General features: G+C 43.3%; 2 protein-coding genes across 4 annotated transcripts; one reads left to right on the forward strand and one right to left on the reverse strand.

Annotated features, from left to right (window-relative positions):
• The first annotated feature begins 745 nt into the window (after positions 1-745).
• Positions 746-67,352, forward strand: Rbl2 (RB transcriptional corepressor like 2). 2 transcript variants are annotated; one of them, XM_069992301.1, is made up of 22 exons: positions 747-1,056; positions 5,123-5,253; positions 7,130-7,330; positions 12,219-12,283; positions 17,238-17,366; positions 21,253-21,413; positions 22,421-22,485; positions 23,676-23,862; positions 29,068-29,234; positions 31,556-31,665; positions 33,598-33,701; positions 36,194-36,331; positions 38,001-38,165; positions 39,016-39,127; positions 45,961-46,227; positions 46,689-46,969; positions 47,054-47,230; positions 54,048-54,119; positions 54,997-55,102; positions 55,711-55,916; positions 56,691-56,855; positions 65,965-67,352. In XM_069992301.1, the coding sequence occupies exons 1-22, from the start codon at positions 814-816 to the stop codon at positions 66,133-66,135; spliced, it is 3,423 nt and encodes a 1,140-aa protein (XP_069848402.1). In that variant the 5' UTR covers positions 747-813; the 3' UTR covers positions 66,136-67,352. The 2 variants fall into 2 exon arrangements, with proteins under 2 accessions (XP_069848403.1, XP_069848402.1); XM_069992302.1 differs by lacking the exon at positions 54,048-54,119 and having other exon boundaries at positions 746-1,056.
• A 43-nt stretch (positions 67,353-67,395) lies between these two features.
• On the reverse strand, positions 67,396-77,054 carry Aktip (AKT interacting protein). 2 transcript variants are annotated; one of them, XM_069992303.1, is made up of 10 exons: positions 76,927-77,054; positions 74,399-74,508; positions 72,659-72,864; positions 70,341-70,405; positions 70,147-70,247; positions 69,627-69,715; positions 69,451-69,549; positions 69,258-69,365; positions 68,351-68,411; positions 67,396-68,186 (listed from the first exon to the last, which is right to left on the reverse strand). In XM_069992303.1, exons 2-10 carry the CDS (start codon positions 74,438-74,440, stop codon positions 68,079-68,081), a joined length of 879 nt encoding a protein of 292 aa, XP_069848404.1. In that variant the 5' UTR covers positions 74,441-74,508; positions 76,927-77,054; the 3' UTR covers positions 67,396-68,078. The 2 variants fall into 2 exon arrangements, with proteins under 2 accessions (XP_069848404.1, XP_069848405.1); XM_069992304.1 differs by lacking the exon at positions 76,927-77,054 and adding an exon at positions 76,512-76,580.
• Positions 77,055-144,179: the final 67,125 nt, after the last annotated feature.

Here is a 144,179-nt window from a genome sequence, read left to right on the forward strand (position 1 = left end):
TTGTTGTTGTTGTTTGGGTCCGGTTGTGGGGCCTGAACTCTGGGCCTGGGCGCTGTCCCTCAGCTCTTCAGCTCAAGGCGAGCGCTCTACCACTTGAGCTACAGCGCCACTTCCGGTTTTCTGGTGGTTTATTAGAAATAGGAGTCTCACGGTCTCTCCTGCCCGGGCTGGCTTTGAACCGCGATCCTCAGATCTCAGTCTCCTGAGTAGCTAGGATTACAGGCGTGAGCCACCAGCGCCCGGCTGTTGTTTTAATACTGGGTTTTGGAACTCAGGACCTTTGCCTTTGCTAGCCAGGCACTCTGCCACTTGAGTCACACCTCCAGTCTAACTAATCAGTAAAGAGCTAAGAATTAGTAGCAACACCGAGTCACTGCGATGATCCTTATTTATGCATTTACTTATTGGATAAAGGTCTCCCGGTGATGAAGTTATTGGAACAGCTTGGAGAGTAATCTTCGCCATGTCAGTATTTCTTAGATCTTTTTTCCTTTCCAGAACCGAGCGGTCTCACTGGTCGAGAGATAGAGCTTTTACGTCAACCCCAAAGGAAAGACGCAAGCTGATGGTTGTTGTGGTTGTTGTGTTTTTGCTTTTTTTTAACGCATGACTTTTGGCCGCCGCGCGCTCCCGGCCTGGACTACATTTCCCAGCAGGCCACGCTCCGACCTACGGATGCCTTCGTGACGCAGATCGCCGTTAGCGACGGCGCAGTCGCGGTGCGAGCGGCCGGCCGGCGGGCGCTTCACGGTTTGAATGGCTGAGGGCCCGGGCCCTCGTCACACTTGAGGACCGGCAGCCCAGGGTGGTGCCATGCCGTCTGGAGGGGACCAGTCGCCGCCACCCCTGCCTCCTCCTCCGGCGGCGGCAGCAGCCTCGGAAGAGGAGGAGGACGAGGACGGGGAGGCCGAGGACGCCGCGCAGCCGGCGGGGTCCCCGACCCCTCAGGTCCAGCAGCGGTTCGACGAGCTGTGCTGCAGCCTCAACATGGACGAGGCGGCGCGGGCCGAGGCCTGGGACAGCTACCGGAGCATGAGCGAGAGCTATACGCTGGAGGTGAGCGCGGGGGGCCGGGAGGGGCCGTCGGGCCTAGTCAGCGCGGTGCGCCGCGGAAGCGGGGGCCGCGGGGGCCCGGAGGGCGCGGGGCCCGGCCGGCGGCGGCGAGCGCTGCCCCATCGCTTCCCGTTCGGGCTTGCGGCGGGGGGGTTGCTTGAGAGGGCAAACCGACCAAACACAAAAAAGGTGTGCGCAGCCCGTGGGCCCCGCCCCGCCCCGCCCCGCGGGGGTCCGGGGACAGGTGCTCGGGGTCGACCCGCGGAGGAGTGGGGCCGGCGGCGCCTCGGAGCTCTCCCCCTTCAGCTGTGGGCAACCCCGCCGGTGCCTCTGCCCAGACCTCGCGTCCCCGAGCGCCGACGCCTGGCGTCGAGAGGTGTGTTTAGTTAGGTTGTAAACAAACCCAGACCGATCCTTCCTCCTTGGTTGGTGGCCATTGGGGCCGCGTCTGTCTGAACGACCTTTCGGGTTTCGTGGTGACACCGGTTGGTTGGGTGTCTTTCTTCCCACCGGGCTTCATCGGACCTTAGGGGGGGAGCGGGGGGGAGGGGGGAGAAGGGGGAAGGGGAGCGAAGGCCCTTCTAGCCAGTGCCTGTCAACTCCGCAGGCACCTCCCCTCCGTGGGCCAATGGGAACCGACACGGAAGTCCTTTCTGTTTATCAGCTGTTTGGTTGCCCGGGCGTTGCAGCTTTTAAACATTTACCGGCCATTTGATTTTTCTCAAGTACTTAGAAAACATAAGGAAAGTAGGACAAAACGGCTCAAGATGTGAAGGTGTTAACTATAACACAGTGTTTATGTGCATCCGCTGATTAGATATTTTTCAGCCTATTAGTCTATTCATATATAAATAGATTTCAATTCATTTACTGGTTTCCTCTCCCCATTGTGATATCTATAAAATAAAGACAGTGATATGATGGCTTTAGAATCTTAACAGAGCCATGTGACTTTGAACAGGTAAGGGAAAGTGTAGTTGTCTGCACACAAAGCTTGTTCTTAGGCTGAGAACGCTAAGAGGTCCAATTCATTCCTCTCAGATCTCTCTGGTTTCCGTTAGTCCGGCAAAGAGAAGGACTCTTTCAGCTTGAAAGGCATTTTGTACCTCCACACAAGCTCTGTTTGTCATCAATAAGAACCTATAAATCAGGTGCTGGTGGCTCACATGTGTAATCCTAGCTCAAGAGGATCGCGATTCAAAGCCAGCCCAGACAGGAACGTCTGTGAGACTCTTATCTCCAAATAACCACCAGAAAACCGGAAGTGGCACTGTGGCTTAAGTGGTAGAGTGATAGCCTTGAGCTGAGGAGCTCAGGGACAGCGCCCAGGTCGAGAGTTCAAGCCCCTCGACCGACCAAAAAACAAAAACAAGATCCTATAAATTATTCCAATCATCATATGGTTGAAATATTTCGTCTTAGAGCTGTTGTTATACAGCAAGTGATTAAATAATAGATAGTAACTTATTTTTGGAAATGTATTTCATTACTTGATTTTACTGATTAGTGAGACTTTAGTCTCAGCTTCTTAGCCTCATGAACTCAACAAATGCATGAATATTTGTTCATTTATCAAATATTTTTCTGAGAGCTTATTATTTGCCATAGTATTATTATAGGTGCTAGGGATAAACAGGGAGCTTGTCAGTGTGGCCTGGCAGTCTCCTGGAAGTATGAAATACAAAATAAAGCACACAGTATGTTTAACTCTTCATACTGGTAATAGAATTGAATCTTTTGAAATTTTGTATTTTCTTTGTTTTATTCTTGCAGCTCAAGAATAAAGCAAAGAAAGTACAAAATTAAGTAAATGCTCTCAGGCCTTGCAAAATGAACTCTCTAAAACTAAATAATTAGCTCCTGGTGTTAAACCCTAGTGTATGGCAGACTTTTCAACTGATCTGCTTGACATTATAGGTTGTGTAGTCATGAGTTGTATTTTTGAGGGTGCTTATTTTTAGCATATGGACTTAACACTTTTTTAGGATTAAAATAAGCCTAGAGTGTACTCTTCTGTTGTCTATAACCTCTTTAGTACAGATTACTTTATATATCCCTCTACCATTCCATTTGTCCTGCAAGCACTATTAAATTCTCATATACAAGACTAATTTTTTTCTTCCTTTTTAGTTGAAAATTCTCTACAACCAAAATAGACCATAATAGATCATCTTCTTTGGACCATTTATTAAAATACAAGATAATGTTGTGACTATATTTCCTCAGAGATCTGCATGTATAGTAAAGAAACAGAATAGGTGGGCTGGGAAGGTGGCTCAGTGGTAGAGCGCTTGCCTTGCATGCATGAGGCCCTGGGTTCGATTCCTCAGCACCACATAAGCAAAAAGAAAAAAAAAAATTCGGAAGTGGTGCTCAAGTGGTAGAGTGCTAGCCTTGAGCTGAAGAGCTAAGGGACAGTGCCCAGGCCCAGAGTTCAGTCCCCCCGACCAGACCCAAAAAAAAAAAAGAAACAGAATAGTTATGAAGCTAAATTTATTGTGAGATCTTGTAAATGAGGACTGAGTATGGCTTATGGGGTAGACCATTTGCCTAGTGAATTGGGGCTCTGAGTTCAGTTTCCTCGCATTGTCAAAGGTCAGAACAATTCAATACAAAAAGCAAGGGAAGAATATTATAAAACCATGGGACTGAAGATGTAGCTGTAGTGGTAGAATGCTTGCTTAGCATGTGTAAATCTTTAGCATCACATACACAAATTTATAAAATCATTTTCCTTTATTTTTTAATAGAAAAGTATATTATACTATAATTGTGTTTTGAGCTAATGTATATGAAAGTAAACAATAGAGACTTTCCAATTTCTATTTTTATTTTTTATTTATTTATTTATTTTTTGGGTTCGGTCATGGGGCCTGAACTCTGGGCCTGGGCGCTGTTCCTCAGCTCTTCAGCTCAAGGCTAACGCTCTTCCACTTGAGCCACAGTGCCACTTCCGGCTTTTTTCTTTATGTGGTGCTGAGGAATCGAACCCAGGGCCTCAGGCATGCAAGGCAAGCGCTCTACCACTGAGCCACCTTCCCAGCCCCCAATTTCTATTTTTAATTTAAACCAGCATAATAAGATATACTACTTCCCTTCAATTTAACACTTACAGTGTGTTTTGATGAAGTGTAAAGTTAGTGGCAAGAATGTACATTCAAACTAAATTTTTTTTTTTTTTTGTCGGTCGTGGGGCTTGAACTCTGGGCCTGGGCGTTGTCCCTCAGCTCTTCAGCTCAAGGCCAGTGCTCTACCACTTGAGCTACAGCGCCACTTCCGGTTTTCTGGTGGTTTATTGGAGATAGGAGTCTCACAGTCTTTCTTGCCCGGGCTGGCTTTGAACCGCAATCCTCAGATCTCAGCCTCCTGAGTAGCTAGGATTACAGGCGTGAGCCACCAGCGCCCGGCTCAAACTAAATTTTGTATCTACTTCTAGTGTTCTAGATTTTAAGCAAAAATGTAAAAATTTGTAAGTAACAATATTACAGTATAGTCGTGAACCAAATTATCCTAAGTGACATAAAACAATATTTTGTTTTGCCCACAAATTCTGTGGGTCAGAAATTCAGACAGGGCACAATGAGGATGCCATGTTTCTGCCTTACAATTTCTGATTCCTAACCTGAAAGACTTGAGCAGCTGGGGACTGGCACAGTTGGGGCTTTTGGGATGTCTGTATATAACTGACCACTCCAAAGGATCTGTCTCCAAAATGGTAGGTAAAGGCAGCCAGAGTTTTTACAGGTGGGTTTAGGAATTCCAAAGGACATGACCTGAAAGAGCCAGATGGAATCTGTGATTGTTGAATTATATAACATCACTTCTATCTATGTTAATAGGTGTGGTGGTCACCCACTGTAAGAGGACTCAGGCCCTGCCCACCTTCAAGGTGAGGGAACACTTCCCACAGAAGAATGTCAGTGTCACATTGTATGAAGAGCATGTAGGGCAGGGCCATCATTGGAAAACAGTACCCCATAAACATATAAACACTTTCAGTTGAAACATAAAGAATTTTTATACTGAAGCATAGAGTGCCTTAGCTAAAACTCTTTTTTTTTTTTTACAGGGAAATGATCTTCATTGGTTAGCATGTGCCTTATATGTGGCTTGCAGAAAATCTGTTCCCACTGTAAGCAAAGGGACAGTTGAAGGAAACTATGTGTCTTTAACTAGAATCCTGCGCTGTTCAGAACAGAGGTAACTATTTTACAGTTTTAAAAATGAAGTGTGGATATGATAAAAAAAAAAAAAAAAAAAAGCTCAGAAGTCATAGTTGTAATGAAACAGTTATTCTCTGTTAATTGTTTTCTGAGGATTTGTACTTATGGATTGCTGAGTTTTAAGCTATATCTTGATTTTCCTTTGCACCTCAAAGTTGATAGTCATATTTTACTAATTGGATAAAATATTTGTATTGTAGTTATTAGGCATTGTTTTAGAAGAATTAATTTTAATGGTTCTAACTTACTATATAATATTGGGATAAACTTAAAGATATTGAGAAACTTTTTTGGTACTCTGTTGAAAAGGTAAATGAAATACCAAATAAATGGTATTATGCTTAGATGTGTACCCACAGGACTTGTGTCTTAACATATATGGAGGGGCTGGGAAGGTGGCTCAGTGGTAGAGCACTTGCCTTGCATGCATGAGGCCCTGGGTTCGATTCCTCAGCATCACATAAGCAAAAAAGAAAAAAGCTGGAAGTGGTGCTGTGGCTCAAGTGGTAGAGCGCTAGCCTTGAGCTGAAGAGCTGAGGGATAGCACCCAGGCCCAGAGTTCAGGCCCCATGACCAGACCCCCCCCACCCCCCCCAAAAAAAAATATATGGAGTGTGTAGTAAAATGAAGGTCACATTCTCCACTTGGGGTAATCCCTAAAGAAACTCCTACATGCATATATGATGATTTGTTTAATGTTTTTTGCCATAAAAATTAGAAACAACCTATACGATTAAATGAATGCCCAAAAAATGGTATATTCATAGGAAGGAATGTTTTTAGAAAATCAAGAAGTCAGATCCACATGTAGCAACATTAATGAACCTCAGAAACATTGTAAGTAGCAGTTTCAGAATGCTGCTTGCAGTATACTGTATTTTATATAAAATGTGAAAGCACATACAACATGGTTCTGTGTGTCTAGTAAGTAGGAAAACAAAGATGGAAAGGAATCTAACTTTAGAATGATGATTATCTTTGGGGAGAAGAGTAGAGAATGGTATTAGGGAGGAGTCCTAGTAAGAATTTTGGCTGTTTCAATAATATTTTAGCTCTTAAAAGAATTTAAAGCAAGCCTGGCAGTTTTTATCCCTATCTTAATATTTGTTAGCCCTGGAAGCTGGGTATGTCTATGTTGGTTCTTGTGTTGTTTCCTCTAGCCGGCTCTTCAGGGGTGGGGATGGAGCTCAGGGCCTTGGTTTTGCTAGGCAGGCATTCTACCACTGAGCTACTAATTTTACTTTGTCTTTAAAAAATATTTCATGGTACTTCCAGGTGCTGGTGGCTCATGCCTATATTCCTAACTACTCAGGAGATTCAGATATGAGGATCATGGTTCGAAGTCAGCCTGGGCAGGAAAATGCATGAGATTCTTACCTCCAATAAAGTACCAATATAAAAAAAAAATCTGGAAGTGGAATTGTGTGTGGCTCAAGTGCTAGAGCTGCTAGCCTTGATCAAAAACAGCTCAGGGACAGCACCCAGCCTCTGAGTTCAAGCCTAAAAGATTGGTATGCATGCATGTGCACATGTGTGCGCGCGTGCATACACACACACCCATAATAAAAAAACCATACACAAACACACTCCCCATAACAAAAATAAACACACATATACACATAAACACACACCCTGTAATAAAAAAAAAAAAAAAAACCCTCAGCTAATCTATAAACAAAAGGGAAGATCGAGTAGTAAGCTAGTTTGTAGTAAGCTAGTCAAAGAAATGAGTTGTGGTTTTATATAACTCTCTAAATGTAATATAATTTAATGAGTTAATTTTTATTTAATTTACATATATTGATATACTTTATGTTCTGAAAAATACTATTTTTTAAAATCTTTACTGTCAGCTTAATTGAATTTTTTAACAAGATGAAGAAGTGGGAAGATATGGCAAATCTACCCCCACATTTCAGAGAACGGACCGAGAGATTGGAAAGAAACTTTACTGTTTCAGCTGTAATTTTTAAGAAATATGAACCAATTTTTCAAGATATTTTCAAATATCCCCAAGAGGAGCAACCTCGTCATCAAAGAGGAAGAAAACAGAGGTATGTTTTATATTTGTTATTTAAGAATACACCTTTCTGTGCTGCAGTTTTCATATCTCAAGGTTTTTTATAGTCTCCAAAAAGTGACAGGATTTCATAAGTAATCTTTTTCCCCATGACTTTTCTCTTAATAATCTTGGACCAGACACATATTGACCACTATGTTTTCTACTACTGACTACATAGACTATTACTTGATTTCTATTTCAAAAACGAGTAATATCTCTATGCATTTTGATATATATATAGTTGAGAGTAGAGAAACGGGATCAAGGGAGGATATGAAAACTGAAAGTGTTAAGAATTTGTTCTTTTTGATAGGTCTGCAAAGAGTAACACTTTCTGGCTTAGTGCCTGTCTATCTTTCCTTATAACTGAGGGGAATTATGGCATATAAGTTTTCCTCCTTTAACATGAAAGTTTTTTCATAAAGCATGGAAATTTTTCTTAAAAGAACACAGGAAAAGTGTTGATAAACAAAGTATAGGGAAAGATTTAAAATTATGTGACTTATAATATTAGTTTTTTTTAATATAAAAGTTTCTCAAATTGTGGATGATGTTTACAGTAAGTATAAACATAAAATATGGCCAGGCGCCAGTGGCTCACGCCTGTAATCCTAGCTACTCAGGAGGCTGAGATCTGAGGATTGCAGTTCAAAGCCAGCCTGGGCAGGAAGCTCCGTGAAACTCTTATCTCCAATAAGCACTCAGAAAAACCGGAAGTGGTGCTATAGCTCAAGTGGTAGAGTGCTTGCTTTGAGCTGAAGAGCTGAGGGTCAGCACCCAAGCCCAGAGTTCAAGCCCCACAAAAAAAAAAAAAATAATAATAAGCTTGGTGGTAATGGTTCAGTCCTGTTATCCTGACTATTTAGAAAGCTTGCGATCTCTGAGGGTCATGGTTTGAAAACAGCCTGGGCAGGAAAGTCTGTGTGAGTTTTATCCTTAATCACTAAACAACCCTCCCCCAAAACAAAGAAACTGGATACTCAGGTAGTAGAGTATCAGCCTTGAGTGATAAAGCTAAGTGGACAGCACCAGGCCCTGACATATATAATATATATATATTATTACTGGGGCCTGACTAGGCCCCAGTACATATATAATATATATAGTATGGTAAGTATTATATAAATATTCATATATCATAAAATATATAGTAGATATTAGCAAAACATTCATATTTTTATATAGTGTGCACTAATGTGGAAGTAATTGTTGCAACTTATTTGAAATTTTGGTGAGCTGAGGATTTACAATTAAGCATTCTAAATTTTGGACACAACATTTGTTTTGATTCTCAGCTAGTGTGACCTTTTTTTGGGGGGGTGAGGAGGACCAGTTCTGAGACTTGAACTCAGAGCCTGAGCTGCTTCTGCTCAAGGCTAGCTCTCTATTATTTGAGCCACAACACCACTTTCAACTTTTTTTTTTTTTTTTTTTGCTGGTCATGGAGCTTGAACTCTGGGCCTGGGCACTGTTCTGAGCTCTTCAGCTCAAGGCTAGCACTTTACCACTTGAGCCATAGCACCCACTTCCAGCTTTTTCTGTGTATGTGGTACTGAGGAATCGAACCCAGGGCCTCATGCATGCAAGGCAAGCACTCTACCACTGAGCCACCTTCCCAGCCCCTCAACTTTTTCTGAGTAATTTATCTGAGATAAGAGTCATAAAGCTGGGCACTGGGTGCTCACACCTGTAATCCTAGCTACTCAGGAGGCTGAGATCTGAGGATCATGGTTCAAAGCTAGCATGGGCAGCAAAGTCCACGAGACTCTTTTCTCCAGTTAACTACCAGAAAACTGGAAGTGGCACTGTGGTTCAAGTGGTAGAGTGCTGGCCTTGAGCTGAAGAGCTGAGGGATAGCACCCAGGCCCAGAGTTCAAGCCCCACCACCTAGGAAAAAAAAAGAAAGTCTTACAGACTTTCCCGCTCAGGCTGGCTTTGAACTGTGATCCTCAAATTTACTTGATTACAGGCATGAACCATCAGCACCCAGCTTAGTGTGATTATTTAGAGATACAGAATATCTATTTTCTTTGGAATGTCTAGAAAATGATTATATATTGTACTTGTTTTATATTGATTAGGAAATTCTAATAAGGAACTGTAAAATTACTTTAAAAATTTAGTATTTGTCATTCTATTTTACCTCTCTCCCCCTTTTTGATGCTACATGTCAAACCCAGGGCTTTGTGTCTGCCAAGAATGCTCTACCACTGAGCTACACGTATAACTCTGTATTATTTTGTAGGTTTTTGCTTGTTTCTTTTTCTTTTTTTTCTTTTAGACAAAATCTTGCCATGCAGCCCAGCTTGGTCTCCAACTTGTGATCTTCCTACTTCAACCTTCTGTGTGCTGAGATTGTAGACATACACAACCACACTGGCTTATTCTAATTTTTATTAGCATTTGCTTCTAACAGTATTACTAACAATTTATGACATTTACTATGTGTTCATTTTTGGGTCCAGAACTCTTCTGTTATCTCAGTTAATCCTTATGACAACCTTATGAGGCTGAGACTTTAGTTACAGATGGGGGAAATAAGCTTCTAGGAGGTTAAGTAAAAATAAGCCCCTGTGAGTTTTAAGTTAAGGTCAACCAATTGATATAACTGGAAAGCATGGAGCTGTTTTTGGAACTAAAGTAGTCCAGCTGTAATAGCCATATGCTTTACCATGACCATATACTGTCTCTTTCACACTATCATTTGGAAGTTTGTATCTTGAGTATTTATTGAGCCCTTACCCACAGGAAGTACTTCTTAGATATTATGCAGAACAACAGATGTTTAAAAACAAAAAAACCACAAACTGTCTTTTGAGAGCTGAGACTAAAATGTGGAGAGGAGGCAAGTTCTATAAAGAATTCAAGTTTGTTCAGTACAACAGATTATAAAAGCACATGAATGCAATTGATAATAGCTATATCTGGATGAGCCAGTCAAATAAGGTTACATGGAATAAGTAGAGGCAGGTATTGAAGGATGGGTCTGATTTTGACAGGTGAATTTGGAGATAATAGAGCCTTCTATGTAGAGGAAATTGCGAGATATGACACAGAAGCATCAGAGCAAGAAGAGCTTTTAGAACAAGTAAATTAGTCCAGTTTTTTCCAGGGTTCTTTAAGTTACAATGAGCTAGAATTTAGAGTAGCTTAAGTGTTGCAAGCTAAAAATTAAAATTTTATCTTGAGAATAATCAAAACCAGAAATAGTTTATCATGTACTATATTAAGGAGGCTACTCTTTGAAGCAGAGTTCTCACATTTAATCTTTGCCATGAATTAGTAAATTAGAGTATAATACTCAAGCAGAATCTCTATCTCTGTTTTTTTTTCCCCTTTGTTTTGGCAGTAAGGGTTTGAACTCAGAACTAAGCACTTGCTAGGCTGGTACTGTACTAAGCCAAACCTCTGCCCTTTTTGCTCTGATTTTAAGCAGGCCTGGACTGGGCTTTGACTATGTATGATTCCCATCATAACTGAGATGACAGATGTATACCTCAGCACAAAGATTTTTCTGGGGCTGGGAAGGTAGCTCAGCGGTAGAGTGCATGCCTTGCAAGCATGAGGCCCTGGGTTCGATTCCTCAGCACCACATAAACAGAAAAAGCCGGAAGTGGCGCTGTGGCTCAGTGGTAGAGCACTAGCCTTGAGCTGAAGAGCTGAGGGACAGCGCCCAGACCCAGAGTTAAGGCCCCATGACCGGCAAAAAAAAAAAAAAAAAAAAAAAAGATTTTTCTGGTGAGATAAGAGTCAAGAATTTTTTTGCTTATACTATCCTGGAACCACAGTTCCACTGATTTCAGCTTTGCAAAGTTTGTGGTGATAGGCATGCACTCTTACATCTAGCTGTTGTTGGAGATGAACGAGGGTCTTGTTAACTTTTTTCTCAAATCTCTCAATCACATCTTTTTTAAGTAGCTATGATTACAGGTGTGAGCCACTTTACCCAGTTTAGAATAGTCTATGGATGGATGAAGGCCCAGAGAAGGCAACTGTACCTAGTTAATGATAGCTCTGGAACTGAAGCTAGTCTCTTGATCTTCTCTGGGGTACTTAGCTCTTCTTGGGTCCTTGTTAGCATAAGACTGATGTTATGTGGAGATCACAGATGGCCTGTCCAAACAATGGAAGAGATGTTGGCAGGAAAGCCAAGCTTAAAGTGGTAAACAGCAAAATGCAACAGGTATTTTTTTTTTTTTTTTGCCAGTCATAGGGCTTGAACTCTGGGCCTGGGTACTGTCCCTGAGCTCTTCAGCTCAAGGCTAGCATTCTATCACTTGAGCCATGGAGCCACTTCCAGCTTTTTCTGTTTATGTGGTACTGAGGAATCGAAACCAGGGCTTCATGCATGCTATGCAAGCACTCTACCACTGAGCCACATTCCCAGCCCACAACAGGTACTCTTAATATGTGGAAGTGTAATGGATATAGGTAGGCAAGAGTTTTCATTAAAAAGACCTTTTGTGCTTTGACTTAGTCTAGAATGTATTTAGAGGAGAGGTCTAACACTTGCTCAGCAGTGATAGGGGAGGAAATGGAGAAATATCTAGCTATCCACAGGGGTCTCAAAGCAGGATTAGCTATGCTAATCTCATCAAAAAAACCTATTGTTTTTATTTTCTGCCTTACATATCTTGACTTCAAAAAGTTTAAATAATCTTCAGAATTGTTTTCTTTCTGTCATGAGTTCTTGCTCTGGCTCCCCACTATTTTCTTCCAGTATATGGTTGGGTCAGAATTTCTTACACATCCCCCAGGAAGCTGAATATGGTATTACTCCTCTTGTATGAGCTTTGTTTTACACCTGACTTACAATCACTTGGGATGTCTTTTTCTAAATTCTTCTGTTTGTCTCATAACTTTTTTTTCCTTCCCCAAAGGCGACAGCCCTGTACCGTGTCTGAAATTTTCCATTTTTGTTGGGTGCTTTTTATATATGCAAAAGGTAAGAAAAAGTAATGTTTAGATTTTAATTAGTTCACTTAAATTTTCAGATATTATTTTACCAACCTGTAATACATATCTGGAAGAGATCCTCACTGAAAATTTCTCAAGGGTTTTTACCTTAGATTTTTTTTTTTTTTACTTTAGTTTTTGATGCTGGACCTGGGGCTTAAACCTAGGGTCTGGGCACTGTTCCTCAGCTTTTGTGCTCAAATATGGTACTCTTCCATTTGAGCTATAGCTCAACTTTTTGGTGATTAATTGGAGATAAGAGTTTCATGGACATCTCTGCCTGGGCTGGCTTCAAACTGTGATCCTCAGATCTCAAACTCCTGAGTAGCTAAGATTATAGACATGAGCCTCTAGTGCCTGACCCTCAGATGCTTTAAGTGAAAAGTCTTTTGAATTCCATAATATCCAAATCTTCTCTTACTAAATGGGAAATCCTTTAATTTTATTCTTAGTCAACAACCTATTGACCCAAAGCTATTCTTCTGAATTATGAACTGAAGTCACCTTATTCTGTTATTAAGTTGTATTTTCAGTGTTGGGTTTTGTTTTTTTTTTAATGAGACATGTCTCATTCAACTGAGTGGGACTGACATGTCTTAGTCATGACTGATTATCTTAAGAAACGCTCAGATTACTTTTTTTTTGGTCATGGGTCCTGAAATCTAGGTCTGGACGCTATCCTTCAGCTCTTCAGCACAAGGCTAGCACTCTACCACTTAAGCCACAGTGCCACTTCTGGCTTTTTCTGCTTATGAGGTGCTGAGGAATCGAACCTAGGGCCTCAGGCATGCAAGGCAATTACTCTATCACTGAGCCACCTTCCCAGCCCCTACTTTAAAAAAAAAACACAAAACATTAAAAAAATTATATTAAATAATTATACAAAGAGGTTACAATTTCATAAGTCAGGTTATGAATATAATGAATCTTGATTGAAGTCACCCCTTCCATTCTTCTCCCCCATTTTTCTCTCTACTATTCTTACCCTCAAGTTACATAGTTCAATTTTTATATAATGTACATTGAATGTCATGACTGCATTTGCCAACCTTTCTTCCTTCATTTTTTGCTTCTTCCCCCTCCCCTCACCCACAAAACATTTTTCCTCTTCCTGGTATTCATTTTGATCAACAGTTCATTAATTGTGTAGGAAAAGTTACACCTTTGCACTCCTTCCCTAAATATACATTCCTTTTGTTAGTTTGTGTGTATATGCATAGAGCTTTGTATATGTTATCATGCATGTTTTTATTTTATAGCCCTAGCTTCCACATATGAGTGAAAATGAGTCATTTGTCCCTAATAGTCTTTCTAATAGATGAATAACTCCATTGTACATATGTACCACATTTTTTTGATCTGCTATCTATTGTAAAACATCTGGGCTGTTCTCACAACTTGGCTATTATGAACGTGGATGTGTAGGTGTCTTTACTATACACTGACTTGTAATGTGTTGGGTAGGTAATTTTATGTTTAGTTTTTTGAGAAATCACCAAAGACCGGTTGTACTAGTTTACATTCCTACAATAATGTAATGGTTCCTTTTATCCCACATACCTACCAACATTTGCTATTGTCCATAGTCTCAGTGCTGGCCAGTCCTACTAGGGTAAGCTGGAATCTCAGTGTTATTTTGATTTACATATCTTTATGGCCAGAAATGTTGATCATTTCCTCATATGCTTATTGGCCATGCTTGCTTCTTTGAGAAGTCTCTATTTAGCTCCTTTGTCCATTTATTAATCAGGCTATTAGTTGAGGGGGGATTTCAAGTTACTTTCTATATAATCAAATGCCTTGGACACAGTTTTTCTCATTCAATATGTCTAAGATATGCATTAACTGAAATACTCTCTAGTACTTTAGTCTTTAGTATTTCTATGTAGGAATAGTTCTTAGCATCTAAAGGGGGAAAGAAAGTATAGTTATACCAGTTACTGATTATAGCTTTTTCTGTAGTCTATGCAGTATACTTTTGCCACTAAATAATGCTGTAAAATGTGGAGTTGAAAACAATATGTCTGGAGCTAGAAGGAATTTCACAAGTGTAGAACTTGATAATAGAAAAAATTTAGTAATATATTTTATATATGATCTCTTGGTCTCAAAATAACTTACTATATTCTAGATCTTAGTAACCTCAGGATGCAATTTTCTTTTTAGTAAAAACTTGTACTTTTTTAATTAAAGGAAGTTCTTTAGGGCTTTTCTTTAGCATATCCAATTTGTTTGCATGCTATATTTGTGTGGTGTGATTACTTAATAAATTGAGGGTTACTTGTGACAGTAGATCAGATAACCAAGATGGTTCCTAAGTGACTAATGGATGGGTGACACACATAACATGAAAAAACTAAACACAGATGATTCGTATCTCAGGCAAGATAGAGCCAAGAGCCAGACAACAGAGCACTGAGAGATTTCATCATGCAGTTTAAAATTTAGAGGTTGTGCTGGGTGCTGGTGTTCTACCCCTTTAATCTTAGCTGCTCAGGAGGCTGAGATCTGAGAATCTTGCTTCAGAACTAACCCAAGTAGACAAGGATGAGACTCTTTAACCGGCAAAAAGCCAGAAGTGGAGGTGTGGTGCAAGAGGCAGATCACTAGTCCTGAGGGAAAACCAAATAAGACTCTGAGGCCCTGAGCTCAAGTCCGAGAACCAGCACATAAACACATTAAAAACAAAAACCTCAAGTATTTCTGAAAATTTCCACTTAATATTTTGGGCCTCTGTTGACCAAAATAAACAGAAACTTCAAAAAAAGAAACTGTGAAGTTGGGTGCCAGTGGCTCATACCTATTATCCTAGCTACTCTGATAGCTGAGATCTGAGGATCGTGGTTTGAAGCCATTCTGGGCAGGAAAGTCTGAGACTGGTCAACCAGCAAAAAGCTAAAAGTAGAGCTCAAGACATAGAGCTTGAAAAAGCTAAAGGACACCAGGCCCTGAGTTTAAGCCCCGCTACCAAAAAAGAGAGAGAGACAGAGAGAGAGAGAGAGATCATGTAAAAGGGAGTATTACATAGAAGAGATTCTTACCACTAGATGTAGTATTTCAGCTAACTCGAAGATTAGACTTGTAAAACAGAAGCAGAGCTAGGATTTGAACCCATATCTCTTGGATCTTGGTTTCATGTTGATTGTAAAGGCTTCTGGCAAGGATGTGTCATGCCATTGATTTCTAGGTGTGTTTTACATATAGCTGGTCCTCTTTAACTAGTTAAGTGAGAGTCATCCTTTCTTTGAGCTATGTTTGTGATTTATAAGAAATATAAGAAATATGAGCTGTTGAGTATGCTTTCTATTATACTTGACAGCTTTCTCTCCCTTCTTTTTCCTTTTCTCCCTTCCCTTCCTCTTTTTGGTCATGCAGATTGAACTCAGTGCCACTCACTTGCTAGGTCAGTACTGTCACTTAACCCATGTCCCCAAGTCCTTTTGGTTTTAGTTTGTTTTTCACATCAAGTCTTGTGACTTTGCTCCAGACTGCTTACACCACAATTCTGGTATCTCTGCCTCCCGAATAACTGGAATTATCGGTGTGCACCATGATGCCCAGCTTATTTTTGAGACCCTGGGCTGAAAAAAGTCCTGAGTAGCTGTGATTACAAATATTAGCAGAGTGCCTAGCTTGGAAACATGTTAGGTTGGAGATGTGGCTCAAGTGGTATAGTATTTGCTTTAGTATTCCATGAGCCCTCAGTTCAGTCTTCAGCAAAAGTAAAACATAAATAAAATAGTGACAGGATCAGTGGTATGGAATAAAGGAAGACGAATATATAACATTATAGTGGCTACCACAAGTTTAGCTTGCATGATGATATTACATATTATAGTAATCATTTCATATGATTGTATTGGGCAGGTACCCTGGCTTCTAGGATTTGTTTTAAAGAGATCTCTGTGTGTGTGTGTGTATTTAGAAGTGTATATTATATCTGTTTTGTATGTATATGCATTTGGTACTATATAAACTTAAAATTGTGCGTGCATATGTGCTTGCGTGCGTGCGTGCGTGTGTGTGTGTGTCCTGAGATTTGAACTCTAGGCCTAGGCACTGTCCCTGAGCTCTTTTTGCTCAAGGTTAGCATTCTACCACTTGGGCCATAGTGTCATTTCTGGCCTTTTTCATGCTTAATTGGAGATAAAAGTCTCTAGGATTTTCCTGCCCAGGCTGGCTTTGAACCTCATTCCTTAGATACCAGCTTCCTAAGTAGCTAAGATTACAGACAGGAGCCTCTGGTACCCAGCTGCTTAAAATAATTTTATTGTCCTTATTTTGGTTATAGTTCATTAACAGAAAGAGCAGAACTTGACATATTTTTGTGTGTGTGTGTATGCAATGATCTCAGTGGTTGAATTTTATCTTACTAATTCAGTTTATAATAATTTGATCCAGGCTCAGTCTAGACTAATGGCTCAAGCCCTATGGGACTCACACTAAAAAACAAAAAACAACAACCATTGAGGCTCTGATTAAGTTTTTGGCCTTTTTAAATGTAAATGTGTGAGAAAAACAATTATATGAATCATTTTTCAGCTCTTTATGACTTTCCAGTAATTTTTATGGCAGAAAATGTTTTCATGTAAAATGAATTTTTTTACACTTTGAGATAATTTATAATATTGTGTGTGGGGAATTTTCAAAGATTAGACCAATATAATAAAGTTTAGTCTGCTATTACATATTTAGTAAATGCTTCTTTAATGAATATATGAATTAATGTATAGCACTTTTAATAGTTTCGTTCTTATCAACTCTTAGAAATTTATTAAATGTAAGAGTAATATTTCAAACTACAAATTTGCCACAACATTTAATGCCACCCTTGAGTCAACTTTGTACAGGGTTGTATAATACCATTATAATTAAGTGAATAAATTGTTTTAAAGTATAAAGTTGATGGTAACTTAACCTTTAAATCTTTTATAATCTCACAGGTAATTTTCCTATGATTAGTGATGATTTGGTCAATTCCTACCATCTTCTGCTGTGTGCTTTAGATTTAGTTTATGGAAATGCTATACAGTGTTCCAATCGTAAAGAACTGGTGAATCCTAATTTTAAAGGTAGGTTTTATTTCAAAGATTTTTGAACAGTCTACATTTCTACATTATGTTTCACTCCTAGGGGCCATATATATTCTAAAGATTTGACAATCTCAGAGAACTTGTGTATTTGAAAACTACTCTCATAATATTATCATGGCACTTAAAAATAGGAGTAAGCACTCTACAGAGAGGCAAATATCACAAAGTTTAAGGACTTGAATAGCAGTTTTAGAAGTTTTATGAAATAGTAAAGAAAAGATTTAAAAACTCAGAGTAGCAAAGATAATGTCAAAGTTGGTAATATTTTACACCATTGACAAACTTCATGCCTGATACACTATTGGAGGCAAAAAAGATTTTACTAATCTCATTTCTTTGTTGTCACAGAATAAATTCTGTAAGTAAAGTAGTATTTTTCTCCTAAACTGCCACAAGTATTGTAATGAAAATCATCTTGGGATGCATTTAATGTGTGTTAAAATGTGTAATTTCTCTAAGGAATATATTAGTCAGAGCCCAAATTATGATATATAAAACAAATATTAAAAAGTATAAGCTGGGGGACTGGGAGGGTGGCTCAGTGGTAGAGCGCTTGCCTTGCATGCCTGAGGCGCTGGGTTTGATTCCTCAGTACCACATAAGCAAATAGAAAAAAGCCAGAAGTGGCGCTGTGGCTCAAGTGGTAGAGCGCTAGCCTTGAGCTGAAGAGCTGAGGGACAGTGCCCAGGCCCAGAGTTCAAGCCCTATGACCGGACCCAAAAAACAAAAACAAAAACAAAAAAACAATAAAAAGTATAAGCTGGGTGCCGGTGGCTTACTAGCTACTTAGGAGTTTGAGATCTGAGGATCGCAGTTCAAAGCCATCCCAGGCAAGAAAGTCTGTGAGACTCTTCTCTCCAATTACCGGAATGCTCAAGTGGTAGACCACAAGCCTTGAGCTTAAGAGCTGAGGGACAGTGCCCAGGCCCAGAGTTCAAGCCCCACAACCACCACCAACAACAAAAAGTATTTATAGCTGGTATTGTGGTTTACAACTCTCATCCCAGCATTTGGAAACTTGGACTACATATTGAGACCCTGTTGTTTTTTTTTTAAAGAATAGGTGTGTATGTATGTCTATGTATGTATGTGTGTGTGTGCGTGCACGTGCACACATGTGTTCTAGTCCTGTGGCTTGAACTCAGGTCCTGAGCACTGTTCCTGAACTTTTTTTTGCTCAAGACTGACACTTGAGCCACACTTCCTCTTCTGGTATTTTGCTAGTTAATTGGACATAAGAATCTCTTGGCTTTGTTTACCGGGTTTTGCTTTGAATCTTAATCCCAGATCTCAGAATCCTGAGTAGCTAGAATTACAGGTGTGTACCTCTGGCACCTAGTTGAAAACACACTTAAAAAATAAAAGCTAACATGCTGCTTCTATTTGAGTAATACTGTAGTAGAATTCTGTCAACTCTGGGGTGGTTCCAATTAGAAGTTCTAAGTCCTTACAATTAGGGTAGATTTGTAAATCAGTGGAGTTACTCATTTGTATATGTTCAAAAAATTTCAGATGTAGTATAGGGAGGTAGCTCAGTGGTAGCATGCAAATATGCACAGGCCTGAGTTCAGTTAGCAGTGCTCTCCCCCAAAACAGTTTCAGATTTGAGGTTTTCAGATTAAGAATGTTCATTTACTAATGATAATCCAAGATCCAAAAATCTCCCAAATCTAAAGCACTTTTAGTCCCAAGCATTTGAATAACAGCTACTCAACCTATATTCTTATTTTATCCTTCTTCTTTTTTTTGGGGGGGGGGGGTTGGTTCTGGGGCTTGAACTCAAGGGCTGGACACTGTCCCTGAGCTCTTTGGCTCAAGGCTGGCACTCTGTCATTTTGATCCACAGCTCTACTTCCTGTTTTTGAGTGGTTGATTGGAAATAAGAGTCACGGGGACTTTGCTGCCCAGCTGGCTTCAAACCTAGATCCTCAGATCTCAGCCTCCTGAGTAGCTAGGATTACCAGCTCCGTATTTCTTAACTCCCTTTTTTATCAATTTTATTTCCTGTGCATGTGTGTACATATGCATGCCTGTGTGTGTGCATGTGTACTCATGTGCACTGGAGACTGGAGACTGAACTCAGTATTGCTTATTTGTGGTACACCTACATCCCCTTTTTCATATTTCCATATGATTCTTTCTTTTGTTTTTTCTGTTTAGTACTGGAACTTTTGAACTTAGGACCTCTTTTATCTAAGCATGCACTCCACTACTCAAGCTATGTCTAGCCCTTCCTTGCTTTACTTTTCAAGTAGGATCTCATGATTTTTGGCCATCTTGTACTGTCATTTTTCTATCTACGTACTCCAATAAAGCTGGGACCTAAGGCACATTGCCACCCAGCACAGTAGTTCAAGACAAGATCTAGCTAATTTTTTGCCCAGGCTGGCCTTGAGCTGTGACCTTCCCAAGTAGCTAGGAGTTACTGTACCAAGCCCTTTTATTTTTCGCAGACTTTTACCCCCTTCTATTCCAACATTATGGCAAATATATACTATAAATAGTAAGTATATTTAATATTGTAAATCTAAGTATGTAATTTGTATATAGTGTGTGTGTGTGGGGGGGTGGTACTGGGGTATGAACTTTGATCCTTAAACTTGGCAGGCACTCTTACCACTGCACCATGCCTCCAACCCTGACTGTTGCCCATTATTTTTGAGACAAGAGTCTCACTTCATGCTCAGGTGCATGCCTGGATGTGCACAATTCATCATAGGCTTCCTGGCAGCTTGCGTGCTTCCTTCCTTCCTTCCTTCCTTCCTTCCTTCCTCCCTTCCTTCCTTCCTTCCTTCCTTCCTTCCTTCCTTCCTTCCTTCCTCCCTTCCTCCCTCCCTCCCTCCTTCCTCCTTCCTCCCCTCCTTCCTTCCTTCTCTCTTTCTTTCTTTCCCTCCCTCCCTCTTTCTCTCTTTCCCTTCTTTCTTTCTTTTTCTTCCTTCCTTCCTTTCTCTTCCTTTCCTTTCTTTCTTTCTCTCTCTCTCTTTCTTTCTTTCTTTTTCTTTCTTTCTCTCTCTCCTTCCTTCCTTCCTTCCTTTCTTCCTTCTCTTTCTTTCCCTCCCTCCCTCCTTCCCTCCCTCTTTCTCTTTCCTTCCTTCCCTTCCTTTCCTCCTTCCTTCCTTTCTTTCTTCTTTCTTTCTTTCTTTCTTTCTTTCTTTCTTTCTTTCTTTCTTTCTTTCTTTCTTTCTTTCTTTCTCTCTCTCTCTCTCTCCTTTCTCCCTCCCTCCCTCCCTCCCTCCCTCCCTCCCTCCCTCCCTTCCTCCCTCCCTCCCTCCCTCCCTCCCACCACACATAGTTTTTCATTGAGAAGGGATGCTGTGAACTTTCTTCCTGGGTTGCCTTTGAACTGTGATCCTCCCAATTTCAGTCTCCCAAGTATCTAGGATTACAAATATGAGCCACTGGCACCTGGTTTATATACTATACTTTAAAATAAGTGTTTTTGTTTGAATATAAGGCTTATAAAGTTAAAGGTTTTAGTTTTTTTTAGAAACTTAGAATTTAGTTTCCTCTTTTAACCATCTCCAGATAGATGACTGAATAACTGAATTTTTAATGTTTGAGACAGGGTCTAACTATATGAGATAAATAACTAAAACTTAGTTTGTAGTCCAGACTGGTCTCAAATTCATGATTCTCCTGCCTTTACCTCCTAAGTGCTGGGAATAATTGAAACTGTTGTGCTGTGATGTATTAACCTCTATTTCTTTGAGGCATATTTAATAGAGTTAAAAATTAGGCTCATAAACACCATTTCTCATAAATTCATATAACCATTCATCTAGAGTATACTCGATTTGTAATTTAGTTTATTACACTGTGCTTATTGAAGGCTGATATATATGTTCTGTGTTTCTGTGCATCATAGGCCTATGTGAAGATTTTCATGCTAAGGATTCTAAACCTTCCTCTGACCCACCTTGTGTCATCGAGAAACTCTGTTCCTTACATGATGGCCTTGTTTTGGAAGCAAAAGGAATAAAGGAGCATTTCTGGAAACCATATATTAGGAAACTTTATGAAAAAAAGGTCTGCAAGTGACAACATGGTGTGGCTTTGGAAAGACTTGATTTCCTGTGATAATTTACTCTTTTTCTTTCTCTTTTTCTCTCTTTCTTTCTTTCTCTGCCTGCCTGCCTTCCTCCCTTTCTTCCTTTTTTTTTTTTTTTTTCCAGTCCTGGGGCCTGAACTCTGGGCCTGGGCTCTGTCCCTCAGCTCTTCAGCTCAAGGCTAGCACTCTACCACTTGAGCCACAGCGCCACTTCCGGCTTTTTTCTTTTTGCTCATGTGGTGCTGGGGAATCAAACCCAGGGCCTCAGGCATGCAAGGCAAGCCCTCTACCACTGAGCCACCTTCCCAGCCCTCCTCCCTTCTTTCTCTTTCTCTCTCTCTCTCTCTCTCTTTCTTTCTTTCTTTCTTTCTTTCTTTTCTTCTCTCACTCCCCTTCCCTCCCTCCCTCCCCTTTCCTCCCTCCCCTTCCCTCTCCTTCCCTTCCTTCCCCTCCCCCCCCCTCTTTTTTTTTTGTCGGTCCTGGGGCTTGAACTCTGGGCCTGGGCTTCAGCTCAAGGCAAATGCTCTACCACTTGAGCCACAGTGCCACTTCTGGTTTTCTGGTGGTTTATTGGAGATAGGAGTCTCACAGTCTTTCCTGCCCAGGCTGGCTTTGAACCTCGATCCTCAGATCTCAGCCTCCTGAGTAGCTAGGATTACAGACATGAGCCACCAGTGCCTGGCTCGCTCCTTCCTTTCTTCCTTCCTTCCTTCCTTCCTTCCTTCCTTCCTTGCCAGTCCTTGAATTCAGGGCCTGGGTGCTGTCCCTAAGCTTCTATGTGCCCAAGGCTAGAATTCTACCACTGAGTCACAGCTCCACTTATGGCTTTTTTTGAGTAGTATATTAGAGATAAGAGTAGAATGGACTTTCCTGCCTACATTGGCTTTGAACTATGAATCCTCAGATCTCAGCCTCCTGAATAGCTAGGATTACAGGCATTAGCCACCAGTGCCCATCTAATTTAAGTATCTCTTTTTAATCATAGCTTCTCAAGGGTAAAGAAGATACTCTTACTGGTTTTCTGGAACCTGGGAACTTTGGAGAGAGTTTGTGAGTACTTCTGTTTGACTATTTTTAAAATGTATACTCGGGGAATCTCAGAGCTCACCATTTTTATTGTTTGTACTCTGAATAGTTGGAGTGTTTTATGGGAGAGTACATGGAAGCCTTAAAAATGCTGTCAACCTAAGTGTGTAATATACTATAAGTATACTGAAAATTATTTTTCCAGTTTAAGCTTCATTAGTCATACTTTCAGAGTACAGATTTTGAAGTAAAGTACTTTTTGGACTCAGGCACAGTGGTATATACCCATAATCCCCACACTTAGAGAAAGATTGAGCTCAACAGGAAAATCATGAGTTTGAGACCAGCCTGCTCTACTTAGAGCTTTTTTTTTTTTGAAAAAGCAAAACAAGGGCAAAAATCCAGCTGGACACTGGTAGCTTAATCCTCACTATTCAGGAGGATGAAGTCTGAGGATTGCAGTTGGAAGCCAGCCTGGGCAGGGTAGTATATGAGAATCTTTTCTCCAATTAAACCACCATAAAAAAAAGCCAGAAGTGGAGCTGTGGCCTCGCCTTGAGCACAAAAGCTCAGGGACAGCACCCAGGCCCTGAGTTCAAGTCCCAGGACTGGCACAAAAAGGAAAAAAATAAAACAGAAAAGAAATTTTGGAACTATGTAGGGGAAAAGAGTTGAATGTACAAAAAGTGTTGAATGTACCTAGAACAGCCAGGAGAGAGAGGACCAAGCTTCTCACCAGAAGCTGCACATATCAGGCAGATTGGCCTAATGTCCCTACCCACTGTTAGTGAAATGCACTCACTGTGTGCTAGATACACTGAGTGTAGCAATTTTCCCTGCTACTGTCTTCAGTTGACTGAAATTTAACTTTCCAGAAATTATTAGAGGCAGTGGCTGATTCCTGATTCCTTCCAACTCAGGAATTGGAGATTATAGGAGGATTATGGTTCAAAGCTAGCCTGGGCAAAAAGTTTGAAAGATTTTCCTCTCAATCAGTAAAATCTGTGTGTAATGGGGGCATGATTGAAGCAGCAGTAGAATGCCTGCTTAGCAACTTGTGAGGCCCTGAGTTCAAACTTCAGGCTAGTCACACAAAAAAACCCAAGAAACTTTTAGTAGTAAATAAACAGATGAAATAATTAGGTGGTTTGAGACATTAATGGAGATGTCACTTATGAGAAAGTACATTTGTCTGTTTTTTTCTCCCCCTGTAGTAAAGCCATCAGTAAGGCCTATGAGGAGTATGTTCTATCTGCTGGGAATTTAGATGAACGGATATTTCTTGGAGAGGATGCTGAGGAGGAAATTGGGACTCTGTCCCGGTGTCTGAACATGGGGTCAGGAGCAGAGAGTGCTGAGAGAGCACAGGTGAAAAACATCTTGCAGCAGCACTTTGACAAGGTGAGCCAGAAGCTGGGCTCCTTTCTTCTTCACTCCACTCTGTTCTGCTCACATAGCCTTGTGTATGTGCTTTGTTTGCAATGTACAAAGAAAATGCCTATCTAACTCCTCAACTGAAAAGTTTTCTATTGATTTACTTTTTTGTTACTGTCAACTCTGTAAGGTTTTAGTTAGCTCTGTAAAGATTTACTATAAATTGAAGTGAATGTATCCTGTTGATAATTTTTGTGCCCATAGTATACAACCTTATGCATCATGAACATAGTATTAGAAAATATAAATTAATCTGAATTTGGACCTTCATTTAAGGTACTGGAGAAACTGAAAATCTGTAGACTGTAAGAAAATTCTATTAAATAGAGTTTTGGGATTATCCTAGGATGATGGTGATTGAATTTCTCTTCTCAGGTTCTTTCAGATGTGAGACTGGTCTGCTTGTTTAAATAATAGTCTAAAAGGATCTTATATACCACCCCATGTCCTGAACAAAACCGAAAATAGCAGTGGCCAAAACACCTACAAACTTCCTGTTCTAAAGCTTATATTTTTAATGTGGGAAAATTATCAATAGATAACAAAAAAGTTCAAAAAAAAGTATGTTGGGTATTGTATATGAAGTTAAATACCAAGTGTCAAGGACAGGGTAGGCAAAATGGTTGGGAAAGGTGACTCTGAGGGGGCAGTATTAGCAGAGACCTGAGGTATGTGGGGAAGCAAACCTTGGGCATAGCTGGGGAAAGGCATAAGGTGGGAACAAAATTGGCAGTTTAGAATCATGGGAGAAAGCTACTATAGTAGGAATAAAGTGAGTGAGGGAAGAGAAAGGAGAGGGGAATGGGATAGGCAGGTTTTAAAGGCTTTTGGGAACCATTGTGCCATTGTAAAGCGTTTTTCTTTTACTTGGCCCTGGGGCTTGAACAAACACTAGCACTCTCCACTTAGGGCTTTTCATTGGAAGTAAGAGTCTCACAGACTTTCCTGCCCAGGCTAGCTTGGAACCACAATTCTCAGATATCAGCCACCTGATTAGCTATGATTACAGGGGTGAGCCAACAATCCCCAGCTGAGATGCAAGCTTTTAAGTGGGTGATTCTGAGAAAAGTGATAACAGTCCTCTGTGACCAGATGTCCAGCAGGTCATGTAGGTCATGTAGGAAAGTAGGGCCAGGATAAGGAGGCTATTGGAATGATTCTAGTAATTCATGGTGGCTTTATTTAGAGAAAGGTTATATTTGGGTCACATTTTGGAGCTAGTACCCACAGCATTTTGGGTTAGGGTGTACTAGAGGGAAAAGTAGTGATGACTACTGGATAAATGATATAAACTGAAGTCCTTAAAAATGCCTGTAAGGTCCTAAGTGATAGCACCTTGTTACCTCTCCATCCATCTGCTGCTTTCCTCATGATTCTACTCATGCCACATTAACTTCCCTTTTCATTCTTAGATTGCTATGCCAAAACAAAGCCTTTGACCTGGCTCTTTTCTCTGCCTAAAAGAAAGATACTCCTATGGCTTTCTTTTTCATCTGTTTCCAATAACTCATTTCCCTTCTCTGCTGTTAGTGCCTGTATCATGTCTGCCAATAGTAGGGAGGGAAGTAGACTCAGAATAAAGCTACAAAAGGCCTGTGACCAACATTTTTTTTTTTTAATTTTTTTTTTGGTTTCGGTCGTGGGGCCTGAACTCTGGGCATGGACACTGTCCCTCAGCTCTTCAGCTCAAGGCTAACGCTCTACCACTTGAGCCACAGCGCGACTTCCGGCTTTTTTCTTTTTGCTTATGTGGTGCTGAGGAATCAAACCCAGGGCCTCATGCATGCAAGGCAAGCGCTCTACCACTGAGCCAACTTCCTAGCCCCCTGTGACCAACATTTTGTGTGGTGTTCTCCATGTAATAGGTATTCTAAAAACATTTTACTGTTCATATTTACTGAGAAGGAAGAAGTTAAGGGGTATAGCTTAAAAGTTAGGGTTATTAGTATGTCAAATTTGAGATCTTTTAGGTGACCCTAGTAGTAGGCAGTTTAGAAATTCATCACCTGAGTGGACAAGAATGGTTGAGGTGTGCTTAAGTTCTGAAGTCATCAAAATGTGATGGCCCATACATCATAGAATGAAGAGCGATTACCTCCCATTATGAGTTGATGAAAGAATAAAAGGAGTCTTAGGCCAAAGCTCTGGAGCAGTCCAAATGTTGCATCCTACTATTTACTTATTTAATTTTTTTATTTTTGTCGTGGGGCTTGAACTCTGGCTTGGATGCTGCTCTGCACTTTTGAGCTCAAGGCAAGTGCTCTGCTTAAGCCACAGTGCCACTTCTGATTTTCTAGTAGTTTATTGGAAATAAGAGTCTCACAGACTTTCCTGCCCCGGCTGGCTTTGAACCGTGATCCTTAGATCTCAGCCTCCTGAGTAGCTAGGATTACAGGCATGAGCCACCAGCATCCAGCTCATTGTAGTATTTTTTAAAACTCCGTGTTATACGTGATCCTTAAAGCTATACTTTTTTTTTTTTTGGTCAGTCATGGAGCTTGAACCCAGGGCCTGGCTCAAGGCTAGTGCTGTACCACTTTGAACTAAAAGCTCCACTTCTGGTGGTTAATTGGAGATTAGAGTCTGATGGACTTTCCTGCTAGGGTGGTTTGGAACTGCAATTCTCAGATTTCAGCTTCTTGAGTAGCTAGGATTATAGGCATGAACCACCAGGATCCTGCTAAAACTAAACTTTTTATTTAAAAAAAAAATCATTGTTAGAGAAGTACAAGTTGTCATGTCCAAAACGAGCTTTACAAAGTCGGTGCGGGGGGGGGGGGTGGTAAAGGGGGGGAAAGGAGAAGGATTGGGATGGGGGGGAGGGGGGAGGCTGGGAAGGGATGTGAAGGGTAAACCAAAGGAGGAGGCTGCAATGCTTGGTAAGAAATGTACGCATTATCCTGCCCATGTAATTGTAACTCCTCTGTACAGTATGTTCACAAATAAAATTAAATTAAATTAAAAAAAAAAGAATTTCAAAAAAAAAATTCATTGTTAGCCAGGTGCTGGTGGCTCACACCTGTAATCCTAGCTACTCAGGAGGCTGAGATCTGAGGATCACGGTTCAAAGCCATATTGGGCTGGAAAGTCTGTGAGAACTCTTATCTCCAATAAACTGCTCAGAAAACCAGAAGTGGCGCTGTGGCTCCAGTGATAGAGCGCTAGCCTTGAGCTGAAGAGCTGAGGGACAGCGCCCGGACCATAGTTCAAGCCCCAGGACGGACTCCCCACCCCCCACCAAAAATAAAATATTCATTGTTACTTTTCTACACTTTTTATACCTATCCCAACCAATCTTACCTCCTCTATCATACTTCCTGCTCTCCTCCTCCAGAAAATACCATCCCCAGTAGGTTTCCTTGTTTCAATTTCATAGTTGCCAATAATCTATTTTAACATATTTTACCTCCTTTATCCTCCCACCTGCCCAGCCTCCTTTTACTAATCCCCGCATAACTACAGAGTCTATTTGTCCACCCCCATTTTTCTACTGATCAACAATAAAGCTAAACTTTTATTAGTGATACCAAGAAGCCCCAAAGTCATTTCAAGGACTCTGGGCAGGAAGCTGCTTGTAGTTATCACACCTAGATTCCTGGATGAAACCACTGCCTGCAAGTGATGTGCTATGTGCTACTGGTGGCTGCTTCTTCAGGCATTCATTGTTTCTCTGCCAGAGTAAGCAGGCACTGGTTCATGTACAGTGAAAAAGTGGGCCCAGGAAATTCGAGATAGGGAGCAGCCATCTACACTATATTATTGACTTGGAAAAATGATAGGATGAATTTCCCTAAACAAATTGAAGGCCTTAACTCTGCTATTCTTTAAGACATAAAAAGCTTATAGATACAACAATGGAGGGGGTAACAATGCTCAACAGGAAGTATACTCATTACCTTACTCATGTAACTGTAACCCTCTGTATAGTATCTTTACAATAAAAAATAATAAAAAAAGCGTATAGATTCAATATGGAAAGCATGGCAGTGTATTGCTGTATTTCTATATTTTATGAGAACTGAATAGCTTTTTTGTTGCCAGCTAAAACTTTGCAAGATGTTTTTAAAACTCTAAAATAAATACATACATACTTGGAAAATGTGGCTTATCTTTAATATTCAGAGATCTTGTTAAGCTATCACAACCTTTAAAAATTAGAAAAGAGTTTTATTTTTATTTTATTTATTTATTTTGTCAGTCATAGGGCTTGAAATTAGGGCCTAGGCTCTGTCTCTGGGCCTCTGTGTGTTTAAGGCTAGTGCTGTACGACTTGAGCCACAGTACCACTTCCAGCTTTTTCTGTTTATGTGGAACTGAGGAATTGAACCCAGGGCTTCAGGCATGCTTGGCAAGCACTCTACCACTAAACCAGAAAAGATGTTTTATTAGTGTATGTACTTCTGCTTAAATTCTTTGTCAGGAAGTCATATCTTTTTCCTTTTTCATACTTACATTCCAAAATGTTGACTGGCTAACTTTAGGGGTAAAAATGCTATGGTAGATTTTATTAACTAATGGTAGAGAGGCAAAAAGACCAATGAAGACTGTTTTGTATCAAATTGCCTGTTTGGGGGGATGTTTAGTTTTTCTGAGGCAAATTTGATGCTCTCAGATGGACTTTTATTAAATCACGGATTTTATTTTGACAGTTTGTCAGTCTTTGGATGTTTACAAATAGTGGTAGATGGTTATGATATTCTTAATTGTTCAAGTATAATGCTCATCTCTGCCACAGTTTAATTATGAGGAAGGACAGCAGGATCTATTCGGGGGTGGTGGTGGTGGGGGGGGGGGTGGGGGGGGTGGGGGTGGGGGGGTGGGGGTGGTGGGGGGGGTGGTGGGGGGGTGGGGGTGGGGGTGGGGGTGGGTGGGTGGGTGGGTGGGTTATTGAGGATCATACATATAACCTTGTACATAGTAGTCAAGTGCTCTAACTCTGAATTGTACCTTTAGCTGGAAATATAACTTAAGATAGAATTTTTGGTTGACTAAAACATATTTTGACATTTCAAACATATTTATGTGAATACTGGTGGTACTTATCAAGCAATAGTAGTAAATGAATTGCTAAAATTTATTGATAAAGTTCGATTTATTTGAATTCTTATTTGTGAAGAAAAATCTTTCAGGCCCAGATATTTGTTTTAATTCTTCTTCATTTTCCCCCTCTAGTCAAAAGCACTTAAAATCTCCACACCGCTTAGTGGTATGAAGTACAATAAGGAGAACAGCCCTTGTATGACCCCCATTACCACAGCTGCACATAGCTTGAGCCGTCTTCATACCATGCTGACAGGCCTCAGGAATGCACCAAGTGAGAAGCTAGAACAGATCCTCAGGTTGGTTTGAGCTCCATCAGCCTTGAAATGTTCATTTATTGTTTATTTACCATTATGTATCAGCCTGTTGAGGCTATAGTACCCAAGTATCCAATTGGGTTTAAAAAAAATCAAAAACAGTCCAGTGTTGCTGAGAAACCTTTAAAGAAACATGTTTTTTTGAGATGGCATTTTTACTATGTTGCTTAGGTTGACCTGCAACTTTACTATGTAGCCCAGGCTGTCTTTGAACTTGATTTTCATGCCTTAATCTCTTAAGTAGCTGGTAAAAGCACATTTTTTCCCCCCTGTATTAGAGTTTTAACTCAGTTCTTTGTAATTACTAGGCAGGCATTATATCACTGGAGCCACTCCTCCAGCCCTTCTTGCTTTATCTATAGAGTCTTTTTTGCCATAATCTTCCTATTTATGCTACCTGATATAGCTGGGATTATAAGCTTATGCTATAACACGATTTTTCTGTTGAGAAGGGGCCTCAAAACTGAGATCTCAAATTTCTAGGTTCACTAGCATAAGCCAATGAACTTGAATGGTAGAGTGTTTTACATACACATTTCTTTTTACTTCCTCTCTCCCACTCTTCTTTCCCTCCCTTTCTCCCTCCCTCTCTTTCTTCTTCCCTCCCACTCTTCCTTCCCTCTCTTCCTTCCGTTCACCTCCCACTCTTCCTTCCCTCTCTTCCTTCCATTCACAGTTCTAGAGACATGCTAGGCATGTGTTCTATCAATTGTTCAATGCCCACAGCTGCCCCATTTATGCATATGTTTTATTTATGAGCCTATTTTGAATTCTGTGTGTTTCAAGATCTTTACATTCCCTAGCTAGTCATAATAGTTTTAATCTTCAGAGCTGGGAAGATGGCTCAGTGGTAGAGTGCTTGCCTTGCATGCATGAGGCCCTGGGTTCCATTCCTCAGCACCACATAAACAGAAAAAGCTGGAAATGGCACTGTGGCTCAAGTGGTAGAGCACTAGCCTTGAGCTGAAGAGCTGAGGGTCAGTGCCTAGGCCCAGAGTTTATGCCACACAACCAAAAACAAAAAAATAGTTTTAATCTTAAGCAGCATTAATGACATTAAATATTACCAGTAGATGTTAGGTAAAAGGTGCATGCATGTGTTCATCAGTAGAATTCTGGGTTATATGTGTTATATATAATATTCTAAACTTGCTGCAGTTTTACAGTGAACCTATTCATTTATGATCAAAATTAAAACATAGTTGCTACAAAAGCTCACATAGTAATTGTTTTTGTTGCTTCCACATTGAACTCATATTGCTTCCCTATAAGAAATCAATTATTAAACTCTAGTGGAAACAAAAGAAATTCTAATGGCCAGCCACCAGTGGCTCACTCCAGTAATCCTAGCTACTCAGGAGGCCGAGAGCTAGGGATCATAGGAAAAGTCTGTGAGACTCTTATTTCCAAATAAGCTCCAAAAAATGCTGGAAAGGGAGCTGAAGCTCAAGTGGTAGAGCACTACCCTTGAACAAAAAGGCTCAGGTACAGTGCCCAGGTCCTGAGCTCAAGACCAGTATATGCGTACCTTCCCCCCTTTCCCCCCTCCCCCCTTTTCTCTTCTCTCTCTCCTCTCTCTCATCCTAGTAATGGTTTCTAATGATTTGTTCTGTTTTCTTCTAGGAAAGTTGGGCTTTTGTTTTTTGTTTATTTTGTTGTTTTTTATTGTAATAAGTATTTGAAATCAAGGCTTTACAATAAATGGGTAGGTATTTGATTACATGAGTCATATCTCAACTCTTTTTGTTTCTATTACTTTTCAAATAAAGTTTTCAATTCCCAAGACAGCTTGGACCACAGTCCTATTTATATTTTGCACATAGCTGGGATGACAAACACACAACATTGTATCCAGTTGTGAGATGGAATGTCACAAACTTTTTTCCTGGGCTAGCCTCAAACCATCTTCTCCATCTCTGCCTCCTAAGAAGCTAGGATTACAAGCATGCACCATTTTTGCCTGGCTCTTTCAGATTTCTCAATTGGGAATTGTGTTCTAGGCAGTTCATTGAGGGAAATTTTGGTTGTCATCAATGATTGGAGGTGTGTTATAAGTCATGTTGTTAAACTTACTGTAGAAACACATACAGCCCCAGGCAAGAAATACCTTTTTCACTCAAAACAGTACCACTACCACCACCACCACCTTTGAAAAGAGGTATGGGGTTTTCTGAATTAATTTGAGGAAGTATACAGTGTCTATTCACATTATTTTGTATTCCACATGTTCATGAAATTAAAATTAACCATTATATCCCTTGTGATTTGGCAAGACATTTATATTAGATCTTACTACTTTTTAGGACATGTTCCAGGGATCCAACCCAGGCTATTGCTAACAGATTGAAAGAAATGTATGAAATATATTCTCAGCATTACCAGCTAGATGAGGATTTTAGTAACTGTGCTAAAGGTAAGGTTTAATATTGTGTATGTGACTCTTCATGTTAACATTTAACTACATGTATTCCTTTTTCAGAAACTTGAGTCAGAAACATAAGGAAGACTCAGGATTTTAGGTTGAAGGCTAGAATGTGACTCTCTGTACTTTCTGTCATGCCAGTGATTTCTGATTTCACAGAGGAGTTTTAAGCTATTACTTTCATTATATTGGTCTTTTGGTACTTTCTTAATTTATAAATTCTTTTTTTTGGGGGGGGGTCTGGTCGTGGGGCCTGAACTCTGGGCCTGGGCAATGTCCCTCAGCTCTTCCGCTCAAGGCTAGCACTCTACCACTTGAGCCACAGTGCCAATTCCGGCTTTTTTCTTTTTGTTTATGTGGTGCTGAGGAATCGAACCCAGGGCCTCATGCATGCAAGGCAAGCGCTCTACCACTGAGCCACCTTCCCAGCCCAATATATAAATTCTTTAGTTATCATTTGTCAAGTGGAAGCTAATGAAAGAATTTCGATTCTACAGTAAAGAAAGAATAGTACAGAAGACTTACAGATTGCTAGGGAGGTTGTAACACTGAATATGTAAAAAGAAACATCTTGGCAATAGAATCCAGTTTTAAATACAGAATTCCTTTGTGTTTCATATATACCTTATACACATAGACTAACAGGTTTTTTTTTTAATTTAATTTTATTTTATTTGAGAACATACTGTACAGAGGGGTTACAATTACATGGGCAGGATAATGCATACATTTCTTACCAAGCATTGCAGCCTCCTCCTTTGTTTACCCTTCACCTCCCTTCCCAGCCTCCCCCCTCCCCCCCACCCAATCATACCCCCCTCCCCTCCCCACACCGACATTGTAAAGCTGGTTTTGACATGACATTTTGTACTTCTCATTGTTGCAACAGGTCCACCTGAATCCTTAAACGACTTGTTTGTCCCCATCTCCTCCACATGTTATACTGACATCAAATATAGTGAAAGCGGGGGTTACACTGTGGGGGAGGGACATACAAAGCAACAGACTAACAGGTTTTTTAGTCTATCACATGAGCTCAGGTGTAGAATATTCAACTTGCAGCATTACACTGGTATTCAAAGTTTCAAGAAGTCTGGAGTATTTTGGATGTTGATTCTCCACTTCACAGATGCTGGCCTGGGAATTGTTTGAACCAAGTATATGTAGAATAGTAAACTAATTACAAACCTCTTACCATATATATAATTAGTCCACTTCCTGTTCCTATAACAAAATGCCTGGGATAATACCTGAAAATAGGTGATCAAGTAGCTTTGTTTCTTTGAGCCTGTGGTTAGGGCAGTGAGTGATGGCAGTGGGAGGGAGATAGCAGGCTCCCAGCAGGCTCCCTCCAAAGGCTTAAGCATCTCCCACCTCCCATTTGTGCCAACATGGAACCAATACTTTAACAAATTGGCCTTTGTAGGTAGTCATCACCAAAACTCATAAATACAGAAAATAAAAGGTATGAATTGGTCCTGGGCAACTCAGAGCCCAAGTGCTGACTGAATTTCTTTTGCTCAAGGTTAGAGCACTACCACTGGAGCCACAGCTTTCTTCTAGCATTTATGGTCATGATTTGGAGTTAAGACTGCCACAGGAAAAAAAAAAAAAAAAAAGACTGCCACAGAATTTTCTGTCTGGAGTTCTCAGTCTCCTGAATAGCTAGGATTACAGGCATGAGCCACCAGCACCTGTTAAAAGGAATGAATCTTAATGGAATGATAAGTTCTTTGCATGCAACTTTTATCTCAGATTTAGAAAAATGTGAATATTACCATGAAGAACATTAAGGAATCTTAAGGATAATTGAATCAACAATTATAGAAATTTTATTTTATAGATAGGAAGGGATGGATCTTCATTTTCTGCAGTACTTATTTTCCTTGTATTTGACTTTTGTGTTTTTATGTATTTGTACAGAAATTGCCAGCAAACATTTTCGTTTCGCAGAAATGCTTTACTATAAAGTATTGGAATCTGTTATTGAGCAAGAACAGAAAAGATTGGGAGACATGGATTTATCTGTGAGTATAAATCATCAGAGTGAAACATTTTCAGTCTTCCCTGAAACCCCCAAAATAAGCTATTACTAGACGTGATGTATGGCTTTAGGGAGTAAAATTAGCACCTAAGGAAACTTGTGCACCAAGCCCTCTCATCTTCATCTTCATCAACAGAAGAAGTTAGTCTTTATCACTGTAGCAAGTCATATGTTATAGTGAACATATTTTATGGGAGAAACCATGAGGCCCTGAATTCAAACCTAAAAATTATAAAACTATTCTAATTCCTTGTGGATATTTTCACTTCTTTTCCCGCTGTTAGTGATTGAACTCAAGGCCTCACACTTCATAGATAAGCACTGTACAAGTAAATATGTATCTCAGCTTTTTACAAAAATTGGGACAAAGTCTTGCTGTAATAGCTCAAGCTAGTTCTGAACTTGAGATCCTCCAGCCTCAGCCTCTTGACTGTACCATTACACCTGCTTACATTGCTTGTATATATGTATATATGTAGTATGTATACACATATATATCTGGTTGTACAAAGGACTGTTGTATGACTTAAATTTTTTTTTTTTTTGCCAGTCCTGGAGCTTGAACTCAGGGCCTGGGCACTGTCCTTGAGCCTCCATGTGCTCAAGGCTAGTACTCTACCACTTGAGCATATGCTCAAGGCTAGTGCTCTACCACTTGAGCCACAGTACTACTTCTGGCTTTTTCTGTTTATGTGGTACTGAGGAATCGAACCCAGAGCTTCATACATGCTAGGCAAGCACTCTACCACTAAGCCACATTCCCAGCCCTGACTTAATTTTTTGTGTATGAAACACATACTGAAAGTATATAAACTGTAAGTATGATTTAGGCTGGAATATTGTGAATACTCATAAGTTCATACCTAAAAATCTTTTTTTACCATGCTAAAATATACTTAATAAAATAAGTAGTATTTTAATATTTTAAAGTTTTTTGTTTTTTTATTTATGTGCTGATCTGGGGCTTGACTTCAGGGCTTGGGTACTATACCGGAGCATTTTTTCTCAAGGCTAGCACTTTGCCATTTGAGTCACAGCTCCACTTCTGATTTTTTTGATGGTTAACTGGAGATAAGAACTCATAGGGGCTGGGAAGGTGGCTCAGTGGTAGAGCGCTTGCCTTGCATGCATGAGGCCCTGGATTCGATTCCTCAGCACTACATAAGCAGAAAAAAAAAGCCGGAAGTGGCGCTGTGGCTCAAGTGGTAGAGTGCTAGCCTTGAGCTGAAGAGCTGAGGGACAGCGCCCAGGCCCAGAGTTCAGACCCCACGACCAGACCCCCCAAAAAAAGCTCATAGACTTTGCTGTTCAGGATGGCTTCAGATCGAGATCCTTAGATCTCAGCTTCCTGAGTAGCTAGGATTATAGGCAAAAGCAACCAGTGCCTGGCAGTCATCTTTAAGTTTATAACTCACTGGCATTAAGCTTACCAACAGTGTTAAGTATATATTACCAATATCCATCTATAGAGTTTTTCAACTTTACGAACAGTGTAGACCCACTTAACACAAATTCCTATTCACTCCTGACAACCCTTGTTAGTGTTTCTGTCTCCTTTGTCTTCTACATTAAATCTGTTAACTTTTTTTGCAGGGGGTGAGGGGGGTGGGGGGGGTGGGGGGGTGGGGGGGGTGGGGGTGGGGGGGATTAGTCATGGGGCTTCAACTCAGGGCCTAGGGTTCTGTCCCTTAGCTCTTTTACTCTGCCACTGAGCCACAGCTCCATTTCAGGTTTTCTGGTGGTAAATTTGAGGTAAGAACCTCAAGGGCTTTCTTACCTGAGTTGGCTCTGAATCTAGATCCTCAGATCTCAGCCTCCTGAGTAGCTATCATTACAGGTATGCTCATACCTGTTGACTTTTTTTTTGGGGGGGGGGTCCAGTCATGGGGCCGGAACTCTGGGCCTGGGCGCTGTTCCTCAGCTCTTCAGCTCAAGGCTAGCATTCTACCACTTGAGCCACAGCACCACTTCTGGCTTTTTTTTTCTGCTTATATGGTGCTGAGGAATTGACCCCAGGGCCTCATGCAAGGCAAGTGCTCTACCACTGAGCCACCTTCCCAGTCCTACCTGTGGACTTTTGATAGGTGATTATCTACCAGTTACCACTGGAAATCTACCAGTTACCACTGTCTTGCATTCCAGCTCTCTTCTATGATAGTGGCCTATTATTATATAATGTTACTACATTGTGACATCTTGCTATGTCATTATTCTAAGCATGTGTGTGTGTGTGTGTGTGTGTTGGTTAGGGATGTAATTATGTTTATTCTGTTTATTTTGGACCATACAAGATTTTTTTTGAAAATGCTTATGTATTTTTTTTTAATGAAAAGATGAATTTATTTGTGAAAGTTAAGGGTTTTGTAGCAAAGTAAACACATCCTCTCAGAAAACAAAACTTCTTTTGGTGTTTGATTAAAGGGACCTTTTTAGAGTAGACTGATGTTTGTAAATGCTGTTACCTTTGTTTTATAGGGTATTCTGGAACAGGATGCATTCCATAGATCACTCTTGGCCTGCTGCCTTGAAGTCATCACTTTTTCTTACAAGCCTCCTGGGAATTTTCCACTCATTGCTGAAATATTTGATGTTCCGCTTTATCATTTTTATAAGGTATTTTTCCAAAATATACTGCATGTTGATGAGACCAACTTCTTGTTGTCATGTAATTTTTATTAGCATGTAAGTATTTTAAACTATTTTAAATTACATATTCAATAATCCAGCAGAAAAGAAACAGGACATTCTTAAGAGCTATATAAATTTGTGTAACACAAAGTAGTATGAAAGATCTCTCTTGGGTAAAACCTTCATTTGATTACTACCTCATGAAAGATTTTGGAATATTTTTGTCTTAGGAGCCAAGGAGGATTTAAAGAGTAGCCTGAAAGCCAGAAGCTAATCTTGTATAGCAGCTTCCTGTTGAAAGTCCTTTTTTTTTTTTTAAATGAAAGACTATTTAACTTTCAGGGAAAAACAAAACAATTCTCTATCATTCTTTAGTTTTTATGACCCAGACTAGTCTCAAACTTGTGATCCTACTGCCTCTGACTCACAGGTGCCTGTTACAGAAAGTCAGTTGTGGCATGGTTTGTTTCCTTTTTTTTTTTTTTTTTTGGGTCAGTCGTGGGGCTTGAACTCTGGGCCTGGGTGCTATCCCTCAGCTCTTCAGTTCAAGGCGAGCACGCTGCTGCCTGAGCCATGGCACCACTTCCAGTTTTCTAGTGGTTTATTGGAGATAAGAGTCTCACAGACTTTCCTACCCGGGCTGGCTTTGAACCGTGATCCTCAGATCTCAGCCTACTAAGTAGCTAGGATTACAGGCATGAGCCACGTCACCCGGCTTGTTTCCTTTTTTGATACTAATGTAACGTGTGATCAAAATTTTATAGTGTCACTGGCTGTGTTTTTTTTGACTGTGTGTGTGGTGCTGAGGATGAAACCCATGTGTATGCTAGGTAAATGCTTGACCGCTGAGTTATATTCTCAGTCCTCTAGAGCTTTTTAAAAGAAGGTTTTTTTCAGGTATTGGAGATTAATAAGCACATACTCTACCCTTGACCTACATATCCAGTCTTTTAATATAAAACTTTAAGAGTAATGTTTTCAAAATCAATGAACAAGGCATATTTTATTTTATTTTTATTTATTTATTTATTTATTTTTTATTGTAAAGATACTATACAGAAGGTTACAGTTACATGAGTAAGGTAATGAGTACACTTCCTATTGAGCATTGTTACCCCCTCCATTGTTTTCCCCCTACTATCCCTTCCATATTTTAAAATAAATTTTGAAATGCATCACATTAAAATATTTTATATATGTAAATTAAGTATTCACAAATCAAAGTAAACTTTCAAAATAAACTTGTAATTTTGATAAATTATTTGTCTAATTTAAAGAGATTTTTATTTTTATTTTTTTTTGGTCAGTCATGGGGCTCGAACTCTGGGCCTGGGTGCTGTCCCTGAGCTCTTCAACTCATGTAGAATGCTCTACCACTTGAACTATAGCACCACTTCTGTTTATTTGGTGATTAATTGGCCTCTCAGGGACTTTCCTGCCAGGGCTGGCTTTGAACTGCCATCCTCAGATCTCAGCATCCTGAGTAGCTAGGATTACAAGTGTGAGCTACCTGCACCTGGCTTTTAAAGAGATTTTTAAGTACTGTGCCTATTTTGCTTTTTTATACTAAAATTATTTTATATTAAATTTTTTTGTGTGAAAAATCATAATAATTATTATTATTAAGTGAACCAAGGCATTTTCTTTATTTCAGGTAATAGAAGTATTCATTAGGGCAGAAGATGGCCTTTGTAGAGAAGTGGTAAAACACCTGAATCAGATTGAAGAACAGATATTAGATCATTTAGCATGGAAACCAGAGTCTCCACTCTGGCAAAGAATTAAAGACAATGAAAACAGAGTTCCTACATGTGAAGAGGTTTGTGTAAATACTATAATATCTTTCTTTTTTTTTTTTTTTTTGTCGGTCGTGGGGCTTGAACTCTGGGCCTGGGCGCTGTCCCTCAGCTCTTCAGCTCAAGGCGAGTGCTCTACCACTTGAGCTACAGCGCCACTTCCGGTTTTCTGGTGATTTATTGGAGATAGGAGTCTCACGGTCTCTCCTGCCCGGGCTGGCTTTGAACCGAGATCCTCAGATCTCAGCCTCCTGAGTAGCTAGGATTACAGGCGTGAGCCACCAGCGCCCGGCGTTATATCTTTCTATAAGTTAAGTAAATCAGTATCTTCTGTTCACAGCAATTAAACGTGGTATCTTCTCTCTAGGGGTGGAAATTCAGTGTTCCTTTAAAATTGATCAAGTCTTCTGTTCCCTAGAATGGTGCTATTTTCACTCTAGAAATAGGTAATAAAGGTTTCATCACCAGTGTCCTATTACAAAGTTTGGATTTTTTTTTTTTTTTTTTTTTTTTTTTGCCACTTGTGGGGCCTGAACTCTGGATCTGGCCACTGTCCTTCAGCTCTTCAGCTCAAGGCTAACTCTCTACCACTGAGCCACAGAACCACTTCTGGTTTTTTCTGCTTACATGGTTCTGAGGAATTGAAACCAGGGCCTGCACTCTACAACTGAGCCACCTTCCTAGGCCCAAAGTTTGGAATTTTTAGACTTGCAGAATGTCCTTAGCTTTAATGTGAAGATAGAGAAGATAGTTTTATTATGGTGGAATAACTGATATACCAAGATAGCTTTCTTTCATGTTAGAGTACTGCTAATTATAGTGAACATTGCTGGTTTTGACCATTGCCATTTTGTGCAAATAATCCTTTTTTAGGTCATGCCACCTCAGAACCTGGAAAGAACAGATGAAATTTGTACTGTTGCTTCCCCTTTAACTCCCAGAAGGGTGAGTGAAATTCGTGCTGATACTGGAGGACTTGGAAGAAGTAAGTTTAAAATACTAAGAGGAATGTTTTGGAGCCTTATATCTAGAAATTTAAATTTCACCTAAATCTATAAGTAAAATACCCTATGAGTCACTTAAAATATTCATGGACCACCAAAAATAATACTTTAAAAGAATATTTTAAGTCTGTTTCAAAAGGCTTTTAAGCAAATATGTGTATATACATATATATATATATACATACATACATATATACATATATAAATGCATATATATGTATATACACATACACTTTTTTTTTCTGGTCCTGGACCTTGAACTCAGGGCCTAGGCATTTATACCTGAGCCTGTTTATGCTCAAGGCTAGTGCTCTATCACTGGAGCCCCAATACTACTACCAGCTTTTTTTTGAGTACTTTACTAGAGGTAAGAGTCTCATGGACTTTCCTGCCTAGGCTGGCTTTGAACCATGATCCTCACATCTCAGCCTCCTGAGTGGCTAGGATGACAGGTGTGAGCCACCAGCTTTAAGTATATTTTTAAAAGGATAGAATACTATATATTTAGTATAGTTCTTATCCAGCTGTGTATTCCTTTCCTAAAATCTGAAGAAACAGACACCATCTTGAGGACTGAGCTGCATGATCTAGTCAGGTACAGGATAAGCCTGTTAGATAAGAGGACTCCTGGGCCTTAAAGGTTTTCACCTTTGTCTCTTGAGCTATGCTACCATGTGGTGAGGGCTAGCCCAATCATTACAGAAAAGATCAGGCGTGCCATACATCTGGTTTATTTCTTAGGCAGTTCTTTATATCATGTGTTCGGTAAAAGGTTTAACTTGCAGAGAGGAAGGGGTGAGGTGATTGCAGTCTTTATATTCAAAACATATCCTAAGAAACTAAGAAAACTGAGAGGAGAAATATTGAAATGGGTGATAGCGATCAACATGCAGATCAACATGCATTGTACTTATAGACTCATTTGTTGACATGTAACTCCTTTTAGTACAACTGAGAGATAATAAAAATATAATTTAAAAATTTAGATATAGGAAATAGCTACTGTTTTGTGATGCTCAGAATTAGCTCCAAGGCCTCTCACATGCCATGCACAAGTCTTCTTGCCACTGAACTACACTTGTAGCCTCACTTTTCTTTTTTTTCTTTTTTCTTTTTGTAAATTCTTTATTTCACAAATTTTACAGTATTGTGGGGTAGTGATACTTAATTCAATTCATAAACACATTCTAACTTTCATGGGACAAATTGTCTCTCATGATCTATAAAGTTTATGAGTGCTATGAGCTTTGGTAGTACATTTATTTCTTCCACATTGGGTGATTTGTACATTCCTTTCCTTTTGCATAGTGTCAGCTGTTCCCTCTTTCCCACTCATTCCTTCCCTTCCTCCTATCTCTGCCATTGAGTTGCTTGGTTTGTTTTGATCAATGTCCAGTGCAGCTGATGGGTCCCACTGTTGTATGTTTTCCCCTGATTCCCTCTAGTTCTGTGTCCTCCTCCTAGTTTTCCTTCGGTGTGCTCATATATACTGTATGTGTAATCAGATGAATAGAGGTCCTTTGTTTCTCAAGTCTTGTCAACTCTGTCATATCACCTTAATTTTTGGATTTAACATCCACTTATCAGGGAGACTATGTACTGTTTGTCTCTTTGCTCTTGGCTTACCTCACTCAACATGATTTCTTCTAGTTCCATCCATTTCCCTGCAATGCCATGATTTTGTCCTTTCTAATGGCTGCATAATATTCCATTGCATATAGATACCACAGTTTTTGGATCCATTCATCTGTGGTGGGGCATCTGGGTTGTTTCCATATCCTGGCTATTGTGAACAGTGCTGCAGTAAACACGGAGGTGCATGTGTCCTTGTATTCTGGTTCCTGTTGTTCAGGATAGATGCCTAGGAGTGGTATGGCTGGGTCATAGGGGAGGTCTATATTTAGCTTTCTGAGGACCCTCCAGACTGCTTTCCAAAGTGGTTGTATAAGTGTACATTCTTCCCACCAGCAGTGTAATAGGGTTCCTCTTTCTCTACATCCCCTCCAGCATTTGTCGTTGGCTGACTTCAGGATATGGGCCATTCTGACTGGGGTAAGGTGGTATCTCAGGGTTGTCTTTATTTGCATTTCCTTCACAACCAGGGATGGTAAACATTTCCTCATGTGTTTCTTTGCCATTTTTATCTCTTCTTCTGAGAAGTCTCTCTTTAGTTCCCTTGTCCATTTAATAATTGGTTTGTTGGATTTGGGAGGGATTCATTTCTTGAGTTCCCTGTATATACTGGATATTAACCCCTTGTCTGATATATTGCTGGTAAATACTTTTTCCCAGTTAGTTGGTTGTCTTTCTAGCTTGGTTGCTATATCTTTAGCTGTGCAGAAGCTTTTTATTTTAAGGTAGTCCCGTTTGTTGAGTTTCTCTCCAATTCTCCAATTTGTTGTGACCCTGGGACTCTGTTCAGGAAGTTCCTGCCTGTGCCTATAAGTCAAAGTATCTTTCCTACTCTATCTTGCAGTAGTTTCAGAGATTCAGGTTTGATGTTAAGGTCTTCAATCCATTCTGAGTTGATGTTAGCGCATGGTGATAGGCTGGGATCCACTTTTAGTTTTCTGTATGTGGCTGCCCAGTTTTCCCAGGCCCAGTAGTTGAACAGGCTGTGCTTCTTCCACTGTATGTCTTTGGATCCTTTGTCAAATATCAGCTGACTGTAAGTGTTTGATTTCTGGATCTTCTATTCCATTGGTCTTGGAGTCTGTTTTTGTGCCAGTACCATGCTGTCTTTGTTGTTATGGCTCTATAGTAGAGTTTGAAGTCTGGCATCGAGGTCTTTCCCATGTTGTCTTTTTTGCCTAGAATTGTTTTGCCTATTCTAGGTCTTTTGTTGTTCCATATGTATTTTTGGTCTGTTTTCTGTATTTCAGTAATGTATGTCATTGGGATTTTAATAGGAATTGCATTGAATTTGTATATTAATTTTGGCAGTATGGCTATTTTCACTATATTAAGTCTGCCTATCCAAGAGCATGGAAGGTCTTTCCATTTCCTGGTGTCTTCTGTAATTTAAGTTTTTATAGTTTTCATTAAATAGTTCTTTTACATCTTTGGTTAGGTTAATTCCTAAATATATTTGGGGGGATTATTGTGAATGGGGTTGTTTCCTTTATTTCCCTTTCTGCTTGTACATTGTTGGTGTACAGGAAGGTGACTGATTTTTGTGGGTTGACTTTGTATCCCGCTACTTTGCCAAAGTCTCATTTTTCTTTTAAAGAATAATTGTGCAGACCCAAACATTCTGAATTATTGAATTATATTAGACTACTCTTGCTTATATTTAATGGTAGGGGGGCTGGGAATGTGGCATAGTGGTAGAGTGCTTTCCTAGCATGCATGAAGCCCTGGGTTTGATTCTCAGTACCTCATAAACAGACAAGGCTGGGCATGGCACTATGGCTCAAGTGATAGAGTGCTAGTCTTGAACAAAAGAAGCTTAGGGGGGCTGGGAAGGTGGCTCAGTGGTAGAGTGCTTGCCTTGCATGCATGAGGCCCTGGGTTCGATTCCTCAGCACCACATAAGCAAAAAGAAAAAAAGCCAGAAGTGGCACTGTGGCTCAAGTGGTAGAGCGCTACGCTAGCCTTGAGCTGAAGAGCTGAAGGACAGCACCAGGCTCAGAGTTCAGGCCCCACGACCAGACCCCCAAAAAAAGAAGCTAAGGAACAGTGCCCAGGACCTGAGTTCAAGCCCCATAACTAGGGGGGAAAAAAAGAAATTACAGTGATAGATACAGGGCATCATGAACACTCCTGAAAATCCTAGCACTTAGGCTATGGGAGGAGAATTATGCATTCAAGGTAAGCCTGGACTACACCAGCCTGTACTACCCCCATCTCAAAAACCAAAATAAATAAAAATGATCTCTGAAAATTTCCTTATTTCTAGAGATATGTAGCTTAACTTTTTCTGTTTATTATTCGGCTGGTCTTTTTTGGTCCTGTAGAATTTTCCCTTTCCTTTTTCTTTTTTTTTTTTTTTTAATTTAAATTTTATTGTAAAGGTGGTGTATGGAGGGCAGAGGGGGTTACAGTTACATAAGTAAGACAATGAGAGTACATTTCATGTCCAACATTGTTACCCCCTCTCTCGTTTTTCTTCCACTTACTCCCCCCCATGTTTTTCCTTTTCTAAGGTATAGATTAAGATTTGACACTAAAATTCACCTTAATTTTCCTTGTACCTGTTATTTCTCCATTTTCCTGAATGGGTGTGTGTGTGTGTGTGTGTGTGTGTGTGTGTGTGTGTGTGTGTGTGTGTGTGTGTGTGTGTGTGTGTGTGTGTGTGTGTGTGTGTGTGTGTGTGTGTGTGTGTGTGTGTGTGTGTGTGTGTGTGTGTGTGTGTGTGTGTGTGTGTGTGTGTGTGTGTGTGTGTGTGTGTGTAATGGTCCTGGGGCTTAAATAATTTAGAATCTGGTCTCTGTCTCAGCTTTTTTGCTCAATGTTAGCACTCTGCCCCTTGAGCCAGAGCTCCACTGGCAGCTTGGTGGCTAATTGGAGATGCGATTCTCACAGACTTTTCTGCCTAAGTAGGTAGGAGATGCTGGCCCCTGGCACTTATGGTTTACTTGTCAATAGCTTTTATGATTCCTACTTCAAGTCTTAGGTTTCAAAAACTACTAACTTGCAGGGAAAATGAAAAAGGAAGAGAAATGTTTGTGTCTTGAAAGTTCATATACTAGTGTAGGTACTAAAAATTAAGCTTTTTATTTGGAATAATGAGATAGTTTAATAAGTGTTAATGGCGGGGGCTGGGAAGGTGGCTCAGTGGTATAGAGCGCTTGCCTTACATGTATGAGGCCCTTGGTTCGATTCCTCAGCACCACATAAGCAGAAAAAACTGGAAATGGCGCTGTGGCTCAAGTGGTAGAATGCTAGCCTTGAGCTGAAGAGCTGAGGGACAGCACCCAGGCCCAGAGTTCAGGCCCCATGACCGACCAAAAAAAAAAAAGAAAAAAATTGTTAGGTATGCCAGGTGCTGGTGGCTCATGCCTATAATCCTAGCTACTCAGGAGGCTGAGATCTGAAGATCATGGTTCAAAGCTAGCCCGGGCAGAAAAGTCCCTGAGACTCTTACCTCCAATTAAACACCAGAAAACTGGACGTGGTGCTGTAACTTAAGTGATAGAGCTCTATCCTTGAGCTCTTCAGCTCTTCAGACCCAGAGTTCAAGCCCCATGACCAACCAAAAAAGCAAAACAAAACTAGTATAACAAAAGCCATTGAACTACATAAATGGATGAAATGTATGGTATGTGAGCCATATCTCAATCTGAAAAAAACAAAAACAGACTAGCTGGGCATTGGTGGCTCACACCTGTAATCCTAGCCATTCAGGAGACTGAGATTTGAGGATTGCAATTTAAAGCCAGCCCAGGCAAGAAGGTCCATGAGACTCTTATCTCCTATTATCTACCAAAAAATAAAAATAAAAAAGGAGGGACAAAGGGTGAATTAATGTGCAGCAGTGATACTCACTGAACACTATTTTGAAAATTAACTATAGAAGTTGTGGGTAGGGATGAGAGGGAAAAACTTGGAATTAACTATAGAAGTTGTGGGTAGGGATGAGAGGGAAAAACTTGGAGAACATGAGGGAAGGGGTGACATTTTCCTAAAGAAATGTATTCTTCCTGACTTACATAACTGTAACCCCTTTGTACATAACCTTTATAATAAAATTTTTTAAAAGCCAGAAGTGGAGCTGTGGCTCAAGTGGTAGAGCACTAGTCTTAAGCAAAAAAGCTCAGAGACATTGCCCAGTCCCTGAGTGCAAGCCCCAAGAACCACAAAGAAACAAACAACCTTAACTGAATCTAACCCATGTATGTCCACCTTGATGAGGAACAGTATTATTATTGATTTTGTATATGAAGAAAAAGAAAATGCACTAAAAGGTGGGGGGCACTGGGCGCAGTACTTAGGCGATAGAGATAACTGGGCAAAAGGTAGACTTCATCTCATCAATATACGTGCCTGTGGTCTCAACTACACAAGAAATGGTTAGGAGAGTCTCCGTATAAGGCCAATCCTGGACAAAAACAATGAAAGCTGAGACATGGTTCATGATAAAGCAGATGACACTGAATTCAAACTCATGTACTGCAAAAAAAATAAAGAACCCCAGACAACAGGGTGGCTAAGTATGCTGTTCATGCTTATAGTTCCATCTATTTAGAAAGTAAAGATCAGGAAGATTGTGGTTCAAGGACAGCTTGGCCAAAAAGAAAGGCCTCATTTCAACCAACAAAGTTAGGCATGGTAGGTTCATGCTTGTCATCCAGCTATGTAGGTGTTATAAGTAGGAGGATCTTAGTCTGAGGCCTGACCTAGACTAAAATAGAACTCTATGTGCGAACTTACCAAAAAAAGGGCGTGGTTGTGGTTCAAGTAGTAAGTCTGCCTAGCATGCACATGTTCAAACTCCAGTACTGTTCAAACAGAACAGCTATGAGATGGGTTACCAACAAATCCTCTTACCAACTACCGTCTTTATAGTGAAATTACATTGTACATGTGCTTGAATTTGAACAAAAAATTATAGACAGGATAATTCCTTAAATTAACTCATATATATTTGTAGTAGTTAGAAGACAAAACCTAAATTGATTTAGAAGGTAGACCAAGAAGTGAGTATGTGAGACAAAATGTTCTTTATAATTCATTAATTGTACATGTACTATGAGTTAGGTAATTTTTGTTTGCTTTTAAAATTATGAAGTATTTCAAACAATGTATTGCAGTTCTGTTTGGAAGTCAGATTTGTTCTCCTAGTGTTAAATGAGTTGATTTCTTTTGCTCCCAGGCATGACATCTCCAACCACATTGTATGATAGATACAGCTCACCAACAGTCAGTAGTACCAGAAGGAGGCTATTTGAGAGTGATAGCCCTTCTGATGGAGGGACAGCTGGGCGTGTCTCCCAACAGCCCCTAGTCAATGCTGTCCCTGTGCAGAATGTATCTGGAGAAACTGTTTCTGTTACACCGGTTCCTGGACAGACCCTGGTCACCATGGCAACAGCCACTGTTACAGCCAACAATGGACAAACAGTGACCATTCCAGTACAAGGTAAGGAGGGCAGAGTTGGACACTGAGTTTGTTCATTTGTTCCTTCCTTCCTTCCTTTCTTTCCTTCTCTGTTTCTTCTCTGCTGGTCCTACAGCTTAAATTCAGGGCCTGGATGCTGTCCTTGAGCCTCTTTGTGCTTAAGGCTAGTTCTCTACCACTTGAGCCACAGCACCACTTCCTGCTTTTTCTGAGTAGTTTATTGGAGCTAAGAGTCTCAGATTTTCCTGCCTGGGCCTGGCTTCCAACCACAATTCTCAGATCTCAGCCTCCTGAGTAACTAGGATTACAGGCGTAAGCCACTTAGTTCTGAGTTCTTGCATTTAATGGAAAGTTACCTGAGATTTAGCAGGAGGGGCAATCTGAGATAGAGTGGCGAGGGATTAGGAGATGTGAAATCTCTGCCAGGAAAGCCTCATATTACGAACATTTTCTTTTTTCTCATCCTCTGTAACAAACTGTAGGTATTGCCAATGAAAATGGAGGGATAACATTCTTCCCAGTTCAAGTCAATGTTGGGGGGCAGGCACAGGCTGTTACTGGCTCTATCCAGCCCCTCAGTGCTCAAGCCCTGACTGGAAGTCTGAGTACTCAACAGGTGACAGGAACAACTTTGCAAGTCCCTGGTCAAGTATCCATTCAGCAGCTTTCCCCAGGTGGACAACAGCTGAAACAAGGCCAGCCTTTACCCAACGGCAATGTTAGACCCAGGAAGACCAGCTCTTTATCACTCTTCTTTAGAAAGGTAAGTTACATACTCTTAAACGAAGCATGTGCTTGCAAAATGTATGTTAAAACAGAGTCTAAAGTAGTCTTGTTTATCTGTTAGGTTTACCACTTAGCTGGTGTCCGCCTTCGGGATCTTTGTGCTAAACTAGATATTTCAGATGAACTGAGGAAAAAAATCTGGACCTGCTTTGAATTCTCCATAATTCAGTGTCCTGAACTTATGATGGACAGACATCTGGACCAGTTGTTAATGTGTGCCATTTATGTGATGGCAAAGGTGAGTACCATTGGAGATTCTCCTTCATTACTCAGAACATTTTTTTTTTTTTAATTTATTTTTTTTTGGTCCGGTCGTGGGGCCTGAACTCTGGGCCTGGGCACTGTCCCTCAGCTCTTCAGCTCAAGGCTAGCGCTCTACCACTTGAGCCACAGCGCCACTTCTGGCTTTTTTTCTTTTTGCTTATGTGGTGCTGAGGAATCGAACCCAGGGCCTCAGGCATGCAAGGCAAGCGCTCTACCACTGAGCCAACTTCCCAGCCCCACTCAGAACATTTTTAAACAGCCTTACTGAGATATCCAATCAGGTAAATGAGTCAATATATTCACAGATACTAGCAAAATTCAGCTTTAGAATATTCCAGTCTCTAGGTTAATGGTTATATAGGATTGTTTCTACTCTTTGAATATTATGAATAATACTAGCATTTATGTATATGGTTTTTGTAACACCTGCTGTCATTTTCTAGGGCATAGTCCGAAGAATGCATTGATCATATAACTATGGGTTTTTTTTTTCAAATTATTTATTGTGATTAAGTGATTACATAGTTTCCCAAATTTCACAGTATTGTGAGATAGTGATGCTTAGTTAAAGTCACAAACACATTCTAACTTTCATGGGACAAATTGTCTATCGTGTTCTATAACATTGATGAGTTCTTTGAGCTTTGCAATACAGTTATTTCTTCCACATTGGGTGATGTGTACATTTCTTTTGTTTTGCATAGCATCAGCTGTTCCCTCTTTCCCACTTATTCCTTCCCTCCCATCGCTGCCATTGAGTTGCTTAGTTCATTTTGATCAATGTCCAGTGCAGCTGATGGGTCCCACTGTTGTATGTTCTCCCCTGATTCCCTCTAGCTCTGTGTCGTCCTCCTGGTTTCCCTCCAGTGTGCACATATATACCATATATGTGATCAGCAGCATGGGGTTATTTAGTAGTGATTCAACCAGATGAGTGGAAGTCCTTTGTTTCTTAAGCCTTGTTAATTTTGTCGTATCACCTTACATTTTGGATTTAACATCCATTTATCAGGGAGACCATGTGCCATTTGTCTCTGCTCTTGACTTACCTTGCTCAACATGATTTCTTCTACATATAGCTATGTTTTAACCCTTTGAGGAACTGCCAGTTTTTCAATGTATGGTATCGTTTTTAGATTAGCACAAACAACGTATGCAGGTCTTAATTTCTCTCTTTTTAGTTTATTATATTTGTATTGTCTTAAGGCTAGTGTTCTATCCCTTGAGCTAAGCTCCACTTCTGGCTTTGGGTGGTTAATTGTAGATAAGAGTCTTAGCGATTTTCCTGCCCACGCTGGCCTCAAACTTAGATCCTCAGATCTCAGCCTTCTGTGTAGCTAGAGTTACATGCATGAGCTACCAGTACCTGGCTATGATTAACCTTTTAAGCAACTACCATTTTACATTATCATCAGTTATGCAGGAGAGTTCCAATTTCTTATATCCTTGTCACCTTTTTTTTAGTTGTAGTCATATTAGTATGGAATTCCATCTGTGATTTTGATCTGTATTTAATTAGTTGAGCATCTTTTATTGTGCCCTGTTGGCCTCCATTATCAGAATTTTTTTATACTAATCATTCTAAATGTATGAAGTGTCTCTCTCATATGGTTGTGGCTTCTCTGCATTTATTGACGAACATGTTTTCATTTGCTGGGAGGAATACATTTAAATCCTTGCTCATGAAAAAAAAAGGTTTGTTTTTTTTTTGGTCAGTGGTGGGGCTTGAACTCTGGGCCTGGGCACTGTCCCTCAGCTCTTCAGCTCAAGGATGGTGGCTACCACTTGAGCCACAGTGCCATTTCTGGCTTTTTCTGATTATGTGGTACTGAGGAATCAAACCTAAGGCCTCATGCATGCAAGGCAAACACTCTACCATTGAGCCACCTTCCAAAAAGTTGTTTTTAAGATTGAACCTTGCTGTGTAGACACAAGTGTTTCCATGTCATCCTCTTAATTTTGTGTGTGGTACTGGGTTTGAACTCAAGGCCTCATACTTGATAGGCAGGTATTCTACCAACAGAACCATGCCTCCATCCCATTTTTTTTTTGAGATAGGATCTAGGTTTTTGTCTTGGCTGCTCTGTACCATGATCCTATATTTTGCTTCTTGTTATAACTGGGATGACATACTAGACTTTTTTCTGTTGAGATGAGATCCTGGGAACTTTTTTGCCTGGTCTGGCCTATAACCATGATCCTCCCATTCTCAGCTTTGTGCTTAGCTAGAGTGATACGTGATACGTGTGTTGCCATTGTACCTTCACTGGTTGAAATGATGTTGATGTCTTGTGAATTTTTTGCTCCATCTCCAACCTACCAAGTAGCTAGGATTACAGATGTGAGCTGTGTCCAGCCTCTTTGTTCATTGGGTTATTTTTGAGTTTCTGGAGTTCTTTACATATTCTGGATACAACTACCTTGTCAGATATATAATTTATAAACATTTGTCCTGTGTGGGATTTTTCTCTTTTGGGGGTGGGGGTGTCAGTCTTGGGGTTTGAACTCAGGGCCTGAGTGCTGTCCCTGAGCTCTTTTGCTCAAGGCTTAATGCTCTACCAGGTTTGAAGTACAGCTCCATTTTTTTTGGGGGGGGGATCCGGTCGTGGGGCCTGAACTCTGGGCCTGGACGCTGTCCCTCAGCTCATCAGCTCAAGGCTAGCGCTCTACCACTTGAGCCACTTCTAGCTTTTTTCTTTTTTGCTTATGTGGTGCTGAGGAATCGAACCCAGGGCCTCAGGCATGCAAGGCAAGCGCTCTACCACTGAGCCACCTTCCCAGCCCACAGCTCCATTGTTTTGAGTAATTAATTGGAGATAAGAGTCTCAGAGACTTCTCTGCCCAGGCTGGCTTTGAACTATGATCCTCAGATCTCAGCCTCCTGAATAGCTAGAATTACAGGTGTGAACCACTAGCACCTGGCCAGCTTTAGTCTTTTATATGTGGTTTTCTAGTTGCATTGTTAAAAAGCCTGTGCCCCTCCCCACCCCACCAAATGATTTGGGCATCCTTTTTTTTTTTTTTTTTTTTTGGGTCCGGTCGTGGGGCTTGAACTCTGGGCCTGGGCGCTGTCCCTCAGCTCTTCAGCTCAAGGCTAGCGCTCTACTACTTGAGCCACAGCGCCACTTCTGGCTTTTTTCTTTGTGCTTATGTGGTGTTGAGGAATCGAACCCAGGGCCTCAGGCATGCAAGGCAAGAGCTCTACCACTGAGCTACCTTCCCAGCCCCATTTGGGCATCATTTTGAAAATGCAGCTCATCATAGACATGATGATCTATTCTGTTTGTCTGTCTGTCTTGATGCAGTACCATTCTCTCCTGATTAGTTTTGTTTTTCCTAGAAAGTTTTTTTGTTTTGTTTTGTTTTTTATTGTGAAAATACTGTACAGAGGGGTTACAATTACATGGGCAAGGTAATGAGTACATTTCTTATCAAACATTGTAGCCTCCTCCTTTGTTTCCTAGTTTTGCCTTTTTATAAGGTTTAGAGTTGGGAAATGTGAGTCCCTATACTTTTATTTTCCATTATTTTGGCTATTTTAATACCCTTGAAATAGAATTTGAACTTTGAAATCAAGTTGTCAGTTTCACAAAGGAATCACCTGCAATTCTGATAGAGATAAGTATGTAGATCAATTTGGGGAGTTTTACCATCTTACCAATTTTGCCATCCTGATCCAAGAATGTGACATGTTTCCACATTTACTTAGATCCATTTTTCAACAGTTTTGTGTTTGGTCAGAGTATAACTTTGGCCATTTACTACTAATTTTCGATGCTTTTGTAAATGCAATTCTCATTTTTGATGTGTTCATTACAAGTGCATAGAAAGACAGTTTTAGTATCTAGCATTCTTGCTGAAGTCAGTTCTAATTTTAAGTAGATTCCTTAGGTTTTTCTTTGTACATGGTTATATAATCTGCCTATTTTACTTGTCCATACTAAATGCCATGTATTTTCTTTTCCAATTACCATGACTCGAATACAATGTTGAAAGCAGAAATCTTTGTCTTTAGTTTTCCACTAAAAGTAGTACATTCACAGTTGTCCCCTTAGTCTGAATGCTAACAGATTGAGAAATTTTCCTTTATATTCCTAGTGTTTTGAGTGGTTTTAATCATAAAAAGATGTTCTATTTCTGTTTAAGGTTTCTTTCTGCATTCATTGACTTAATTTATATTTTCATGTTAGACCAGCTTTGCATTCCTATGCCCCATAGTTTTAAATTTTGTTTTTACTAATTTGTTGAGGAACTTTGTCCTTACTCATGAGCTATTGGTAATAATTTGTTATGGCTTTATCAGGTTGATTCATACTGACTTAATTCCAGGGAGATATGGAAGTTATTCTGTTTGTGGTGGTATAATTTTGTATGTTAATCATATCCATTAAGTATAACAAATCCACTAGTTCTGGAGCCAAGAGTAGAAAGGAGTGTAAGTCTATAGCTTTTGTTATACTAACCTTATCATTTCTGCTTATCTAAATGGCTTCTTTGGGTTTTAGTTGCTATCTGGGTTCATTCCCTTTGTTCAATACTCCTATCCATTTCCTGTGTACTGTTAACAAGTATACTACATCTGTTTTATATAATTGGTTGCTTTATTGGTTAACTGCCTGTGTCTTTACTCCAGTTTTCCTACTCTTTTATGTATATTTGAAATTACTGTCTAGGTGTACTTAGTTTTAGCATCAAGAACGTCTCTGAATATTTTAAATAAGGAGAATGTGTTTTCACTTTTGAAAGATAACTTTGCTGCAGAGAAGATTCTGGCTTTTAAAAATTTTGATTACTTTGAATTTGTTACCCTACTTCCTCTTGAACAGTTTCTGATGACAAGTTAGCTGTTTAGTGGGGCTTCTCTGTAAATGAAATACTGTTTTCTTGATGTTTTCAAGATATTCTCTTACTTGGACTTTAGTTTCTGGGTATGTACATCAATTTTTTTTTTGGGGGGGGGTCGGTTGTGGGGCTTGAACTCTGGGCTTGGTTGCTGTCTGTGTGCTCTTCAGCTCAAGGCGAGTGCTCTACCGCTTGAGCCACAGCACCACTTCTGGTTTTCTAGTGGTTTACTGGAGACGAGTCTCAGGGAGTTTCCTGCCCGGGCTGGCTTTATCATGATCCTCAGATCTCAGCCTCCTGAGTAGCTAGGATTACAGGTGTGAGCCACCGGCGCCCAGCTTACACTTACATCAATGTTTTAAAATAAACTTTCAGTATTTGTTTTTGAGATGGTCTCACTATGTAGTAGCCAAGGGTGACCTTACTCTTGATCTTCCTGTCCCTGCCTCCTACATGCTGGTTTAAAGAATTTGCTACAATGTTAAGCTTGGGTTCTTTGAACATTCTGTTTTTCTCCCTCTGATCCCTTCTGGTATTCACATTACACATGTTGGTGTGTTTTAATGGTATCTAAAACTTCTGGTTTTTTATTTTAGATCTTAGTTTGCCAGTTTCTTTTTTTGTCTGTGGTGGTGGGGTTTTAACTGGGGTTTGAACTCAGGACCTCATTTGAGCCATTCCCCAAGTTCTTTTTTGTGCTTTCGTTTATTTTTTCAGATAGGGTTTTGCTTTTTGCCCAGGCTATAAGCCTTCTACCTCTACCTTTCTCACATTCTTGGGATCACAGGCACCTACTGATTTGTTTTCAAATTTTTTATTGTGATTAAGTTGTTACATAATTTCCCAAATTTCACAGTATTGTGATAGTGATACTCAGTTTAAGTCACAAACACATTCTAACTTTCCTGAACAAATTGTCTATCACAGTCTATAACATTTATGAGTTCGATGAGCTTTGTGATAGTTATTTCTTCCACATTGGGTGGTATGTACATTTCTTTTATTTTGCATAGCATCAGCTGTTCCCTCTTTCCCATTTGTTCCCTCCCTCCCATCACTGCCATTAAGTTGCTTAGTTCATTTTGGTCAATGTCCAGTGCAGTTGATGGGTCCCGCTGTTATGTTTTCCCGATTCCCTCTAGTTTTGTCTTCCTGGTTCCCCTCCGGTGTACACATATATGCCATACATGTGATCAGCAGCATGGGGTTATTTAGTAGTGATTCGACCAGATGAGTGGAAGTCCTTTGTTTCTTAAGTCCTGTTAATTTTGTCGTGTCACCTACCATTTTGGATTTAACACCCACTTATCAGGGAGACCACGTACCGTTTGTCTCTTTGCTCTTGGCTTACCTCGCTCAACATTTCTTCTAGCTCCATCCATTTCCCTGAAAATGCTATTATTTTGTCCTTTCTAATGGCTGCATAATATTCCATTGTGTATAGATACCACAATTTTTGGATCCATTCATCTGTGGTGGGATATCTGGGTTGTTTCCGTATCCTGGCTATTGTGAACAGTGCTGCAATAAACATGGAGCACCAATTGAACTTTTTGGTCTTGAATTGTAATCTTCCCATGTCTGTTTTGGTGACACAGTTTTTACTGTGTCACTAAGCTGGTCTGTAATCTGGAGTAGCTCCTTCCTTTGTAGCTGGGATTATAGACATGTACTGCCATGCCAAGCCTCCTTATTCTACTTAGCTAGTTCCTCTTTTTTCCTACAGCAAATTTTTTCAATTCAGTTGTACCTTTGTATTCCAAATCTTAGTTCACATATCATGCTTCTGCTCATAATTTTAGATTTTCATGGACGTTTGTCCAATTGGTATATGCCTTTAACACCATTTCTAGAGACTTTAAAAACAAATCACTTGCAGTAAGCGTTAGGTTCACTGAGCTTTCAAACAGTTAATGCCAGAAGTTCTGAGTACTCTCACTCTTTGCCAGGTCACAAAAGAAGACAAGTCTTTCCAGAATATCATGCGTTGTTATAGGACTCAGCCACAGGCATGTAGCCAGGTAACTACGTTTTCTCTTGGAGTTGAAAAGAAAGCTAAAGTATTTGATGGTAAATTTAAAAATTACCTGTAGCTGGTTTTGTGCCCTTTTTTTCAAGAATTAACAGCTAAGGCTACGTTAATTCAGAGGATCTTGACATAGATGCAAATTAAGTAGTTGGTTTCTATGTCACTTTTCCATCTAGTTTAATAAGAACACTACTGTACATTTAACCAAAATCTTATATGAAATTTACATTAATTAAAATGAAAATTCAATTAATCTTTAATACAATTTATCTTGAATACTGTTTCTGAAAGTTTCTTTTTTTTTGGTCCGGTCGTGGGGCCTGAACTCTGGGTCTGGGCGCTGTCCCTCATCTCTTCAGCTCAAGGCTAGCGCTCTACCACTTGAGCCACAGAGCCACTTCGTTTTTTCTTTTTTGCTTATGTGGTGCTGAGGAATCGAACCAAGGGCCTCATGCATGCAAGGCAAGCGCTCTACCACTGAGCCACCTTCCCAGCCCTGAAAGTCAAGTTTCTATCTGACTTGGAATGATTTCATTTTGTTAAAGACTATTACTGCTACGTAGTATTTTAGATAGCACTTGGAATTTGAAGTGAGATTAACTCTCTTCAAGGCTTGTAGTATAGTAGCTGTGTAACTGGTTACAGTTCTTTTGGGGTTTTTTGAGGCTGGGCTTTTAATCGCTTGCTTTAGCTTTCCAAGTACTGGGATTACAGGTGTTTTGCTACCACTTCTGACTTGGGTGCAGTTTTTAACATCCCTGAGGAACACAACTTAGTATTTTGGGGAAAATCAAGTAGCCTGTCAAGGTCTCATCATCTATATGATTAATAAAAACTAATTTCCATCCCTTTCTGCTATCTTCTTAAAGGTCTATAGAAGTGTGTTGATAAAAGGAAAACAAAAAAGAAGAAATTCTGGCAGCAGTGAAAGCAGAAGCCATCAGAATTCTCCAACAGAACCAAACAAAGACCGAGGTAAGCGAATGCTTCGTGAACTTACCCAAATACAATTAGAACTATATTTCTTCTTAGCCTAGAGAAAAAGGATTACAAAAAACTACTAGAGAAAGTCTTTCTTGGAAAAGGATTGGCTGTAATAATAAATTTTAAATTCAGTGTCAAAGTTGTCTTTCCTTCCAGTTGAGAAGCACAAAGTGCATAACATTTTTCTTCAGGGAAATTAGGAAAGGTTCAGACAGGCAGCATGCCAGTTGGAGCCAGGCCACAAAAATGCCATTGTAGACTTGTACCTCGCAGTGCAGAACTCTGGTCCTAGAAAACTTTCTTGTAATATTTATGGTTTGGGAGTATGGTTATTATCCTGAGTTTTGCACCATGGTATAAACAAGTGTCAAGTCAGACAGTGTGGTAAATATCTATAATCCTTGCACTCCAGATTATAGTGAGGCCAGCCTGGTGTTAAAGCAAAAACTGTGTCACCAAAACTAACATTCCCTCTATTGTCATTAATAAGTAGTGCAGTAGATGGTCTCAGTCTCTGAAATTTTTCTGAAAATAGTGTGTACTAGCAGCCTCTTTTTGTTTAACATTAACATCCTTTATTTTACTTTTACTGTCTGCAGCCAGTAGAGACTCCAGTCCAGTTATGAGATCAAGTAGCACCTTGCCAGTTCCACAACCCAGCAGTGCCCCTCCTACACCTACTAGGCTCACAGGTGCAAACAGTGACATGGAAGAGGAGGAGAGAGGAGACCTCATTCAGTTCTATAACAACATCTATATAAAACAAATGAAAGCATTTGCCATGAAGTACTCACAGGCAAATACAGTAAGTTCAACATGGATTATTTCATGTTTCTTCCAGTTCTAAGAGATGGAGAAGTCCCTCAGTTTCAATGAATAAAGCTATGGAAATCTCTAGCTAGTGATTTGACTAAACAACATTTCTACTCCTGAGCATTAAGGATTAAGAATGTATGTGTGGAGATGTAACGATGAACACATCTCCTCCCATAACTTAATATAAGCAAATAAGAAGGAAAAGGAAAGCTGGGCGTTTGTGGCTCATGCTCAAGAGGCTAAGATTTGAGGATCATGGTTCAAGGCCAGGCAGAAATAGTCTATGAAATTCTTCAGTTAACCAGCAAAAAGCCAGTAGAAGTGTGGATCAAGTGGTAGAGCTCCAGCTTTGAGCAAAAAAGCAAAGCAAAAGCACAAGGCCCCTGAGTTCAAGCCCTGCCCCATACTGGGAACAACCACCATAAAAAAGACTAACACTACATTGGATTCCCTACCCCCTACAAGGACAGAAATATGAGAGACAGTAGCTACATGAAGTTTTAGTTTTTCAGTATTTAACAGTGATGACTTTGCAAACTAAACACTGTTTCCTAGTGTAATACAGTATTTTCAAACTTAAGGGGTTATGAAGATTAAATGATGTAACTTATTTAAAAAGTACTTAGAACAGTGACTGGCACCAACTGGCACCAACTTTTAAGCACTTAAGTTTTAGTATGATAGTTTCTTTAGGTTTGTGATTGTAAACATCACTGTGTAACATTCATAAACTAGTTTATTGTACTGATTTTGTTTATAACAGATGGATGCCCCTCCACTCTCTCCCTATCCATTTATAAGAACAGGCTCCCCTCGCCGAATACAGCTGTCTCAAAATCATCCTATCTACATTTCCCCACATAAAAATGAAACAATGCTTTCTCCTCGAGAAAAGATTTTTTACTACTTCAGCAACAGTCCATCAAAGGTGAGACTAACTAAATCTTAGTCTTTGTTGTAGGATGCAAAAATCAGGCATGTGCTTAGCATAGGCATTGACTACTAGAGTGATGGGAACTGCCAGGGAACAGTAGCCATAAAGTCCCAATGAAACAGAAACCAGATATGGGTTTTTTGAGGACTTGAGAACTGGCTATAAATCTGGACATTTGTGGCTTTTATTTCATTTGTAAAAATTATTTTGTTGTTGGTTGTAAAGCTTGAATTCAGGGCCTGGACACAGTCCCTGAGCTCTTTTGCTCAAGGCCAGTGTTCTAGTACTTTCAGCTACAGCTCCACCTCTGGTTTTCAGGTAGTTAATTAGAGTCTCATGGCCAAAGCCTAGACTGGCTTTGAACCACAATCTTCAGATCTCAGCCTCCTGAGTAGCTAGGATTACAGGGGTGAGCCACCAGTGCCTAGCTTCATTTGTAGAAATTGTTTCTACACATACATTTGTTTAAAAAAAAAACTAAACTAGTTTGAGTTCCTAATTCTGGGCAAGGAAAGTGGCTCAGTGGTGGAATGCTTGCCTTGCATGCATGAGGCCCTGGGTTCGATTCCTCAGAATCACATAAGCAGAAAAAGCCGGAAGTGGCGCTGTGGCTCAAGTGGTAGAGTGCTAGCCTTGAGCTGAAGAGCTGAGGGACAGTGCCAAGAGTTCAGGCCCCACAACTGACCAAAAAAAAAGAGTTCCTAATTCTGGGACAGGCAGTGTCTCAGGAAAGAAATGGAGTACTGTGTGACAGTCGCATGCAGGTTTATGTGGCCTGAACAAAGGAAGAGCAATTTCAGTTAGACTTCATGAAGTGAGGAAGTTGCTGGGATCTGGGAGTGTATCCAAGGAAAAGCAGATAAGGGAAAGTTGTTTAATCTTTGAGGCAAAAGGCTAGCTCACTGGGCATCATATAAAGCATTTGGCGGGGAGGGGTGGGGGGGCGGGATGAAAAGCCCTGACAACCATATGCTATGTGCTATCTTTGATCAGTCCCACATAGGATAACTCTGGGGTAAAAAAGGAAATATTGGAACAATGAGCAAAATTGAAATATAGACTTCAATGTTTGAAGACTTTTACTGATGATAGATTACAATAGAAGGTGATGCTTAGAGGTAAAATGGTAGCCCAATAACTCCTTTCAGAGTATTAAGTGAAATCTGAAAAACTAAAAGGTAATATACACTACTGCTTATCTGGTCATAGATTTCCTAAATATGAAATGTACAGGTAAGTATTAAACAAGATAAATTAGTATCACAATAGTTCAAAAAACGGCTGGAAAGAGTGTCATGGGCCCTGAGTTCAGTCCAATTAAAAAAATAGTAAGCAGTTTTGTCAGGACAGAAATCAAGAGTTAACTATTCTGCTTCCATGTAACCTGATTTAAATGTAAAGACACAATTTAAAGGTTGGCAACCTGGACAGTCAGTTGGTGATAAGTAAAAAACTATACAATTAAAAAAAATGTGTACGAATATGCCTCAATAGGGATAGGCCTTGAAAACATATGTGAAAGAAATACATGAGATTCTATCCCCATGAAATGTTCAGGAAGGGCAAGTTTATAAGGAGATTAGTGGTTACCTAGAGAATCAAGTAAAAAACTGTGATGGTTGCACAACTTTGGGAGAAGTCCAAAAGCCATGGAGTTGTAAACTGTAAATGAATAAATTATATGGTATGTGAATTACAGCTTGATTAGCTATACTAGTAATGTTAGAAAAATTAGATTTCATAGCAAATGATAGTATCAATGTAGAGATTCATTTTCTAATGAGGATATGCTGTCTTAAGCAGAAAAAGTTCAGTGAAGGGACAACATAATAAAGTAGGCATAGAGATATCAATGATTAGGAACGTTAAGCAAACTGGCTGACATTTCTAGAACACTCAAAGTGCGCATGGAACATTTATAAACATAGACTACATTTTGGATCGAAACAGAAGTCTCTGTTGTTATTGGGGATTGAACTCAAGTGACTTGAACTCAAGTGACTTGAGCATCTTCAGCAAGTGCTCTTCCACAGTTACATTCCATTGGTAAATTTTAAAGGATTCTAGTATTTTTTTCTGGACACTACGGTATTAAATGATTAGGAATGATATGTGGAAAAATTTTTGGAAGCTAAATCACAGATTTCTATGGATTAGAAAACACACAAGAAATTTCAAAGTATTTTACACTAAAATGAGAACCCAAAACATTAAAATCTGTGGAATACAACTAAAGCAGTACTAAAAGGGAAGAATTACAGCACTAAACTTAAAAGGAAAATGTCAAACTAGTGGGCTCAGATTTCAACTAAAATCGCTGAAATAGAAAACTGGAAAAATGTTGATACATCTCTGTGCAGATTTCTCAGGAAAAAAATAAAATACCAATTTATGCCCAAAGTGTTGAAAGTTGACTTTTTATCAATAATTGTGACAATGCAGATGAAACAGACAAATGTCTTGAAAGACCTAAATAAAATTCAAGAACATATAGCCCTCAAAATAAATTTCTAGTTTAAAATCCTTTTCTCAAAATTGTAAGCCAAACTTTGGCTTTACTAACAAAATGCATAAAGTGAAAACATATAGTGAAAATCTGCAACATACATGCATGTAAAAACTCCCAAAGAACTTCCTGAGAGAAGTTAATAATGAAAGTCTGCCAAAATACCTACAGATAATCAGGAGTAAAGCATAATCAGGAGTAAAGCAAAGTATGTCCACTCTCACTTCTGGTTCAACACTGGAACTGGAGGCTCTACCATGTGCAATAAGGCAAAATAAGGAAGGCATTCAATTATATAACGCAATTTAACTCACAGAGAACCTACAAAAGTTTCTGGAACTAAGATTACACAACCAGTATGCAAAACTAAAATGTACTATAGCACTCAAGAATCAAATTTTAAGATACCATACGTAGATAGGATCAGAAATTAATAGGAATGAAAGGCCTGAGAAAATGTTTATAAATTGGAAAACAAGGTAATTTTTCTTCGAATTACTTGTATAAACTGATTCTAAAATTTGTATGAAAAAAAGGAACTACAATAAATAAGGAACAATTTGTATATGTGTGTATTACTACTAGAGCTATTGAGCCTTGCACTTATTTATTTAGCTTTTCCGTTGTGCCTTTAAACTCAAATACACATTGGCTATATATGGACCTCCGGTAGACTGTCAATACTTCTACCAACCCCATACCTGTCTTTTGCCTTATCTAAAATCTTAAAATTAGACAGTGTGAATCCTCCAATTGTTTCAAAATTGTTTTAGTTGCTAGGCATCAGTGTCTTATGCCTATAATCCTAGCTATTCAGAAAGCTGAGATCTGGACAACTACATTTCAAAGTCATTCTGGGCAGAAAAATCCACAAGACCCCATCTCAAATTGGCCAGCAAAATGCCAGGCTGGGTGTATAGCTCAAATGGTTGAGTGCCAACCATGAGCAAGTCAAGTGAATGTAAGGCCCTAAGATCAAGCTCCTGTATCAAAAAAAAAAAAAAATCTAGGTGTGGTGCATGCCTCCAGTGACCTGCATGAGGCCCTGAGTTCACACTGAACTACTACAAAAAGAATTTTCTGTAAGAGCTGCAGACTGAGGAAATATCTACAAATCACATTATCTGATCAAGGATACACAAACACAAATATTTAACGAATTCTCAAAATCAAATGGGAAAAGACTGCCAAATATAAAAGTTGGTAAAATATTTGAACACTTTTTTCCTGCCCACCAAATGGCTAAAATTCTGTATATTGATAGTTGTAGAGCAGATAACACTTTTTTTTTGCTGGTCATGGGGCCTGAACTCAGGGCCTGGGCGCTGTCCCTCAGCTCTTCAGCTCAAGGCTAGCACTCTACCATTTGAGCCACAGCGCCACTTCCGGCTTTTTCTGCTTATGTGGTACTGAGGAATCGAACCCAGGGCCTCATGCATGCAAGGCAAGCACTCTACCACAGAGCCACCTTCCCAGCCCCAGCAAATAACACTTTTTTATACAGAATGGTCTCTAGCTATTCAGCAAGACAGTTTGGCAGTTCATTCTAAGGTTGAATATAAACTTAGAATCAGTAATCTCATTCCTAGGTATTTGCCAAGTGAAATACTTTTAAATCTTTATGGTAACTTTTGTTGCTGCTGCCAGTCCTGGGGTTTGAACTCAGGGCCTGGGTGCTGTTTTTGAGATTTTTTTGCTCAAGACTAGCTTTATATCACTTGCTTCTAGTAACCTTAATCACCAAAAATTTAAAAAATTCTGAAATGTCTTAAAGTGCTTAATGGATTAACTTGCAGTAGACAATGTAATAATAATAATAAAACCACTCATCTGGATGGCAGTGGCTCATACCTATAATCCTAGTTAATGGAAGATCATAGTTTAAGCCATGCCAAGGTAGAAAAGTTGAGCACCTTTCACAACTGAGAGTTCAAGCAGTAGAGCTCCTACCAAGTGTGAGGCTCTGAGTTAAAACTACCCCGGTGCTACTAAAAAATTCAAGAAAGGGCTGGAGGCATGGCTCAATGGTAGAGTGTCTTAGCAAGCATATGGCTGAGTTCAAACCCCACCCCCAAAATGCATTATTGCTGAAGTGACACTAGAATCAGTAAGCTACTTAGTACATGATTCTATTTCTGTTATATTCCAGAAAAGGCAAACTATAGAGACAGGAAACACCAGTGGTTACTTGAGGGTATATAGATGTCATAGGAGGTCATGAAGGAATTTTTTGAAGAAAATGTTTTATAGTATCTACTGTAGTTATACAAGTGATATTTGCCCAAACATGCAGAAGTATACACTAAGAAAGATAAAATCTTATTTAACAAGGGAAACTATTTGGGGTAAGGTTAAGCAAAGCTGGGCACTGGTATCTCATGCCTTAATCCTAGCTTCTCAGGAAGCTGAGATCTGAGGATCTCGTGCTTCGAAGCCAGTTGGGGCAGAAAATTCCATGAAATTCTTATCTCCAGTAAACTACTCAGCAAATGCCACAGTGATGCTGTGGCTTAAGTGTTGGAGTGCTAGCCTTTAGCAAAAAAAATCCCAGGGACAGTGCCCAGGCCTTGGGTTCAAGTCTCAGGACCCACTCCCCCCACCCCCTCAACCACAAAAAAAAGTTAAACAGTCAGAGTAGTGGTTGTGAATCCTACTTCTACAATATCACTAACTGGGTAGATATCAGAAGAAATTTCAACACAGAATTGGGAGTTTCTCCCAACAAGAGATAGATGATTGCTGAGACCAAAGGAGACTATTACAAAAGTAGCAGCCACTTGGGTCAATAGCCAATCTATAACAAACATTTACATTGTACATTGTCAGGAAGAAAGTCCTCTACTGGGGGGGCTGGGAAGGTGGCTCAGTGGTAGAGCGCTTGCCTTGCATGCATGAGGCCCTGGGTTCAATTCCTTAGCACCACATAAGAAAAAAGAAAAAAGCCAGAAGTGGCGCTGTGGCTCAAGTGGTAGAGCGCTAGCCTTGAGCTGAAGAGCTGAGGGACAGCGCCCAGGCCCAGAATTCAAGCCCCACGACGGACCCAAAAGAAAAAAAAAAGTCCTCCACTGTCACACAAAGTCGATGAAGATGGAGACTAATTATCAGTGACAACTTCAGCGGGTGGTACTGCCTGCTGAAGAATATAAACTATTATTACTTAAAAACAGCTGGGAGGAAATACATCAATAGAAGGTTGGCTAGAGAAAGACATACCATAAAAAGATACACATATACTGATGCCCATATATACTGATACGTGAAGATCTAACATCTATATACAGATATTCTATATGGTACTTAAGTATGCCATCTTTTAAAAAAACAACTCACTGATACACAATATTACATTTCTAGGTATAGATCTATTCCTTGAAAAAGAGTAGATGTATACACCCAACCCAGCCTTGTTTAGTAGAAGAATAGTAGGTATTCCTGGAGGATCTAGGATACTTTATACCAATTTCATTTTAGAATAAACACTTACAAATGGCCAGGTGCTAATGGTTCATGCCTATAATCCTAAGACACGTGATTATGAGGATCATGATGACAGCCCAGTCCAAAAGTTTGCAAAACCTCAACCAATAGCTAAATGTGGTGGCACACATCTGTCATCCCAGCTAAGAAAACTTTGATGAGGTTTGTAGTTCCAGGTCAGCTCAGGCAAAAATGTTCATAATCAACTCAATAAAAAAGGCTGTGCATAGTACTGCATGCCTGTCATCTCAGCCATGATGGGAAGCACAGATACGAAGTTCGCAGTCCAGGATGGCCTACGTAATGAGACCCTATCTCAGAAATAACAGAGCATGGCTGGGCATATGGCATGTGCCTGTCATCCCAGCAAGAAAGGGAAGCAGAAAGGAAGACTAGAGCGCAGTTGAGCTTGGGCATCAAGCAAGACTATGTTCAAAACATAAAGGACCCAGGAGCTGGTGACTACTCAGGGGGCTGATATCTGATATCAAGCCACTGTCTGGGAGACTTATCTCCAATTAACTTCCAAAAGAAGCTGGAAGTGGAGCTGGCTCAAGTGGTAGGAAATAAAAAGCTCAGGGGGACAGAGTCCAGTCCAAGTTCCACAACTAGCACAATTAAAACACAAGTATGGTCTAGTGGCTTAAGTATAAGAACACCTGCATAACAAGCTTTAAGTCCAGAGTTCAAACCCCAACACCACCAAAAAATGTACGTTTATAGTCTACTGTGATGTGTAAATGAATTATGACAGAATGTCGAGAATTATATAATTTGTATATGTAGAATTAGCATTGAAGTAGCATCATGAGGTTCATCAGTATGTTAAGCCAGGTGGTCAGTGGCTCATGCCTGTAATCCTAACTACTCAGGAGATCTGAGGATTGCAGTTTGAAGCCAGCCTGGGCAGGAAAGTCTATCAGACTCTTAACCTACCAAAAAAGCTGGAAGTGGCCCTATGACTGAAATGATAAGAGCACTAGCCTTGAGCAGAAGGCAACTCAGGGACAACACCCAGGACTTGAATCTGAGTCCCTAAAAAAAAAGTCTAAGCACGCATTACAAAGAAACTTGTCTACGCGTTATATAAGAATATACAATTAAGCCGGGCTCTGGTGGCTCACGCCTGTAATCCTAGCTACTCAGGAGGCTGAGATCTGAGGATCGCGGTTCAAAGCCAGCCCAGGCAGGAGAGACCATGAGACTCCTATCTCCAATAAACCACGAGAAAACCGGAAGTGGCGCTGTAGCTCAAGTGGTAGAGCGCTCGCCTTGAGCTGAAGAGCTGAGGGACAGCGCCCAGGCCTGGAGTTCAAGCCCCATGACCGACAAAAAAAAAAAAAAAAAAAAAGAATATACAATTAATATATCTCAAAAATAGTGCAAAAACAAAAAAAGGAGCTGGAGATAATGTCTCAATAGTATGCTTGAATAGCAACTGCAGGAACTAGAGTTCAAATGCCAGTATCTCCAAAAAGAAAAAATTGTGAAACTACATATGCTAATAAGCAAAAGGAACATGATATTTTTATCTAAAACCTCAGATGTGTTTTATTATTTCAAAGTAAAGAATAAAAATGATGGGCTAGGAGTATAGCTCAGTGGTAGTGTGCTTAGTACCTAGCAAGCATAATTCCTGGGGCTTGAAAGAGAATAAAAGAGGGAGAGGGGAGGGGAAGGGAAGGAAATAATTGACTTATGGTCACAGGGGGACTTGAGGGGGAAAGTGAGTGGAAGAGGAGGGGTAAAGGAGATGAGGGGGAGTGAATGTTATAGAGAAGCATTATATGCATGAAAGATTCATGAAACCCTCTAAAAACCATTAAAGGAAAGGAGTTAAGAGTAATAGCGTGAATTTAATCAAAGTATATATGCATGCTATAAATATCAGAGTGAAGCCCCTTTGGACAGTTTATGCTAATAGAAATTTTTTAAAAAAGGATTAGCCAAAAATGAACATGTGAGGATTCATTATTCCTATTTCTCCAAATTTGTATATACGTATAGCATTAGCATTGAATTTCCTAGACACAATGAATATTCTTAATAGGCTTTTTATAGGGAAATATGAAGTACACATAAATATTAAAATTATAACCAACAAACTGCTAGAGAATGCATACAGCCAACCGGAGAAACTTAATGCTGAAGGCACAGAAGAGCTCCTGCCCATTAGGCAGTGCCTTCCTCCCATCAAGGCTCATGGGAGCCAGAGCACACAAAGTAATTTGAATAGCATCTCAGTTCTCCCCAGGGTAACAGTCGATGGATACCTCAGGGAATTAAGTCAGGCTTAACTTGTGACTGAAGGGACTATCAGTGAAATGATGCTGCAGGAGTAGAGGGGCGGGGGGAGGGGGGCAGTAATGGAGCCTGAACTCAGGGCCTTGCACTGGCTGGGGTTGCTTGCTAGAACTCGAGCCCATGCCCCTCTACCCTATTTTGCTGGACTCTACTGGACTTTTTTTGCCTGAGCTGGCATCAAACCTCAATCCTCAGTCTCCTCTGTAGCTAGGATTATAGGCATGAACATGGATACTCAACTGAAGTGCTATTTTTGAAAAGAAATAATGGATGTGTAAAAGTGATGATAAAACATGGCATTGGAATTTGATGCTCTATGCTGTCTTTAAAAATCTCCTAGCTACTCAGGATAAGATCTGAGAATCACAGTTCAAAGCCCAGCCTGAGCAGAAAAACTCTGAGATTCTTACCTCCAATTAACCAGCAAAAAAACACAGTAGAACTGTGGCTCAAGTGGTAGAACAAAGTCTTGAGCAAGAAAGCTAAGGAACAGCAGCCAGGTCCTGAATTCAAGCCCCAGTACTGGCACAACAAAATAAAATAGCGTAATTTTGTGAACTTCTACATTGTGGACACATACAGTGTATTAAAACTCACCTATGAAGCTTGTTTACAAAAACAGAAATGTTCCACCTAAACTTGAAGGGTCAGCAGTCTTAGCCAGCTGAGAAGTGAAGCTGACAGAATGTATTAGTGTTTCTTTGAGGTAATTCTTAGAGGTAAACTTCTTAACTCATTTGAGGTTCTTTATTAACTTAATGCTGAGATACATGCATTAGCATTTTAGTTTTTCTATCCATTTTTCTCCCACTATAGAGACTAAGAGAAATCAACAGTATGATACGGACAGGAGAAACTCCAACAAAAAAGAGGGGGATTATCCTGGATGATGGAAGTGAATCACCAGCAAAAAGAATCTGCCCAGAAAATCATTCTGCTCTATTACGCCGTCTCCAAGACGTAGCTAATGACCGAGGTTCCCACTGAGGTTAGTCTGTGCTGTTAAAAGCATCTTTGCACTAACTGTTCAGCAGCATTGTTTACTGCTGCTAGTCAGATGCATGCTAGGTGACACAAGTCTTTTCTTTAATCTCACCAAATTACAGCCTGTTAGAAACAGGAAGGGAAGGGATATTTTGGTGAGAAACTGATTTTATTCCTTCCAATATCCTTAGGATATTTTTATTTATCCCAACTGCCTTTTCCTCTCCCATTTAGTGCTTAGTATCAACACTGCTCAGAGTCCAGTGACTTTTAACTTTTTGACAAACCTTTACAAATAACTAGAGAATGAAATGAATTCACATGAGGTCTCTGCTGGTATGTTACAGCAGAAGAACTGTATTTCAAATTCATTCCTGACCTTTTATGCTCAGCACTAGTCCTTATGATAAGGAAAACAAAATTTATTAGTCCCAACACACTCAGTAAGAGTGAGATTTTTATGTTCACAAAGTAGAAGACAACGGAGGTTCCAGGCCCCTAGCTTGAGTCTCCTGCGCCCTCTATGCACTTTCCCCCTTCCCCAGTCAGTAAAAGTTGTGCAATGTCTCAGTGAACCTGTGTATGTGGTGGCACTTTAGGGTGTAAAATGTGTGATTTTGTAACCCAGATTTTGCTACATATTTGTGATGGCACTTTCTACAATGTGAACTATTAAGTACAAAACTTAAGAGGCAAAACAGCCAACATTTTCTTTTGTACTTTCATAAATTGTTAATGCCCCAGAGCCACCTTTTGGGCATTGCTTTAAATTCTCCAGTGTTTGTTTTTTTGTTTGTTATTGTTATATAGGGGTTATCAGCTGACTAAGAAAAGATTTTTAAATTGAGCTAGGGGACTACTTTAGCATGTATAATATCTTCTGGTCTGTTCCTGATAGGTTGGAGAATTTAGATCTTTATTAGTTCATAGTGCCATTTATATTCAGTTAGAAAAGTATTTAACAGCTACTGAATTATCTATACATACCTTTGTTAATCACTATTGATCCAGCAGTAATCTTATTAGGGAGAAAATTCAATTGTAAATTGAATCAGTATAAACAAAGTTACTAGGTAACTTCATATTGTTTTAAAGGAAATATGAAACTTACACTATTCAAGTAGAATAGTGTTCAGCAAAACTATTTATAAAGCCTCTGAAGAAGTTAACTGCTACTGTAATTTTATATGAAAATAAGTATTTTTCAATAAAGCATTTATAAATTAACCTGTTTATATTAAGAAAAGGCATTTAGTTCTTGCATAAATGACAAAGAACAATCATTTATTGGTTTATTTTGTCTACCGAACACATTAGTCATTCATCATTTAAATATCTGACTTCATTAGAAACCGTTTTAACACTTTTTCTTCCTTCTACCATAAAAATACAGTAATTTGCCTTAAAAAAAAAACTATTAACAAGCATTCTGATTTCCACTCACTAATGTTTCTCAGAGACCTCAGTTTATATCTCAGTATAAGTCAGTAATACAGTAGGCTCAAGACTGAAATTCAAACTATTTTCCACTCGAAAGTGCCAAGCTCTGGAATCTGTCTCTATATCCATCCTTTCTACATCCTAAGCTGTACAACCAACACAAGTGATTTAAAAACAAGTAGTGCCAATTTCCCATCTGCTCAGTTAATTTAAATGAATGCAACTTACCTTTAGCATTATGTTCAGAAAAATACTTAAGTCTCAAGGTCCCCAATAATTTGGAGTACTGTACTAAATAACCACCCTAAGACACTTCTGACAGAAGTAACGCATTACTTAATGAGAGGTTTCCACAACCTGCTGATGGAACCAATGCGTACATGGAAAACACTGATACCCAGTCACAGTTCACACGGTTTACTCTTCAGGCCATCCTTGCCATTAGTCAGCTTTAAGTAGGCCAGAGTCCAACAGGAAAGTGCATGGTGCACCAGATTCACCATCTCTTAAGTTGCTACTGTTTTCTCTTCTTTACTGAAAGGCTGTACTGAACCAGGCTTTACCCATGACAGGCCAGCAACATGAACACTTTTATTGTGTTGTTCTTCAGGCTTCTAGGCACAATAAAAAAAAAAGACATAAAAAGGATTGGTGAGGAGAGTTCAGGATTGAAAAGACTGGTTTCCCAAACATTATCTGTGTGTTATTTGGTCTCCTATGAAGACATTTTAGAGAAGAAACAGGAAGCGAACCATTTCAGAGTTGGTTATTGACTTACTTTCTGAGTTAGCATCTTCTCTCTGGCTTCATCATGTACAGAAGGATTCCAGGGAGAAAAGCTTTAGGACAGAAAGTATTAAAAACAGTTGGTGGCTTTCTAAATCTATATAACATCTACTTAAAAAAAAAAAGACAATTCTAATATTTAATGAGGAAGAATACTTTGAAAGAGTAATCTTAGTCAGTTATCAACACATATGTTTTTATTTTTGTTTTTTTCTGTGTGTGCCCATTACTGGAGCTTGAACTCAGGGCCTCAGATCTCTCTTAGCTTTCTAGCTAACATCCAGCACCCTATTACTTGAGCCAACATGTGTGTTTTTAGATAGTATCTAATTGATTTTTTTCCATATAACTTTCCCCTAGACTGATTTACTTCAACACATCAGCCCCTGAAATATTTAATGATGAAGAAAGCAAGACACAGTTAAGAGAGTAATTGATCTCCTGAAACTAAGTAGTTCACTTACTAAACCCATGTTTTAGTGCTTACACTATGCTCCCTTCCTAGTAGTGCAAAGACCACCAGAGAGTGAAATCACCAGCCCTTCTTGCTGCTCTTCCCCAAGATCAAACATCAGTGCTACAGGCACCTGCCACACTTACACCATTCAGCTTCCCTCCCTTCCCCAGGTCTGAATGTCTACAGGGTTGGAGTGGTTGGAGAGCTGCAGCTACAACCATTTCCTAGAAAGTCAAGGTCCTCAGGAAGCCAAAGTCACTCAGATATTGTGCTATTGGCACAATGTGCAAATAATGCAAGGCTTTTTTAAGGAAAGAGCCCAGGAGAAATTGAGTTAGATAGGCTATAGGCTAACAGATTGTACATTCTTTTAAGTCCTCATTCTAAGGTCACCGGAAAATGAAGTGCAAAGCATAGTTTATCTAGATGATGTGCCACTTACCTAATTGCATAGGGGTCTTCGATTTTAGGTTGGTCAAACAAGCGAGCAGTACACACCTTAACACTGTCAACCACTTTATTTTTAAAAAGGTGAACATCCTTTTCATATCTGTGTTAAACATTTAGATAAAGTTAGCAACTCAGTAAACTTAGCTGCATTTTAACATTTAACTTAAATAACAAAAGTTACATACAGTACTGCAGCCTCTGGGTTTAGGGGGTTTGTTGTATCAATCTTGTAGAAAACTCTCCTGGCATACATTAAAACTTGCCAAATATGATTATGGTTCCGCCTGAAGAGAAACAGGGTGTGATTACTGATGCTCACTCCTGCCATCAAATGTCATGAAAGGAACACTGATGTACTAACCTCCATTTTGCAAATGCTCTCTTCACATCCAGTTCACCTGAGGTGGGATCAACTAGCGGGTGGAAGACAGGAATATCAAACACCAAGCGCTGTATTTAAAGAGACAAGTCCTTTTAACGGAGGTGGTAGTGCTCATTAATTCCCTAGAGATGGTAGTTACCAAAGAAGCCTCAAGACAAGTTGGCACTTATTCTGTTTAAAGTTACAGAGCTGTCCCAAGACAGGTGAAGTAGCCATTATTCCGTAAAACTAAAGTGACCATGTCCTCAGTCACAGTGAGAACTGCCACACATGCCCCAGGCTCACCCCATGCAGAAAAGGATGAAGCTTCAGGCAGATTACAGTGTCACAGAAAATGCAACAAAGCATCAAATCCTCCAACTAAAGGGAAAACGGACTTCTTGGCAAACTGGCCATTAAACATATTAGGTGAGGAAAAGAACCAAGAAATCTATAGGCCCTTTAATTCCATCAGAGAATGGAGCACCACAAATTAGGTCAGACTGTATCTCCTACTTACTGGACAGTCACCATCTGGATAGTTATCAGGGATATAAACTGTGAACTTGAACACACCATCTTGATAAAGCCCATGCCGTATGAATATCACTCCAAACCACACTGCAGGAAAAAAAAAATCAACATGGTAAAGGCCTAAATACATGTTAGACCAACTGTGCTAAAAATTCAGAGCAAATCAAATCCTTATCTTACTTAATGCGGAGCGGTAAGATGGCTGCACATAGACTCCTGGTAATTTCTGCTTCACAACCAAGGTACTATAAAAGGAAAGCAGCATAGTAATTATATGTCAAAGACACAAGTAAATCAAAACATTCACATTACTTTTCAAGGAGTCATCCCTCACAGGGAAGCTGATCTCCAAGTCATCACAGTCTCTCACCTGCCACAACTCTGGAAACAGACCTGATCACTACCACTTACCATACCAGCTTAGTAACCAACCCCAACAGAGGACTCCAGATCGACACACAAAGGATGAGTGACTTTGTGACAGAGCTCACATACATTCAAAATTGTTTTTACTATTAATACAACAGTTCCCTTTGGGGCTTCAGAAATTCATACTAATTTCAGCAATTTAGTTATATTAAATAAAAATTAATTTGGAAAAGAAAACTTACAAATGTTCTATCACTTAGGTGTCCTTTTGAGTCTGACTCATCAGATCCCATGACAGAGGGCTGTGTTTATTTAGATAAGTGGTGTTGCTTGAAGGTAGGCATCATGTGTGTTCACACTGTATTCTGCTCCCAAATAATGCCCCAACTCAAGATGCCTGAATTCTAGGGGCCTTGTTAGAGTAGGGGGCACAGTGGGTGTCAGCGCTAAGACAAATGTCCTCATAAAGGCTTTGCTGGGACCTAGTGACCCACTGACAACAACCATGCTGTTCCTGGTAACTGCAGCCGAACTGTGATTCAACCTCAAGAAGTACAGTGCTGACCTATGCCCTTATAACACACTCATCTGCCAATCCGGAGAAGCCTTTTATTGACTAATTGCCAACACATTTTTAAGCATAAAGTCATTTATTCCATTTTGAAGTCACTAAGGTTAAGAATGTCAACAGCAGCATGGCCTAGAAGATGTATCAAACTACAATGAGGTTTGCCAGCAAAGGCAATTTTGTGTTGTAGCACACAGCAAACAATCACAATAGGAGCCTGTCCAGCTCACTGCCCAGCCCCAAGCACAAGACCTCCATTATAAAGCTGAAAGGACCATTGCTACCAAGTCATACCCAGCCAATGATGCTGGGACCTCAGACCCTATGACCATTATCACAAGAGTACACTGAGGGAGGCACCCAGGGTTCTTTTACAATAACTGCGTACCACCAGGAAAAATTTTTTTTCAGCCATCATGGAGCTTGAACCTCAGGGTCTGACACTGTCCCTGAGCTTTTTGTTCAAGGCTAGTGCTCTACCATTTTAAGCCACAGCTCTGTTTCTGGTGGTTAATTGGCGATAGTTTCACAGACTTTCCTGCCCAGGCTGGCTTTAAACTACAATCCTCAGATTCAACCTCCTTAGTAGCTGGGATTACAGGTGTCAACCACCAGGGCCTAGCTACCAGAGGAGTTTTTTGTTTTTTGGGTTTTTTTTGGGGGGGATCCGGTCGTGGGGCCTGAACTCTGGGCCTGGGCGCTGTACCTCAGCTCTTCAGCTCAAGGCTAGCGCTCTACCACTTGAGCCACAGCACCACTTCCGGCTTTTTTTTCCTTTTTGGTTATGTGGTGCTGGGGAATTGAACCCAGGGCCTCGTGCATGCAAGGCAAACACTCTACCACTGAGCCACCTTCCCAGCCCCAACCAGAGGAGTTTTTAAGTGAGAGAAGAACGGATTATCTAGACTTTGTCCCTTTAACAAATGATCCAAACAAATGCTACCTGAATCCACTGTGCCTCCCTGTGCCAAGCACCGTGTTATCACTAACAACTCTGAACAGATGCTGAGGTCCCCTCCTTCTGTAGAGACAACTTCAATACAGGTGCAGATATAATCCCAAATCCTCAACTCTCTATCATTGCAAAGCCCTGCCTTGCAAATCATGCCAAATAAGTCATACTCCTAATAACAGACCTTCAGTTATGAAAACAGTTTTAAGTATACTCCAAGCCAGCAGTTCCAGTTCTTTCAATTGCTGATCCTTAAAGTTTGGTTTCCCAACACTTAATTCCCTATGATCTCTTCAGCCTGTCAGGATGCCTCCTACAAGATAACCAAAATGGAGCCCAATCTTCTAATGGGTCTGACCCAAGAAAGAAAAAACTGCCACCCTACTACTGCCCAATGGGAAAAATGCTACCTCATACCAAAATTAAGTTACCAAGTTCCTGAGTTAATATATGTTCTCCATAAATCTTATATCTTCTTCTTCCACTCCAAAATGGAGAAAGAAAGGAATGAGTTTGAACTTCAAGATTAAATTCATCAATTGGAATAAATTTCATTTTTCTCCTTCAAAGGGTCATTACACTGAACCCAGTAACCTGTCAAGAACTTACAATTCTGCAAGGAGAGAATATTCCAGATAGAAGGGTCCATAAGAAGCATGTGTGCCATTTGTTGACTGTGTTCCTGGGGCAGGCGATGTCGGCTTTGTTATAGGCAAAGCATTTTTGGGAATAGAAGGCAGCTGTTTTTTTGGTGCAGTTCGTGGAGGACTGTTTTTCACATCCCCTGTCAATGTCTTCTCTTCACCATCAGATCTCTATTCAAGATGAAGTTGTTCGTTAGGATAATTCTCCACCCCTCCCCCAGGATAATTCTTAAACCATAGAGTATAAAAAAATTAGAGAAATCATAGAGTACAGTATTGTTCACTCCATGACCACCAATGCTTTTTTTTTTTTTCTGGTACTGGAGTTTTTAAATTCCAGGCCTGGGTGCTGTCCCTGAGCTTCCTTTGCTCAAGGCCAGTGCTCAACCACTTGAGCCATAGCTTCACTTCCAGCTTTTTGGAGGTTAATTGGAGCTAAGAGTTTTATGGATTTTCCTGCCTAGGTAGGCTGGCTGGCTTCAAACTGAAATCCTCAAATCTTAGCCTCCTGAGTAGCTAGGATGGCAGTTTTGGCTTACGTTTAGGGCTTTGTCTAAGCCTTCTAACAACCAAAATCAGTCAGGATGACTTGCAAGCCCTTTAACAGACATACATAGAACAAATAAAGCAGGACCATTGCATTATGCCCAAGAAGAGGCCACAGGCTACTGACTACTAAGTCATTAGATAACTGTTTGCTTGTTTTTGTGGTGGTATGGGTTGAACCCAGGCCCTCATAATTTAAAGATAGGTTCCCAGTCCCCATTAGGTAACTAAGACTAGAAAAGTTTCTTTGATTATATAGAAGCTATATAAGAGGAGACATGACGGGGGTCACTTACTACCTGACATCAGCATTTGTACAGAATCAAAAAAGAAGGAAGCAGAATAAAAAATGGAAGCCATTCTCTCACTTGCTTTGGTCTTGCGCCTAATGGGGTTGCTTCCAATTGGGATATCAGCAGCAAACCCTCATCCTTTGTCAAAGGAAAGGTCAAAATGAGCCAGAAACTAATTTGCCATCTTGTTTCTACTTCCTAGGCAGCAGTCCAACTAAAAGCTGTTTAAATCATTTTGTAAAAAGAGTGGATTATAGCTGGACACCAGTGGCTCATACCTGTAATACTAGGTACTTAGGAGGCTGAGATCTGAGGATTGCACTTTGAAGCCAGTCTGGGCAAGCAAGTCTGTGAGATGTTTATCTCCAATTAACCACCAAAAAGTTGGAAGTGGAACTGTGGCACAAGTGGTAGAGCCACTTAAAAAGAAAAAGGATAACCATGGTATATTCTTGGAGGTATAATTATGGGTTATTTTTATTTTCTTCTGTTTGCACATTTGAAGCTTTCCCAAGAGAACAATGTATTTGTTTTAAAGAAATTTTATTTAGAAGAAAATTCAAGTCTGACTTGACCAATATTGAAATTACCTTTCCCAAAGCTTCTCTTAACCATTGAATCTACTACAGTGGTATAACAAATTACATCATGTGTACATATATAATCTAAAACATCTTAGAATTGTGATTATCAGAATTTCTATTCAATCAATGAGCAATCTCATCCTGAGAAACTGAGAAGATAATTATTATACAAACCAGGTAATTTTGCTAACAGGTGACTTTGAAAGATAAGTATTCCTTCTGACCCTTTTCCTGGCATGGAAGCAAATGACTTTCCTCACACAATTTATTAATTATACTTACTTTTCGTACAGAACTTGTAGACATGCTCCACAAAGGGTTCATAACGTGTCCTCCAAAAAAATTCAGTGGTCTGTGTCATCCAACTCTTCTGTCCTCACCATTCACTTTACCTTGAAACCAGAGGGAAAACACAAATATAGCAACACTAACAGTTAAGACTTCAAGTAAGGGTTAAAAACTAAATCTGATATCCTGGAGTTGCAATATATTTTTTTACAAAAGCTCGGGAAATGTTTTCAGGCAGCTTCCTTCTGTACCCCCTCTTCTTTGGGCTCCAATGAGAGGCTAAGATCTTAGCCTCCTGAGTAGCTAGGATTACAGGTATGAGCCACCTTCACCAGCTGGGCTCAAATCTTCTTTCACCTTTACATGTATACAAAAATTTATGCACGAGAGCTGGGTGTACTGATGCACACCTGTAATACCAGCATTTGGGAGTCAGAGGCAGAAGGATTTTGCATTTGAAGCAAGTCTGAGCTACATGACAAAACTCTATGAGGCTGGGGGAGAGCTTTGTGTACCACATCCCTGGCCAAGACTCAGAATAATTAGTGACACAGTTCAGCTTTAGTGCCAGAGTTAAAGATACGAACTGCAAGAGTTGCTGCTAGCATAGTATCATAGTAGCATAGATGTTTAACTAGAAATCAGAATTAGAATGTACTGCACTCATCTACACAAAAGTTCTCTTATTGTTCCCAGGGTCACAGGAACAAATGAAGATCTAAGGTGGCCAATTGAAGAGAGATTTAAAATGAGTTGTGTCAAGCATACTAATCATTCTCTCTTGCAAAACTATTAGCCACAGAAATAAGGGGAAGAAAAGAAAAGGACAGCAGAACATACCCATGTCAGTAAGGAGAAAAGGCAGATACTGGAGTCCTGTCTTGGAACTCTTTACAAGAATAGGCATTAAAGAGCTGCTCATAAAACATAGAAGGACAAGGAGTGCAAGAGCTAGATACTGCTCAAACACTAATTTTCCTCTGGAAGTTTCAAGTAGTGGATAACAAAGCATGTCTCAAAGGTCAAAAAACCAAGTGGGTCAGTACTCATTTAACAGGAAAAAAAAAAAAAAAAAAAAGCACGAGGAAAAGCAGCCAACCCCAGAAGTGAGAACAGAGATTTCCCCTGCTCTGATGATTCCCCCAGACTCAGCTGGGCTTCAAGAGCTCTCTAAGTAGAAAAAAACCAAAGGTGAAAAGGGTCAAAACTTAGCAACTTCTGCATAAATTTCTAAGAAGCACAGCCTTAGGTAATTGGCAGTAAATGTGTTTTCTCTCAACAGCATATTCTATCCACCTGTGGGTACCAGCTCTCCCATACCTGTCCAGTGCCTATTACTGTTTGCTTTCCATGAGACAATGCTGCTCTGTAATTAACTCAGTTCTTCCACTGCCTGTTGACTTACATTAAGTAGCAACTCTGTCTTTAAAGATGACTACAACCCATGAAAAAATTAGGACACGAAAAATGGGTCCAAATGAGAACCACCCTGATTTTCAGGTGTATCGACTGTCACCTGACACACCTGTCCAGACGGGAGACCTGCACTTCTGTAGTACATTTACTGGAACAAAATTCCCTTTCAATCCTACACGTTACCATCTATGATTCTGTCCTTAAGAACCCAATGACAAACTTGCTCTCAGTTCGTATTTTCAAGCAGGAGGCAACATCTGCTGCCACCCAGCTCACTGGTTCCAAACCATCAAGATCATGAGAAAACTAGCGCACTATGCGGAAAACAACACAGTTTATCAGATGCCTTCTCAGGCACAGCATGACGTGCTCCGAGGAAGGACACAGTTGGGAGACATCCTTGTCCGTAGGGAATACTTTCAGAATTTCTGCTGGTTCGGCCCTGAACCAAACAGTGGCGTTTTTCTATCCATAACACGGCTGAGAAGTCGGAACCTCCGGCCTATGCCTGGCAGGACCCAAAGGAAACGTAGCTGCTGCTGCTGCTAACATCACCCCCCGTCCCCACACACACACCCGGGCTTAAGAGATTCCACGCAGGAGCGATACTCGGAAAGAGCCCCAGCCTGGGACAGGCGCCCGCGCCGGGGGCAGAAACCCGTCACGGAGCACGGAGAGAATCTGGACAAACCTGTCCCGAGGTGATGCAGGGCGGGGGCCGGGCCCGGCCTCCCAGCGAGTCCAAGGCCGGCGGGGCCTCCGCCAACCTGCGCCGAGGGGCCGGGAGACCTCCCGGGCGCGGCGGAGCCCCACGGCGCTCCTCACGCCCGCCCCTGCGGCCGGGGACCCGGGGGGAGGACCCGGACGCGGCGAGTCGTCGGGGCCTACCTCTCTCCCCCAGGCCCACCCGGCCCAGCCCACGCACGACTGCGGGACGGCGGGGTCCGCCGCGCGGCAGGTGCCGGCGAACCCGCACAGGTGCCGGCCCCGCCCCCGTGTCCCAGCGCGGCCGCCGTCGCCGGGCCGAGAGCGCCGGCAGGGCAGACAAACACCGCGCCCGAGGCCGGTGGCGGCCCAGGCTCAGGGACTCTCTGACCCCTGCATACCTGCCAGCCGGCGGGGCACCGCGCCTCACCCCGGTGCCTTCAGTGCAGAGGTCCCGGCTGCCGAGCGCCGCCGCGGCGGGACAGCATCTCTAGCCGCACCGCAGCCCAGCCTCTGCCCGCTCCCCGCCCCGCCCTGCCCTACCCTACCCTCGGCTTCGGGCCCCGCCCCTTACCACGCCCTTCGGCTCGGACGCTTCCGCCCAGACTCTCCTCTCCAAGTGGCTCCCATACCTGTCTATCAAAAGCGCTCTTCCGGAGGGGTTGGAACGACAGCACCTCGGCCTACCAATCAAATCGGCTCCGCTCGGGTGGGGCCGCGCTTGACCCTCCCCTTACGTAACAGCACAACCAGCGAACTGTCAGTCAAGGAAGCGTGGGCCCCTGGGGAAAGGATGGGGCGGAAATAAATAAGCGCTGGGACGCCATTGGCCACGGCGTCCGCCAGTCACCATGGAGACCGAGGGGTTTATGTCGGCAGGTTGCCCCTCAACCAGGGACTGTGACCGCTAGTTTTCTCTGCGCCTCTCAGCACCTGCCTGGAGGGCGCGGGCGGGGCCGCCACGTCGGGACCGCGGCCGGAACGGGGGAGTGTGGGATAGCCTTCGGGTCCGAGACGCCCCTTCCTCCGCGGAGGGGGCACGCTCCCGGCTCCAGCGCGGCCGTGGCGCGCCAACCTGTGGATCCCTGTGGATCCGGGTCGGGGGCCAGGGCCTGGGGGAGGCCAGGGTCTGGGGGAGGCCAGGGTCTCGGGGAGGCCAGGGTCTGGGGGAGGCCAGGGTCTGGGGGAGGCCAGGGCCTGGGGGAGGCCAGGGCCTCGGGGAGGCCAGGGGCTGGGGGAGGCCAGGGCCTCGGGGAGGCCAGGGTCTGGGGGGAGGCCAGGGTCTGGGGGAGGCCAGGGTCTCGGGGAGGCCAGGGGCTGGGGGAGGCCAGGGTCTGGGGGAGGCCAGGGTCTCGGGAAGGCCAGGGCCTCGGGGAGGCCAGGGTCTGGGGGGAGGCCAGGGTCTCGGAGAGGCCAGGGTCTGGGGGGAGGCCAGGGTCTGGGGGAGGCCAGGGCCTGGGGGAGGCCAGGGTCTCAGGGAGGCCAGGGGCTGGGGGAGGCCAGGGCCTGGGGGGAGGCCAGAGTCTGGGGGAGGCCAGGGTCTCGGGGAGGCCAGGGCCTGGGGGAGGCCAGGGGCTGGGGGAGGCCAGGGTCTGGGGGGAGGCCAGGGTCTGGGGGGAGGCCAGGGGCTGGGGGAGTCCAGGGGCTGGGGGAGGCCAGGGCCTGGGGGAGGCCAGGGTCTCGGGGAGGCCAGGGCCTCGGGGAGGCCAGGGTCTCGGGGAGCCCGGCCCTGGGCTCCGCGGCCCGCAGTCCTGCCCGTGTCCTGCCGCTTGCGGATGGCGGCCTCTCGGTGCCTTACACGCAGGGAGAGCAGCTGCTAGTTTGCTCCTTTGGTCGTTGTTGCCTCTGAAGTTGTGGTAAATTACTTATGAAGGGGCAGGAAGCAGAAGTCCTGGTGGTAATGCCTAGAGCTGATTCTGGAATCCAACTTCATCCCCCAGCCGGAAACGGTCTTGAGTCTCTTCCTTGGGTCCAGTTTGGACACAATTAAGAAGAGTAAAATGCCCTTAATAGCGGCCTTAATACAAAAGAAAACAAAAAGTTGTTTTGTTTTCCTGACCATGGCAAAAAGTCCCTGTACCAGCTCTCCGGCCTAATTCCTGCCAATCTTTTCTGCAGTCACCAACCTCTTCCAGGACTTCTGATCTCCCCTAGGTTTGTGTTCACTCACAGGGACTTACTGCTTTTATTTCAAGCCTGTTGATGCCACGAATCCAACGGCCCACCTGACACTGGGAACCTCAGCTACATAATCCCAGCAGCGGAGAGTTTATAGCTTCTCATACCAAACACCCACCTTCAACTCAGAAGGCAAAGGACCTCCTCTCATTGTAGTTGAAGAACGTAAAAAATAATCATATATATATATGTATATATATACATATATACATATATATATATGTATATATATACATATATATATATATATATATATGACAGCACCTAACAGCCATTTTTGCTTCTGTATGAATTGCTTTGTGCTAGATGATTGTATGGTTTTTGTATGATTTTAACTGTGACTGGTTTTAGTTACTCAGTACTGGGAGCCTAGAGTTGCTTAGTAAAAGACTTCAAAGGGTTTACAGCCTTGACCAAGGGCGCAAAGTCCTCAGAATTATCCCCCACAGCCGAGGCCGAGGCAGTAAGGCCCTAGGGACGAAATATAATGTTTTGAGAAACCTAAGCAACTCCATTTTTGTTTAACACTCCATCTCAGTTCTGCAACTTGACTCGTGGTCCACTTTAGCCCCAATGCTAGGTATTTATGACAGAAAGCCATGCACAATTCTTGGAGCCATAGATGGCATTTGCTTAAGGCAGGTGTTAGCCCCCAAGTGGTGTTGCCCCCCACCCACCTAGGATTAAGAGTTTCTAACCAACCGGTTCTTCAGAGCCTGGGGCAAGACATGCCATGCATTCTGTTGGTCCGGGTGTGACTTGTAACCTTTTTCAGTCAAGCTATGGACCAAGGACATTTTTCTGTAAAGGTCAACCAATCATTATTTGCCCAGTTTAGCTTGCTTTAAATGTAAATGTTAACCAATCATGTAATTTCTTATGTAAAAGTTCCTTAAAGTTGTTTGTTCAATACTATAAAAACTGTGCTGATTCTATGCTAAGGGCCTCTTAGCGTCACCGGTTACCGTGTGTGCGGAGGACCAAGCTCGAGCTTGCAATAAACCGGCTCTTTGTTGCCTACATTGATTGTGGTCTCTGGTGGTCTTCTGGGGGTCCCCGAATTTCGGTATAACATAGTAAGGCAGGCTCCACCGGGTGGCACTGAGCTGCTCCGGTCCCCAGAATTACACGTTGCAACTGGGAATAAAATGACTGCTGCTATCCAGGCAAACCAAACATCTAGAGAAAGGAAGGATCTTTTTCTTCCTGGGGTCTCTTTTGATGTGCAGGAATACCTTTCCCAGAAATACCAAGAAGAAACACACATGTTTCAGGAACCAGAAGTGGAGGCAGGAGTCTGCCCAATACTGAACCAAAGTCCAAGGGGGAGTGAGCCTGCGCAGATTTACCCTACATCTTTGGACTTAAGGTAGAGAAGAGAGACAGGATCCAACTTGTGTTTTTAAAACATCGATTTGTTGTTCAAGAGGAAGTGTACTCATTACCTCACTCATGTAACTGTAACCCTCTGTATAGTATCTTTACAATAAAAAAATTAAAAAAAAAAAAAACATCGATTTGTGTAGTGACACAAAGTGGCCCTAAGAATTCAGCTAAACGGCGTTGATCACGTGACGTGGCTGGTAGTGGTATACTCAGTTGGTTAAAAAAAAATACGTGACTTGGCCATGGGTTTGGGAGGGTGGGAAGAAGGGACATAATGAATTTGTTTTTGGATCTGCAAACTAATTCATTGCTGGCAGAGTCTGAGTTTGGTTGAGTTCAAGCCAATGGCTTCCTACTGGTTCCCTGTTAGGCAGGACCAATCATTATCAAAGTACCAGCCCTCAGGCATTCAGTCCTCAAAGATGCCCCACCACAAGAGGGGGCCTTTGCACTGGACGTGTTCCAAACCTAAGTCATCAATCTGTTCCCTCCACCCGGCAACTCTCAGCTCAAACACCACCCGGTCAAGACAATGGGCTTGCTGTGTCCTTGGGAGGAGACTGATTAGGGTCTGTCTTCAACTGTGTCCTGTAAGCTCAGTGAAGGAGGAAATCTTGCCTTCCATTCTCTCTCATGCATGCAGCCCCATGCTGGATGGAGTAGGGGTACAGTAAACAGTTTGCAAATGGAAGAAAGAAGAAAGAAGCAATTGAAATATATTTCAAACAGCAGCCTTTACAGCCCCAGCTCTGCACACAAAGTGGCTTTAAAAATGGTTTGTCTCCCTCTGGAAACTGTGGTGCAGTTTAGTTTCCATTGTAATAGTGTCAGGAGGTGATTAGATAGTTAAGAAGGATCAATGACGTTCTTTTGTTCTTTTGGGATTGGATTAGTCACTGTGATAGTGGATTGTGCTAAAGCCAGGCCAGGTGTCCTGTCTTCCCCTCCCCCACTCTCACCTGCTCCCTTTTCTGCTTTCCACCAAGAGATGAAGCAGCACCCAGTTCTCCAGAGGCCAGCACCAGGCCCATAGACTTCATAGTCTCTGGAACTCTGGAACACAGCCAAATAAAGGTCTATTCTATTTCATTCTCTCTGTCTCTCTTGTCTCTGTCTCTGTCTGTCTGTCTCTCTCTCTCTCGCTCTCTCTCTGTCTCCCCTTTCTCTCCTTTTATTCTGTTGGCTGGGCAGAAAAATCTACAATATTCCATCTCCAGTTAACAAGCAAAAAGTCAGTCTGGAGATATGGCTCATGTAAGAAAATCAAGAGTGAGAGCACAAGACCCTGAGTTCAAGCCTCAGTACACACACACACACACACACACACACACACACACACACACACACACACACACGATTCCTAGTCAGGTGCAGTGGCTCACATCTGTAATTCCAACTCCTTGGGATGTGGAGATTGGGAGGATCATGGTTTAAGGCCCACTTTGGGTAAAAGTTAGTGACATCACATCTCAACTAACAAACCAGGTACGGTTGTTCCCAGACACTTAGGAGTCATAAGTAGACAGATCTTTATCTGAGGCTAGACAAAGGCAAAAATATCATATGAGCACCGTTATATATTATAGACTGTGATAGACAATTTGCTCCAGGAAAGTTAGAATGAACTTGTGACTTTAAATGAGCATCATTATTCCACAATACTGTGAATTTCCGGAAATTAAGTAATCACTTAATCACGATCAAAAAAAAAAAAAAAAAAAAAAAAAAGAACCTTGGGGAAGGGAGGGAGGGAGGGGATGGTAGGGGGAAAACAATGGAGGGGGTAACAATGTTCAAGAGGAAGTGGAAGTGTACTCATTACCTCACTCATGTAACTGTAACCCTCTGTATAGTATCTCTACAATAAAAAAAATTAAAAAAAAAAAAAGGCAAAAATATGACAGTATCTGAGAAATAAGCATTTTTTTAAAAAAAAACTGCTGGGCACTGGTGGCTCATGTCTATAATATTAGCTACTCAGGAGGCTGAGGTCTGAGGATCACAGTTCAAAGCCAGCCTTGACAGGAACATCCATGAGACTCTTTATCTCTAATTAATCACCAGAAAACTGGAAGTAGAGCTGTGGCCCAAAGTGGTAGAGCACTAGCCCTGAGCAAAAGAGCTCAGGGACAGCACCCAGGCCCTGAGTTCAAGCTCCATGACTGACAAAAATAATGACTGTGGCTATAGTTCAAGTGGTAGAGCACCTGCTTACAAAGCACAATGTCCTGAATTCAAACCTCAATACTACCAAAACATAAACACATAAAGCACTGTACTGCTTGTAAACTGTAAGCTTGGTTGGGGCAAGATGACATCCCTGGTGAAAAGACTCTCTGAGCAACTGATGTAGTAGAATTCTATCTCCCCGGTTATTCATTGAACAATTCAAACAGAAGCATGCTCCGTGGGGGCAGAGAGTTTTCCAGTGGTGTCATGGTTTCCTAGCCAGCTTGTAACGAACTTGCTGTTAGTAACTTGGTTCTCACAAATGTCAGTGAGTTCCAAGGTCAGACTGTTCCCCTGGCCTCTGCAACGCTAGTCACCTTCGATCCTGTCTAAAACGCAGCCCAATTCAGAAGTCACGAAGTGACCAGCTGTGGTTGGTCCGGAATCCACAGGACCTTGGGGATGTCCTGTGTTCTGCACCCAGATAATGAGTGATCCCTCCAGGTGATTGTCAGGTCTCTAGGAATGGACTTTTTCTTCTTTTTGGGACTAGAACTTGGTACTTGACACTTCCACTCATTGGCTAGTGCTCTATCAACTGAGCCACGCCTCCAATCCCATGGGTTGGTCTTTGTGTGTTTGTTTTTTAATCCAAATGAGCATTTCCCCCCCCCCCCCCCCCCCCCCCGTGTTGAGACTCAAACCGGCTTCATGCCTGCGAGGCAAGTGCTCTACCACTGAGCTACAGCCCCAGCACCTAGCATGACCTTGGACTTTTTCTTTTTCTTTTTTTTTTTTGGTCGGTCGTGGGGCTTGAACTCTGGGCTTGGCCGCTGTCCCTCAGCTCTTCAGCTCAAGGCGAGCGCTCTACCACTTGAGCTACAGCACCACTTCCGGTTTTCTGGTGGTTTATTGGAGATAGGAGTCTCACGGTCTCTCTTGCCCGGGCTGGCTTTGAACCGCGATCCTCAGATCTCAGCCTCCTGAGTAGCTAGGATTACAGGCGTGAGCCACCAGCGCCCGGCATGACCTTGGACTTTTTCTTAAGCCGGTCTACGTTGTCTGTCTCAGCAGTGATAAAGTGCCAAACATCTCCTACAGTGCCCAGAGACGAAATGAGCTGCTTGGAGCCTATAGACCTGGTCCCAGGTCCCAGGGCTGTGACTGGTCGATGTCCCCAGCTTCTCGGCAGCGTCTCTGCGACGCCCGCCCTCCGCAGGTAACCGGTGAACCTCCTCGGTTCACCATGCGCTTCACAGCCCAGCCCCTCGCAGTCCCGGCGCGCGGCCGGGTGCCCTCTGGTGGGCGCCGGGGAGAATGCAAGCAGCTCGCCCCAGTCCCCAAGCCCGTCTTCCCGCAGCGAGCGTCGGGCACCGGAGCCCGAGCCAAGTCCGCCCTCCGCAGAGCTCCTGGCAAGGGCTCTCCCCGTAAACCAGAGCCTCGGAGGAGCCGGCGGGGAAGCCAGTCCGCCGGAACGAGAGGGAGGGGAGGACTCCGGGGAAGGAAGAGCCTCGGCCGAGCCGTTCCCCCGGTCCGAGTCGGCCCCGGCCGCCCACCTCGCATCCACGCGCAGCCGCGGCGGTCCTCCCGGGGCAAGGGGGGTCCGCCCTCGACCGGAGCGGCCCGGGACCTGCGGGCTGGGGGCCACGGGGGGGACCTGCGGGCTGGGGGCCACGGGGGGACCTGCGGGCTGGGGGGACCCGGGGGGGCCTGCGGGCTGGGGGGCCACGGGGGGACCTGCGGGCTGGGGGGCCACGGGGGGACCTGCGGGCTGGGGGGACCCGGGGGGACCTGCGGGCTGGGGGGCCACGGGGGGACCTGCGGGCTGGGGGGACCCGGGGGGACCTGCGGGCTGGGGGGCCACGGGGGGGCCTGTGGGCTGGGGGGACCCCGGGGGGGACCTGCGGGCTGGGGGCACCCGGGGGGGACCTGCGGGCTGGGGGGCCACGGGGGGACCTGCAGACTGGGGGGCCACGGGGGGACCTGCGGGCTGGGGGGACCCGGGGGGCCTGCGGGCTGGGGGGCCACGGGGGGACCTGCGGGCTGGGGGGCCACGGGGGGGACCTGCGGGCTGGGGGGAACCCGGGGGGACCTGCGGGCTGGGGGGACCCGGGGGGGGGACCTGCGGGCTGGGGGGAACCCGGGGGGGGGACCTGCGGGCTGGGGGGCCACGGGGGGACCTGCGGGCTGGGGGGACCCGGGGGGGACCTGCGGGCTGGGGGGCCACGGGGGGGCCTGTGGGCTGGGGGGACCCCGGGGGGGACCTGCGGGCTGGGGGCACCCGGGGGGGACCTGCGGGCTGGGGGGCCACGGGGGGACCTGCAGACTGGGGGGCCACGGGGGGACCTGCAGGCTGGGGGGCCACGGGGGGGCCTGCGGGCTGGGGGGACCCGGGGGGGCCTGCGGGCTGGGGGGCCACGGGGGGACCTGCGGGCTGGGGGGCCACGGGGGGACCTGCGGGCTGGGGGGAACCCGGGGGGACCTGCGGGCTGGGGGGACCCGGGGGGGACCTGCGGGCTGGGGGGGGTCCGGGGGAACCTGTGGGCTGGGGGGGTTCTTTGCAGGAGAGACCGAGATTTGTAGGGGGGTCAGGGGTGTCGCCAGGAGGTGTCAGCCCCCCCCCCCCCCACACACACACAAGTGATGGCCAGGTTAGGGCCGGCGACATTTGCTGCTCTGGTCGCAGCGGACTGGTGGCATTCATCGCTCTTTGACCCCGGTCACTGGGGTCCCCACACTGTCCCCCATCCTCAGCTTGGCCAGGCCTGGGCGCCTCCCGGGGGACTGAGCAGAGGGCTCCAGGGCGCAGCACGAAGCCAGGTCACCGGAAATGGAGGAGGCCGCGAGCACCCAGAAAATCAGACACTCCCCCAAATCACTGCAATCACCCTGTTTACTCATCCGCCCTTGGGCCTCAGGCCCGGAAGAGGGCGGTGGGCCGGCTGGGCCGGTTCGGCCCGCTCGCGCCCCTGGCTCTCCTCCGGCCTGGCGGGCAGCAGGCAGCGCGGTGCACCTGGGCCAGCCCGGCTGGGGGCGGGGGATGGGGGGAGGGCGGGGGAGGGGGGCGGGGGAGGCACTCCTCACACGGGAGGATCAGCAGCTCTGGGCTAGGCTACAGGGCTCAAAACAGCAAAAACAGCCCACCAATCTCCAGCAGGTGACACTGGGCTCCTACCTGGAATGGACTAAAGATCTAAGGCGTTCCAGGCAACCTGATCACACACCACCTGCCCAGCTTCCCCTTCCTCCTTCCCTCTCTCCCTCCCCCTTCCCTCCTTCCCTTTCACCCTCTCCCGGTCTCCCTCTCCTCCCTCCCCCCCCTCCCCTTTCATCCTCTCTCCCTCTCACCCCTCTCCCTTTCCCTCCCTCGCTCCCCTCCCTTTTTCCCTCCCCCTCTCCCCCTCTCTTCCTCTCTTCTTCCCCTCCCTCTCCCTCCTCCCCTTTCATCTTCTCTCCCTCTCACCCCCTCTCCCTTTCTCCCTCCCCCTCTCCCCCTCTCCTCCTCTCTTCTTCCCCTCCCTCTCCCTCTTCCCCTTTCACCTTCTCCCTGACTCCCTCTCCTCCCTCTCCCTTCCCCCCTCCTCCCCTTTCATCCTCTCTCCCTCTCACCCCTCTCCCTTTCCCTCCCTTGTTCCCCTCCCTTTTTCCCTCCCCCTCTCTCCCTCCCCCTCTCCCCCTCTCTTCCCCTCCCTCTCCCTCTTCCCCTTTCACCTTCTCCCTGACTCCCTCTCCTCCCTCTCCCTTCCCCCCTCCTCCCCTTTCATCCTCTCTCCCTCTCACCCCCTCTCCCTTTCTCCCTCCCCCTCTCCCCCTCTCCTCCTCTCTTCTTCCCCTCCCTCTCCCTCTTCCCCTTTCGCCTTCTCCCTGACTCCCTCTCTCCTCATCCCCTGCCAGCTTCCCCTTGGGTCTTAAGGGACTCTATTAATACTCTGGTTGGAATGCCCTTCCCTCAGACTTTGGCTCAGTTCACGCTCCCTTGCTCCAGTGTTCTCCCTGAGGCTTCGTTTAGAGGAGCCCTCCCTTCCCCCACCCTGCAGCACCTAAACTAGCACACCAAACTAGTCACCTTCCCGTTTAAGGTCCTTCCTTCCCCATCCAGCCCCACCCACAAACCACACAAAGCAGAGAAGGAAGCAGTCTCTCATTCTTGGCTGTGTTGGAATCTTCTATAATCCCCATTCACTCTGGAGCATCCGCCTCCCCCATCACCTGTGTGTACGTTCAGAGGGGCAGCGATGGCACACTCAGTTTTAATGTTCAAGCAGTGCCTAATATTCATGATGCACAAGAGACACACTTTACAGCCTCTCTCTCCCCCTCCCCCTTTCTCACTCTCCCCCCCCCTCCACCGCTTTCCCTTCCTCTCTCCTCTTTTCCCCTCACTTTCCCTCTCCTCTCCTCTCCTCTTCTCTGCCTCCAAATCAGGTAATGAAAGTATCCCCTGGCACTTGATTTGGAGACCAGGCCTTTATGGTAGCAATGGAAGTTAGTGAATCCAATGGACAGCTGTTGTGCACTTCAGCTGATGTGCTTGCAAGGGGAGGAAATTGAGGTACACAACAGACATCAAGTTCTGCTGGCACGAGGAACAGCCCAGTGAAGAGGAACACCAGTACAGGGATTTGGAGGCCAGGGAGAGAGGACTTAGAGGAGCTGTGCTGTGCTAGTGCTTGGATCTTGGATTCCAGTCTCCAGAACAGTGAGGAAATAAGTTTCTATTGCTTAAGACCCCAGTCTGGGCTACTTGTCACAGCAGCCCTAGCAAACTCATACAGCCAGAAAACTCTTGTTGACTGAATGACTGCTTTGGGAAGACTGGAAATGACTTCTACCGGGTCTGTGGATGCTCTTTCTGTCCCTTCTGCTTGAAGAAGCACATCCACTGTGATGCTGTCCCTCCCTCCTGGAAAAGATGGCTACATTGGAGGGTATCCAGGGATAGCTGATTAGAGGATAGAGGTTCAAAGCCAGCCCAGGTAGAAAAGTCTGTGAGACTCTTCTTTCCAATTAAATCATTAAAAAAGCCAGAAGTGGTACTGTGGCTCAAGTGGTAGAGTGCTATCCTTGAGCAAAAGAAGCTCAGGGACAGCATCCAGCCCCAGAGTTGGTTTCCAATTAATGTCTTTCATCATGCACAGAGTTGGCCATGGCCTATGCTGGCTCTGACCATACTCAGAGAGGGGAAACCCAATAAACAGGAGTGGCCATATAGCACAGGGTCACAGTGACCACAACAATAGTAGTGACCAGCCACAATCATCAGAGCCGACACATGCTATGCTCCTATTTAAGACCTGACACTAAGCACTTCATACATGTCAGCTCTCGGATCCCTATAAGAGCCAAGCCTTCTTACCACAAAATTAAGGGAACTGAGGTCCAGAGGAGGCCTCAGCCTGTAAGTAGAGGCAGAAACAGAATCTCTTTTTAACCCCCTCCCAACCAGATCACAGTACCTCACTTGCCTCTGAGGATCTCCACTCTCCAACCTAAGTTGTTTGGATGGAACTGACTCCATCCCCACCTGAACCATAGCTCATATGGTGCAGAACTGACAAATCAGAGTTGCTCATTCCTTCCTAGCAGTTCCCATTGGTTCCAAGATTGTCATGTGATACAAATCACAGCTGCCCTTTGGCTCATTTTGGGTTTGTTATGCTTTGAATATGAAATACCACCCCCCCCAAGGGCTCAGGTAGTGGAGGTGTGGCTCCAATTGGTGATGTTATTGAGAGGTGGGTTTTAAGGGTGTTAATTTCATTAATAGATTAACTCATGGATGAGGCTATTGGGTCCTACATGAAGGAAGTAGACTGCTAGTGGCATGGCTTTGAAAAATTTACCTTGTCCCAGGTCCCTCCTTCCCACTTTCTGCTTCCTGGCCTCCATGAGGTGAGTGTACCCTCCTGCCGCCATGATGTTCTGCTCTACCACCTGCTCAAGGCAATGGGCCAAGGGACCAGGAACTAAAGCCACTGAAAACCCGAGCCAAAATAATTCCTTCCTAGTTTTAAGTTATTTATGCCACACATTTTTTCCCCCACAACGATGAAAAGCTAACCCACATGGACTTATGTCCCAATAGACCCATTGTAAGTTGCAAATACCTTAAGTGGAAAGTGCATTTCACACACCTCACTTACCAAGCATCCATTTATCAACACAGGCCACTGCAACGTCTCCATTCTCTAGTTCTAGGAGCTCAATGAGCTTCCCCACGAGATTGGGCCAGCTAGGGGCTGCCACTCACAACTGGTACCTGGGAGGGAGAGAGGGTCCTACCCAATATTGCTAGGCCAGGAAGAGATCAAAACTCAAAATTCGAAATGTGATTTCCACTGAATGTGTCTTGCTTCCAATACTGCGAAGCCCTAGGGAAAGGCCTTTGCTTCTGCAAGTTAAAATCTTCCTGCTCCTGTGAAATAATGAGGGAAAGAACTCCAGGCTTCAGGAAAGAGGAGATACAACCACTAGTGATTGCCAGCTATGAGTTGAGACTGGGTACTATCACTTTTAGGAAGAGCCTTAGCTTTGCAAACCATGGTGGAAGGTGATGATTCGTCTGGAATCCCTCATCTCATCGAACTTTACTTGCTTTGATTTTTTTTTCTTTTTCTTCCAGTCCTGACGCTTGAACTCTGGGGCTGGATGCTGTCCCTGAGCTTCTTTTGCTCAAGGATAGCACTCTACCATTTAAGCCACAGTACCACTTCTGGCTTTTTGTAATGATTTAATTGGAAAGAAGAGTCTCACAGACTTTCCTACCTGGGCTGGCTTTGAACCTCTATCCTCAGATCTCAGCCTCTTGAATAGCTAGGATCATAGGCATGAACTAATAGCTTTGATTTTTAAGAGCCAAGTGTGGTGATGCATGTCTATAATGCCAGTGCTAAGTCAGGAGGAGCACAAATGCCTGTAATCCCAGGCTAAAGCAAGAGAAGCATAAATTTAAGTCCAGCCTGGGTTACATAATGAGATCCTGTCTCAACAACAGCAATCAATTCAGAAAAGGCTTTAAAGACAAAATCTCTCTGAGTTTGAAGAAGAAATGAAGGCAGAGGAAGGAGAAGTAAGGGTTGACAGCTCACAGATAATTAGTTCCCCTATTGGAGGTATGGGGCCTGAGCATGCCATGTGTGGGCACACACGTATGACTGGGGAGGTGGTAGAAGTCCAGGAAGGAGTCACACAGAGAATCCCCCGCTTCTTTCTCTTTCTTTTTACAGACCACCCCAGAGATTTTTCTTGACTTTACAGGTGGAACTGAAGATAAATGGATTAGCCAGGTGAATAAACCTGTATCAAAAACTTTCTGAAAAAATCAATTTGAGGGAGATGATTTGGGAAAATAAAATATGATTAGCTGGGTCAGATAGCTTGAATAAATCGATGCCGGCCAGTCCGGTAAACAGTCTGATCTACAGCTCCACCATCTCCTGGCTGCCCATTGTTACCTTAGTAATGACCGTGGAATGAAGCCAGGCCAGAATGAAAGGCATTAAATATGATGTTTCTTCAAGTGAAAATTAATTTCTTTGCTGACAAACAAAGATCAAAGTAATTTCAGAATTTTAAGGCTGGAAAGCCATCATAAAATGGTTTATACCTCTCCCTCCCTCCTTAAATTAGTCATGGAAATGAAGAAACTGGCGGGGCTCTCTCCTTTACCATGCATGGTTTTCCAGCAAAAAACCAAAGGGCTGATCATTACAGGATAGAAAGGGTGGGGGATGGGCACCCATCAGGTACCACCCAGAGCCAGCACCTGGCAGAAAGGAAATCATAACCATGCACAGGCAGCAGGCTTGGCTTTTCTGCTTTGGGTTTTCCCACACAATAGCATGAGAAGGTAAAGAGAAGTAGGTTTGGGTACTGGAATAAATCAGACTCCAAAATGGATCAAGTAATGGGCTGGAGGTGTGGCTCAAGTTGTAGAGAGCCTGCCTTGCAGGTGGACAGCCCTGAGTCCAAACCCCCGGACTGCCAAACAAGAGACCCAAGTTCATTGTTCAATTGAGGCCTCGGGCTGTGGTATGCAGCTTCGCAAAAAGGGCAGAACGGGCTTCGGGAAGGACATGGAAGGAAAGCACGTGACTGACCACTGGTGAGGGTGACACATACCTTGAGTTTGAAGGACTCAAGCAGGGCTGGCAATACAGCTCAGGGCTAAAGTTTGGGTTCGATCCACAGCAGCTCCCTCTTACAAAACAACAAAATATAATACAACAGCTCTACCCATTTGCCGGCATGAGTTGGGTCTGTGTGTTGCTTGGGCTGGGTTCTAAATCCAGGGATCCAAGTCCACCTGCCTCAGTCTCTTGAGCAGCTGGGTCTTCCCAGCTACTTGGCTACCTTTCCCATCAAAGTGCCTGGTCAAACCAGGCCCTCAACGCCCCATTGCCAGTCAGTTTCCAAGGCCGTGCCAAAGCCCTTGGCATGTAGCCGAGGAGGAGGTGAGGTCTGCTCTGCCGTGGTTCACGCCTCAGGGACAGTGGTGAGGCAGAGCATCACCGTGGGAAGCATGGGTGCAGAGTGAGCTGCTTGTCTTACGGCAGCCAGGAAGGGGCAAAACAGAGAAGATGGCTCCTGGGATGAGATTTCCCGGGCCAAACTGCGCCTCCATTGCCTACTCACTCCTGCCCTAGCTCCACATGCTGTCTCTTACTTTGCTGCTGCATTGAGGTTTCCCTACAGCCTGGGCCAGAAAAAGTGCAGAACTGAGGGGTGGGCCAACCAGGGTTCAGGGAAGGTACAGGGGAGCCCGAGGGAGACCCCTGGCCTGCTCTTAGGCCACTGGCTAATTCTGAAGAGCAGGGGAAAAAAATCACCGAGGTTGAATTATCTACATCCTAAAGGATAGCTGTTTATGCTGCTGTATAGCCATGAGCCTCAGAAAGCTGAATCTTCTGACTGCAGGGAACAGGGCCCTAAGGTGGAGTGTATCAGTACTTGTATTATGACAGGGAAAATCCCAACTTCTCTAAAGAGGGCAGACGCTAGCAACTGAAAAATCTTGTTTCCAGAGTTCAGGATGCCTTCAAGGCCTTCTGCCTGCCTGACACAGCAGGGGGAGGAGGAGGCCTGGGGGAACAGAGCCTGAGCTATGGAGCAATTCAAAGAAGAAAGCTGTGGATGAAGGCTGAGAAGTGGTGGGGGCAGTGGTACAGAAGAGGAGAGAGGAAGAGAGATGAGAGGAGAAGAGGGGAAGGGAGGGGAGAGGTTATAAAGATATACATATATATATGTATATAAATACATGCATATATATATAGAGAGAGGGGGGGAGAAAGACAAGCAGACAGACAAAGAATGCGAATGGTCTGAGATTCTTCTTTTTCTGTGTGTATATGGTGGTATGGGGGCTTGAACTCAAGGCCTAGGTACTTAGCGTCTATTCTCCACTTCTAGCTTTGTGTGTGTGTGTGTGTGTGTGTGTGTGTGTGTGTGTGTGTGTGTGTGTGTGTGTGTGGTTAACGAAAACAGTATCACAGACTTTCTTGCCCATTCTGACTTCAAACTGTGATCCTCAGATCACAGCCTCCATCCAGCTAGGAGATTCTTATTCACAAAGAACCGTGCAGTGCTTAACATGGATCCCTTCATGGCCTGTATACAGCCAGTATAGTAAAATCTTTACAGCTGATGCAATGTCTGTGCCAATGAAATTCAGTCAGGGGGAGCTGGAGGGAGCAGGGAAGGTGACAACTGACCTGTGAGTCACTGTGACAGAAGTTAGTCCTAGGCTATGTGCTGATGATTCATGTCTGTAATCCTAGCCACTTGGAGACAGAGATCATCGAGACCATGGTTCAAGATCACCATGGAATTAACAGGTGACCCTTGTCTCATCAGTAGCTGGACAAGGTGTATATGTCTGTCAGCTTACCTGTGTAGGAAGCATGAATAGGTAAATTGTGGTCCTGGCTGGCCCTGGGCATTCAGGTAAGATCCTATTAGAAATACAACAAAGCAGAAAGGGCTAGGGTGTGGCTTAACTGATCGAACACTTGACTAACAAATAGAAAGTTTTGAATTTGAACCTCAGTACCACCTAAAATAAGTCATTTCTAAACAGTGATCAGAAAGATCATGAGTTCAGCCTGAGCTACAGAGTTAGAACCTCAATGCAAAACAAAAGAGAGTTTCCAAGCCAAGTAATAGTGGTTGATTATAATTCTAGCTATATAGGAAGTGGAGATCGACAGATCAAGGTTCAAAGCCAGGCCAGGCATGAACGTTCATAACACTTCATCTCAAACAAGGGCTAGTCATGGTGGTATAGCCATGTCATCCTCAGCAACACAGAGAAACATAAGTAGATTACATCTCAGACCAGCTCAGGCATAAAATGAGACTCTACTTCAAAAATAAACAATGCCAAAAAGGGCTGAAGTTTGGATCAAGTGATAGTCTACTTAGCAGGTGCAAGGTTCTGAGTTTAATCTTAGTACAACTAAAAAAGAAAAGTTGCAAGCAATTCCACTCACAAAGGAAAAAATTAATGTCAGTTTTTCAGACAAAAACTTGTCCAAATGCTCACGCCTGTAATCCTGGCTAATCAGGAGGCTGAGATCTGAGGATTGGAGCTAGCCAAGGCAGGAAGATCCATGAGGCTCTTATTTACTATGAATTACTAAAAAGCTGGCTCAAGTGGTAGAGTATCAGCTTTGAGCATAGAGGCTAAGGGAGGACACCTGGCCCTGGCTTCAAGCCCCAGTATTGGAAACCAGACAAAACAAAACACCTTGCGCACAAATGTTCACAGCAGCTCTATTTAAACCAGCAAAAGGTGGAGACAACCAAACGCCATGAACCACTGAAAGAAGGAAGCATGCATGCTGTGTTCTCCAAGCATTTATTATTTGGCAGTAGAAGGGAAGGAGCTTCTGATACATCCCACACGGGGGAGCCTGGGGAAGCTCGTGCTAGGCTACAGGCTGGTCTCTAAAGTCTCTTGCAGTGTGATTCTCTCTGAGATGTCCAGAACAGTCTATGGAGACAGAAAGTAATTTAGTGGTTTCTCATGGCTGGGAGGAGGCCTCAGGGGGTGACGCTAGCAAAAGGTCTGAGGGTTTTGTGGTTTTTTTGTGTTTTTTTTTTTGTGTAGGTAATGAAAATGTTCTAAAATTGACTTGCTATGGTTGCACAATTGTAATTTTTTTTTTCAGGATTGTACTTTAAACAGGAGACCTGCATTGTATATAAGTTACATCTCAACAAAAACTACTTCATATTTGAAATCTGTGATACTCCAGTGCAAACCTCCCCCCTCCCCCATACCTCCCACATCCTCCCCGCACAGGGTGGGCCTGGATTAGAAGCACCTCTAAAGTACCTTCACCCACCCCAGCTCAAGAAAGTAGGGCCGGCTCACACCTGTAATCCTAGCTACTCAGGTAGCTAAGGTCTGAGGATCGTGGTTCAAAGCCAGGCCTGACAGAAATGTCTGTGAGACTCTTATCTCTAGTTAACCAGCAAAAAGCTAGAAGTGGAGGTGTGGCTCAAGTGGTAGAGTGCCAGCCTTGAGCAAAACAAAAACAAAACAAAGCAAATACACAGGAGCACCAGAGCCTGAGTTCAAGCCCCAGTACTGGCATTTTTTTTTTTTTTAAAGAGACAAAAAAAAAAAAATCTGAGCTGTGTGTAAACCTCAAGGAGAAGATAGAGAATGAGTTAGATTCCAGCAGGAAGGGACAGAGACAGCTCAGCACCAGCACAGGCTTATGTGGGAGAAAAGCTGTGGAGCAGAGAGCCTGGGCCCAAGCTGCAGACACGCCCCTGTTTACCAGCGAGGACATTGTATAGTAGGTCTGTGGGAACACCAGCATGGTCTGGGAGGGTTGTATAAAAGTAACTAATGGTGAGATAGAGATAACGTGAAATGGGTCAGGGTGGGAAGGAGGGAGGCAGGCAGGCGGGGGTGTCTATTCAAAGCCCTGGTCTGGCGCTGCCAGTGGGTCAAGGGTAAGAGGGGAGCATGCACACATGGAGACTCTGGGGTGGGACCTCTAGATAAGGACCCCTGCCACTGGGACCTAGCCAGGAGGCGTGCCCTGACATCCCATGTCTCCTATGGGGTGGCACTGAAGATAGGGTGTGTTTAGAGTTAGGCCCTTGTAATAGCAGGATGAGAATGAGGAGAGGTTCAGAGGCTTCCCTTCTGGCATTGTGGTGTGACTTGAAATTTGAGGATTTGTGTCAGCGTAGCGCAGCTGTGTCAACCTCAGTGTCCCAAGTGTCTCCTGGCACTGGTGCCTTTTATTTTATTTTTTGGGTCCGGTGGTGGGGCCTGAACTCTGGGCCTGGGCACTGTCCCTCAGCTCTTCAGCTCAAGGCTAGCGCTCTACCACTTGAGCCACAGCGCCACTTCCGGCTTTTTTTTCTTTTTGTTTATGTGGTGCTGAGGAATCGAACCCAGGGCCTCAGGCATGCAAGGCAAGTGCTCTACCACTGAGCCACCTTCTCAGCCCAATGCCTTTTATTTTTTTAAGCCTGTACTGGAACTTGACCTCAGGGCCTGGTCACTGTCCCTTAGCTTTTTCACTCAAGGCTGGCACTCTGCCACTTGAGCCCCAGCTCCACTTCCAGCTTCTTTGCTGGTTAAATGGAGTCTGAGAGATTTTCCTGCACGCGCTGGCTTCAAACCTCAATCTTCAGACCTCAGCCTCCTGAGAAGCTAGAGTTAAGGTGTGAGCCACTGTTGCCAAAAGACTTGTTTCTTTCATCCTTCTACTCCTTTCCCTTCCTTCCCTCCCCCCTCCTCCTTTCCTTCCTCCCTTCTTTCCTCTATCCCTTCTTTTTGCAATTACTGTGGTTTGATCTCTGGACTTCACACTTGCTCTGCAGGTACTCTACCACTTGAGCCAGTCCCATTTGCTTTTGTCATGTTTTTTAGATAAGATCTTGTTTTCTTGGGGCGTGGGAAGTGCAGTTGTGGAGATGGGAGGGAAGGGATGGTAGGAGAAAAACAAAGGAGGAGGCAACAATGCTTATAAGAAATGTACTCATGCCGGGCACTGGTGGCTCACGCCTGTAATCCTAGCTACTCAGGAGGCTGAGATCTGAGGATCGCGGTTCAAAGCCAGCCCGGGCAGGAAAGACCGCGAGACTCCTATCTCCAATAAACCACCAGAAAACCGGAAGTGGCGCTGTAGCTCAAGTGGTAGAGCGTTCGCCTTGAGATGAAGAGCTGAGGGACAGCGCCCAGGCCCAGAGTTCAAGCCCCACGACCGACAAAAAAAAAAAAAAAAAAAGAAATGTACTCATTACCTCGCTCATGTAACTGTAACCTCTCTGTACAGTATTGTCACAATAAAAAACTTCTTTAAAAAATAAAGATCTTGGGGCTGGGAAGGTGGCTCAGTGGTAGAGTGCTTGCCTTGCATGCCTGAGGCCCTGGGTTCAATTCCTCAGCACCACATAAGCAAAAAGAAAAAAACCGAAAGTGGTGCTGTGGCTCAAGTGGTAGAGCGCTAGCCTTGAGCTGAAGAGCTGAGGGACAGTGCCCAGGCCCAGAGTTCAGGCCCCACGACCGGACCCCCCCCCAAAAAAAAAACAAACAAAAAATAAAGATCTTGTATTCTTGCCTGTCCTGTCCGTGGACCTCAGTCCTCTTACATATGCCTTCTAAGTACCGGAGATGACAGGTCTGTACCACCATGTCCAGCTTGTTGGTAGAGATGGGGCAAAAATCTTTGTAACTTTTTCCCAGTCTGGCCTTGAACCACCAACCTCCCAATCTTCACCCACTGAATACCTGGGATTACAGGGGCATACCACTGCATCCCATCTAGTACTTTCACTTCTTAATGAAGGGTGTAGAAAACACTTTGGGGTCTCAGGGTTTGCCGACAAACCATAAAGTGCACAGGACTTTCTTGGAGCGCAGAGAAAGCCTAGAACTTGAAGGGACCTGGTGTCAAGGGACCTGGTGTCCTCAGGCTGCTGGTGGCAGCTGCCTCTTATGGCCTTTGCTTGCTGGGGGGGGGGGTGGAGGAGGGGGTGGGGTGGGGTTTGGGCCACGCCCTTTCCTTTGGGCTGAACCAGAGCCTGCATCACTTTGTGCTCCTCCCACCCTACCACCCCAGTCTCATTTGTCCTCCATAGGACAAGCTCCCCTTTGATCAGTCAATTTGCAGATGTGCAGGTTAAGAGGGGTGGCATTTAGTGATTGTCCTCATGAGGTGGCTGGGGGTAGGATGGTTGTTTTCCCTTGGTGTTGGACTATGGCCATTATCACTGCCCACATGACCAGGCTCTCTCTGGGAGCTACACGATGCTATCTCAGATGATACCCCATTTTCAGGTGTCTGTTAACATCTGGCAATCCCTGCTTTGTAACCGCACTGGCCCACTATACATCCTTCAGGCCCATATGTCCCCTTTGTGAGGCTACCGTGACTGCTCCCCCTCACTGCCCGCCCCCCGCAGTCACTGGACTACAACCAGCAGCACAGGCTCCAGGGCAGGTGCTGGACAGGCTCTGAGTGCAGCCTTGGATCCCAGGGTCACCCGCACACACACCCCTGTCCCTCAGCGGGCTAACGTGGGTATCTGGCCTCCATCATTAGGATTCCCAAGTACCCATGCCATGGACATTCCTTTTTCACAAAAATAATCATGGGGAGCCCCTTTGATTTTTCGGGAAATCGGGGCTTCTTGTTGCATTCGCTGTCAGGCTGGCCTTTTGAATAAGCTCACTCCATAATTTAGGAGTTTGAATCTCGTTTTAAATGGCAGTTAAAAATTGTATGTGGCAGTTCACAATGAAATTTAGCTTGACAGCTTGGACATAAAACTAAAAATAAATGACTTCACATCCAAATAATAAGTAATAACAATGTTAGCCCGCATAAGAATAGCAGGGCTGGATTCAAATACAATATTAATTTTAGGGGTGTGAGTGACTGGGGAGAGACAGAGGCACAGAAACAAATCCTTCATATAGCGATCGGCTCCTCTTATCCCCCAGGCAACTGGCTGCGCTCACCTCCGCGCTCGGCAATTACGCCGTGTAATGGAGGCAGCGCAAATAAGCAGAAAGATTTTATTAAACCAAATGAGCAAATCATGTGCGTCTTATTGCGATTTGATTGACACTGACAAGTGTCGAGCAGACGCGAATGTGAATATGATAAAGCAGCTTGCAGAAAAGCTCTTGATAATGTTACTCTTGATAAAGTTGCCAGGCCACCCTCTCTCTAAGTAAATAAAGGGGCGCCCAGATAGCACGCATATTAATTCACCCAGTTTGCAACCCACTGAAGGCTGGGAAGGGGGGGGGGGTGGGGGGGGAGAGAAAAGTTGCAATGGGTTCAGCGCGTGGCATTTTCTATGAATACCAAAATTGCATTCATGATTCACACAGACTTTAGGATAATATATTAATATTAAAACTAAAGGTCACTCCACAGAACAGTTAAGCTGCCTGAGCTTCAACCTTTATACCAATAACAGACTCGGGAAAGTAAGGAAGAAATACTTGAATACTCTAAATTATTTTTCCCCCTTTTTTCCCCCTTCTCTCTTGATCTGGGAGGCTTGCTGGTTAGCATCTGCTCCTCTGGCCCTCACCTGGCTGCCTAGACTCTGGAGACAAAGGGCTACCTGGAGATGGCTGGCGCTGCAGAGAAAGGAAGGGTGATTAATTGTCTCAGGCCTTGGGGCGCCTCCTTCCTGCTTCGTGTCACCTAATGACTCCCTTATGAGCTGGCGGGCGCAGGCTGCCACTTCGGAGGCTCCATGGGGCCATGTCAGCACAAAACTTTGCTGAGCTGCTAGGGTGCTCGGAGCAGGCTGCCTGGCCCAGGAAGTCTCTGTGGAGGACAATCAGGGGGCAACCTGCCCGGAGGCAGGGGACAGTGACCTCTGCAGTTACCTCCAGGGGGTGGTCGTTCTGAATCTGTCAGCCATGGCTCAACTAAGAATGCCCCGGTGGGTGAGACTGAGAACATTCATGGCAGAGAAACAGAGGAGAAAATGGGGACAGGTGAGGTGAGGTGGGCTGGTCCCCTTGAGAGCAGTAAAATTAACCCAGGAGAAAGGAGTTATTGCCGCTGGGAAGTTCAGCTGGTCCTGGGGCCTGTGGGCCCATCGCAGATTCTGGGTAGGATGGGTGGACTGAGACCCTGTGGGGCCAGTTTCAGCTCGCACAGACCCACCAGAGCCCATGGCGCCCCACCATTGACATCATTCTGCCTCCCCTGACCTCACTTGGCCATGGTGGGAGAATGCACACCAGAGAAATGGACAAACACTAGTTTTTCAAGAGGTTTAACCATCTGGCTGCCAGGGCACCTGAGTGGCCTTCTGTGTTCACCAAGTCCGTGCTACCTCATAAGGACATAGAAACGTGGCTTACTCCATCTAGAACTGATCACATGTTCATGAACCTCTTGATTTGAAGAAATATAAGAGGAGAGAGCAAAGCTCGATCCAGTCTAACCCGTTGCCAGTGTCCAAACCACACCTGAGATTTCCTACCTCTTTTGGGAGAGAAGACTTTGAGCTGTCGTTTCTCTTCCATCTGCTCAGCCAGTTCCTTTTTGTGGAGCATAGGGGGCGGAGGGACAGGATGCATTGGCAGCCCCAGGGTCCCCAGAAGTGTCCCCTTCCCCAGAACTACTCACCATGCTGACATTCTGAAGTGGTGGACTCATGACTTGATCTCCATGGTCCTGGCCAGGCTTCCTGACTGGCTCAGTCTTCACCTTCCACAGGCTGACTGGGTGTCTGCCCACAGCCTCTCACCTGTAGCCTTCTGGTCCGCAGGGGCCTCATTCCATTGTCTGTTGTGGCCCAGCTGTACTCCTCTACCCACCATCCGCCTTTGCAAACCCAGGTGGCCTAATCCAGGGAAGTGCAAGAGAGCCTGGCAGAAATTCCTCTTCCTTTGTCCTCCTCCATTCCTTCTCCTCACGTGTGTCCTTCTCCAGGCCAAGGCATAGCGCAATCAGGACATATCCAAATGCCTCCCTGCCTGCCTTTCCCTAAGTACATATATTCCTGCTCAGCACCTTCTCAAACTGTCACAACCCATTCTCTGGGAAGGGAATAAAGCCAATACAAAAAACAGAAGTTTTAAAAATGAGAAATACCACAGTTAACCTGGCTAAGAGATATTTTCTAAAATTTGGTTTCTGGCCAAGGGCAGTAGCTTATGCCTGTAATCCCAGATGTTTGAGAGAGATCATGAGGATTGTAGTTCATGGGTAGACCACGCCTGAATGCAAGACCACATTTCAACCAACAAACCAGGTGTGGTGCTGTGCATTTTTCATTCCAGCTACATGGGAGGCATAGGTAGGCGGTTCTGGACCTGGGTCAGCCTTAAGGCCTTATCTGTTAAATAACCAAAGCAAAAGAGGAGGTATGGCTCAAGTGGTAGAGCACCTGCGTATCAAGTAAAAGGTCCTAAGTTCAAACCTCCTACTTTTAATGATAGTAAATTTTTCTTTATGTGCATGTGTGTGTGTGAGCACACACAAATAAATGTTTTCCTGTGGGTCATAGAAAGTCAGGTTTGAAAATCATTCTTCTGCATCCTATTCTATTTTAGAGCAACATACAGTAGCCTACGGGAAGTTGGGATATCCTTTCACCCTAGGAGAAAGATCTCAAAGCACCGAGCCTTCCAAACTTGGAAAATGAGACACTCTTCAAGACAAGTCTGGTTTGCTATGCACAAGCCAACTCTGAGTGTCTGTAGCTGAGCTAATTCTTGCTCTTGAATTCCTTCTAGAAACAGCTAAGACCTCTCCCCACTCCACCTGCAGACCACAGGGGAAGGATCACTTTCTGAAAGGCCAGAGAGAGGTCATATTTCCTTTGCTCATTCTCTCTAAGGGCGTTTTTTTGTCCTTCAAGACACCTGTCCCAGGAACTGACCAGCCCCTAATACAATAGGCTGTGAGTACCACCTCCTCATTTGTCAGAGCTACCATTCTTGTCCTGGTCACCAAAGCTTCCTGTGGCTTCAATCAGTCAATCTGAGAGACTGAAGAAAAGCCAAATCAATTGGCTCTGAGGTCCCTGCCACCAGGCCTAAGTTGGGGCCATCCTTGAGAATGCTCTCTGCCCTCGGGCCTCTTCACCTTTAGACAGGGAACCTCAGGAGGATCAAGTCTGTTTGCGTCCTTCTGGTGCAGCCCCCTGAACCAAGGGTGCTTCATGGGTGCCCCATAAAGTGGGGTGGATGAAATGAGTAGGAGCAGGACAGATGCCACGCTTCCTGTGGTTTTGACCTCAGAGTCTCAGCTGGTGCTTGAGCCGCTTGAGCCACACCTCCAGTCTTGCTTGTGTGGTGGCTGTTTTGGAGAGAGTCTCATATAGACTTTTCTACCTGGGCTAGCCTCCCTTTATGATCCTCTGGATGTCAGCCTCCTCAGTAGTTAGGACTACAGGTTTGAACCACCGGCTCTGGGTGTCTCTCTAGAAAGTTCCAGCGGAAATTGAGAAATTCGGAACCCAACCCTGTCATATCATTTTAAGACTAAAACACCTTTCATGTTCTACAAATTTCCTTACAGGCAGAAATCTGAGAGACAAATTGAGTGATTTCTTCATCTTCATCATCTTCATCTTCCATGAAGCATGAGGACTTTTGTTTGTTCCTGGAGCCATCAGCTAAGTGAATTGTGGCTCACAGGGTGCTCAGTGGGGCGGTCATGGCGTCTTCACACCGTGGACCTAGAGTGACGTCACACCCATCCCCACACTTGAAACCCAGACATGGTGGTAACCTCATTTCCTACTTAATTTTCAATACTGGTTTGAGGACAAAACAAATAAGGCAATATAGTTAGGGACCAAGAGACCTTTCCATTCGATGACATTTAATTGGTGGGATCTAGGTTAAATGTTAACTGCCAAGTCTCTGTATTCCTGCTAACAAGATTGGGGTGGGGTAGGGGGCCGCATGTCTGCCTGATAATCAATGCTTGTGAGAAGCACACAGGATCCTTGCTTTCCACCTGCAGTAACCAAAACTTTATTCTGCATGGACACACTGTTTCCGAGGAATTCTCGGAAGCAGTCTCCCCCTTATCCATCCATACACTGCTTGAATTTTACAATCTGCCACTGGCCACTTACCAAAGGTGAGTCTTGAACATCTCTCTCAATCTCACTCTATCAAAAAAATGCGTAAATACCTGCCGAGATTTTGGCAAAACAGACACCAACCTCCCTTCTCTTAGAAGGGAAGAGTAAGCAAATCATTACAGGTCATGGTGACAGACGCTAGGAAGGAATTACACAGGGAGCGAAGAGAAGGAACACTCCACAAGGAGGGGCCCTTGGGCAGAAGTGGTTTGGGGAGACCCCGAAGAGGACAGCATCAGAATTAAGAGGCATTTGAGGGGAAGGCCAGGCCCAAACTGAACAAACAGTGGATCGTGGGCTTCAAAGGCCCCTCAGCCTGAGTGGCCCCCAGGGGAAGGGACACTCTGAGAAGCCCTGCATCAGAATGGAAGCAGCAATGCTATGCTGAGAGAATGTGAAGTATTTCACAATTGCCCTAACTTCTAAGCCCAGTCCCTTCTGGGCTTTGTACATTTAAAGGCATATAACTCCTCAAGAGAAAGAGATCCTCTGTCAGCAACAATATGGGCAAATCCAGAATGCTTTATGCTAAGTGACAAAAAACTTTGGAATGGTAAGTACCTGTCTAGAAAGGGCAAGGCCCTGGGCCCATCGCCAGCATGGGGGATGAGAGGGGGAGAGAGAAAAGCAATAAAAGGGAGAGGAAGGAAGAAGGGAGAAGGGAGAGAAGGAAGGGAGGGAGGGAAGGAAGAAGGGAGGGAGGGAGAAAGGAAGCATACATCAGACTCCTATTGGTTAGTTGCCCATTGTTGGGTAACAAAATTGCCAAATGAGGAGCAAAATCCTACCCCGTGGTAGGAACACTCCATGAGCAGAGCTGACAGGGATGTGTGGAAGTTGCAGCTGTGTTTCTGTCTTACTTTTAGACACTTCTGTGGTTCTTCACAGAGCTCTGTGTAGTCTGAAGGACAGAGCCAAGGGATTTCAGGACATTACTGGGCAACGTCACGTGCACTGTCTTACAGAGTCCGCCGACATACACGTTGTGGCATGCACACAGACTGCCCGGGGTAGCTCCACAGCCTGGGCACCCAGCGCTGCCCCCTTCCCCCGCACCCTGTGACCCAGCCCCTCACCAATTCAGTCTCAGTTGCAAACAGCGTGACTAGTCCTCCATCACTCAGGCACCTTCGACCTGTCAGTTATGACCAAGGTCATGTTGCTTCTTGCTTCTTCCTCTGCTTCTTCCACGTATGGCTGGTGCTCTACCATACCTCCCATCTGTCATTTTGTTGCTTAGTTGGAGTCTTGGAGACTTTTCTGCCTTGGCTGACTTTGAACTGAGATCCTTCAGGTCTCAGCCACCCAATAGATAGGATTACAGGCAGGAGCCACCGGCACCCAGGTAACACATGGTCTCTTGTGAGGTGAGCCAGGGCTTCCTTCAGCTACTGGAAGCCACCATGCGGCCTTCTCAGGGTCGGACAACACCTGATGGCGCTCCTTGCCACATCTGCTAGCCACCTGCTCTTCTGTGGATTTCATCTTTTTCTCCAAATAAACACACTGTTTAAAACTTGGATTTCAATGTGTATATTTAAAAAGTAAACTTTCTGTCACAATGATGTTTCAGAGAGAAAAAAAAAGGCCCTCAGAGAGACTAGCCAAACACAGCATCTTCTAGCTCATCATTGTTGCCATTGAAGACTTAAATTATGCCTCTGTGTGTGTGTGTGTGTGTGTGTGTGTGTGTGTGTGTGTGTGTGTGTGTGTGTGTGTGTGTGTGTGTGTGTGTGTGTGTGTGTAAGGCTGCAGCATGGAAGAGAGGGACTAAAGGCCTATTAGCATGACACTGAGATGTTCCATCGGAGAGCTTAACAGATAATTGAAAAGGGAGTAACATGGTTTGGTGGGTTTTTTTGGTCGGTTGGTGATATTTAATACTCACAGATGTGATTTCTACTCATTGAGAAATTCTGAATTTGGCCAGCATTGTATTTGTTTAGAAGCTCCTTTCTTTGCTTCGTTGACTGGACTTCTAGAGATCAGGTGGGTTCTGGTGTGTCATCCCTGCTCCTAGAGATCAGGTGGGTTCTGGTGTACCATCCCTGCTTCTTTCCAGATTGTCCCTCTGGCCTCCTTTCACAGGGCTGGGCAGTGTGGGCAGGCCTGAGCATAAAATGAGGAGAGCCACCACTGCCAGCCAGGGCTGGTCATCTGGTCCTGGTTATTGACACAGTGGGGGGAGGCTGGGACTGGGATGTGTGGCTAAAGGGTATGGGGTTTCCCTTTGAGGTGATGAAAATATTCTAAAATGGATTGTGGTGATGGTTGAAAAGCTCTGACTATATTAAAAAGCACTGGATGGTCCATTTAAATGGCGAACGTGACAGGATGTGAACGATCTCAGTAAAGCTGGTATATAAACAAACAACACTTTGTAAGTCAGCTGTGTGGGGAGTATGGATGGGGTTGGAGGTGGGGCTGTGATTTGGAGTTGTGTATGAAGAACCACCTGGGAACTTTAGAGCCTACAGATGTTGGCCCTGCTGGGATTCTTCACAGCATAAGCTCTTGGGGGTGCTGCTGGCTTCTACCCTTTTTAAAGCTCTCCATGTGATTCTTATTTATTTATTTATTTATTTATTTATTTATTTATTTATTTATTTATTTATATTTATTGCTTGCCATTCATGGGGCCTGAACTCTGGGCCTGGGCACTGTCCCTCAGCTCTTCAGCTCAAGGCTAGAGCTCTACCACTTGAGCCACAGCGCCACTTCTAGCCTTTTCTGCTTATGTGGTGCTGAGGAATTGAACCCAGGGCCTCATGCATGCAAGGAAAGAGGTCTACCACTGAGCCACCTTCCCAGCCCCCCATGTGATTCTTATAGCTAGCAAAGTCCGAGAACACTGGATCAGAAAATTCCCAAAGAACTAGTCTCAGCCAGGTGTGATGGTTCCCCCTGTGCCCTGTGGAGGTAGGAGGGCTGTGAGTTTGAGGACAGCCTGGTTATCACAGTGAGTCTCTGCCAAAAACAGCCACAAAAGTCCCCGATACCTTAACAGACGAAACCCTTTATACTTAGTAAGTCCTTGTCCCTCACACACATACCTCTTGACTCCACATCTTTTTTTTTTTTTTTTGCTTATGTGGTGCTGAGGAATCGAACCCAGGGCCTCATGCATGTAAGGCAAGCGCTCTACCACTGAGCCAACTTCCCAGCCCTCCACATCTTTTTTTTTGTTTGTTTCCCCGATCATGGGGCTTGAACTCTGGGCCTAGCTGCTGTCCCAGAGCTCTTCAGCTCAAGGCTAGCACTCTACCACTTGAGGCACAGCGTCACTTCCAGTTTTCTGGTGGTTTATTAGAGATAAGACTCTCTTGGACTTTCCTGCCTGGGCTGGCTTTGAACCATGATCCTCATATCTCAGCCTCCTCAATAGCTCTCCACTTCTATGGAGAGCAAGTCAGCTAATTACCTGTCTACACTACTAGCCATTAAGGAAATACAAATCAAAACCACAGGGTTTTGCTCCTTCCCACTCAATAGAATGGCCATAACCAATGCTGCATAATAAGTGTCGATCAGGATGTGGAGAAAGCAGAACGCCAAATGGGCAGCCATGGTGGCAAGCAGTAAGGTGTGCCCTCTGGTTAGCCATAGAATTAATACATGACCTGCCACCCCCCTCCCAGGCCGGCATCTGACGTGCAGAAGCAACTGTCCCTATACACCATAGCCCAAAGTGTGAAGAGCCCATGTATCCCTCAACAAACGGATGAGCAAAACCTGGAGTCTCTTACTTTACTCAGACATAAAAAGATGCATGGGCTGGCACTGTGGCTATGAGCAAAAGAGCTCAAGGGCAGCACCCAAGCCCTGAGTTCAAGCCCACGACTGACTAAAAAAAAAAAGATGCATGGTTCAGATACATGCTACCACATGCTTCAGCCTGAAAACATACTACGTGAAATAAGGAAAACACAAAGAAAAGATATGATATGATACCACTTAGAAGGTACCCAGAAAAAACATGCCCAGAGAAAAAGCCAAACAGATCACTGTATTTGTCTGCTTTTCATAGCACTTTAACAAAATACTTGAGACAGCTTACTTATATAGAAAAGAGGTTTGATTGGGTGCTGGTGGCTCCTGCCTATAATCCTAGCCACTCAGGAAGGTGAGAGCTGGAGGGAGCATCATGGTTCAAACCATCTCTAGCAAAATGTTGGACTGGAGTGGCACAGTGCCAGCTGTAAGTGAGCAAGCAGGAGGCCCCAAAGTACCCACTCAGGTGGGGGCTCCTCCTTACCCATCCACCTCGGGCATAGAGCCCGAGGGAGTGGGAGATCACATCTAGGGCCCTGTAACCCCTCCAGGAACAGAGACCTAAGACCTAAGGACCTCCCACTAAGCCCCGCCCCTTAAAAGCTCCTCACTATCTCTAAACACTGCCACCCTGGGGAACCAAGCTTCCAGCACATGAAACACAGTAGTTCCCAAGGGCTGGAGGGAGATGCGGTGGGGCTTCGCGTGTAAGGAATACAGGATTTCCATGTAGGAAGATGGGTAGTGTCTGTGAATGCCCCTAATGCCTCTGAATTGTACACATAGCATTGATCAAATACGTAAATACGTATCTTGTGTGAAATTAAAAAAGGAAAACTGGGTATTGGTGACTCACATCTATATTTTACATAAAATGGAGATCATACTATATCTGTTGTACATATAATAAGCATAATACTGTAAGCAAAAATCAGCATTGTCAGCCAGGTGCTGACAGCTCATATGTATAATTCTAGCTACTCAGGAAGCTGACATCTGGAGGATTGTGGCTCAAAGACAGTCCTGAAAAGTCTGGGAGGTCCCATCTCCAATTAACCTTGCAAAAACCAAGGCTGGAGGTGTGGCTCAAGTGTTAGAGCATCAGTCAGGCATGAGAAAACAAGCTGAGTAAGCATGAAGCCCTGAATCAAACCCCAGTGCTGACAAACCACAAAGAGGAAGTCAGCTACAGTGGGCATCTGTGGGCGCAAGATCTTTCCAGAGCCACACCTACGACTGTGGACAGGAAGAGCGCATGTCACCTGACACCACCTTCACCCGGGATCTGATCCCAAGGAAGGAGGGCAGCTTGCTCAACCTCTACCTGGTTTCCTCAATGAAAAGTGATAACAGTATCATCCACTTATTGAGGCTGTGGAATCAACAGAACTAAGTGAACATCCATAATTCACCAAGATGCACCAAGTAAATACATAAAGCATTTGCAGGGTGACTGTATACAGTAAGTGCTCAATGATTGCTATTGTTCCACCATCATCATTACTCACACCCACGGTGACTCATCTACCTTAATTCTGATCTTTATTCCTAAGGATGGTGGATTTTTGGGGTTAGTAGGCATTTAGAGACTAGATAGTAAAGATGATTTCTGAATGTTGTTAAAAAAAAAAAAAACCATGGGATGGTACCCTCTACAATGGTGCATTTTATTTTTATTTTTACTTTTATTTTCTTGTTGGTTGTGGGGCCTGAACTCTGGGCCTGGGCGCTGTCCCTCAGCTTTTTAGCTCAAGGCTAGTGCTCTACCACTTGAGCCACAGCACCACTTCCAGCTTTTATGTGGTGCTGAGGAATCAAACCCAAGGCCTCATGGATGCAAGGCAAGCACTCTACCATTGAGCCACCTTCCCAGCCCAACCCTGCCTTTCTTTAAAGATGTAATAACTGTACTGTAAAACAACAACAACAACAACAACAAAATGGGCTGAGCACTAGCAGTCACAGAGGGTCGGTGCAAAACAGGGGGCCCATTTCCAATGACAAAGCCCAAAGCCTTGCGATCCACGGCCTCCTGTGGGGTCTGAAAATCCAACTCTGCTAAATGGGGGGTGTGGACTCATGCAGAAACAGACATTGGCTCCCTAACTCCCATGGGGCTCCCCCAGGACCTCCTTTGTTGCCCTGGGTCTGTTGTCTGGATAAAGCTACCTGCATGCAAAAAGAGATGGGATGGAGGAAGACCTGGCACCAAGCAACTCCCCCAGCCTCAGTTTCCCCCTTTCTAACCAGGGAATAAAACCCTGGCCTTGAAGCTGGGAGGAGGACCCAGAGCTCCTGGAACAAGCCCCTGCTTGCACACGATGGAGCAGGCACAGCACTCACAAACATGGGTCCTCTGGGTGACACCAGTGCTCAAACCGGGGTCCAAAGTGAGGGTAAGCTGGGCGGTGCTAACAGGGGGCGTAGTATTACATTTCAGGAAATGTGGGGACTGTGGAAGTTTTTCACAGTTTGAACAGTTTCCTTCTGAGGCAGGAGAGACAAGTTCTTTCCACAAGGTTTGTGAGATGAGGAAGAAATCTATCAAGACCTAACCCATTTCCATCAAAACAGTGCATGGAAGCTGGGCAGGGTGGCTCTCGCCTGTAATCCTAGCAACTCAGGAGGCTGAGATCTGAGGATCGTGGTTCAAAGCCAGCCCAGGCAGGAATGTCTGTGAGACTCTTCTCTCTAATTAACTATCAGAAAGCCGGAAGTGGTGCTGTGGTTCAAGTGGTAGAGTGCTAGCCTTGAGCAGAAGAGCTAAGGGACAGCGCCCAGGCCCAGAGTTCAAGACCTACAACCGACCAAAAAAAAACCAAAAAAAAAAAAAAAACAAAAACCACACCACACACACCCACACCCACCCACACACACACACACACACACACACACACACACACACACACACAACCCCACAAAACCCAAAAAATGCTGCATGAAAAAGGTTAGGGGCTCCGGAAAGAGATTTAAACTCTACTACAGGTACTCAGGGAAAATTTGCCTATGAAAACGTCAATGCAATTGGAATTATTACTGAAGGAGGATATTATATTTTAAATATTCACAGCTTATTGTATGCCAATCATACCCAATAAAGGACCTGAAGTGTAAAAACTAAGCGATTATAAGCCACCTGCCCTTTGTAGTTTCCATGTCAGCACTCATTTACTTCAGGTGGAACCCATAGGAAGGGTGGGGCTCCCAGGATCAGCTGATCTCCTGCAGGTCAGACCTATTTCCTCCCCCAGTTTTATGAATACTCATGAGTCTGGATGGTGGAGAAAGACAGTGTTAGGGAAAAACAACAGCAAGTGTTAAGAGATGTTTTCTATCTGGGATTTGCCCTCAGTTTCCTGTAACTGCCCAGCTGACTGCTCTTTGGGCCTTAGTTTCCTTTCTCTATAAAATGGAGCCAGGAAAGAGGCTCTCCAAGGTCTTTGTGTGTGCATATGTGGGTGTCTCTGTACTGGGACCTAACACTAGGGCCTCAAGTTCTTACTTGGCTCTTTTGCTTAAGGGTGGTGTTTTACCACTTGTGCCATGCCTCCCATTATAGCTTTTTGCTGGTTAATTGAAGATAAGTGCCTCATAGATTTGTCTGCCTGGGCTGGCTTCAAACCTCGATCCTTAGATCTCAGCATCTTGAGCAGCTAGGATTCTGGGTGTGAGCCACCAGCACCTGGCTTGTGAATAATTTTTCAATTTCCAAACCAAAGTAGCCTGTTTTCTCACCAGAATATTGAACCAGAATATTAACTTCCCCAAGTTAAACAACACTTCCCCCTCCTAATTGTGACTTTGATTCAGCCCTGGAATAAACTCCTCTTCCTCAGGGCTGTTAAGATAGGAGTTTTTGAATTCCAATGTCTGGGCTAAGGAATTGTGGTGATTTTATTTTGTGAATCAAAGTATGCTTTCAACTTAAGGTCTGAATTTCTGTGTGTATGGAGAAAAATGATCACTATCCGCCCTGAGAAAAATCAGCTCACTTCAAGACCTCTGTGGCATTATTGCCTCCTTTAATATTGCTGACAGTCTCTTGCAAATGTATCACAAGCTGGCATTTATTAGTGAGAGGCACAAGTAAGGGGCATGTTATTTGATTTGAATAACAGCTCGGAGCTACAGTTTGAGTCCAGAAATATATTAGTCAGAAACAATCTCATTTAATAACACAGAAACTAATAAAAGAAAAGTATTCCAACTGATTCAGAATTGAATTTGTGAATATTGCTTTAGCAGGATTAATGATCAAACCCCCAACCTGTTTGTCACGTTATAACTGACTTTTCCATTTAAATGCAAAACCAGAAGTCAATGCGTCCAAAAGATTGTATATTGCTTTGAAGAAAACCAGTTCATTTTACATGTAAGCTTCCAAATTGGCAATAAACTTTAATTACAGGGTCAGATAATCAAATTATAATCAAATAGCCTCACATAAAAATCTATGTTTGAAATTAATGAGACACAAGCCTGCCACCTGCCATCATCCCACCTCTGTAACTTACTAACCGACATTTCATTTTCATTTAAAAGTCACCTTAAGGATTTTCTCCTCCATTTCCACAGTGGAGCTTAATTTGATTTAGAAAACATTTTATTCTTAGACCATCCTACAGTCCTGCAGATTTTCATATTCGTGTCTACATTTTACTTCCTCCTCTAACTTCAAGGGAGGTCCATTTTATACTTTAGGATTTCAAAACTGGCACAGTTGGAAACCTTTCCAGTAGGTGTGAGTTGGAAACCTTTCCAGTAGGTGTGCACACCCCAGGCTGTGTTTGGTGGTGTCAGGTGGCCTCTGACCCACGTAGCTTCCACTCTGTGGAAGTATTTAGCTCAGAAAATTTTGTCACAGGGGGTACAGCGCTCGCCTTGAGCTGAAGAGCTGAGGGACAGCGCCCAGGCCCAGACTTCAGGCCCCACGACTGACAAAAATAAAAAATAAAAAAAAATTGCCACAGGGAAAATAGTTCATATAGCTTAGAAAAGTATAAATGATTTTGAAATCAACACACACACTGATGAGCAAATGATGTTCACACTTGTACCTGCTTTATTGTCTCACTGAATTTGAACACACAGGAAGCTAAATTATGCCTTAAGACCTCTGTCTTTTATCTTTTTTTTTCTTTTTTAAAACCAGTGTCAGGGCTTGAACCCAGGCCTTGAGCTCCTGCCCAGCTTTTTTCCACTTAGGACTGGTGCTCTACCGCTCAAGCAGCCCTCCTGTCTAGTTTTCTTGCTGGTTAATTAGAGATAGAATCTTGTAGACCTTTCTGTTTGGGCTGGTTTTAAACCACAATTCTCAGATCTTAGTCTCCTAACTAGTCCTTGACTAGTTAGGATTACAGGCATGAGCCACCAGTGCTCAGTTATATTTTAAAGCATTTAAAACCATTTTTTTTGTTTTGTTTTTGCTGGTATTGGGATTTGAATTTAAGGCCTGAGTGCTGTCCCTTAGCTTTTTCTGCTCAAGGCTGGTTTTTTAACACTTGTGCCACAGCTCTACCTCTGGCCTTTTGGTGGTTAATCGGAGATAAGAATCTCATGGAATTTCCTGCCAGGGCTGACTACAGACTACAGTCTTCAGATGTTAGTCTTCTAACTGCAATTCTTTGTCTTAAAAAAAAAATGTCTTACTATGTAGAAAATGAACTGTGCAATTTGTGGGCAAGGACAGGAGGGGCAAACTGGGGGAAAGCAAAGGAAGGGGAGACATTGTCCAAAAAGAAATGTACACATTACCTGACTTATGAAATGGTAACCCCTCCGTATACCTTAATAACAATAAAATTATATTAAAAAAACCAAAACATTTCTCTTCTTTTGTACTTAGCCTTTTCCCCCTTGAGTCTTTTTAAAATTAGAGTGATGAAGAGCCACCTTGGTTTACCTGCCAGGCAGGAGATTCAACCAAGTGAGAAGTGATAGCTGAGCTCCTGGAGAGGCATTTAAAATGGACACTTGCTTCTCTTGGCCTGCTTCCTTTTGCAAAAGATTAGATTTCACATACCTGATGTAGTAGGGCATGTCTGGAATTCCAGCTCCCCAAGAGAGGCCAAGGCTCACAAGAAGCCAGAAGACTGACACCAGCCTGGGTGACATCACAAGATTCCACCTGAAAAAACAAAATTTTATCTTTTCCATAGCATAAGATAAAGGGGTGCAGGTTATTTGACAGGGCCTCTGAGCAGAAGTCAAAGTCTAGGGGCTGGGGGTTTAGCTCAGCGGGAGGGCTCCCGCCTGGCCAGCGCAAGGCCCTGGGTTCGGTCCTCAGCCCTGGGAAAAAAAAAAGTCAAAGTCTAGTGGGACTATGTCCCAAATAGTGCTTAGGACACATGTACTAAAACACTTCTTGTTTCTCTGAACATTCAAATTTTAGTGACTATTCTGTACTTTTATTTACTAAACTGGCAACGTAAGTCTCCCAAAAATCATTGTAATAAATGTTCCTTTGACTGTTCAAAGCTTGTTTGGTTTGTGCTGGTCCTGGGACTTGAACTCAGGGCTTAGGTGTTGTCCCTGGGCTTTTTTGCTCAAAGCTAGAGTTATATCACTTGAGTCATAGCTCCACTCCATTATTATTATTATTATTATTATTATTATTATTGGTAGAGATTAGAGTCTCACTCCAGCTTTACTACCTCAGCTGGTTTGAACTGTGATCCTCAGTACTCAGCCTCCTGAGTAGCTAGGATTACAGTTGTGAGCCACCGGGACTGGGCTCAAAGCTCGTATTTTTGTGAGTTGTTAAAGGACTTTGGGGGTGTTGAAGTTAATATTTCCCAAGCTTGGCCACTCAACTCATCAGGAGCAGTTGGGAACTAAGTTTTTCTCCTCCCCTTTTATCAGCATGTATTAGTGACAGAGGAGGTTTCTTTGTGGCATTGACATATATGTATATAATGTACCCCAGTCAGATTCACCCCAGCAATTGTCCTCACTCCCTTGCCCTTCTTGAATCCCTTTCATCTGGTTTGGTTGATCGATTTATATACACGGTATCCAGTATTCCCAGCATTTTTCATTCCACATGCCCTTTCCTCTCCTTTTTCCCCTTTCCCTAACCATTGGTACCCATCTACCAATCAGAACTTGTTTTACATTTGTGTTATGCTTTTTGTTTGTTTTTGTGTTCTGGTACTGTAGTGTGAACTCAGGGCCTTGAGTGGTCATCATTTGGCTTTTTTTTTTTTTTTTTTTGGTTGGTCTTGGGGGCTGAACTCTGGGCCTGGGCGCTGTCCCTCAGTTCTTCAGCTCAAGGCTAGCGCTCTACCACTTGAGCCACAGCGCCACTTCCAGCTTTTTTTTTCTGCTTATGTGGTGCTGAGGAATGGAACCCAGGGCCTCATGCATGTGAGGCAAGCGCTCTACCACTGAGCCACCTTCCCAGCCCTCATTGGGCTTTAAAAATTTTTTTATTTTATTGTAAAATGTACAGAGGGGATACATTTACAGAAGTAAGGAAATGAGTACATTTCTTGTCAAACATTGTTACCCCTTCCCTCGTTTTTCTCCCACTTTCCCTTCCCTGCAACTCCCCCCTCCCCAAGTTGTAAAGTGTTGTCCTGTTTTTTTATTTTGGTACCCCATGTCTTCTATATAAGTTATCTGATTTGGAGACAGGAGGGGAATCACAAAATGGTAAGACAAAGGACAAAGGGTGAACCAATGCAACAGTGATATTCAGCAGACACTATGTTGGAAGTAAACTTCATTTGGCTTTTTCTGCCAAAGTGGTGTCTCTAGTCTTGCTTTATACAGGCTAATTGATGGAAGCTTGCAGACTTTTCTTCCCAGGATAGCTTGGAAAAGAGATTCTTTGTCAGCTTTTTGAGTAGCTATGGTTCTCTCTCTCTCTCTCTCTCTCTTTCTCTCTCTCTCTCTCTCTCCCCCCCTCCCCCCAGTCCTGGGGTTTGAACTTAGGGCCTGGGCACTGTCCCTGAGCTTCTTTTGCTCAAGGCAAGCACTCTGCCACTTGAGCCACAGGGCCACATCTGGCCTTTTCTGTTTATGTGGTACTGAGGAATCAAACCCAGGGCTTCATGCATGCTAGGCAAGCATTCTATCACCAAGCCACATTCCCAGCTCTATGGTCACTTTTTCTAAAGATGAGACTACATACCTGTTTGTTGTAACATGCTGGAATTCCAGCTCCTTGGCTAGGCATGTGTCACTGGTGCCAGGCTGTGTCATCCATTTTTAAAGACTAGATTCTACTGATGAGGGAGAACAGTTGGTATTTACTGTTCTCAGTCTGGCTTATTTCGATCAGCTGGGAATGTTTTCCACTCAGGTGTCCCAGCCCTCCTACAACTGCTGATTCAACAGGTCCAAGGTATGGCCTGTCAGCTTGTATTTTGACAAGTTCCGAGGTGATTCTTGACAATGAACAAGTTTGGAAAACACTTCAAATATGTAGATTGGGAGAGGGGTGGTCAGGCAAATTTCTTTTATTTTCTTTCTTGTGCCAGTTCTGGGGCTTGAGCTCAGGGGCCTGGGCACAGTTTCTGAGCTTTTTTGCTGAAGGCTAGCTAGCACTGTAACACTAAAGCCACAGCTTTACTTCAGGGTTTTTTGACTGGAGATAAGAGTTACATGGAATTTCCTGCCCCTGCTGGCTTTGAACCATGAACTTCAGATCTCAGCCATTGTGATCCATTGGTGCCCAGCCAAATTTCTTAACCTTTATTCCCAGTAGGGAGTCAGCTCTCTGAATAACCTGGGACCCACTGAATACCAGCCTCAAAGTATGACTGCCTGAAGTTCAAGGCCATGTGGTCTAGCGATAGGCAGGCAGATGGAATTGACTATGGGCCTTTCTACCAGTGTAATTATAGTCTTGGCTGTTTTGTCTGGAGTGCTCAAGGTCTCACTGTGAGCACCTAAGGATGGGGTGTTGTTCATCTCTGTCTTGCAAGGAGGAGACCCTCTGTGCCAAAAAGAAAAAAATTCAGATGGATTGAAAATCTGAGCTGATCCACCTGTCAGGGGTGGAGAGGGAGGGCGGCTGCTGCATAGGTCAGCGTGCTGTCTCCCATCATCATTTATCCCCAACCTCAAACCCTACCCTCCCTCCCTCAGATGCATGGAAGATGTAGAACAAGTACTAACCTCCCAGGATGGTCACCCTCAGGATGACATAGGTGCATTCAGAGGGACGTGGTGAGGATCTGCAATAAAAACAGAGGATCCTGGGCTTCTGGATGATGCTACCCTTCCATGCTCTTCAGTAACTGCCGGGTTGGACCTGAGGGTTTAGGGTCAGCCTTTCATTTTCTTCTCTTGAGGTGTTTATCTGCAGGAGTGAGACAGAGAACGCTGTCTTATACAATACTTTCCAAGTACCCTAGAGAAGTATGCAACGCGCGCACACACACACACACACACACACACACACACACACACACACACACACACACACACACACACACACAAGCCAACTGTGAGCAAGAAAGCTGAGCCACAGAGTTCAAGTCCCCGAGTACCACCTCCCCTTCCCCCACTCCCCGACCAAAAAAAAAAAAAAAAAGCCAGGAATGTTTCTTCCAAAGAAATTACAGCTTCCCAGAGACCTGTTCCCAATTCCCTTTGGCCATTCCTTTTGGATATCTTCTTGCTTGCCAGCAACAAAGGGAGTCAAGTTTGATGTCTGCAAGTAAAATCATCGTCTTTGGAAAAGATCCTTGGGTCAGTAGTAAGGAGCTGCTCTACTCTGACGTTAGCTGGGGCCAGGAACTGGGACCCTCAGCCTCAAATTCTACTCAAGTAGTTACCTTTAGCTCCAACGTTCTGGGACTTGCTGCCACATTATTCCCGGTCGTGTGTGTGTGTGTGTGTGTGTGTGTGTGGTGTGTGTGTGTGTGTGTGTGTGTGTGTGTGTGTTTTCCAATGACATATTGTCAATAAGGCACACACTGAAATCTAAGAAAAAGTATTGTTTCTTCCTTTCACCTGAAGCCCATTACTTCTGCCCCTCCCTTTTCAGAATTAATCCCCAAATGGCTCTTGCTGTGAGATATCCTCTTGTAAGAGCTGTTCCTCATCAGCCTTGAGTACTTTCTACAGGTCTACATGAACCAAGGGACCGAAGGATAGCACAGAATATATTTTAGTTCCAAAGAAGAAACAATACAACTAGCTCTCCAGGTCCCAGAGTTCTCCTGTGAATTCAACCAACCAACCAGGGATGGAAAAAATTTGACCTCAATAGGGTCTGTCCTGAATCCATGCAGACCTTTTTCTTGTCTATCATTCTCTACACAATACTGTTTACTCTAAACAACTGTTTACATCGTGCTTCTGTTGTCCAGTGGATTGTAACTGATTTAGAGATAATGCAAAGTCCACAGGAGGATGGGTGTGCATGGGTATATGCAACTCCTTTATTATGTAAGGGACTTGAGCATCCTCAGATTTTGGTGTCTGTGGGGGACAAGGCATGATCGTCACTTGACATGTCCTTGGCCTCGGGGGCATAGTATCCATGAGGACAAACTATGGACAACATGTGAGAGAGAGAGACAAGCAAAGTAGGCATGATATTAATCATGGCAAGTGGTGGGGTTTAGGTGGTGAAGATGAGTGAAATGATCCTATCTTTTGTGATCTCTGAGCCTTTCTTAAGGCTCTATTGACTAAATACTTATCAGGTCAAAAACATGTTTTGCTGCCTGTTTTCCCAGAGGCATTTCAGACTAAATCACCCACACAGTAAAGAATTTATCAGAAACCATTCTGATAAAGTTAGCGCTGGCTAACTTCCCATCACTTGCCACAGTTTCTCTGGCACTGTGAGTGCCCAGGACTCCTGCAGGCAGATTTTGGTTCAGATATAATGTGAAATTCTAGGAGGACGACCTGATGTATATCTCAGAGGGCCCAAGGCTCGCGTGATCTCTGTGGTTCATGGAGATGTTTATCTTCAAGCATGTTATCTGTGCAAAGCTTATAATTTCGACAACTTAATAATCACATATGGCATAAATGATGGTGTGTTCACATGACAATGCTCTGAAGTCACTCGGAATCACAGAGAAAAATATGCAGCGATACAGAAAATGCTAACTCTGATGGGTTGGTGAACACACAGCACTATACTTATAAAGACAAAATTAAACACTTAACCATGGTCATCTTTGGTTGGTAAGCTTTTGACTGATGGATGATTTATTCCATCTTATTTTGTGTTTCCAAATTCTCTGCACAAAGCAAATGTTTTTGTATTACCTTTTATTTAGGAAAAAGCTAAGTACATTTTGAAGAAAAAAAAATAGCCAGGGGTCAGTGGCTCACACCTGCAATCCTAACTATTCAGGAGGCTGAGATCTGAGGATTGAAGTTTGAAGCCAACACAGGCAGGAAAGTCTATAAGACTCTTATCTTGGGGTTGGGAAGGTGGCTCAGTGGCAGAGAGCTTGCCTTGCATGCATGAGGCCCTGGGTTCGATTCCCCAGCACCACATAAGCAAAAAGAAAAAAGCTGGAAGTGGCACTGTGGCTCAAGTGGTAGAGCGCTAGCCTTGAGCTGAAGAACTGAGGGAAAGCGCCCAGGCCCAGAGTTCAGGCCCCACAACCAGACCCCCCCCCCAAAAAAAAGCTCAGGAACAGTGCCCAGGCACCAAACAACAACAACAAAAGGCAGAAATCTTTTGGTGTTTTGGAACTCATTTCCAGTTTTCCCTTCTATCATGAGTCAAAGAGCCTATATCCACTGTCTTCCTAAATTGTCCCAAACTCTAAATCCATTGGTTATTTTAATCTTTCTCCCTTCTTCTTTCTTGATCTTTGTGACTTGCTTGTTTTGCACACTGGCTAATTAGGTGATTGTTTCATGAATGAGGAAAAAAATGCAGTCTTGGCACTTTAAAGGCTTTTGTGTATTGCATTGTTGCAATAGAAAAAAAGAAAACAAAGTGGTTTAGAAAAAAAAGAACTCAATTCATAGCACACAGGTTTAAAATAGAGATTCCAAAGCATTGTTGACGGAAAAGGTTCGGGTATATTCTCAACAGCTGCTGTTGGAGACACAGTTGAAATAAATAACTTCCAGCCTGGTTGCAGGTCTGTATTGTATAAATAGCTCAGAGAGCGGCAGTGAGCCTGCGCGCTCTGAGCTCCTACTGCTGGCTGGAGAAATCCACCACCCATACTCCTTCCTTGTCTGTAGATGGAGCCCTAACATTACTAAATATTCTCCAAGCAGGCGCGCTGGGGTTCAGGAGTCAAAAGTTTTTGAGTTCTCCTTTCCAATGTGAACAGAATTGAGACCTTGTTATTTTTTCCAAAGCTGAATGGGCTTGAAGAAATCAGGAGATCTGCTAGGCTGGCTTCAGATTTTATTTTTTTCTCTCAAATTACTATCTGCTCTTACCTTCCCACGATTTCTCTTCTTGAGGGTGTCCTGGGGATGTCAGCCCCAAAATGGGCTGACAAATTCCTTTAGAAAACGACCTGATGCAGTTTGCTTGCTTTTCACTGGAGCCAGGGCCACCGGAGCCTGCTCCGGTCTCCCCGCACCCCAGGGACCCATGTGAAATTTAGGGACCTCCTTCAAAACTCCCTGATGTGGCTAGTCTCTAATAGTTCTTTTTCCTCATTCTAATTTCTTTTTTTTTTTTTTTTTTTTGTCGGTCGTGGGGCTTGAACTCTGGGCCTGGGCGCTGTCCCTCAGCTCTTCATCTCAAGGCGAGCGCTCTACCACTTGAGCTACAGCGCCACTTCCGGTTTTCTGGTGGTTTATTGGAGATAGGAGTCTCGCGGTCTTTCCTGCCCGGGTTGGCTTTGAACCGCGATCCTCAGATCTCAGCCTCCTGAGTAGCTAGGATTACAGGCGTGAGCCACCAGCGCCCGGCTAGCCTCTTAGTTTCTTGAGGACAGGGAATGGGCCTGGCTTGGTCTGGGCCTGTGTCTGGTTTGAGTTAACTCACTTCACCTGGTAATGTGACTCAGGTATGCAGACAGCTGTAAGGTACGAAGACAAGTAAGCGATGAATCAGGATCTCTCCTAGGGCTGGTAGGAGCTGAGTTCTATCAGTGACCCGGATGAGTTTGGAAGTGAGCTCTTCCCACAGTCTCCAGAAAAGAACCAGGCCAGCGTATCCTGATTTTGGAGAAGAGAGAGTCTGAGCAGAGAGACCATCCGACCCCCACCCCCCAAGTTCTGACCTACGGAACTGGGGGATAAGTTTGGGGTGCTTTAAGGGCAGAGCCAATTGTTGGAGCAGCAATGGGAAACTAATCGACAGATGATCAGGGCCAACCACTTTGATTATTAAAGTATTGACAGGAAACGTCCATAGAAGTACCATTCTGTTTGTGTCCATTCTGAAAGTCTGCAGATCAACTGTGGAGTACTCCTAGGGGTACTTAAGAATAGTGAAGAAAACAAAAAAAAAAAAAAGCTGAGCACTGGTGACTCACACCCGTAATCATAGCTACTCTGGAGGCTGGGGTCTGAGTATCGCGGTTTGGAGCTAGCCTGGGGAGAAAAGCTTGAAGTGGTGCTGCAGCTCGTGATAGAGTGCCAGCCTTGAGCACAAAGAAGCTTAGGGACAGCACCCAGGCCCTGAGTTTAAGTCCCAGGACCAGCAAAAGAAAGTAAAAAATGCCAGGTGTGTGACATTTGCTTACAGTACCTGCACTCAGGAAGTGGAAACAGGAGCATATCAAGTTTGAGGCCTTATTGAGCTTCATAGTGAGACCTTGTCTAAAACGAAGTTGGCAGATTTGGATCCTAAAGGTAGGCCTATCCCAGTGGCTCTGGTGGCGTTGCTGTGGTCTGAAGGTGGGATGGGGTGGTAGCTTGCCATTGTTTTAGCCTGAAAAGCCATGGCTTACTTAAGATGCATGAAATGATGAATGTGTATGGCTCCTGTTCCAGAACTTTCAGGCCCTGGTTGCTTGGCTTTATGAAACTTGGGGTCTGTGGTAAGGCTTAGAGTCATGAGGGGGAGCATGAAGAAGAAGCAAGGTTAGCCAGGAGGAAGGAATGGGAGGGACTTCCAGGTCATGAACTCAGTGATTATGCTTTCTTCCACCAGGCCTGACCTCATAATGTTTCCACCACCACCTCGTAGGGCCTCAGGCTGGTACCCAAAACCTTTTGGAGGACATTCCAAATCTAAGCTATAGCAGTGGGTTGAGATGACTTCCAGGATGACTCTTGCTGTGCTGCCTTGATAATGGATAACCTGGTAGCTTCTGGCAGGCCCAGGAATCTGTCGGGAAATCTGGTTGTGTGAAGAACATAAGCACCAGCCCTTGAGCATGTCTGATAGTGCCCTGTGTCTTGGTCTCTCAGACTGACTTGTATGATGGCTGCCAAGGTTAGCTTCAGGGTCATTTAAGCTGCTTTGCTCCTTTTCCCTCTCTCTGGAAAGTGCTCTCGGATCCCAGGGTTGGAATTTGCTTCTCTTCCTCTGTTAAAAGTTGGAACATCTCAAGCTAATGGTAGCTAAAGCTGCCAAATGGAGTTGTTCATGTGCGTTCTGGGGGTTGTGGTAGGGACTAGAGTTCACACTTTGATCTCTGATATAAAGGGAAAATAATAATTTCAGTCTCCCAGATGGGGAAAGTGGGATCTGGTTTCCGGCCTTCGTCGGAGCTCTGCAGCTTCTCCCTGTCTGCAGTGGGAAGCGCTTGTAGTTCAGGCTTGATTCCTTTCTCTGGCCAGAAAAGAAAGACTGAACTAGGGAGGTAACCTAATTGTTCTTCCTTTCTGTTGTGGAGAATTACAAACATACACAGATGTCAAGGTCAGGAGGTACCCCATCATTTAGCCTCAATAATGACCAGCTCCTCGCCAATCTTCCAGCTACTTCTTTCCTCACCTATTCTTCATCTACCACATGATTTTGCCTCCCAAATTCAGTACACATGTATCACTTTAGTAATTAGAAACAAACTCCTAAAACAACCCTCTGCTTTTCCTGTAAAAATGCCAGAACAGGTTGGATGTGAAACTGTAACTCAATCTTTTGGGAAATTTGAAAGAAATAGCTTCTACACTTGTTCATGAAAGAATTTTGAAGTGTAATTTCCAGGAGATAGAGGAAAGGCTGCATTTGGGGACAGACTGGAATAAAAGTCAGCTGCTTCCCTGTGTGGTGCTAGTCCTGATGGGCAAGTTCCTGTTCACTGACTTCCCCCAGCCCATCAAATTCCTTAGTAAATGCTGAAAAAAAAGTAGCCAGTGCTAGTGGCTCATGCCTGTAATCCTAGCTACTCATGAGATTGAGATGGGAGGATTGAGGTTTGAAGCCAGCCAGGAAAAGCCATGAAATTCTTCTCCCCAACTCATCATGAAAGAAAAAAACCAGAAGAGAAGGTGTGGCTGAAAGTGGTAGAGCTCTAGCCTTGAGCAAAAAAGCTTAGGGACAGCACCCCTGAACCCCCCCCCAAAAAAGGACTGAGGTTTGGACTAGGGTCTCACACTTGCTAGGCAGATATTCTGCCACTTGTGATGCCTACAGCCTTGAGAAAATGATTTCAATCTCTCCTGAGACAACAAGATTCACCAACCTCTTCCTGCCTTCTAACAATAGAATGTTCTGGGATTCATGCACAGTGAAAGCCTGCAGAGACCTGGCCTTGACGATAGAAACTAAACTTGGGGTGGGCAACGGGAGAGGGACTGGATACTTTTACTTTGGAGGAAGACTGAGGAAGCTTGGGAGCGCATCTTGGCCTCGGGGCTTCTGTGTGCTTGGATTAGTGTAAAAAATTCAAAACGCTGCTTCTCAGATAACTTTTCCTTAAAACATGCAAATCACTCTGGCACTGAGTTTTAAAGATTAAGTGAAAGTTTGACCTTCGGTTAGTTTCCAGAATCTCCATGTTTACTTCATTAGAAGACATTTGCATGCAAATAACAAAGGGTGAACTAAGCAAAGACACATGGAAGAGATCCTTCACACAAGAAGCCCCCCTCCCCCCGCAGAAGGGGGTGTTCAAGGATTGGGTTCTTCCTGTGGAAGGAGTGATCTGATAGGACCTGTGGAAACACAGGAAGCTCTCAGCAAGGAGGGGTTTTGAAGAGAGACCTGAGACCTGAGGGTGGTTTTAGAGAATACAGATTGTGAAGGAGTGAGGACAGAGCTAGAGGAATAACTGCTAACACTGTGCTGTGGGGAACCCTGAGTCTCTTGGGTGTTTTGGAGAAATAAAAAGCCTGGTTGGGTAATCAGGCCAGAGGAACCTCCTATAGAGGTTCTGTGTCCCTCACTCCTATAGGGCTCCTAGGCATCGTATCACGGCCCATTACCCTTGAAGACTTGCACATGAACAGTGGACTGATTGGACTCTAGAGGCGTGTGTCCGAGCAGGCATCCAGTCAGAGGGGCCAGAGAACACATGGAGAGCACGCACAGGCTGCATGGAGCCTCTGCTTGGGTCTGAGGACTGATATGGCCTGCAGGCTGGCCACTGATCTTGAGAGACACGTTGCTCTCTTCTAGACACCTATGAACCCCTGTGTACAAGGCATTCCTGGTAGTGCCCTCCCTTGGGACCCCTCTTATCCTGTGGGAGTTCTGTTTTCTTGCTTTGATAGAACTTAGACCATTTTATTCTTCCTTGTCTTGAAGAGACAAGAGAAAAAGGTCCTGATCCAGGTGTTACAGGTTTTTCCATCTCACTTTCCCAGCTTCCTTCTGATTGGCTGGTTCTGATGGATAAGTGGGACTTAAAGTCCTGTAGATGTATTTCAGATGCAGAAGTTCTGATGGCCACCCTTCAGGATAGAGGGGAAGAAAGTACATCTCTCTGAGGGACCACACAATGGTTTCACTAGAAACATGTGGCAGGGGGTGAAAAGCAGATCCTGTTTTCCTTCTAGATGAGTCAGTCATGGAATGAATGGCTGCCTCCTCCCTCCTCCCCCCTCCTCCTCTCTCCTCCCCCCTACTCCCCTCTTACTGGAACTTGGATCTAGGACCTGCCAGCATGTTCCCAGCCACATATGGAGAAGGGGCATTGCAGGATCACACACAGCCTGGAACTGGTCTTCCAGCCTCCAGTGATGGTTGCCTGGACTCTATCTGCTGGGTGACATAGTGGCTGTGCAATAGGAATGAAGGGGGCAGATCCACAAGGGACTCTGAAACATGTCAGCAAGTTCTCCATCCCTCAGTCCTGGGGACTTGGCAAGCCAGCCAAAGTTTTACTGGCATTTGGTCATGCAGTCATGAAGTAGGTAAGGCCAGCTGGCTCTGGAGAGCTTTGTGAAGCCCATGTCAGACTGTTTCAGGGTACTGTTTGCGGCCTGGGAGGTGAAACTTGGTTGGCCAAGGCCCAGATGTTCTGTTAGGGACACACGTGGAGGCGCTGGCCTGTGATAGGATCTTTCAAGCCAGTAAAGGATGGGGGACAGGAAGGTAGGACTGGGGCTAGAATACAGGGGTGTGTCTTATAGCCAGAGCTGGTCCCCAAGGCTTAGTCATCGACTCTAAAGAATTCTGGCTGGCTTGAGGCCACAGTATTCTACGTGACCCTGGGTCTCCCATAGCAGCTATTTCATCTGGGATACGGGCCCACTTTGCTGTGGAAAGGTGTCATGACTCCATATACCCACAAAGCCAGTTGCTCTGGAAATGGAAAAGGCTCAAGAAAGCCCAGGTTTTATGCAGACATTAAAAGGCCATCCTGCCAGGTGCTCGTGGCTCACGTCTGTAATCCTAGCTATTCAGGAGGCTGAGATCTGAGGATCGAAGTTTGAAACCAGCCTAGGCAGGAAAGTCTATGAGACTATCTCCAATTGACTACTAGAAAACCAGCAGTGATGTTGGGGCTCAAAGTAGAGCACTAGCCTTGAGCAAAAAGCTCAAGGACAAGCCGGGCGCTGGTGGCTCACGCCTGTAATCCTAGCTACTCAGGAGGCTGAGATCTGAGGATCGCGGTTCAAAGCCAGCCCGGGCAGGAGAGACCGTGAGACTCCTATCTCCAATAAACCACCAGAAAACCGGAAGTGGCGCTGTAGCTCAAGTGGTAGAGCGCTCGCCTTGAGCTGAAGAGCTGAAGGACAGCGCCCAGGCCCAGAGTTCAAGCCCCACGACTGACAAAAAAAAAAAAAAAAAAAAAAAAAAAAGCTCAAGGACATTACCCAGGCCCTGAGTTGAAGCCCCAAGACCACAAAAGAAAAGAAAAGCTATCTTCCTGCCTCTCCATCACGATCACTTTAACACCCTCCATTTCTTAAGCTCTCAGGTAGGGGGCCTGAGTCTGCCTCGGAACTTAGGTCCATGCCAGGTCTAACCGGATTTGCCCAGGTGACCCTCGCTGCTCAGCACTGAAGGCCATCCGCAATTGGCCTTTCTCTTTTGGAGCAAAGGGATCTTTTCCAGGAAATGCTCCAAATCCTCAAATGCTGCCAACAATGAAAACACCCAGAGCTCCTAAACGGGACCCAGAGCATTCCTATCCTAGTGTCTTGGACACACTGTAATGGTCGTCTGCTCTGCCAGCCTCCTCTACCCTGAAGTGCGCCTGCAGGCCACGGGGGACAAGCCTAGCCAAGTCCTCAGGCTTGTGTGTGCTAGACACTCTTCTAGGTGCTTAGTCAATCCTATCTCACTTGTGGTAACCAGGAGGAAGGAGAAGTTAGGATCCTGTTCTACAGAGAAGGAAACTGAGGCCTGGAAAGACAGGAGAACAAGAATTCTGTCCCCACCTCTGCCCCTCTGAGGGTCTGGCAAAGAGATGAAAGAGCTTCTTGATGTTGTGTTGGCCCCGCTTGGATATGTAGAGGGTCTGAGGCAGGCCATGGGACAATGACTAGAAACCTCCAACTAGGAGCTTCCTGTCAGTGCAGTCATTATTGGATGCTAATCGCCCACTCCTTCCCTGAGCCTACCCCAGGCCTTTAAGCACAGGTCACATACAATAGTACGCATTGCGAATGATGAGGACATTACAGATCCCAGCCGGGAAAGCTGCCGAGAAGGGCAGCGATGGGAGAGCTGTGGTGCTGAGGGCCAGATTTGAAACAACCCTGCTCGCCATCATCCTGGGAAGGTGGATCTTGATAGCGTGGCCTGAAGAGGGGAACTTAGAGCCTGTCACTGCCTGGATTGGGACAGGGCCAAGCACGGGAGTCCAACATTTCAGAGTATGCAAAAACCACCTGTCGCAACAAATCACATCCTAGTACACAGCTTGAAATATGATGTACAAATAGCAAAATTTTTAAGACATAATTATCAGCCTTCATGATTTTGCTTTTGCCCCAGGTTCCAATATAGCTGAACAATGTGTTACAGAGACTGTCTTGATTAAAAATTTTCATACTTCATGATATGTCTTCACACTGCTTTTGAGTTTTTAAAAACATTAAGACAGGTGCTAGTGGCTCACACTTGCAATCCTAGGTACTCCAGAGTTTGGGCCCTAGGACTGGTGTGTATGTTCGTGTGCATAAAAACCAAAAAACCCCCTCCAAAACATTGATTTACCTTGATGGTAGGTTTTTTTTTTTTTTTTCTCCTCAGTCATAGGGCTTGAACTCTGGGCCTGGGCACTGTCCCTGAGCTCTTCAGCTCAAGGTGAGCACTCTACCACTTGAGCCACAGCACCACTTCAGGTTTTCTGGTGGTTAATGGGAGATAAAGAGTCTCACAGACTTTCCTGCTCAGGCTGGCTTTGAACTGTGATCCTCAGAGCTCAGCCTTCTGAGTAGCTGGGATTACAGGTGTGAGCCACCAGCACATGGCATGATGGTAAGTTTTTAAAAAAAAATTGGGGGAAGGGGAGAGCTGGGGAAGTGGGGAGGGAAGGAATAGTAGGGAAAAAAAGGAGCTAACAATGCTCAATAGGAAATGTACTCATTACCTTACTCATGTAACTCCTCTGTGTACTATTTTTACAATTAAAAAAACATTAAAAAATAGTTATAGGTGATGTACAGAGGGATTACAATTACAGAGTCAGGTAATGAGTGCAATGTCTTCTATTTCCTCACTCTCCCATTCCCTCTCTCCCCTATCTACCATGAGTTGTCTAGTTCACTTTCTGAGCAGTGAGCTCCACTGCTGCATTTTTCACCCTTGAGGCACACTTCTTGTCCTATTCTGGGCTCTCTGTGAGAGCTGGAGACATCTTATTTGGTATGGACCAAAACCTGGGGAGTGGGGGAGACTGAGCTGGGAGTCTCCGGTTGAGGCCAGCCTGGGTTAAACAGTGAGACCCTTTCTCAACAAAAGCCCCAAACAACAGTGTAACTCATGAGCCTGTGGGCTCTGCGGCAGCGCAGACATGTGGATGTTACATAGACTCTTACAGAGCTCTGTTGGGGCTCAAAAGTACTGCCACGAAGTGTGGTACTTTGGAATGCTCAGTGTAGAGCGGAAGCAATAGCACTAAGGACCCTGACCTGGACTTCCAGGCTCTCAGATGAGTGAGACTTTCTCTCAGATTGTCTTCTGACTACAGGGAATTCCTCCAGAAGGAACGTGATGCTGATTGGTTATTGTAGATTTCAATGAAGAATCCATAACAAAGATTAACAGGCAGAAAGGACTTAGTCAAACACCACACCAGGAGCCCTTGATGCTTGTCCAGGGCTATTGTATGTTATTCAGGCACCTTTGACTCCCCCTGCTCCCCCTTCCCCTGTTCCCCCTCCCCAGCTCCCTCCCCCCCCCCCAAAATCAACTATTCCTTTTAAAATTGTGGAAGCAAGATCTTGCATAGTGATGGACATGTATATACCTGTATATATAGATCAATTATAGGACATGAGTCTAAGGGACTACTTAGGAAGAGAAAGTGAAGAGGAAAAAGAGGATGAATAATCTAAGATTGCCTTAAAATTATATATAAAACAGTGTGACCCTCAATTAAAACCATAGGTCACTGAAATGGGGGGTGAGGGAGAGAAGTGAGCTCAAATACTTGTATGGGAGGGGGTTGGGATCAAAGGAGGATGAAAGAAGATAAATCCAAAGTAGACTGACTGCATCTATGAAAGCAGAACAATGAAACCTGTTAAAATGGTTTTGGGAAACGGGCAAGACAGTTGATAGGTGAGATTTGGAATACATTGTAAACATGTGTGGAAATTGCACACAGAAATTGCCTATAACTTCCTCTTCCCTAGGAAGAGTATTTAAGCTAAGCTGTAGTCATTTGGTGCTTTATATGATTCATCTGTTATCAGAATCTGAGTACTCTGTGAAGATGTTTATTTAGCTCATGGCTCTGGAGGCTCACGGGCCTGGCACCAGCCTGGGTTCAGTACTTGAATGAGGACTTCATGAGAGGGAGAGGGATCTCCTGGTAGGGCAAGGTGGGAGACATCACTGGGTGAGACAGGAAGCCCAGGAGGGACAGGATAGAGCCAGCCTTGTTCTTTGAAATTCAACCCCCCAAGAGAGCCCCCAAAGCCCTGAGGGATGACCATTCATCCCTCCCAAGGGCCTGTCCTCAATCACCCAACCTCTTTCCACTAAGCCCCACCTCTGAAAGGAAAAGTTCCATCAACTCCCATATTGCCAAACTAAGGACTGAGCTTTTAACCCATAAAACTTTGGGGAATACACTAGATTATATCCAAAAGCACAGCCTGTCCCTGAGTTTCACGCTGAGCGACTTGCATGTGAACAAGTCTGTATGCCTTTCTCCCTGTTAACCTGTCTACTCTCAGTTCCTGTCGGCGGATCCCATCGGCAGACCGGAGGGTGAGGGGGGCAAGTTGTCGGCTCTACCACCTCCAGAGAGACCCTAGGTCACCACTGACAGTCTCTCTCAGCCTGACTGGGGATCAACACCATGCTGGCACGTCCTTGCAGGCAGTGATACTGGGGCCTCATTGGACTCTGGATGCAGATGGTGGGCACAGAGCCAAGGGGCCCACTGGCCCAAGAGAAGGAATTGGGATGGTGAGTTGATTTGATTTTTGTCTCAATAGGAACTTCCTTTGGATCTTTCCCTGATTTCACTGCACATTTCAAAACAACATTCTTTTCTGAGCAAGCACCAGGACATCAAACATTTCCACACCCTCCACAAGGGGGGCTGCAGGCCACGTTACTCTTTTTCTTCTAGCATTCTGTATAAAATCAGCTGTTAGCTTTCTGAATAAATCCAAAGGAAAGGGTTTTTGTTTTTTGTTTTTTGTTTTGAACACCAATGATAATGAGAACGTGAGGAGGAAATGCATGCCTCTTCCTCAACAGTGTTCAGTAGTTTAAAAGGAAAACACTGTTAACACGTGTAACAAACAGTTGTTTATTGATGGTGAGAAAAATGAATAACAAAGCTTCAAGGGAAACTATGGCAGGAAATGTATTAGCAGGGAGAATGATTTATTTCTTTGAACGGGGCCTATTTCTTTGGAAATGGATTTTGTTTTGTACCTTGGTCAACACCAGTTTCTCCCGCTTTTTCCTTATTAAAAGTTGTGTTGAGCCATCATTTATTACAGCCAGCAAACCACCAGCTAGACTGAAGGACTGCGATTGGAGACTTAAGTGATTGCATGTACTCCCCTGAACCCTGTACTTCTAGGATGATGAAGCTGAATGCATTCTTGGGAGCCCCCTATTTCGTTACAGTGAATACCCAGGGCCCACCTTGGTTCAAGCCTACACTTGGGCTAGGATTGAATGATTGGCTGGGGTAGATAATGGATCCTTTTTAGAAATGGATCCTTTGTTAGGGAGCCTTAAAATCTAGATTTCTATCTTTGTCCCCACCCCAAAGTGTTGTATAAAAACTGTATTAATTGCTACTGAGTGGAGTACAGGTAGCTTTGAAAATTGTTCACAAAATATCCGAGAGCCCTCAATACTTATTTCCATTAGTATTGCCTGGTGTTTTCCAACACCTGAACTTCACACAGCAGTCTTGAAGGAGCCTTAGAACTTAATTGTTGGCCCTCGGTAATCAAAATGAATATTAACATCTGGGCCAGTGAAAGATTAGAAGCTGATCTTAGTCTGCAGCTCTGGGTCTGATGACTCCAAATATGTTTATCCTTGAACATTGTTGAAAGTGGAGAACTTCATGCTAAGCAAGTGCTTCTTGATACCACATCCTTGATTTGATACCATATCCTCGTCTGTTGGTGTAAAAGTAGCAAGCAGACTGCCTGGCACTGGTGGCTTACGCCTGTAATCCTAGCTATTCAGGAGGCTGAGATCTGAGGATTGCTGTTCAAAATCAGCCAGGGCTGATTTTGTACTTAACCATCAGAAAACTGGAAGTAGGGCTGTGGCTCAAGTGGTAGAGGCACTAGCTTTGAGAAAAGAGCTCAGAGACAAAGCCCAGGTCCTGAGTTTAAGCCCTACCACCACCAACAAAAAAAAAGGGGGTGCCGGGCGCTGGTGGCTCACGCCTGTAATCCTAGCTACTCAGGAGGCTGAGATCTGAGGATCGCGGTTCAAAGCCAGCCCGGGCAGGAAAGACTGTGAGACTACTATCTCCAATAAACCACCAGAAAACCGGAAGTGGTGCTGTAGCTCAAGTGGTAGAGCGCTCGCCTTGAGCTGAAGAGCTAAGGGCCCAGGCCTAGAGTTCAAGCCCCACGGCCGACAAAAAAAAAAAAAAAAAGGGGGGGGGTGAGGGTGAGGGAAGGGAAACACCAGGCTACTTGGCATTCCTACAGGATTGCTACCACTGAGTGGGGGCCTTCAGGGCCATCAGCACAGCAAGGCATGCTTCCAGTTTATTCTTTCTACCTTTTGTGGTGGTGGTACTGATTTAATTTAAAAACAAACAAAAACAAAAAAAACCCCTCACCTTTGTATTTTCTGACTGCATGAACACATTGTTTTTTTTTTTAAAACAAAAGCAAGGAAATTAAGTTGTAGTTTAGTGGATGCTATTGATATTTTGGACTACACGTTCCTAGGTGTATGTGAATATACATATATGCAAGTCTTAAGTTTCCTTTATGGCTTTTCAGGTGAGACAGCTCATCAGTCTCAGCGTCTCAGTGTATGTATCCATCATCTAACTGAAGGGCATCTTGGTTGCTTCCAGCTCTTAGGAATTATAGTTTACCGTAAAAACTTTGTGCAAATTTTTCTGTGGATCTAAGCTCTCAACTTGGCTAAATATAAAATATTCTTGTTGGGTCGTAATTATGTTTAGGATTTTTTTTTTTGATCCAACAATGGAGGGAATGCAAAACAGGTAAGGCACTTTGGTAAAAGAGTTCTGTTACTTCATATCTTCGCCAGCATGCCAGCATTCGGCGGTGTCCATGTTCTGGATGCTAGATTTTTGACTGTTGTAAAAGATGTGCAGCAGTATGTAATAATTTTGTTCTTGTAGTGCTGGGGATCATCAAACCCAGAAACCTGAGTAATGTTATGTTTGGTATGTTTCTATAGACATGTAATATGAAAACCCAACCCTGTTTTCACTGTATTTGATGTTGGTATAATTTGGAGAGTGGAAGGGAAAAAACAAATAGTTTAAATAGGGATATAGGTTGACCCATTGCAACAATGAGATGTACAAGATGCTACGTTGAAAAATGAACTTTACAATTTAGGTGTGGGGAGAGGGTGAAGGAATGTAGTTGTGGAGATGGGAGGGAAGAGATAGTAGGGGAAAAACTCATGTGATCGTAACCCCTCTGCACAGTATTTTCACAATAAAAAACTTCTTTTAAAAAAAGAAAACCCTCCTAATTAAAGAATAGACTACTTTTACATGAATGCTTAAATAAGTATTCAACCATGATACTTCCTTAAATGGAGGCCTAATTTAATAATTCATAATTCATAATATGTATAATTTAATATCCTCACATTCTCTCTCATATATATAGCAAACTACACATCTATCTGTCTATCTATCTTCTATCTATCTGTAGGCCACTACTATGGCTTGATCGCAGGTCCTCAGAACTGTCTGGAAGCTCAGTTTGCCAAAGGCTTTTGTTCTACAACTGTCCCATTCGTGAACTGGGCATTGTGGGCTGTGAGTTCAAATCCCAGCATGGCGAAAAGGTTATATGTGGAGTAAGAAGCCAATTTTGACACATTTTTTTCTTCTCTGTAAAAGTCCTGGGACTCAGTATGATATATAATCCATATGCAAACATATCATGTGATAAGATGTAATACATGAAATAAATGTAATATATGTAATAATACTAAATAAAATAAATAATGAATAAATAAGGGTAATAAATGTCATTTGGAGTAATTAAAAAAAAACAAAGAAAACCCAAAGATTCCCAACTAGGTTGTGAGTCCATGGCCCAGCCCTACTTCACGAATAACCTGTGTAGCAGAAACGGGCCAGGCGGCATAAGTCAGTGCTAGAGGCTCATAAGCAGTAATTATACCCTAAATTGGCTGTTCTCAAACCTGAGTGTTGGTAACAGAGGTTCTGTATCATCTGCCGGGAAGTGAGCCACAGACAATGGCTTCTTTACTGTCTTCAGCGGGAGAGAGCTGTTGCTGCCACAGACTGGACTCTGCAGACCTCCAGAACAAGACTGCTATGTCAGCCGGGCGCTGGTGGCTCACGCCTGTAATCCTAGCTACTCAGGAGGCTGAGATCTGAGGATCGCGGTTCAAAGCCAGCCCGGGCAAGAAAGACCGTGAGACTCCTATCTCCAATAAATCACCAGAAAACCGGAAGTGGCGCTGTAGCTCAAGTGGTAGAGCGCTCACCTTGAGCTGAAGAGCTGAGGGACAAGGCCCAGGCCCAGAGTTCAAGCCCCACGACCGACAAAAAAAAAAAAAAAAAAAAGACTGCTATGTCCCAACAAGAAATGCTAGGATACAAATAAGGCAAGCATGTTCCAAGAAGGAATGGCTGCTTTATTTTTTTAAGGGCTGGTCTTGCTCCAAAGGACTCAGTATTTATGGTTCAAGCTATACCCTTAGCCTTTCATTCCTAAGAAATTGATATTAATGCCCTTAGCCTCTCATTCCTAAGAAATGGTTGTTAATGCTCAACTAGTGCTCCTGGGAGTTTGAATTATGCACTCTAGTCTCTCCCATTGGCCTTCTATCCTATGTATGCTACAATGAACCCTGGTTTCAGTAGTCATCATAATTGATAGTCTCATAGGGATGAAATCACCTAAGCACACATTCCTTAGAATGTATCCCACCAGTAAGTGACAAAGCATCTTGCTCTAAATGAAAATAACAGACATCTCCAAGTTGATGAGGATACTCTAACTTATTTGAAAACGACTTCACTGATGAATAATTTTTGTTGTAGTTCAGTACTGGGGTTTGAACTTGGGGCCTTGTACTTCTTAGATAAGCCCTCTACCACTTGAGTCATGCCCTGGGTCCTTTTTATAGGGACTCACTTTTTTTTCTGCCTGTGTCTCTGGGTCTTTCTGAACTGCCTCTCAAGTAGACAGGGGTTACTCCATTTTATGCCATGTGAATTTCACTGCAATAAACCTGTTTTTCTTTACACTTAGTATCTGGAGAATAGTTGAGTTGGATTAAAAAAACAAACCCTGTTCACACTTAGGGTTTTTTTTTTTTAAACCTAAAATGGTTTCACTACTGTCTTGTTTTGCAAATGGCTCTTGAGAAATATGCTGGTCTTGTTATAAAAGCTTTGGTCTTCTGGAAACTGTGAGACTCTTGTCTTCAATAGACTATTCAAAAAAGTTGGAAGTGGTGCTGTGGCTCAAATGGTAGAGTTCTTGCCTTGATCTTTTTCCTGAAGAACCAGAGGGTTACTGTTTTTATAACTGTAATCAGCAGCTGTACTAGGATGTAATTTAGTTTACTGTTTTAAGCAATTTTCCTAGATGGTGCTCCCTTTTACTACTCAAGATTCAAGTTTATTTCTGTAAGAATTTAAATGTTTTGGGCTGGTAAGGTGGCTCAGTGGTAGAGTGCTTGCCTTGCATGCATGAGGCCCTGGGTTTGATTCCTCAGCACCACATAAGCACAAAGAAAAAAAGCCAGAAGTGGTGCTGTGGCTCAAGTGGTAGAGCACTAGCCTTGAGCTGAAGAGCTGAGGGACAGCACCCAGGCCCAGAGTTCAGGCCCCACGACCGGACCCTCCCCACCCCCCAAGAAAAGAATTTAAATGTTTTTACATATACTTTCCTGAATCTCAAAACAATCCTGATATCACCTTTTCCTCCAAGAAAACAGCTAAATTTATAATTTAATGGCAGAGCAGAGATTTGAATCAAGTTAAACCATTTTATGAACCTAAAATTTTGCTTTCTCATTTATTTCTGTTCTGTATTTGGATCTCAGGGTGTGGAGCTCCATGGCTGTTTGCTTGGCTTGCTTATTAGGAGCTACCACTTGAGCTACACTCACAAGCAGAGTTTTGCTGGTTAATTGGAGATGGACTCTCCTGGACTTTTCTGCCCTGCCTGGCCTCACACTGAGATCCTCGAATCTCAAGCTTCCTGAGTAGTTAGGATTATAGGGATTAGCCACTGGTGCCTGACTGTAAACTTTTACACTTGCTGCTTCTTCTACTTCTTCTTCTTCTTCTTTTTTTTTTTTTTTTTATATAGGAAACCTTAATGTGTTCCACAGGAAAATTCTAACACAAGATGAAAGGGGATTTATTACTGACTAATAAAAAGCAATAGCATCCAAGTAGAAATGTCTGGGCAAAGTTATATAGATTAAGGCTACATTCATATTTATGTAATAATAATGATCAGCAGTTAAACAGTTCCTAGAACATAAACTGATAGAAAAATCAGAGGTTCTAGCAAATCAAGTTTTATACCAGGGCTCTACAGATAATCTAACATATTAAGAGCTGACCTAGGCAACTATTTTGTTCCATGAAGGGTTAGAACTCAGAATAATTTGTTAACCATCCAGAAAATATAGTTTAGGTGAATATTCTAGCTTTTAACTGTTGTTGTAAGGAGAGTATAACACCTCACAGAAATACCAGCTTCTATCTTTTTCACAGCCTGACTAGCCTACTACAAAGTTGAGAAATGGTCACCACACTTTAAGTGGTAAGTAGACTTTCACTGTCCTGAATTTAATTCACCGATGAAATTGCTAATCAGAAAAAGTTTTACTATAGCATATTATAGACAGAGCTCCAGGAAAAAACATTGAGGATACTTTACAGGTTGTCACCACCTATTTCAAGCATTTTTATTCAGACTAAAAAACTATTGGTTACCATAATTAAGGCTAAAATTTCCATAGGCTTAGAGAGAAAAAGAAATTAAGTTCCTAAATACCTTACTCGTCAGAATTTCAGTCTTCCGCCATTGGACGTCCAACCTATTAATTCTCACTCATGGAGAAAATTCTTTCAAAGTAAAGAAGGAAGAGATTGGAGGCACGGCTTAGTTGGTAAAAGCACTAGCCAAAGAACAAAAGCATCAGCTACTGAGTGAATTCAGGTCTCCTTAAAAAGAAGGAAACGAAGTATTACCTTTTGAATTAAAAGTTGTTATAGGCAGTCCTGCTAGTCACAAGTTTTCCTGTAATGGAAAACTGGTTGTTAAAAGACTAGGGAGGAGGCTGTCAGTTAGGACCCTGGAGAGGTTTCATGATATTTGTTACTGCTTAGAGATCTAGAGAAGGACTCTGCTCTCCTTAAGGGTGTTTGGGTAGAGTTAAGCACTTTAAATACTGTTAGGGAGGCAGGGGGGCTTCATCTCCACAGTGATTTTCCAAGTGCAAAGCTTGGAAAGAGGTTGTGCTTATGCAGGGTTGGTGATTGGCTCTTATTTGAGGCCTGTGATTAGTGGAGCTGGAAGCTGTGGTATAAAGAATTCCACCCCTGTTTTCCCATTCAAGTTTTGTTTTCTTTGCACAGATCCCCTTCGCGACCCTCCAGTTTAGTGTAGGCCTCAATAAAGCACAAGTGAGGAGGAGGCTGAAGTGTTCTAGAATCGCTAGGAGCAGAGTCTCAACCACCCAAATCCTAACAGTTGTATTTCTTAAGTGTTGTTGGTATTGTATGCTCTGGAAAATAGGCCTCTTGTCTTGAGCACCTACAGCAGTAAACCTCCAGCTTTGGAAACTTGGAACTGGCAGGGGCAGAGTGAAAAGCCACTGGACTGGAAAACCCAGGGTGTGAGTTCTGGAACTCAGAACCATCAACACTCATCTAGTCTATTCACAATTTCTACTGGAATAGAGTGCCAGCTGCTCTGACACTTGTATTTCAGTTAAGAAGTCATTTCTCAATGATGCTGTTTTTCTTTCTTTCTTTTTTGTCTCTGGCTGTGTTTTAAGATTTTCTTTCTTGTCTTTGGTTTTCAGTTTTTCTAATGTAGTAGGAAGACCCCTACTCAGGCAGGCAAGCCCATGTAGTTGGAGTGACAGAGTCCATCACAACAAAGTTGTTAACAAAGAAGCAACTTTATTGAGAAGGTTCCTACACTGACGGGTCAGGGCCGCAGCACAGGCTCGGGAGCTGATACTGCAACCCAAGTAACCCATGTACTTTGGTTTTTAAAGGCAAAATCCATGAGGTCCAGCCGGGTCACGCGTACCAATGGGGTGGTAACACACACAAAGGATTGTACCAGACCACACACAGGTGGCCAATGAGGTTACAGTTTGTCTGTAATGGCTGTTTAAACCAGCCTATCACTTTGGTTTAAAGTGGCATGCAAATTTAGTGGGTGAGGCGAGGTCTACCTTTTGGTGGGCAAAAGGGGGGTGTTACCTTAAGCATGTGCAAAAGGCAGGGTTTACCATAAGCAAGTGGTGTCCCCAATTGGAGCCAGATTACAACCTATTTTTCTGTTCTATTGGTCAGTCTTTAAGTCAACAATCAAGGGTGGGTTAGGTTGTTAAGGGGAGGGGACCAGATGCATTTTTTTCATTCTGGGAACTAGGCCCATCAAGTCTAAAATCCCTAAAACAAAGGCAAAGCTCAAAATGGAATCATACCAGCTTAGGCCCCATCTCAGGGTCCACTTTGCTAAGAGGTGTCTAAAAGTTTTGTGTTCATCTTGGGTATACAGGATCAAATCATTCTTGAGTCCAGGCCTTATGTCTGCCAGAAAATTCCTAGATATTATCTCTTGGAATTTTTCTTTTTGCCAGCATTATCTTTGGAATTTTTTTTTTTGCCATTCTTCTTTTTCTCTTGGATCTCCATACATATAATTTTCCATATAATCCTATGTGTTATTTTTAAGGCATGTCCATTTTTCTCAATCCATTAACTTTCCATTTGTGTCTGAACTGTTAGGAATTATCCAGTGAACTCTTAAATTATCATTTTGTTATATAATTACCATTCTGATTTTAGCATGTGTGGGCTTGAACTCAGGTTTTAAGTTCTCATTTGGCTTTTTTTGCTCAAGGCTAATGTTCTACTTAAGCCTCAATTCCACTTCTGGCTTTTTGCTGATTAATTGGAGATAACAGTCTGTTGGGGAGTTTTCTTTTTCTTTTTTTTTGTCTGTTGTGGGGCCTGAACTCTGGGCCTGGGCACTGTACCTCAGCTCTTTAGCTCAAGGCTAGTGCTCTACCACTTGAGCCACAGTGCCACTTCTGGCTTTTTCTGCTTATGTGATTCTGAGGAATCAAACCCAGGCCATCATGCATGCAAGGCAAGCACTCTACCACTGAGCCACCTTCCCAGCCCTTGGGAGTTTTCTGTCCAGGCTGGCTTTGCACCAGATTTCAGCCTCCTGAATAGGTTTACAGATGGGGCCCATTAGGACCTGGCTGATTTTGATTACTTATTTTTAATGCTTTGTGAAATTTTGTAAGGTTGTCTTTTAGCTGCATAAACTTGATCAAACCTTGCTTCCTGGAATTTCACAGTTGATGGCTGTTATCTGAATTTCTTTTGTGTTTTACTTGTCTGTAGCTTTCAATCATGTGGTCTAGTTTCCTTGACTATTTTTAAATGTCTACTTTGTAAACACTATATGATAGGGTAAATTAGACTTTGCCAGAGAAGCATGCAGACATCCAGGTACAGAGAAGAAAGGTTTATTGCTGGGAAAGGGGCTAGCAAGACCCCTTCTCACAAGGGAGAAGTGAGAAGTAGTGCTGGCTATTGTCTGAGGTGACCTATAGAACCTAGCAGCTTTAGGAGGGGCTAGAAAGGGGCTAGGAGGCAGAGACCCTGGTGTGGATGTGTGGGCCAGGGGCTTCATCATGGCCGACTAGGATTTAGGCTGCTGTCCAAATAGTAGATAAAGGGCCTGCAGCTGCCCAGACCTGAAGGTCACTCTAATGAGCTCTTGTTGCCTTATATGGTGGTAGCTGCCCCAGAGAAGTGCCATCCCAAGGTAAAGGGGGCTGGAGGCTGATTATTTACTGCCTTTACTACATGGGCCTAGTGTTGCCTAGGAAGGGAGCATACTAAGCTCTGGCGAGTGTAAGGTCTGCACAGGGAGACCTCCCTCCCTCTTGGCTAAGTTTCTGCCCAGTATCTGTTAAGTAGGTAACTGGCAGACCTGGAAGCAGTCACCTTCCCCTCCTGCTAGGTCACATCCTGGGCCACCTCTAGTCACATGCCTCCCATCTGACCTTAGGAGGGTCCCAGACCCTGAGGTCACATCCAGATCCAGTGTGGTCACACCTGTCCCCCACCTGGCCACACCTCTTCCTGTCCCTTTCCTTTTCAGCCTTGCTTCTCCACCATGCACTGTGGGGGCAGCAGTTCGGTAAATAAACTTCTTTTCCTGCCTGAATAGTGCATGGTGTTCTGTTAACGGCTACCTAATGAAATCTACCTATTTGGGCTGGGAAGGTGGCTCAGTGGTAGAGCGCTTGCCTTGCATGCATGAGGCCCTGGGTTAGATTCCTCAGCACCACATAAGCAAAAAGAAAAAAGCCGGAAGTGGTGCTGTGGCTTAAGTGGTAGAGCACTTGCCTTGAGCTGAAGAGCTGAGGGACAGCACCCAGGCCCTATACCTTACAGTGAAGGGAAGGCGTGGATTAAGCTATGGGAAGGGAGCTCATTTCCCTAACACTATACATAAAAATTATAGGGATAATTTGAGGTTATGGATAGATATCTTTTAGAGATTTATTTGTGCTTCTGACAGATGACTAGTCTAGGGTTTGAGCAATTCAGATCACCCTTTAACCTATTCAGAATCTGGAGCGATTCAAGATGGCTTCAGTGCCTGGGTAGTCTATTTTCCACTCATCATTATCTTGGTGGCAAAGTCACAACTCTTGGGGTACTTACTGTAAAGATTATGCCCTCCTTTGGTCTTTCGCTCCACCCAGACTTGAGCTCTTCCCAGCCCTGGAGTTCCAGCCATACAGCTGGCCCCTCCCTCTCTCTGCCCAGACCCACCTGAGCTCCCATCTACCTAATTTCCTACCCCCAGATGCTACTACCTAGATAGTGGAGGATGCCATGTGCTCCCTCTCTGGGGGAAATATGGCTCCTCAAATAAACTTTGTAATCTTTCTCCTGTGCCTGCCTGCCTCCCCATGGTCCCCAGGCATGGATGTGATGGATCCTTTCACTTACTTGGGCCTGTAAGTCACTGAGCCTTGAATTCCAGTTTTGTCCTTTAAAGATCATGAACCGGTTAAGGGTTCACTGTTCAACCTCTCCTCCTTTTGTTATAAGGTGAGAAAATGGAGAAGCCACATTTTGAAAGAACTAATCTTGGGCATCTTTATTAAAAGATCAGTGACTACATGGTGGACTCTTGTCTCAAAGACCAGCAGTCAGCAAATACACTTAACATTGTTAGGAAACTGAGCTATAAAGGCCAGACAGGAAAGAACCAACAAAAACAATACCAACAAACCAATTTGGCTCGAATAGAGAGCTAAAGTGGGACACCATGATGATCAGAGAAGAGCCAGGAGAGACAAGACACAGACACGGAGCCATGTGGCAGGGTATAATGGCACCTGAGCTGGTCCAGGCCTAAATAGGGTCAGGTTAGGGGGCAGGGCCACAAGAAACTCCCAGTCCCAGGCACTGGACTGTCAGGTTTAGTAACCTATCAGCTTGTCCCTGTGTCCAGGGATTCAGGCATGCGTATCACCTGAGAGGGAGGGGCTTCACCTTCCCCAACCCTGAAGATGCCAGACCCTACCATCCACCATGGGGCTAAGATGGCGGGGGACCAGGCTTAATGCTGGGCTGATCCTCTAGACTTTATCATGTTATGTTCTACCCAGTGATTTCTTGCAGCTAGTGTGCACTTTGATGTTTTGCACATAATCCATAGATAGCTGCCTTCTATTATCTAGCTGTAACAGGAAGGATGGTTCAAACCATCAGATTCGCCAGTCCTGTGGCAAATCTATATCCCACTGAAGGTTTCTCTCTAGAACCATGAATATATTGGAAACAATGGGTGTGTTAGCTCTGCCTAGGAGAGCAGTTTCCTCCCCCTACTCCTCCCTTTTGTGAAGGACAGCATACCTGGTAGCCTTACCAGATATCACCTGCCCCCAAACAGTAATCACCTGACTGTGAGTCAGCCAAGAACCCCAGGCTCCGAGGTCACTTCCTGAACTGCTCCAGTCTTCCTCCTTTGGGCAGGGAGACATTCCCAGGCTCTGGAATCACTTCTGCATTGGCTGTGGGCACATTTCCCTGCCTTTCCCTAGTTCACTCCTCTCCCCCAAGTAAACACTTTTCTGCCTAAACTACATGGTGATGGTCTCCTATCTGCAAACCGGAGTAGTATATTTGGAATACATTGTTTAAAAATCATTCTAGGAAAAGCAAATCAAGCTGTATAAACAGTGTCTGCAGTCTAATACACATGTAAATAAAAAGCAAAACTACATATGCTGTGGATAAATATATATTAGGTAACAGTGGTAAACTCTGGTAGTGGGAGGCTGGTTGGATTCAGGACGGCATAGAAGGGGATTTTAGCTGTCTATTTGAGGTTTTGAAGAAATAGTCATATGACATTTGTTAATGAACAAAGTTTAAATTAAAACAATTTTAATTTTCTTGGTTCATCCATTAGAAAGGAAGTATTTTCAATGCTAATTAGTGGATAATTCTGGGTGGTGGGATAGTGGGCAGCAACTCCTTTGTTTTCCCAGCTTTATTCAAGTTCAAATACAACTGACGAACAGCTTTAATCTTCATTTTTGTTCTCTTAAATAGAAGATATAGGATTCTTTTTTTCTATTAAAACCACTGGATTTTCCTGTAGTAGCCTGGACAGATAATCACGTGGAGTGAGATTTGGTTTAAATTCCTTAGCTCAACAGTGCCCTCTTCTGTTGTTACAGCAAAGTTCAGTACAATTAAGGATAACTGCTTCACTGGGGAACACCCAAGTCTTTTAATTTCCCTACCATGTCTCTGAGGCATATAGTCCCTTTTGAAAAAGAAATCCCTTTCAATTCAAGAAGAAATGCTTTCTAGAACTGCCACTTTTATTCCTGTAAACTCAATTCTTTCATACCAGTCAGTCAGGACTGACTTGAAAAGTAGAAGCTTTCTGTGCTATGATAAAATACCTGAGACAAACAGCTTAACAAGATGAAACAGTGCTTGTTTTGCTCATTTTCATGCTTAAGTCTAAGGTTTTGTAGCATTATGTAGGGCTTTGAGTGAGGCCCAAAACAATGTGGGGACACGTGATAGAGCAAAGTGCTCTCATGTTAGCTGTGGGGACAGTGGGACAGATTGAGGAAGAAGGGGGAAGAGAGATGAATAAGGAGAAAAAAAGGAAGGAAGGGGAATAAAGGGAGATACATTTTTAAAGAACAACCTTAATAGCTTGGCGTCCATTCCATAGGTTCCAGTCTTTCATTCAGGCTCTAGCCCTGGGCCTCTGTGCAGGGGTCAGGACCTCCTTCTCTATAGGAATTTTCACTGATATTTATTACCTGTGTTCTGCCACCACTAGACTTTTGTAATTCTTCTCTCATCTTCAACTCTTGGCTGGCTCCTCCTTTTGGGTGAGCTTCTGAGCTGTCTACTTTCCCCACTTTCACACAAAACTTATTGTTTCCTATCTCTTAATCATGTAGTAGTGGGTTATTTCTTGTCCTAGTAGATCTTGAAACAATAGTGTATGCATAAATACAACTTGTCAACTGCAAGTCAAATATACACTCTTTCATTTTTAGAAAGGAGTCTTTGTTTCAACTGTCTTTTTGCTACTGTATTCAAGTTTCATTGCATTTTGTTGAGAGAAATGAAATCCAAAAGATTTCAGGTCTTTGGAAACTGAGATTTCTTTTGTGGTTGCATACATTAAGTTGGTTTTTCCACTTGCATTCTTTATCCCTTTGAGCTTAGTAATTGTGCTAAATCTAGACTTATTTAGGCCAAAGAATGCTTGATTATGGTTGATTTTGAATTTCTTTAAAGTTTTTAAAATTAGGCTTCAGCCAACTTTACACTCATCTTAAAACTGGACAGGAATACAACAAAGAACTAGAAATAAATCTCATTGAACATAAACACAAAATTTCTGAATAAAACAACTTGCTAACTGGATCCAACAACTAATAAAAATGATACAGTATGATCCCTTGCATCTCAGGGATGCAAGGCTGCTTTCATATATGTAAATCAATAAATAAAAAAAGCAAGGACAAGAATCAAATGAGTATCTTAACAGATTCAGAAAGTCTTTGAAAAGTTCCATCATCCTTTTATGATAAAATTTCTGAAGAAGCTAGGAAGAGAAGGAACATGCCTCAACATAATACAAGCCATAATGACTTGCATTATGACAAGCCATAAAGCCTACAGCCAACATCATCATAATGGTGAAAACTGAACCCATTTCCTCTAAAATCAGAAAGAAGATACGTGTCCATTTTTGCTATTCCTACTCAATACAGACCTGAATTCCTAGCCACAGCATTAAAGCAAACAGGGTAGGGAAGACATCAAACTCCCTATTTGCAGATGATACCTAAAGGGCTCTAATGACTATACCCTAAAACTCCTAGAGTTGGTAAGTATATCCAGTAAAATAGTGGGACATAAAATCACAAAGCAGTAGTTTTTCCTGTATACCAACTTGAAAAAATGGAAGGAAAATTAGAATAATTCTGTTTACAATATTCAAGACAAGTATCTTTAACCCAAGGAATGAAGAACCTCTACAATGAAAACTACGAAATGTTAGCAAAGAAACTAAAGTTAATAATGAGATGTTCATAGACTGACAGAATATCACAAAAATGGCCATGGTAATGTCAAAGGTAATCTAAAAAATCAGTATAAAATCCCAATGCTATTCTTTGTAGAGATGGAGAAATCAATTTAAATTTTCAGATGGAACTACAAAAGGTCCCGAAAAGCCAAAGTAATCCTGAGCAAGAAAATAGCAATGTTGCTTGAATCACAATTCTAGACATCACACTTCAGAGCCACAACAACCAGCTTTGTAATCACACAAAAATGGACTTGAAGACCAATGGAGCAGTACAGAAATGACTTCACACAAAGATTATGACAAAGAAGCAAAAATATGTTGGAAAAAGCATAAGCTCTTCAGGTTGGGAAGTAGCTCAGTGGGAAAGTTCTTGCTTAGAAAGTGCCATGTCCTAAGTTTGAGCACTACAAAAAAGAAAAAAAACCTTTTCAAATGATGTTGGAAAAAGTGCACATCTATATGCAGAAGACATACTGGATCCTTGTCACCTTGTACTAATGCCAACTCGGAGTGGACCAAAGATCTTATTGTAAGACCTGAAACCTTGAAAATACAGGAAAGAGCAGGGAAAAGAACTTGTCCGCATAGGCAGGAACTTACTGAATGTAAGTCTATAGAGGCTCAGCAAATAGACTTGATCAATGGAATTGTGAATTCTATCAAGCTAAAAAGCTTTTGGACAGTAAAAGATATAATCACTAAGCCCAAAAGAAGCCCAGGAACAGGAGACTATCTTTGCTAGGTAGCTATGTCTGACAAGGGTCTTATTACCACAATATACAAAAAAAAAGCAACAAAAATTAACCCCTCCCCCAAATTACTAACCCAATTAATAAAGAGGCAAAGGGAAGTGGGATGTGGCTTAAGTGTTAGAGCGAAAGACTTGAATGAGAAAACCAAGTGAGAGCCTGAAGCCCTGAATTCAAGTCTCATTACACGTGGACCCCTCCCCCGCCAAGTGGAGGTGAGAAAAAGGCCTTTCATAGACCTTCCACAGAAGTACAAATGGCCAATAAAGATGCACATCAATAACACTGCAATTCCATCTCAATGGAATGATGGTTGTTCTGTTGGCTTTACTGTGGCCTTGTTTATGCTCTCTAGGATAGATACTCAGGAGTGAGATTTCTGGGCCATAGGGAAGTTTTATGTTTGATTTTTTTTTGGGAACCTCCATAATAGTTGAACAAGATTACATTCCCACCAACAATTTAGAGTTCCCTTTTGGCCCCATCTTTGAGCATTTATTGTTAGTTTTCTTGATGGCCATTCTAACTGGGATGAAATGGAATCTCAGTGTTGTTTTAGCCAAGATATGGAATGGGTCCAGATGCCCCTCAATGGACCAAGAAAATGGTGTATCACAACAGAATTCTACTTTCCATCAGAAAGAATGATATTATACCATTTGAAAGGAAATAGAAATTGGAAAAAAAAATATAGTGAAGTCAGACCCAGAGAAACACGTTAACATGGTTCCCCTCATTTGTAGTGGCTAGAATATGCCTATAAATCCATAAGTATGGAAGGTATGCTAGTGGTTACAAATGAATTAATTGAAGTATAGACTTCATGGAGTGCTCAAATAGTACAATTTTTGTGTCTTTGTTGGTCATGGGGATTGAGCTTTAGGGCCTGGGGCTCTCCCTGAGCTTTTGTGCTCAAGGCTAGTACTCTAATTCTTTGAGCTACAGCTTGATTTCTGGTTTTCCGGTGGTTAGAGATAAGTCTCATGGACTTTTCTGCCAGGGCTGGCTTTGAGCAGGGATCCTCAGATCTCAGCCTCCTGAGTGGCTAAGGTTACAGTCATGAGCCACCAGCACCCAGCATTGTAGTTCTTTAGAAAAACTAAGTGAAAGCCCAACAAAAATAAGTACCAGGAAATGAGTACTTGCAAGGGATGTGGGAGGAGCCAAGGGGAAATGGGTAGATGAATGAAAAAGGGTAGGGAGAAGAATACAGTCAAGAATCCATTGTATATAGATAAAATTGAGAAAAATAGGGAAGGAGAGAAGGTAAGGTAAGGGAGAAGGGAAAAAGATGCCCTATTACTGACAAATGGATCAAGAAAGTGTGATATACTTATGGTGGAATTTTTATTTGCTCATCAGAATATTATGTCATTTTAAAAGGAAATGGATGGACTTGGGGAAAGTGAGGCCAGACAAAAGGTACATATTTCCTCTCATATGTGGAAAATGTCAATGTGTGAACACACATTGGGTCATATACACAATCAAACTGAGTGGATATACATCAAGGTAGATTCCATGGTATAACCTCTTTGAAAATTTGACAGGTTAAAATGAGTAGCTGTAATAGCTGAACACTTCCAGGAAATGGGAGGGGAGCAGAACAATGGATAGAACTGTGGGGGAATACAGTTCTAATCCTCAATGATGAAAATGGAATGAAGAAATGAGGTGGGTCAGAATGGGATAGATGAGGGAATGATGGACGGGGTGACACTGTAACACAAAGACATGTTAAATTGAAACCTACTTAAAAAGATGTCAAATTAAAATCCCTTTGTACAACTACTTGAAAATAATTTTTAAAAAATCCTACATTTTCTCTGGAAAAAAAAATAGTCTCTAGGTCCTTCCCGAGGATTACTAAGAGCTTTGGAGTTCTTGTCTATCTCTGTGACTTGGGAAAAGGCCTAAGAAGCAAGTAATAGGAAAATTACTCCTGTAGTTTCCTCAGTAAGGGCTAAGAAGACCCCTGTCATGCAAATTGAGACAAATCTGAACTGGGCACAGTGGTCTTGTGCCTGTAATTCCAGTTACTGGGAGTCTGGGGATTTTGAGTTCAAGCAAGCTCAGTTTAGGGCCTCACAGTAAGCCTCTCATCTTAAAAAGATGGGGAAGAAGACGCAAGTCTTTACAGAAATGTTTTGGAATACCCGGAAAAGTAGGAAGAGGAAAAAGCTGTGCTTTAACTTTAAAACTAAGGGGGTAGATGGATATGGGGGAGATGTTGGTCAGATACAGAAATGAAGATGCTAACTTTTTTAGAAAAGAAA

Source organism: Dipodomys merriami, unplaced genomic scaffold (genome assembly GCF_024711535.1).
Source record: "Dipodomys merriami isolate MVZ:Mamm:240054 unplaced genomic scaffold, mDipMer1.0.p SCAF_41, whole genome shotgun sequence".
In the NCBI taxonomy this organism is placed as follows: domain Eukaryota; kingdom Metazoa; phylum Chordata; class Mammalia; order Rodentia; family Heteromyidae; genus Dipodomys; species Dipodomys merriami.

Bases quoted from the DNA above. Each gene is read 5' to 3' on its own strand.
- Rbl2 (XM_069992301.1), top strand. From the start codon at position 814: ATGCCGTCTGGAGGGGACCAGTCGCCGCCACCCCTGCCTCCTCCTCCG. The intron at 1,057-5,122 runs GTGAGCGCGGGG...TTTTTTTTACAG, and splicing joins GCGAGAGCTATACGCTGGAG to GGAAATGATCTTCATTGGTT. The intron at 23,863-29,067 runs GTGAGCCAGAAG...TTCCCCCTCTAG, and splicing joins TGCAGCAGCACTTTGACAAG to TCAAAAGCACTTAAAATCTC.
- Aktip (XM_069992303.1), bottom strand. From the start codon at position 74,440: ATGAACCCTTTGTGGAGCATGTCTACAAGTTCTGTACGAAAA. The intron at 70,248-70,340 runs GTAAGATAAGGA...TTTTTCCTGCAG, and splicing joins ATCTTACCGCTCCGCATTAA to TGTGGTTTGGAGTGATATTC. The intron at 68,412-69,257 runs GTAAGTGGCACA...TCTGTCCTAAAG, and splicing joins GAAGACCCCTATGCAATTAG to CTTTTCTCCCTGGAATCCTT.